Consider the following 140,966-nt stretch of genomic DNA (forward strand, 5'->3'; position numbering starts at 1 on the left):
ATAGAAGCTAGAGCTGATCTATAATCACACTACACATGAGACCTTTACAGTGTGTGGGACATTTAAGATCTTTTTAAGATGAGTGGGTGATTTTCAACTGTGCATATTCCATTAAAAATACATTAATATTGTGCAGTTTGTTTATCCCCCGAATTTCCCCTGAAACAAAAAATTAAAGGGGTACATGTTATTTTAAGGAATTTTATCCATGAGTTAAAGTTAAAGTGATATGTGTTTTTCTAACTTTAAAATCTATATTTTTTCGACTGAATTCATATGTGATAATAACACGATGTGAGTAATCAGCATTTCTGCAACAACTCTCACATGGATATAAACTTCAAACGTATGACAAAACAAACAGCTGTAGTCATGACAACAAAGAGAGCAGAAAATGTTCAGATGAACGCCTCTGATCTGAATCTTGGAGATGTGAGGTTTGACATGTGAGCTGGTAACGGACTCTGCTGATTGGTCCACGGGGCTCTGGATCAGTCGCTGTGGGCTTCAGATGTGGTCTGAGTGTGAGTGCAGTCGGCACGTTTGGTAAAAGAAAAGAAAATTGAAAAGAATGATTTTCTTCACTCGATAGTCAAACATGGGCAGTAAAGGAAGAATGTTTGAGTTTCACAAAGTTTTGTGTTCGTCCTCGAGTCCCAGAGGGATTCCCTTGAAGAGTTCTCGGGATATTGCCTTCACAAGGCTAAAACTTAATTTTGTGAGGTCACTGTGACCTTTGACCTTTGACCACCAAAATCTAATCAGTTCATCGTTGAGTGCAAGTGATTGTCCACACATGCCCATTTTTGGATTAGCTGGGAGTTAGGGGCGGAATGGGGGCGCTGCCAAGATGGCGGCAGTGGAGCAGCTCGCTCTGAGCTTCAGAGACCTGTGGGTGACGTCACAGAGGCGGCGTCCATCTTGATTCACAGTCTTTGGTTGAACTGGTTCTGTTAGAGGAGGTCCTGTTGAGGCCGACTCACACCTGGTATTCACATCTGTACAGGTGGACGGTGAGTTCATGTTACGGACAAACGATGTGTTTATTGTAAAGTTCAGTTTGTTGTTGTGAACCGTTACTGAACGGCGCCACTTTCAGAGCAGTGTCATCAAGTGCATAATTAAACCAGTAAATCAGCGAGGACAGACGTGCAGTAAGCAGCGATGAGCTCAAACAGCTGAATATTGGGCTCGGAGGAGCTGCAGCAGCACACTGCTTTATGACACAGATGATGCATCGAGCTTCGTTATGCACTTCCTGCATCTGTACATGTCGTCTGATATGTGCGACCTCGGAGAAGCTGGGGGGGGGCAGTGGAAGCAGTAGAAATTTTAGAAACTTTAATAAGGACGATGCACATTGATTATTTAATTATTAGTCTAGTTTGATTAATAAACAAAACGGCAGTAAAACTCAGGTGCAGTAGAAATGTTAGCAGCCAGTGATAGAACATGTTTTATTACAAAACCATCATCCCTGTTATCATCAGGACGTCCCAGCGGCTCCATCAGTCTTTAAACGCAACATTCATGATTCATATCCCCAATCAATAATCCATAACAGGTTTATATGGATCAAAAGTGGCCTTGTAATCACAGCGGAGGTGGGAAATCAGGAGTGATGGGAGGGCAGACACACACTAACACACACACTAACACACACACACACAAAGGCTTGTACATACACAAGAGTTACACAATAACATGAATGTGTGTGTGTTTGAATAATTTATACTTTGGGTAAAAACTGGCACAAGGTTATTAACAGAAATGTTACAATCACACACACACACACACACACACACACACACACACACACACACACACACACTAGAGCAAATATTAATGCATTTACATACGTACAGGTGAATGATTTATGTTCACATTAAGTCCGAAAAACACATTAGAAAAACAGTCATGAATAAATCAATGTCCGTACACACACACACACACACACACAACACACACACACACACACACACATATGTACAACACACAGGTCAACACACACACACACACACACACACATATGTACAACACACAGGTCAACACCCACACACACACACATATGTACAACACACACACACAGACACACACAGACACACACACACACACACACACTCCCAGCAGCGTCTGTGGTCTTCTGTGTGTTTGAGCTGAGGCGTGGTTTTCTCTGCATTACAGATGACTGACACGGCGCTCGTATCATGTCTGAGCGACTGCGCTGGCGATCCCGCTGATCCCCGTGTTTCCCGCTCCACCACACTGCGGTTGTTCTTCTGGAGGAACATGTTCGCAGCCGCAGTGTCACGTCTCAGCACGACCCCCATGTGCTTCGACCTCCCGGTGAGTCTCATTGTGTTTGTGTAGATCTTGTGGATTTACTTTAACTATTTAATGTCTTTGCGCCGACAACGGCCATTTTGTTTTCAGGTTTTCCATACATACATTTGTCCGTCTGTCTCATTCTCGTGGACATGACATCTCCGTAACGCCATGACAGAGCTTCATCAGTTTTGGTACAAACATTCACTTGGACTAAAGGATGAACTCATTAGATTTGGGGCGTCAAAGGTCAAAGGTCAAGGTCAGTTAGCCATTACTCTAGTCAAAAAAAAGAATTTTATTTTGAATTTCACAGGAAAAAGTAAAAGATTTCAAATGAGGCTGAAAAAACATCTTGGTTTTATAGTTTCTCAATAATTTCCAACAAAGTTTCCTGGACAGACGTTTGTAATTAATTATAATTATGGGGAAAAAATTCCTTGAAAGAAAAACTCCACTAAAACCGAAGTAATGATTTATTCATTATTCATGTATTATTGAAAACTTTATTCTCTACCTGCCTCTGGACAAACTGTTCAGACGACCTGACTGTCGACCAGCTGATAATGAGTGTGGCGGTCAAACACTCTCTCTACAGCAACTTTCATTAGCACAAACTAAGTGTCAAACACGCACGTGGTAAACACATAACAAACAATAAACAAATAATGCAAAAGCAGCGTTCAGTTTATTAGAAATGCAGTGTTTCCGTCATGGAGTTTGACGGTTGCCTTTGTAATAAACTTTGTGGGATTTCATCACCTTCTCTCCCTGTGATCAATATGTAATTACCCTCCAGGGTGTTATTTTCTGTCCATATCCTTCATTATTATTTCAGCTCCGTTCGAAATGTGGCTTTTGTGTGAAAATTGAAGAAACTGATGTTTGATAGAAACGTGCCAACATCAACACACAGGCCACGAGGAGAGACTCGCTGAAGCTCATTCATGTGCCGCAGTGTCGTCAGCTACAGGTCCAACAGAACTATTAGCACTTCCTGTTTGCAGTGTCGCCCTGGCTGCACAAACATCTCTCACTGGATTCATGTGACACTGAAGAAAAACTAGAAATATGAAGATTCTCAGGCAAGTTCTGGTTCTGAAGCCTCAGTTTTTCTACGACCTCACAGCCGATTTATGGACGTTTGTCTTTCTCTTTTGGTTTCTCCTCCTGAGTGTTCAGTCCTGTCAGCGACTCAGAGGAATATTTGTGTGCATACCCATACGCAAATATGGAAATATAAAAATGAATCATATAGATATCTTAGTCTATGTTATAAACTTATATTTTCATATATCCAGAGGATGTATATATGTGATAATAATACGTCAGGGGACATGCATCAACTCAACATCACTCTTGATATGAGGACATATATGTCATATGTTACATTTCAGTATGAGTAATGTTAAATCCATCTGAACAGGTGTTTAGTCTGGTTTGTAGGTTATTGTGTATAGTATTTCTAATTTATCTGATTTATTGTAGATTCTGTTTCTTTTCTTATTTTATTTCTTTATTTGTTTTTATTTTTATAATAACGTTACATCTCATCTCATCCTAACATGCTAACTGATAAACACCACTGTTAGCACATTAATACAACTAGGTCCATACCAATCAACAATAGTAAAGTCATCTGTCATTACAGCCTCACAGCGACACCAGTGAGTCTATAGGTTCATTCTGTTGGTGATGGTTCAATTATAAACGGAGTAAATGTGTGTGTATATATATATATATATATATATATATATATATATATATATTATTTTCTGTGATGCACAGCCTTTTGTTTTTTTGCCTTTTTGCTTCAAAGGTGTGAAGGCATTGTTTACGACAGCCGGTGGAGTCGACATCTGCTGCTGCTGTTGAAGCAAAGTTTAAAGTAGGCCAGCTAAAGGCAGAACAAAGCACACACAGCGCCTGCGTAACTTTTCCTTTAAAAATACATGAGGCAGCGCCCGCCATTCCCCACCTATCAAACATTAAGGAGCAGCGGAAAAGACGTTAAACACACACACACACACACACACACACACACACACACACACACAACACACACACACACACACACACATCCATAAGCACCTGAGAGACACAGAGGTAAACACAGATCTCAATAATGCACACACAGTCCTGAAAACACGTCTCTGTCTAATACATACACACATGTATGGACAAATGCATACACAACTAAAATTTAGCAGTGCTTTAAATGCACACACACACACACACACACACACACACACACACACACACACACACTGGGCTGTAGAGACATTTCAAGTCTCAAGCCGTCGTTACTGGCTGTTAGCTGCTTAATCATCCTTAAAGAGTCTTAACGAGCTCTGTAGGACTTGGGAATTGATGTCATGTCACACTGTATTCACAGGTTAATCCGCCGTAGCTGTCGGCTACTAATGTTTATTTATACTGTGAACGGCATCATGGGTAATACAGGTGGTTTTTTGGGCAGTCCAGTGAAACTCAGAGTCACAGCAGCAGACAACACGCATGATAAAGTAAATAATAATTATCATTAATAATTATTAAGAACTAGCTATCTTTGTTCGAACAGGAAACTAGAGTTTTGAATGTTTTATGACACTCAGCTGATGAGTAACATGGAATTGCATAAAAAAACATGACATGAATAACCAGAAGACTAAACAATTAAACACAGATCAAACTTAACACACTGAGTCACACTAAACAAACCAAATAATGTACACAAACGTAACATTACAAAATCAATCAGGCTTGAATAAGAAACCAAAACAAAGAGAGAATAAATCAGATTATGCATCAAATGAAAAAAAAATTAAAAAATTCACTGTCATTAAACTGCAACAGTATTAACAAAAAGAAAAAGAAAAAGCTTGAATCGATTCTCTCTGCAGTCACATGTTCACTCTTATACAGCCGATAACATACAGGCGTCGTTATCTGAACATCTTTCTGTTTCGGTTGTTAATTGTTGTTGCTAATTATAAAAACAGTAAATAGAGAGAATCAAAATGCTAATGGCCGAGTCAGTTAACCTTTCTAATCTCTGGAAGGAGGAAAAAACATCTTAAAACCAACAGTATTATTTAGAAGACCATTAAAATTACGACTTCATGTAAAAACGTAAAACCCTCTTGGTGGTTTATATTACATTTCACATCAGCCCTCAGCAGGGACACGAGACGGTCAGAGCCTGTTGCATGTTGTGATGCTAACGTGATCTCTGCAGTCTCACTGAAACTGCCCCTCAGGCAACATTAGACTTAAAGCTCTGGAGAAATTCACTGTCATATGGTTTGAGTGCTGCTCCTGAGGCGGAGAGGAGAGATTCTCTGCAGAGCGAGGAATGAGAGCGCCGACGCTGAGCAGACGCCGAGTTCAGCAGGAAGTGGATTTTCATGTAAACCACACGGCGTCTCGGTTTGACAAAGGATTCCTTCACAGCGCCCACGGAGCAGTTTGTGAATCTGGTTTGACGGCGGAAGCACTCTGGTTAACAAACTAAAAGGCACTCAGAAAAAAAACACTCCTTCATGCATTCATCCTGCAGTTGTCTAGCAGTGGTGGTGAGGAGGATCCATGAATAATGAATGAGTTATTTTTTAATACAGAGTTCCTGTGACTTCCCAGAGTCGGAAATGAAGCGAAACTTAAATGTTTTCCTGTCAGGGGGATTCTGCCATTTGCACTTTATCCTACATTAGCACGACACAGGCTTCTTGGTTGCCATGGAATTTGGACTTTTATTTTAACCCCCAAAAGATGAGGCGTCATAGTTTTTATGAGCCTCTGACTTTTCCTTCTGCACCACACTGAGGTTCTCATTCGTGGCTTTGAATGAAATTTCCCAACAACCGTCATGTGGATCACCATGAAATTTGGGTCAGACGTTTATGTTCCCGTTGGGATGAACTGTTTTCACTGATCAACGTTTCCTCTAGCGCCATCATCAGGTCAAAAATTCAGCCAGTCTCTGCTGCACTTTGTCTTTAATGCTAATTAGCGAATGTTAGCATGCTAAACCACTAAACTAAGCTGGTGAATATGGTGCGGTTGGCAGCAAGCTCACGCCTTAAGGTGCTTTCCCTGAAACAACAGAAAGTAAAAATGTGTTGAAGCTGTGGTCATTTTTTCTGAGCAGCAAAGATGAGGAACGTCCGGCAGGTGCAGATCAACATGAGGATTCATGTGGTGCGGTGTTTGTGTCACCTGATGAATCTAAGTCCAGTGTTCCCGCTCTTTTAGCTCTGTGTTTGGTCTCCACCAGCTGCTGAAGGACACAGGATGGTCATTAACCCTGTTCTGTATACCAGGTGTGTTCCCAGTGACAATCACCTGACAGATCACCTGAGTACTGTCCTGTAGCTGCTCCTTGTTGTTGTCATCATTAAGTTACACCTGCCAAATACAAACCTGAATAAAGGCACCTGAGTCGACTCTTAAAGAGCAGGTTAGTGAACACACCTGGCAGGTTGGCTGTCCTCTCTCTGCAGGTACTTACACAGGCTGCGGCTGCAGCAGCGGCTGCAGCAGCGGCTGTATTTACAGCGGTTGTCAGGGTAACGGTGCAGGAGTCCTGATGTGTCGGCAGTTTCTCGCTGTGTTTCAGCTGCTGTGTGACGCTTCAGGGGAGGATCACAGAGACACACTCCGTCAAAATGGAAATGAAAGTCAGGGATCAGCCTGAGGACACTGCTGTCACTCTGTGTGTGTGTGTGTGTGTTGTGTGTGTGTGTGTGTGTGTGTGTGTGTGTGTGTGTTGATGATGCTGTCACTGTACGGCAGGTGTGTGACTGTCTAAGGATTTGATTACACTGAAAACCCGGAAGGAAGGAAAAACAATAGCAAGGTTCTTTCTTTCTTTCTTTCTTTCTATAACTTCCACCTATAGCAGAGTGAATCCCTCCAGGAGCCTCTTGTCTTTTTATGTTGATTAACACAGGACATTTTTATAATGCATCTTCAAGGCCTGATCACAGCAGTGAGATGGATCCGCAGGTCTCTGAGAAACACATTTGTTTCTACAAGTTTGGCGACACACTGCCGATGTCTTACTCGCCGGCTGAAACATGAAACAGTGGTCAGTCACTATCCCTGTGTTTCTCTTTCCTTTTCTCTGAGCTGTACTGTTTACCCCCCTGGCATTTTGCACATTATTTCATTTAATAAAGAATCGTTGAAGAGGGAAGCAAAAAGCTCTCAGAGCTAATGAGCTTCCTGACTACAGCTCAGTTGCTAATGGGAATGTAATTTCACACAGTTTATTTCAAAGACGTATTTGTACCTCATAACTGTGTGTAAACCAAGGCTTCAGTAGGATTGCATGGTGACACACAGCTAATAACCTATGATAGCTTCCCTCACTGAACACCTTCCTGCTCTGTTTACTCCAGGGGCGGAGCCAGCCCCCACAAACATGCAACACAACTACAATACAGAAAGAGGCGAAACAATCACAAAGTGATGTGTTTTAGGGGTTGGGGACCTTTTCTGTGTCCAGGATTGATATTGATATTATATCAGTAGATGTCATTAGATCATTCATTTAATAAACAAAAATAATATTTTATATATATAATATGAAGAATCAGGCGGATGATGATCAGTGTCTCTGGTTCTTCAGTTAAACAGAAGTTTTCAGCCAAGAAACTGAAGCTGTGTGTGTGTGTGTGTGTGTGTGTGTGTGTGTGTGTGTGTGTGTGTATATATGTGTGTGTGCGCGTGCGTGTTGCAGCCAGTGTATAATTAGCTGTAGTTGTGCATTAGCTATAGTTATCCCTTCTACTGTCTCCAGCTGTCTGCAGAAGCTGTCTCTGACACACACACACACACACACACACACACACACACACACACACGCTTCTCTCCTCCTCCTCTGCTTCTCCTCCTGTAATTATTCGGTCGGTGTTCGGCCGTTTTTGCTCCTGTATGGCAGCTGGCTGACAAAGACATTTGGACACCTGGCTGTACACACACACACACACACACACACACACACACACACACACACACACACACACACACACACACTTCCCTGCTACAGGCTGATATATGCTAATGGAGGGTTTAAACACTGCAGAGTGTGTAGTTTCTCTCCTTGTTCATATCACAGTTTGGAAACAGAGACGTGTCTCTTTAGTTTTATGGGTGTTGATTAGTCGACACTGTGATTTTAACTCTTTTAATCTTCCACAAAACGACCGCGACCTCCATGTTGACAGAAAGAGAGGGAGCAGAGTCCTGTGTCCTTGACCTCTGACCTTTGTTACTGAGATATCCAATTAATTCAGGCTTCAAACTGAGATGGATCCGTGCAGTGTCGTCCAGCTTCAGAGAATATCAGATCACTGATCGATTGATTGATTTTCTGATCACATCATGGCTTTGCTGGAGCCTCTTGATCAGAGAGGAGCGGCTGGTTTGCACTGCCGCCGTGACCTCACAGTGAGCTCACAGTGACCTCAGAGTCGGCTCAAGGCTGAATATATTACACTTTGCACCGTCTTGGACCCTGGTGTCCATGAACGCCTGCACGACCACTCATCATCATCTTTGATGCTTGTTGCCATGGTTACAGCTCTCGTTGGTGTAGAGAAATCCACATTTTTTTTTCTCCCTGCTCAACACTTTGTGTGACCTGCAGGGTGAGAGAGAGAGAGAGAGGTTATGGTAATCCTCTCTCTCTCTTTCTCTCTCCCGCTTACCACCGCTATATAAAAACACATCTCACATGTTCTTGAATACGATGTGCAGATGTTTTACTGTCGCCAGCTGTTGGATCTTCGTTGTTAAATCTTCCTCCTCTCCGGAGCTTGTTTTCTTTTTTCTTCTTCCTGTTGTTGTCGATTGGATGTGTGTGTTGATATTCATTTGCCATCCGCGGCAAATGCTCAAATCATTGATTTTATTAATATACTGTATGTGTGTGTATATATATATATATATATATATATATATATATATATATATATATATATACACAGAATAATTCAACATCAAGTTTATTGTAACTTTAATTGTTAAAAAAAAACCCTGATGTTTGTGTTGGTGTAATAATGATGTGATGACGACAACACTTTAGACTGTCAGGTTTCCAAATGTTCCCCTTGTGAACAACATGGTTCCACAGCACAGATCCCCCTCTCTCTGTCATTATGCTGCATTCAAGTGCTGGTGGGAAGGTCTGACACCGAGGACTTTAAATAGAAACCTGCCATTGGGAAACCAAGAAGGGCTGTGAGTCTGCTGCATCTCTGCTCTCACTGTCTGTATCAGCATGGATGTGGCTGAATAATAGAAAGGCCCATGTGCAGTGTGGTCAGAAGGCTGTAACACACCTCCGTCGTCTTTCTTTCTTTTCCTGACGTTAAAGTCATAGATGTGGTTATTTGACGTGAGGTTGTGTGAGGTAATTATCAGTGTATCGACCTGCAGAAGATTCAGATCAGCTCCAGTTTAGAGAAGCAGCAGGAGCACAGGTACACAAGCTGAGTGACGAGCTGCTGACGACGTGGAGGTCAAACACGTTTTAGCCACTTTAAAAATGCACACGGGAAAAATATATTAGAAGTTGAAGTGTCGCTTTATTTTGAATATTTCCACCAACAAACAGACCTTTACTTTGGAACTACAGTTTGCGAATAGTTGAACCAACGTACTCCTGTATTACTGCGCAGATCAGCTGTTTGAGTGTAATAAAATGTTTAGGATGAAGAGAACCACAAATACACGACCGGATCCTCAGGAAACAGAAAACCTAGATTTCTTAGATCCAGGGTCGGACTGGGAACAAATAACATCGGACCTGAAACTGTTTTGTAGAAATACATTTTCCGTCTTCGTGTTTATGCCAGTAACATAACATTTAGTTTAAATACTACACAAAGGAATTTCTAAAGCTTCTAAAACGTCCATTAAGCAGCTTCAGTCTCAGAGTCAATTGTATTTGCATATTTATGGTACAACAAAAATAAATATTCATGTCTGTAATGTTTGATTGTTTTGCAGCTGGCTTTTCCTCAGAGCTCTGACTCTGGTTCCTCTGAGTAACTTATTTTACATATAGTTTCCATGCGTAAACATCTGCTGCTTGTCCTCCTGTAACAAACGAGCCCACAGGTTATTATGACATCATGGTTAGGTTTTGTTGCTAGGCGACATCTAGTGGTCGTAGTAATGGTGACAGGAGCGAAGGGGAAAAGTGTCGTGGTATAAAGAGACACAGAGTCCACGTCAGGAGGACGTTGTGGTTATGTTGTGTGTTCGATTCCCATGTAAAATTAGCACATTATGTTCTTTCTATTATCCGTGACCGTTTGTTGTTATTATTGTTACCATGACAACAATGATCGTCTAATGTTGAGGTAGTACGTATTTTAACCCAAATCACAAACTTTTCCTAAACTTAACCAAGTCATGACCGTTTATTATTGTAACCGCGGCGACAAAGATTCGGGACACTGCTCTCAGTGTGGTCCTTGTGATTATTATTGTAACCATGACAACCAAGATCGCCTAACGTTAAGGAAGTATCAAAATCAGTCTTTTCCTAAACCTGACCAAGTAGTTTTAGTGCCTAAACCTAACCAAGCCATGACTGTTACCATAGCAACCATGGCTATGAAGGTAGATACGCAGCTCTCTGTACAGTCTGCGTGTTTATTATTGTAACCATGACAACTGAGGTCCGGTACACCTGCCTCTGTAGGAGGCGCCCTATCAGGAAACGCCCCTATGGGTCGTATCAGAGGGTTGAAGAAAACCACCTGTGTGGTTGCTCAGGTTGGAGGACTGGTGGTCGGTGTTCGAGTCCGGGCTTCATGACGGGCTTGTTGACTTGTTATTCACTATAGAATAACGCTCCAGAACTGGGACACAGATACAACGACTCTCAACAGTCACACAGACGAGACGAATCTCAAACTCTGACAGAAAACCCAAGTCAAAATTAGTCATTGTCCCGCCTCCGCTGTCAAGGTTTGTGGTAAGTAGGATCCAAGATGCAGCCAACACTTGGGAGACGGTGCAAAAGGTTTATTTAACTGAAAAAGCTTAACACTGGTGAAGAACAGGGAAACACAGGAACTTAAACAAGAAACAGGAACAGGCAACATGAACAGGCGACATGAACCGATGAGGACAAACCCAGAAATGAACAGACGAACCGACACAGACGAAGGAGAGCACAAAGACTATACAGACAAGGGAGGCAAGTGATTGAACACAAGTGAAACACATTAGGGCGGGGCAGACAAGCACCACAGACACAGGACCAAGACAGGAAGCAAAACACTGACACACACAAGGAAACCATAGCAAACCATGACATCCGCTGCTTGATGGACAGGAGATCTCTGGCGAGCGAGCGACGGAGACGGAGCTGGAAAAACTAAAAGTGAAACGAAAAAAAAAAACCCAAAACCACGAGGACTGCTACTTTAATGAGAGGAACAAAAATTAAAATTTAGCTGCTAGAACATTATGTGGGCCACATGGAGTATGTGCAGCCTAATCTAATTACACACAAAGAGGTGTGTAGGAGAGCAGTGTATTGTATGAGCTGCCTGAGGGGGAGGAGGAGGAGGAGGAGGGGGGAGGAGGAGGAGGAGGAGAGGGGGGAGGGGTCTTCCTGTTGGTTAGTTTTAGAGGTTTATTGGATGACAGATACGTCCCCAGGACTCCTTTCACTGCTGGACAAAAGCTATAGATTCATGCTTCAACATGCACAATAACCTTATTTACATAGAATGGGTCCAGATTCTATAGCATCGATGAATTACTGATTGATTAGTTTGTTGATGGGCAGCAAGGAAAACATCTGTTCATCTGTAAATATCTACTCGGTTATACTGTTACTAAGATAGATAGATAGATAGATAGATAGATAGATAGATAGATAGATAGATAGATAGATAGATAGATAGATAGATAGATAGATAGATAGATAGATAGATAGATAGATAGATAGATAGAAAGAAAGAAGAGAAGGAATGAGGGCTGAAAGGAGGATGGATGGAAAACCATTTCATTTAATAGGCTATTGTTGTGTTTTCTGCTGGTGTTTGCAGATTGTTTTCAAAAAAAGAAAGAGGTGGGGAAAGTGTGTGTGTGTGTGTGTGTGTGTGTGCACGCACTCATTAGTGTGTGATTTGTTGCTGACTTCAGGATTAAAGATACTTCCTTTCCTCTCTCCTTGTGTCCTCTCCTCGCCTCTCCCACCCTTTGCAGTATCTCTTTTCTCCGCTCACCTTTCTTCTTCTTCTTTGTCTCTTTCCAGCCAGTAAATTTGAATTTCCTCATTTAAATCCCTGAATTTAAAAATCTTGTCTGCGCCAGATTTCACGACAATCCATTCTATGGTTGTTGAGATATTTTGGTGTGGACCGGCTGACTGACACTGCCACCACACCTTTGCCTTAATCCTCCCCTTCCTCACTGGCTCCAGTTAAGCTGCTATTTATCAAGACTTTCCCACACAGCAGCTCCAGACAGGAGCTGGCTGCTGCTGTAAGGGGAAATTAAATTCTCTTTTTTTTTACTGCTGTTTTTTAGAAGGTCACCAGCAGAATATAATTTGGGGATTTGTCAACAACAGCTGTGTTGTAAAACAAATAAAACCGTATGGACTCAGGTTGATTCACCGTATTCAAATGGAACTGCGAGTGAAGATTTAAGATGGAAATATTGACTTTTTATTGTGAATTCATGTAACATTTATAAAAGCTCGCTGCTGTTTTGACCACAGAGTCATGCCTGCTGCTCCCTTTCCTCTCTAACCAGTTTATTGGCAATTTCCTCCCCCTCTCAGAGAAACTATATACAGTATATCATGTCACAATGATGAAGTAACCCTGGAAATAATAATGTTTTAACCTGCTTATTAGACTTAATTCAATTTCCAAGTTATGAAGAAAATAAATTAGAATATGAAAGCCTGAAGCACCATTTGCAGCCCTTCAAAGGCCTTAGAAAGCCTTGGGAAACACAGGTAACATTTATCTCACTGACACATAATTCATTTGTTTAAATAAATTAGATAATTTTAAGACCTCAAGAAGTAATAACGAATGTCCAGTTGTCAGGTCTTATTTCTCTCAGCCATGCAGTTACACACAGTTGTGCCCCGTCATTTCTCCTGCATTAACCATAACAAAGTCACTAATAGAGCAGTTTTAACTCTTTTTTTTGCCAATGCCAAGTAACTTACACCAAGTCCAGGTGAAGTCTCAAGTCAGTTGAGCCAAGCCAAGTAAACGGTAAATGGACTGCTCTTACAAACAGCTTCTCTAGTTACCTTACAATGGAAGCCACATTCACACAAACAGCTTCTCTAGTTACCTTACAATGGAAGCCACATTCACACACTGATGATACATTTGGGGCAATTCTGGGTTGTCTTTCTAAGTCTGGAGGCAATTGAGAAAATGTCCAAGAGAAGTCCCAAATAATTTGAGACCACTTCAAGTCTGAAGTCATTGGAAACAGTCCAGGGAGAGTCTGAAATGATTTAAAACAAGTCCAGGTGAAGTCTCAAGTCGTCTAACACAAGTCTAAATGAAGTCGATTCAAGTCGACCCTTAGGTTTATGGAGACGTGCCCATACCAACTCTTAAATCAATCAAGAGAGGGTACACCTCAGGCCTCAAGTCATCTGAGACAAGTCCAAGTCTTTAGTCAGTTAAGAGAAGGTAGACGTCATGTCTCAAGTCATTTTGTTCATGTCTAATTTACTCTGTACTTCTACATCTTATTTTTAAGGGTAGTTTTTGGCAGCTTTTGAAAGACAGAAGTCTTCTGAAATATTGACCTCATTTAAACTGGAGGAGCCACTGACCAATCAGAGTCTAGGATTATGACTATCCTGCCTTTAAGGAAACAGTGTTCAGATTTAATCAATCAACACAATTTTTTTTTAAAACTTAACTCGATTTATTTACAAAACACCATGAAGAGCGTTTTTTCTAACCTGGGGTACATTTGAAAACTGAATAATCTGGGATCTTTTCCCAAAAAGACATCCAAAGAAAACCTCACAGGCTCTGAATGTATTCAAGCACTGAAGCTGCAGAAGAAAACTGCATATGCATGAAATGCCCTATGGAGCAAAACTTTTACATTTACATTTAAAGCAACTCAAGGGGGAAATTTACAGGGTGACTTAAGTTCAGGCAGTGGTGAGGCAGGGGTTCTTCTGTTTGGGTGAGTTGGGGAACTCCCTCAGGGGGGAGGATTTGCAGCAATTAAGCCGATCCACTTGGAGCTATAAGACCGTGGCTGAGCGTTAATTCCTCATTGTAGTCTTTCAGTGTAGAAGTTTACCTCAGAGCAGCTCTGTGGTCAGGAAAAAGTCATAACTATCAAACACTTCATTAGTGACAGTGAAGAGAGATCTTATTACTGCTGATGGAGGTGCCAGCGATGGAAGAGGAGAGAGGAGAAGGGAGGATAAAGAGGAGGAGGATGAAGGCTTTGTAATAATGAGGCCAAGTGAGTAAACATGACCTCAGCCAAAATATGTCTGCATCATCGTGCCTTATTAAAGCTTGCTTCAGGGGAGAGAAAAAAACATAAGGTCTGCAAACTACAAATGAAGGGTAAGAGAGGAAAAGAAGGAAAGACGAGGAGAGAAAATGAAATTTAAGTAAAAAAGAGGTGGAAAATAGAAAAGGGAAAGAAAAGGAGAATGGGAAGGTGACGGGAGGTGAGCGGACAGGACAGCCACCGAATGTCCTCTGGCAGACAAATTTCATCCTTGCCTCGTCTCACTTGAAGCAGGACAGAAAAATTTTGTGGCAAATTCTGGAAAGGTGAGCGTCAAAATTTTTAAGTGTGTCCCTGCTCTCCTCTCCCTCCTATAGAAAAAGGGCCCAAGTTAACTTTTTGGAAAAGTTTTTGACAAATGGAAAACCAAGTGATTGTTCCTCTCACACTTCTGCAACAATAAAACATCCTCACGTGGCTTCGCCATTATATCAAGGTGACGTCAATGAGCCAGCTCCTGTAATCACAGGGATAATATACAGCTCCACTTTCTTTCTAAAGTTATACCTAAAATATTAATCACTGGGAAATCATGGAAGGCCTTCAGGCTGTTGAAGACACAAGCAGGGGTAAAACCACTAAGTTAATACTGCACAAAGTATCTTTACTCAGTTATGTGACAATTACTTTTGGTGATCCTGGACCCTGAAAGTATCAGACTCTGAATCTTTAGAGCCAGAGATGATCCAGGAGCGAAGACTGTTGTTGATGAAATTACAAAAGAATAATAAATGATATGTTTTTATTCAAATTCAGATGTTTACATGCATTTTAGAATCAAGAGCGACTTTAAACCAACAACCTCTCTACTAGTTACTAAACCTGCCTTTTAACCCGCTGAGCTTATGCAGCTCTCATGCAGAGAAAACTCTATGCAGTTCAAATGAGAACTTAAGCTGGAGATACAGTAAGACACAGCTGAAGTATTTGGGTTCTGCTTACTGATGATTGACATAAGGCAGCCCAGAAGCACATATCTCCTACTGTTGTGAATATGTGAACTACAGTGATCCTTTAAGCCCCGAATTTTAATAACTAAACCAGATTTTTCTGGGTTTACTGTGTGTATGTAGAGCTAATATCGGTGGGAGAATAAATTAATTTGAATTTGAAATAATGTGATTTCTTCAGTATACTTAAAGATGCATGGTACTCATGAAGTCTACCTGAAAACTATTTCTGTACATTAAATTTCTGATATCAGTCAGTGTAGATTCGATGGATGGACGCTTGTGCTTCAGGTGTGAAGGTTTGTGTATAAATGACTGTGGCAGTGTTACACCAGAGCACAAACATTTATTGGTTGTACTCTAATGTGGAAAATGTATTTTTGTACAAGTGACTAATTATGTATTTAAATATCTCTTTTACCATAACTGCACCATACCAGGCCATCAGGGTGTTTTGAGCTGGAGCAGCTCTCACACAGAGAGTCACTTGGTATGAAGCACAGATATGAACATTATCTGAACATCAGAACCATGATCATGTACATGAAGTCTGACTCTATGTGATTACCCCACATTATGTCTTATTTTAGTCTGTACGCTGACCCTTTGAGCTACACTCCTTATTTTTCATGTGGGATCAAATGAAGCTGAAACTTGGTCAGTCAGCCCGAAACTCTAATGAAGCATTTAGATACAGTGAGTCCTACTGTTCCACCACCCTCAGTCCTGTAGCCAGAGAAGACTTCATGGACGGACATGTGATGGGCATTTTTTCATTTGTTTTCATTAAAAACGATGATGGAAAATACTGGAAAGAAGAAATCAGAGGTTGTTGCACCTTTTGCATTATGATCTTTGTAAGATTCATAATTCATAATTCTAAACCAAGTTGCATTTTTATGCAAAACACTTTCATAATACCCTCTGGACACCATTGTGATGGTATATCAGAGAAACAACGTGAGGAAGAAATCAAGACACTACACTGACAGCACAGAGTCATCAGTCCACACTCTTTTTAAATGCTCCTGTTCGTTGAAAACTGGATTTGAAATGTACTTTTTCCATGATGGAGAGTAAAATTTATACAAATTTATGGTAAATGATCTGGATCTGCACCATAATTTAATGGGTTATTTCCTGGCTCATGCCCCATCCCCCCACCAAGTTCAGTGGGGTGGGGGTGGGGGTGGGGGTGGGGGTGGGGGGGCTCATTGCACCCTGCTGTCCCTCCATCCTCTGTCCTTTGAATTCATCATACAAAAATAAAAACCTGCCAGAAACCCATTTTAGGCTTTAGGTAATTAGGTTTCTCCATCAGTAATCTAGCTGTGTTATTTTTAGTCACTTAATCTGAAAAATGAAAACCGGTTTCCTGCTTAGATGAACATTTCCGAAATCAGGTTTGTGCCACAGCTGGAGAGTAATCAGATTATCAAAGTGCAGCTTTCTCAGTGAGGCAACGAGCTAAATAGACTCTTACTTACTTTACTTACTCTTTGTATGTATGTTCAGCCCCCCCCCCCCCCCTATTTCTATTCTGTACATTTCATTTCTTCCTCACCACTGTAGGTTAACAGTGGAGTTGACAGCCGTGTAAGGATTTTTAACGTTTTCCAGTGCTGTGTCCTCACAGATGACAGCTGTTATTACCCGTTGAACAATAATGCAACAGTCAGCGCTCCTGAACGGTGCTTAATATAGCTGCTGTTTCACTGTCACTTCTCAGGAGGAGGAGGAGGAGGGAGTGGGAGAGGAGGAAGGAGATCAGTGATGAAGTGAGTTTACGTACTGTCGGTGTAACTGGATTAAGATGAAATCGTTAATGTTAACAGAAGGATAATCCCCCTGAATGTGTCAACATACGGCGCTGCCTACTACACCAAACCCGTTAATCTTATCTGAACAGTTTCCTCTGTCGCCTGACCGGAATAAAACTGATTGAAGAAACACACTGAAGTTTAAGAAGATCATCCCATTGGTCACTTTGGTCAATGTTTAAAGTTTTACGTCAGGCAACGCACGTTGACAGGCAGACGTCTAGCGTTGGGCTTGTCTTGGCCAAAAGAGGGGGCTAGCTGCTAGCTATAGCAGTTTCTCAAATGAAGCTAAAACCATCAAAATAGAGTTATCCAATCAGATTATTCTTTTTTTTTATTGTCTCTGGGCAGAGAAAAGGTCAGCTGGCTCATTCAGTGGTTAGCAAATTAATGAAACAAACACATCCACAGCACCCCAGCAGGAACTTTTCAAAATCAAAAAATTGATTTCCTGAAAGAAGACTGCAATGGCAATATTCACAACCTGGAATACTTTTATGAAAAACACTTTTCATTATTTTGATGTGTGGATGCTTACGAATTAAAGGAATATAAATAATCATGGAATAGACAGACAATCAGACTTTAGGACCGCTTCAAAGGTAGCAAGACTTTAACGTTTCGTCGTCCTGTTGGTTATGATCCCTGTGACACTTGTGTTCTCATGGATTCTGTAAAATGAACTGAACAGTTGAAATGTGGAGAATCTATCTGAGCTAACGATGTGTAGCGTGTTAATATAGACAGACGTTTAAACATTTATATCTGTATGTGTGCTGCTACACTGATTTGTACGAGCTTTAAACTGCAATCTGGTGCGTTTTTAGAAGCTCAGCCCCCTTAAGTGTATTTCTTTTTTCTTTTTGTGCCCCATCTGTTTAAGCTTCACGTAGAAAAATAGCAAAGGAACAACGTAGGAAAGGAGGAACGACTGGCACAAAATCTGATGATAACAGTGGATTCGTAATAGAGCAAGAAAATCATTGTACAGTTTATTATCATGTCTATTAAGGCATCCTTAACACTTGTGTTGCTCAGTCCACCTTAAAGCGAGTTGATGTGGTTTACCTTACAGGAGATAAATACCGCACACATCACTCTGTATGTGAAACTCTGTATGTGATGAGGAGGATCAAGGACGTCACAGGAAAACTAATTAAGAATTTTCCTAATTTAATATTTTAACAGGCATTAAAAATAGGAATTGTAAAAAAGAATCTATAAATGAACGATTAATCCATCAATAAATGCTTACATACAAAAACAGCATAAAACACTCATTTAATAAACCATTCATAATTACATTTATTAATACACGTCGACGTGCATCAACTTGCGATGACACACATCTCAACGCTGCCGGTGACAGCAGCTTAAATCTGTCCATTATATTATGACTGTAGGGAACTCTGCAGCCTCCAGGGGGCGCCAGCAGAACTCTATTTTTATTAGTATTATTTATTCAATACTTTTGCTAATGTCAGTCACATTCATACAGGCGGCCCTGACAGGTGTGTGTGTGTGTGTGTTTCTGCAGGTGAACTGCTTAGAGGAATGCTGACGCTGCTGCTCACCACTTGGCTCCAAGGTACGCACACGCACGCACACACGTGCACACACACACACGCACACACACACAGACACACACACAGACACACACACACACACACACACACACACACACCATCTGGGAAAATAGCTTCTTCATATACGTGCTGTGAACTGAACCCAAACTGAGAGAAAACACACACCTGTAACACACACCACTGTGTGTGTGTGTGTGTGTGTGTGTGTGTGTGTGTGTGTGTGTGTGTGTGTGTGTGTATTTTTGATGTTTGTGAACAATTGTAAACAGCAGAGAGTGCTGAATGTGAAATGGCCTCTGGACAGGTGTGACAGTGCAGAGAAGCATCATGGGAGCTTGAGGAACAGTGTTTGAGGAGGAGGAGGAAGAGGAGGAGGAGGAAGAGGAGGAGGTTTAGCAGTGTAGTAAATAAAGAGAAAAAACATAAAAAAAAGAGAAAGACGTGAGATAAACGAGGAGAGAGAGAAAGAGGGAGAAATGGGGGAGAGAGAGGAAAATAGGAAGCAGTGTAGAGAAGAGAAGTAAACAAAGACATGAAAGTCAGAGAGGAAGAAGGAGAGAGAGAGAGATCAATGGTGAACGGGAAGAGAAACAGATGTGTGTGTGTGTGTGTGTGTGTGTGTGTGTGTGTGTGTTGTGTGTGTGTGTGTGTGTGTGTGTGTGCTCAGCAGAGCAGAAGGTCTGCAGCCTCCTACCTTCTCTGCAGCCATGTTGTTTCACCGCTACACTCATATCACAGTGATTTGAAATATGCAAATAAATAAACAAGCAATAAAAGTCTGTCTTAATAAAAGTGACAGTCCCATATGTACGAAAGCGTGTAAGTGCTGTAATCCTCCTGTTCCCTCCCTGACGCGACCACACTGATGTGAATCAACATTTCTGAGATAAAAAGAATATTGAGATAAAATCACATGATGAAGCGGTGAAGGGAAACTAGCAGACGCAGAGAAACATCACGTTCCATTTAGAGCTAAAACGATTAGTCAGTTAATTGATGAGTCGATCGAAGGATTAAAAGCTGCACTATTTTAAAAACTGAATGATTGTTTAAGTCGTGGGGGGGGCGGCACCTCTCAGGTGGGGGTGTGGGTGTAATTTGGGTCAGTTCAGGCTCCATGATGTGAAGCTCGTTTCAGGTTCTCAGATAAGAACGTTCACTATCATTGAAATTTACAATAAAGTGAATTAAATATTTTTGTGTTTTGGACAAAAACGAGACGTTTAATGGCGTCACTCATGATCTCACTTTTTTCTCCTCGTATTGTAACCTGTCATTGTCTTGTGTCATCTAATTCAGCTTTAACTGTTCTAACCGAATCAATCTTTATTTTATCTGATCTAATCAAGTCTTTTCTCACTTCGCCTCGTGTCTAATCTCGTCCCGTCGTTCATTTTGTCCAATAATCTGGTTTTGGTTTCTGTCACTCGACCTCATCGTCTCCTCGAACTCGATCTAACTTCATCTTGTCTAATATAATTTAATCTACAACAACCTCATCTAACTGGCTTGCACAGCAAGCACTAATAGGCCTTCTGATTGCCTCCAGAGTTGCCGTGGCAACTAACGAAGAGCACCTGTTTGTGAACTGTGGCAATCGGCTGAGTCACACTGACGTCTGAGCTGCGTGCTCATGACGGTTTACGTTCACACGTCCCTCCTTCATCCCTCCATCTCTTCTCACGTCGGTCTCTGGTGGGAGACGACAAGATGATTAGACCCTGAACACACACACACACACACACACACACACACACACACACACACACACACACACACGCCTGTCAGTCCTGCTGGGTGTCTTATTAACCCTCATTAGCCATTTCTCTCAGATAGTAATGAGACCGTCTCGTGACTAACGCTCCCTACTGAGCGCGCTCAGTGTGCGCCTGTGTCTGTGGGAGAGCGACAGAAGGAGAGGGGAGGTCAGGGATGAAGAGAGGGAGGGAGAGAGGGAGGGAGGGAGGGAGGGATGAAGAGAGTGAGAGAGGGAGGGAGGGAGGGAGGGAGGGAGGGAGGGAGGGAATGGGAACAGACGGGAAAACTTGGATGGACAGAAAAGAGAGATGGATTGAGGATGAATATGAGCCAGAGTACTGTGAAAATAATCCACCTTAATTTAGTAGAAAAAATAGTGAAAAAAGGTTTGAAATTTGTTGTTGAGCAGTCGAAGTGTCGATGGTGATTTGTCAATATAATATATTCATATATAATATATGAATTATTCGTAGAACATATAGATGATGTAGTTTTGTAGCTAACCTGGATGTTAGCATCATTTAGCTTCACCCTGGTTCCCTCCACAAAAAGCCAATGAGATGTTTTCATTGTCTTTTGGATTATTAGAGAAAAGAAACAACAGTTTATGATCCTGACAGGTTCAGTTCAGCAGGATCTTCTTCTTCCTGTTTGTGCATCGTTCCTGCAAATTCAGAAACCGATGCAAAAACAAAAAGACACGAATGAAAAAAAGCTGCATATCTAAACATCTTGCTCAGTTCACATGTTTTGGTTTTGACAGCTGTTCCGTATTCATGAGGAGCTATAAGAGCTAGCTATAGTGAGTGTTTTAATTTGGAAGGTCAGTATTGTATTTGAAGACCGATCGCGTCACAGTGGTGCGACTAGGACGTTTCATTTCGGTCGAGAGCGGCTCCGACGGGTGGATCCTTCGTAGCCAAACATATCCCAAGATTCATAGTGTGCCAGACAGAAAGCCTGACCACTGTCAAAGGTTAGAACTGGGTTTCAGCAGCTCAGTCAAACAGATAAAGATATTTAAAATGAAAATAAAACTCCAACACTTATAACCCATGATCCAGTTCAGAAGAAGCAGCTGTATCTGTGATGCGTCGTATCTACAACCCAGTGTAAAGACATCAGGTGTTTAATGGAGCGTTTAGTTCCTCACAAACATATGAAGTCAGTAAAACTCTTTCTGCTACGTCACAAACTGTTGACATTTGAATTTCTTATAGTTTTAGATGGATAGAGAGAGAGAGAGAGAGAGAGAGAGAGAGAGAGAGAGTTCCTGGGCTCTTCCTAGTTGCTGCTGATGAACACACACATCACACAGACTGGGTCATTTCCATGATTTGCCCAGGGCTGTGCAGAAGTGTCCCCCAGCTGTGAGGCCCTCAGGCTGGGCAGCTGATGACAGGAACAGCCCCCCCCCCCCCCCCCCCCCCCCCAAGAGAAACGAGGCAGAGAAGGAAACGGGGAGGAAGAGGAGGATGATGTCATTTATCTGCTCAAGAAAAAAAAGGACAAATTGAATAATACAAATAAATAAATGAATAATAATTTCCTTTTTATCTGTATGTGTGAAGCTGGAAGAGAGAGAGACAGGAGCCTCCTCCAGGGGGCGATGGAGAGTCAAAAATCTTCTCAGTCATAATAACTGAGTCAGACATGAAACACAGTGATATCATGAAGTGTGACTTCCACTTCCCGAGGACATCATTATCTCTGAGGTCCATCATGAATAAACACATTTAAATCCTCTTAGTTAAAAAAGTTAAAGTTATTTTTCTTCCGTATCACAGTGACAAAGTTCTGGCTTTTAGTTTATCCACCTCTGTTAATTTACTCCATATTAAAGTGAATTAAATCAGTCTGCTGCACCTGTATATTTTTCCATATCACATTTTTTCCATTTTATAATCCATCATATCGAGTTCAGTGGTTTCAGTTTGTGTTCCCGCTCTGACCTGCAGCAGCTCAGTGTCTTCAGCTTTACTTACTACTTTAAGTTCAAGCTGAAGAGTTGAAGGTTGTCGTCTTCTCTTCACACACACGCTGAAACACCGAGCTGGACTTTTCTGATTTTTCAGATTCATAGAGAAAAGCGTCGTCGTAGTCTGAACAGTCTTAGATCCTTCGGTGTCGGTGACTCTGTCGTTAACAACAGCGGTCCAGACCGTCGGCTGGACGGGTGGCGGTGGACGGTTCATTTAACCTCCTACCTGCTACGTTCCGCGTCGCCCGAGGCTGCTCCGTCCTGACCTTTGACCCTGCCAGAGAGGACACATCATGGGTGATAGTAAAGTAGAGACAGTGAAGTGGATTTGGAGGCAGAACAGGAACCAGAGCAGAGAGCTGTTCTGAAAACATGATCAACTGTTTCTATACAACTGAGTGTGTGTGTGTGTGTGTGTGTGTGTGTGTGTGTGTCACTGATCATCCTCATTTCGTTCCATGTTATTCTGAACATGCCTGGGATCAGTAGAGCATTAATGGAGAAACATGCTTATGCGGTACATCACACACTCTCATCACAACAACACACATGCACTCATGGATTAATAATCCATGACTAATCACACACACACACACACACACACATGCAGATACATACATGCAATTTGTATGTTTGTGTTGTGGCAAATGAAGGGTAGGGAGACGTGAGGTCTTTTTACTATCTCTCTGGGTACAGTGCTCACAGAGCATGAAAATCATCAGCTGTGTGTGTGTGTGTGTGTGTGTGTGTGTGTGTGTGTGGTATCAGGATCACTCCATTACAACACAGAAAAAGCTTTTTGTTGCTGCAGGAACTAATTGATATAATCTACAGTCAAATCATAATTAAAAAAACAAACTGCAGTTATATTAACTGCAAAATCAGCTGTGTGTCTGTGTGTGTGTGTGTGTGTGGTGTGTGTGTGTGTGTGTGTGTGTGTGTGTGTGTGTGATTGTTAAGAGCCTCAACTCGGCTTGACAGGAAATTACACAAAACCCAAAAAACACAGCAGAGATTTAAGATAATGAAGAGACAAACACTCAGCATGCTAACATGCTAATGGTTAGCATTGCTAATTAGCACTAAACACAAAATCCAGCTGAGGCTGACGGGGATGTTTTGCAGGTATTTGGTCATAAACAAAAATACTGGACAAATTGAAATGTAGACCTGCTGGTGGCGCCAGAGGAAATGTCCCATGGTCACAAAACTGTAGAGGATTCATCCTCTGGGAACCGTGAACGTTTGTGTAAAATTTTGTGTCAATCCATCCAGTAGGTTTTGAGATATTTTACAGGACCTCATGTTGGTGCTTCATCCTCTAGCGACCATGAATGACTGAAAACAAGTGTCCTGCTAACGTCTCCTAGAGGCTGCAGCTTCCATCACCGCCACAGTGTGACAGTGAGGAAAGGTGGAGGGGTCATTAAACTCTGAAGGGTTCATCCTCATGAGAGCAGGAACCTGATGGGTGCAGTACATGGGAGTGTGAGCAGCAGCTGTGGAGGCGTTTGTGGCTCTGAGCTCAGTGGTCCGAGGTCGCTGTCGCTCACTGAGCAGATTAACATTAACATTTTATTTAACATGAAGGTCGGCTCCCATTAACCTCAGTGTTAACACAGCTCCCAGAGGGCGGAGCTCATGGTGCTGCATCAGGAAACACACACCTGCCCCCCCCCCCCACACACACACACACACACACACACTCACACACTCACACACACACTCACACAGGTACAGTGCGACTTGAACAGGTTCAGTGTGTTTGCAGAGATATTGTGCAGCTACAAATGTTCATCTGTCCAGTACTTTAGTTCAAGGCCACGTCCCCCGTTAAACACACATACACTGTTGTTGCTGTGTTTCATACGGAAGCCAAGAAAGGCCATACTCACAAATATTATTTCATCCTGTTACCTCGAGATTACAAAGCTCGTTATCACGACATAACGAGATATTACCAGGAGAAAACTAATTTGACGGGACACCATACTCTAAATCACGAGTCACACTTCAGATAACGAAGAATCATTTTCTCCTGATAATATCTCGATATCTTGTGATAAAAATAACATTTTTCACGTGATAAAAAAATGATATAATATCTCAAGAAAACAAAAATAGTTTTTGCCTCAAAATATCTCGTCATGTCGAGGCAACAAAAATCATTTCCTCCTTGTAGTTTTCATGTCGTCATTTATTATCTGTTCACACAGCCGCCTGAACAGGAGGAGTTACAGCTGTTTACAAACACTTTAAAAACTCTTCTGTAACAAAGTCCTTTTTTGATTATTTGTACTTTTTTGGAGTATTTTTTAAACTCAGTAACTTTACTTCTGCTTAAATAAATAAACCATTTGGGATTCGTCCGTGTCGCGGCGGCTTGGGTTTGAGTCCGGACCGTGGCCGTTTGCTCTACTCTCTCTCTCTCTCTCTCTCTCTCCTCTCTCTCTCTCTCTCTCTCTCTCTCTCTCTCTCTCTCTCTCTCTCTCTCTCTCTCTCTCTCCCTGAGCATGTTGCAGTCAATATACTAGTGTATACTGTATACTACACTAAATATAGTAGGTTTAGACCTCGTCTGGTTCTGGAAGGTTTGGATCCTGAATTGTTTCCCTTCATCGTGTTTGTGTTTCCTGCCGTCGCCTGTAGATCTCTGGAGAACGGTGAAAGCATCAGCGAGTGTGTCTCCTGCTTCTCCTCAGAGTTTTACACATGTATTTTTCATTTGGTTTGTTTTTACAACTTAAACTATCATTTTCAGAAAAGACGGATATGCGGTGAAACCGTGAACTTGCCGCTCGGCACGTGATCTATTATCAGCAAAATTGGCACAACGTGAACAGTGAAGGGTCGCTGTGTGAAAGCAACTCGAGTGTGTGTGTCCCAAAGGAATGAAAGGTGCTGCTGTCAGCATCCTTCTCTTCACCTCGGGTAATGGATTTGACCCTGTGTGTGTGTGTGTGTGTGTGTGTGTGTGTGTGTGTGTGTGTGTGTGTGCTAAAAGCAAATTCACACCACTGCGCTGTGATCTGAGGTGTGAAAGTGGAAACATTCATACAACAAGATGACCAGGTGACATGAACACAGTCGAACCGTAACAACAGCTGCTGGGAAACGCGACTGTATTTACATGTTCAACAAACAGAATAAATACAAAACTGAACATGAACAACCATCATGTGAGATTTACACGCTGATCTCTGTTCTTGTGGATGAAGTGGTTCCTCTTCTCTTTGCTGAATGCAGTTTGCTTTACTCACGCAGACACAGCACAAGCAAACAAGGTTGTTTGTCTGTAGCTCAGCACAATCAGCAGGGAGCTGGGTCTGACTCACAAACAGGAAGCAATTACATTAATGATCCTCTATAAAGCAATAGAAACACTGTATATGGCTGAGACGTGACGCTGGAGACACCTCAGGACTTCATGGCGCTGACGGTGACTTTTACAGGCTAAAACTGTTGAAGCGTCGTGGTAAAATGTAAAAAGAAGATATTCACCGTCATCTCCCCTCGAGATGTATGATTAAAAGTTTTCAAATTTATTCCAAACAAACTGGAAACGTGAGTCACTTCACTACAGAAAATAACCAAACCTTTCAGTCCTGCTGATCCATGATCGAAACCGTATTTAAGTAAACGTCAGCCTAATCTGAGATAACAACACAGTCAGAGAGCAGGCTCTGAGCCTTTCTTCTGATTGGCTGACTGTTTTCTGAGTGATCCAATAAAAATAAAGCAGATTTCAGGTAAAAACACTCAGAGAAACCAAATCCTGCAAGGTTTGGATGGTGGGTCCAGGTGGGCGGGGCTTGGTGACTGCTTTGTTGTGACATCACAAAGTTCCAGAAGTCCTGACGGCTGGTTTTAAGGCTCAGTTTCTGAATACAGGCTGTGTGCATTTCTCTGTGGACTGAGGCTTTGATACTTTCACAGTATTAATATAGAAGCTAGAGCTGATCTATAATCACACTACACATGGACACACACCTTTACACTGGAGGAGCTTTAATGTCAGACACGAGTTCAGTCGAAGTCGGTTAAAGTCACATGTTGCCTGGTCAAACTCTGACTATAACTCCTATGAACCATCGTGACCTGCAAAGGAAATATATATACTTGTTGCCTGATTGACAGCCGGGTTTGGACAGCGTTCATATTCTCAGACTTTATGGGAAGAAGTGCGACATTTCATTTCCCACCTCCCAGAAATTACGTTTATATCTACAACTAATCTGCAGCAGCAAATACGTTTTGTAGGAAATGTAATTGTGACCAAAGTATGTGAATTTAAATACTTACCAAGTTGCAAATATGTCGATGCTGAACATATTACAAAAATATCTGATCCTGCCTGTAGTTACTCCATTATTAAACAGCTTATGGTTCTGTTCAGACTCTCCCAGAACTTGGTTTAGATCAGGGAGAGATCCCGGTTTCTTCCCCGTCTCATTTGTTGGGCATTGCAGGTTTCCAGCTCAGAGTGTGTCAGTACGCAGCAGGTTGTTACTGAGAATCTGCTGTTACAACACTGTCTGACTGACAGCCAAAAACAAGTGAGTTCAAGCACAGAGGTTTGGCAAAGCAGAAGCTCCTCACACACACAGAGGCTCATTTCAGCTGAACGCCACTGTTTTGTTTACTACATTGTTCATCTACAGCGAGGCAGAGGAAGCCCAGTGTTTTAAAACCTTAATTAACCAGGACGGTGTCTTGACATTGAAATCTCTTTTTCAAGAGACTTTACTAAAGTTGCTGCACAGTGTTGTGTTATGCAAACGAACAGAGAGCGAGTGAGTGCAGAAAGAAAAAGAACGAGGACGTTTTAGTTTCAGCTGTTCGTAGAGACTTCACTTCAGTTTGTCCAAGAGGAAAAGGTCATGGGGTCGTTGAACTTTCACCACAGACTCCTCTACCCTCCGGACACTTTTATTTCAGGCCTCTTGTGTTTTCAAGTACTGGTTCAGTATACAACTGAAATCTTAACAATGGTGTTAACCCTACCTTAAAATCAGCCCGGTAAATGGACGACACTTCACCCGTTCACACCATTGATACGTCAGTACATACAATGAAACTTCTGCTCCTTGCCCCGAGTCCGGCCCGTATACTTCTACATCTGGGCAGATTCCAGCCGTCAACCTCTGGAGTTGTCTCACAGCCACAAGATTTTCTGTGTGTGCACCAGAACTGGTCCAGATGTGGGAGTGGGATCTGACATCGGATTCAGGCCGTGGAACCGGGCCTATACTGGGCCAGAAGAAAACAAGTCTGTGGCCCGAGTACAGGCCGGATTTATTTTGCTCCATGGGGCTGAGAGCTGCACAAGCTGCTACAGATTTAGAAACACCTCTCACCTGTGGCAGCAACTCACCTGTGACTCAGGTTGTTCCTCCACTCCCCGACCATGACGCGGAAAAGTTTCAGATTCACAAGATTTTTAAAGAAAACACCAAACACACGCTCGCTCGAAAAATTAGGAACTTTGTTTCCTGTGGAGATGCAAGGCAACGGTTTGAAGTGGCATTTATCTTAAAATTGTGTGTGTGTGTGTGTGTGTGTGTGTGTGTGTATGAGTTTGTGTTTGAGTATGTGTGTGTGTGTGTGTGTGTGTGTGTGTGTATGAGTTTGTGTTTGAGTATGTGTGTGTGTGTGTGTTTTGGCAGCATGTCTCACTGGTTTCCCAAGTGTGTCTGTAAATGGGACAATTACCGTGGCCTGCTGCTGTATCACTGGATACACATAACACAAGAATTGAGCATATCAAAGAGTGAGTGTGTGTGTGAGTGTGTGTGTGTGTGTGTGTGTGTGTGTGTGTGTGTGTGTGTGTGTGTGTGTGTGTCTACATGTGTATCAGTATGAGCATGTGTGATTGCCAAAATGGTGTGTGACTGTTTCTTTCTCATTTATTGCATTTCTTGGCAGACTGTGTGTGTGTTTTGGCAAAACGTGTGTGTGTGTGTGTGTGTGTGTGTGAGACAGAGACCAGATGGGGGATTAGTCCATCAGCTGTTTATTCTGCCGACCCCTCAGTTTTCATAATGACTGAACCTGAAGCGCACTCATACACAAACTCATACACACACACACACACACCCATACACACACTCACACACACACACTCACACACACACACACACACACACACACTCATACACAAACTCACACACATAAACACACACACACACACACACACATACTCATACACAAACTCATACACACACTCACACACACACACTCACACACACACTCATACACAAACTCATACACACACACACACACACCCATACACACACTCACACACACACACTCACACACACACACACACACACACACACTCATACACAAACTCACACACATAAACACACACACACACACACACATACTCATACACAAACTCATACACAAACTCATACACACACACACTCACACACACAGCTGTCTCTCCTCACAGTATACACCGGATAAACTTGTGTTTCCCTTTCACGGTTTTTGACTGTCGCCTCCCAAAATAAAACGTCTGGATCTATTTTAACCGAAGCGCGGCTCTTTAATCAGGGTGAGAACAAAACCATTAAACATCCCAACAATCTGCTGTCCGTCGTTCAAACAGCAGCCTTGTTTCCTCTCCCCCACAGTGTCTGACGCTCACAGCAGCTAAAGGTTTTCAGATTTCTAAATCAAGCCTGACTTCAAACACACTTTTTACTAAAATAAGACAAAGTCGAGCAGCACTTGGGTGTTGAGACTCTGTGGACTGAAATTTCTTCAGAGGAGTGACCTTTTACATTTTTTGCTCATTGCTTACTGTCTAATGCACGGTGCGAGTCGTCAGTGTATCATTGCTTCAATATCCATATACTCTATGTATTTTTATTATGTACAGCAATGTTTTCTGTGGCCCACTTGAAAATCTCAAAAACATTGGCAGCCTACAAAAAATACGGAGGCCAAATAAAGCTCCTCACTGCAGTTTTATTTATCTCAAACTTTTTAATGATCATTTGAAACTGAACTGAAAGAAGGGGAAGTTTGTTTTTTCTTTTTTTTTTTGACGTCACTTGTGAATTCACCGTCTGTCTCTTGACTCTATCCTTTTAATTCTTCCTGTTGCTAACCAGCTACGTATTATGATGCTCCAGTTTTAGACACTTTTAAAAAAATACCCTCTGAAACAATCCCACATCTGTTGAAATGAATGTTCGTTTACAACATTTTCTTCGCTTTATCTTCCCGCCAAAACAGCACTTTAGCTTCGCCGCACACTGGATTCGGTTTCAGTACCATTAAGTGGATGGATGATGGGTTCATGAGACTGAAACACATCTTGAAATCTTTATATGGTTTTAGCTAAACAAAAAAACAAAAAACATACGTAAATGATGGTATCATCTGCATAAAGCTGGATATTTCAAGTTTATGTTGGAGTAACATTATTGTTTTTGTAAATAACAATGGGCCAAGCAGGTAATTCTGCTACACACATTTGAGTTTGGTTTTCGGGAAGTCGTCGCTGTCCATGCTAGCTAAAATAGGCTAAAGCTATATGTTGATGAGCCAGTCGGCCATTTTCGTTTGTTCACTTTATTGATCTGTATCAGTGGGGAACTTGTTATCGAACCCAATACCACGGAATAAATATTTTCCATATATCAACTATTCTATTTGTTTCCATGTATTTGAAGTTTGAAAGATCTAATGATTGGGATCCAAACTCGGCTTCATCAATACTTTCTTACAAACTGTGAATGAACAGACCCAGAGCCATGGATTGAAGACCTTTACTGTTAATTAAATTCCAAACTTGCTTGTGCAGTCTGAGAGGAGGGTCTTTCTAGCTTTTTCTTTTTAAGGTGGTGTCTGACTGAGGTGGAGCTTGTCAAGAGACTTAGATGTGACACCCTCGTTTTTATTTCTCTCTGTCTGGCAAAGTGAAGACCACCAGTTGAAAATTTAGCTGAATATTTGACGGAGCGTAAAAGGCGACTAATGACCTCCTAGAACCGTTCAGACTTCATGATTCACGGAGATGAAAGGGGAAGAGAGCACAGAGACGGATGGATGGACGAGGGAGAAAGAGAAGAGGAAACCGTGACAGAAAAAGGACAAAAGAAGGAGTTTGAGGTAGAAGTTTAAAGTGAGACGAAAACCATTTGAAAGCGATTCAAAGAGAGCGAAGAGAGGAAGACGGCGCACTGAAGGTTGTTTTTCATGAGATCGAAGGCTTTAGACTAAATAAGACAGTCCAAACAAAAAGAGAGGGAGAACAGAAAGGAGGTAGACAGATGGGTGGATGAAACACAAACAGAAAAACAAAACTCCAGGAACAAAGAAAGAGTTGAAGGAAAGAGCAAAGCGAGCGCGAGCAGAGCGAGAGGCAGAGCGGAGGAAGGCTGCAGCAGACGGTGTCGGTAAACAGACAGTTTGAAGCAGGTTAATGAGCCGACATGAAACAGAATGACAGAGCGAGGACGGTAATTAACACCGGTACAGGCTGACCTGAGAGCTGCAGGTAGAGCCGCAACACCTCCGTTACATCACACACACAGGCATGGAGTCCGATCAGTGGAAAAGTCAATTTAGAGATTCAGAGTTCACTTTATAATGGTCCTGATGATGATGAGAACGTGGTGGTTCAGGTTTGAGGTCCTGTTGATGTTTACTGGGAGGGTTTTTTTATGTTTTACTGAAACAGCTGCTGATTTGTGGAAGTTTGTGCTTGAAATTACTTTTTAAATCTGGTGTACTCAATTAAAACTCAAAGAGGTCCAGTTAGATAACAGAGCGTCGGTTGTGGGTCTTCATTAATATTTTCCTTCTATATAATAATAATAATAATAATAACTATATGTTCTTTTAGCATTTCAAGGAAAATAACAGCTGTAATAAGTAATAACTTCATAACAGAGGGCTTTTGACAACATATAGTGAGGTCAATTTTACAAAATGAAATTAAAAGTGTAGCTTGATTTTCCATGTTTCTTCTTAGTGGTAAACTCTCAACCATTTCTATAACAAAAAATCTCAACACATCTCAACAACTGACTCCAAAATAGAAAATAAATGAAAATAGAAATAGTTGGTCTTCAGTTGGTGTTTTGCTCCAATGTGAAGCTCGGCCCGACATTACGGACCAGTGTAAAATGAGATACTGGTCCCAGCAAATCTTCATCACATCACTCCCTTTACATTTAGATTATTTTGTGGCTCAGAAACAACGTGTTTAGTAATGAGCTTCAGAGATGCTAATGGTTGGAGCCACGGTAGCTGATTCTCCCTGTTTCCAGTCTTTATGCTAAGCTAAGCTAACTAGCTGCTGGCTGTTGCTTCAAATCAAGTGAAAAGATTTAAATGAGCCTTGATAGTTGTAATTTTTTTTACAGTGTACATTTGTAGAGCTGATGAAAAAAATATAGAAAACTTGAATCAATCAAAACAAATGACAAATGTTTGTCATAATTAAAAGTATCTTCAGTAGCTCCTTTCATCAGCTGTTTATCCTTCCCTTTATGTCCCTGATCACTGCAGGGTCACAGGAATATGTATTTGCTCCATCCATCACTGTCAGGATACTGCGACCTCCGACCTTTCACCCTATTGTTACGGCTTTTTGCCACGTCTGTGATTTTGGAAATGAGATGATTCTGAATAAAAGCAAAGACTAAATTACCAAACGTCGTTTTCATATTAGTTTCTCCACCCAGACAGAAACCTGAACGCTGAACTACAGGAAACTAAACTCAGGGTTTATGGGAATATGAAGCACAGCACATGTTCATATTGAGCGTTATATTTCTGTTTGTTTTTAATTGGTGGATGAAGTGCAGAGAAGTAGAACACAGACAGACACCTGAATATACACTTCTGATGTTCCTACTCCTTCTAAAAAGAAAATCACATACTTTTACTTTAGTACTTTAGTATTCATGGTCATTTTTCAGCAGTAACGTGTCTTTACATCCTTTAGTTGCTTCTCTTTTAATCAGTTTTCATTGTTACTGGTGGATTCAAAACCTACTGGGTGTGGTTACAGGTGCACCCAACCATAATCTTCCTTTAGCATTTTACCTTTAGAGGAACTACATCTCCCAGCATGCTTTGTGCGGGAGTTTATTGGAAGAATCTATTCATGCTGCCGGTGATTTTTGTTTCTGATGCTGCCGTGAAAAACAAACTGAACTCTCCTCCACCTCCTGGTGAGAGCAGTGCTCTCTGGGTAAAAGGAATAAAAGCTTATGAAATAAAAATGTGTGAAGTTCAGGTTGAGGGAAGGTCGAGGTGCCGTATTAGTTGACTCATCACATTATTGGATCATTTATTGATGTGCTGGCCAGGCGTTGTGGGGGTGGAGGCTCCTTCATGCTCCTGGACGTGGACTGTGTGTAATTCTTCCTTGTGTTCAGAAAGTATTTATTCAATGATCATTAAACACTTTGTTAAGCTGCGAACACTGAAGAGTAAAACAACCTGTTTGTCAATGAAAGTGCTGCACTGAAGTAAATGATAACGTTACCGTGGTAACATGCTCACAATGACAATGTTGACGTTTAGCAGGGATAATGTTGACCATGCTCAGCTCATGACCAAGTTAGCATGCTAATGTTTGAGGCAGATGCAGGTTATTTGGACAAATTACAAAGTTGACCTGACAGAGGAGAAGTCAGAGGAGGTTATTACAGTTCATCCTGAGGGGAACAGGAATCAATCAATCAATCCAGTAAAAAGTTGGAGAGACATTTCAGTCTGGATCAAAGTGATGAACTGACCAACTGACAGTTAGCGTGACGAAAGACACAAAACACAGCACTGACATATCATCACCTAATAAAATCGTTCTGACAAATGTTTGTCAAACGTTTGACACTGTGTCTCAAGCCGAGATGGAAATGATCATTTATATTATAATATTATTACTGACCTGCCTCACAAACATGGAGCTGAGACAACAGGTGTCTCTTTCTGACCATTTTCTTTGTCTCTGGTCATTTCAAGTCTCTTTATTGTCATTTTGTCTCTTTGTAGTCGCTTTATGTCTCTCTGTGGTTGTTTTGTGTCTCTGTGGTTGTTTTGTGTTTCTTTATGGTTGTTTTGTGTCTCTGTGGTTGTTTTGTGTCTCTTTATGGTTGTTTTGTGTCTCTTTATGGTTGTTTTGTGTCTCTGTGGTTGTTTTGTGTCTCTTTATGGTTGTTTTGTGTCTCTGTGGTGATTTCGTGTCTCTTTGCGGTTGCTGTGTTTGCAGTCATTTTGTGTCTGTTTTGTGTTTCTCTTTATACTTGTTTGAATTGCTTTCGTTGCACTTGTAACAGAGGCTGTGGCCCAGGGGCCCCTGATCCCTCGGGTCCTTGTGTTTGTGCCCGTTCAGATTCACAGCAGACTGAACCCTGAACGTTTTTGGCGAATCACTGATCTCATCTTCCCTCTGACCTGGAAACGTTCCCCGTGGCTCATTAGTGATCCGTTGGGGGACAAGGTGCGCCGCGCGTCGCTGTGGAAACGTTCCCTTAGCATGTGGAGGGCCTCGCGTGGGCTGAAGCACGCATGGACTCACGGTTGATTAAGCTTCCTGAGCGTGCGGCGCTGCACTCTCTGGGCTCCGTCCATTAGGCTCTGAGGAGTTAAATCAGGCGTACGCCCCGCCGCTCTGCTCACCTCGCATTAAAACAACACTGGACACCAACAGACCTCATGAATATGCAACGCCGCGCTTGTGTATTGTTCAAAATAAATGAGACATCATCTGGATTTATCTTAACTCTGAAGATGAGAGAAAATCTCAGTGGAGACCAGTAATGACTCGTGTGTTACTGCAGACACCACGAAGTGAACTGAGGTTTCCGTTTGTTGTTTCATGTTAATTTGGCGTCTGTGAACATCAAAGAAACTGTGAAGCTTGTGGAAGCAGCGAGCGATCGACCCTCTCTCACAACACAAGGCATGAGAGCGGTTCAAAGTGGAGAAGGTGAGAGTTACTGTCTGACACCTGTGAGTGTTACATGCTGTTTTAATACGGTGTGAAGCTTCAGAACACAGATTCAAGACGTCTGCAGCATCTCGTAACGAGGCAGCTTCACTAGAGGTGTACACATCAAAACCATCAAATGGCATCAATATACAACCACATCACACGTCTGACCCAGATTCAGCAAAAAAAAAACAAAAAAACATCCATCTGGCCTTTACTGTGGGAACAACAGTGATCCATTCTCTTAAATGGATAAAACTGTCAGTCAGCGACTGTAAATAAAGATGGACGTCGCCTCCGTGACGTCACCCTGAAGCTCAGAGTGAGCTGCTCCACCGTCGCCATCTTGGCATTGTCTGACCCTGCCCCCTAACTCCCAGCTGATCCAAATATGGTCAAAGAGGCGGGTTTGTGTGCAGTCAAGACTTCGGTGACGATATGCTCACCAACCTGTCACTCAAAGAGGCCACGCCCTCAATCCTCCATAGCTGTAGCCCTTAATAAAATGTAAACAGGTGAGTTATATAAACAGGTGTCATGAAGGAGGAAATCAGCTCTAGAGACCAGAACAGTTTTTGTACCAGGCTGTAAACATGTTTATTTCTGCTGTAAAGTTGGACTTTTTAACATGGGAGTCTATGGGGACTGACTCACTGTTGGAGCCAGACTCTAGTGGTCGTTAGAGGAACTGCAGCTTCTGGTTCTTCACTGTTGATGCTTCATTTTTAGCTCCAGAGTTCGCTGCTTGAATGTGTGTGTGTGTGTGTGTGTGTGTGTGTGTGTGTGTGTGTGTGAATGAGTGAATGTGGCTTCCGTTGTAAAGTGGTGTGTATTTACCATTTACACTTGTTACCCTCTGATTTAAGCAAAACAAGCTCCTGCAAAGACAAAAATGGAAACTTAATCTGAGCATCAGGCTAGTTTAGATAATGAGGTTCACTGATTTAAAACCTGTTTGATTGTCTGATGATGATTGTTTCATGTTGCTTCAGTAATGATGCTGCTGAAAAATCTGCAAAGGAGCTGAAAATCAACATGAAGAAGAATCTGATCTCTATAACCTGATCCAAACTGTCAGACAGGAACTATTATCATCTGCAGTTTCTAAATGAATGTGTACATTAAACCTTATTACGCCGACAGTCCACCACCGTCTCCTGCTCTGCAGCGCTGCAGATAAATCCAACTCACCGCAGACTGAACAAACCATCACAGCACGCCGGCACCTGGAAGGCAGAGTCATGGAGAGCCCAGGAAAGTGCTTTCAGACAGAAAAAATTACCAGAAACACATTTTATACTCATGATGACAAAGTAGCTTTCAGTATCTTTCATCTCCCAGGAAAACGTTAGACTGCTCGAATCAGGGTATGACTGCACCATATTACTCTTTGTTCTCTACACAAGCCTAAATTTCATCTGAAGTTCATACATAACAAGTGCTTAGGATACAGTAAATAAGCTGATGCAGTTTATTTTTTTTTTCTTTTTGAAGCATGGGCTGCTGAGACAGACCAACTCTGCAGCAGCAAGAAAGTTTGTTTAAAAGTTCACTTTAAAAACCTGTGTTACAACGTGCATTAAAAAAAACCATAAAGACTATAAAACATGTTTAAATTGATAAATATAAAAAAGAAGCAGGAAGTTGTTAACAAGCCTCTAAGGCCAGAGACACAGAGAGCATCAGTAAATGTAAAACAAGACAAAGAGTCTGCTGTTTAATTCAGCATTAACAAGTCTGATTGTCCAGTATGGAAATGTGTAGGGACTCTTCATAACAGTTCTACATGTGGAGTTTATTCAGGGTTCCCACGCGACCAGTTTTCCCGTCGTGGAAAATTTGAGAAAAAAGTCAAATGTCCTGGAAAATAATTTCTCCTTCTCCTTTTTTCAGGCACAGGTGTGTTCAGGATCATGTTGACGTTCAGATGTTAGGTTAGTTTATGGGCGACAGTTGTTTGGTAGTGTTTGGCGATGCAGTGAACGCACCCTGAAGTCGCATCACGTGCTGCTGTTTGGATTATTTACAACTGAAACTCCCTGGTGGCTGCTAACTGTGTCAGGCTAAATACTCGCTAACAGCACTTTTTACTTTGCTAGCATCTTTGACAGCATCACTTCAAACCCAATGCGTGTTGGTTCATTGCTAAGAGTTGGATTGGAGGGGTCAATACAACGTATGGAGCCCAACTGTATGTCAGTCAAACACCAGCTAAATACTCGCTAACGGCACTGTTTACTTTGTTAGCGTCATTTCAAATCCAACGCTGCAACTGTACCTGTTAGTTTTTATTAGGTTTATAGATTCACGTTTTCTTCTAAACTTGTTTTAAACTGGTGAATAATGGGTTAGCATGTTAGCTTCAGTTGCTTGCTAGCTTGTTTTGCCTGTAGCCAAAGGTTTAAGATTAATGATTCAACATCTCAAACCCAATGCTGCGTTCTTCAGGTAAAACAGACCATAATATGACATGAAATGTTTAACTTTTGCAGCAGTAGCTCAGAGTGGGTGTCGTTAACCTCATTAAAGATGTCACTTCCTGTTACTAGTAAATTATCAAAAGTGCAGTACACTCTGAATCGTACATTTAGCTAGATTTGTGGTAAAACTGTCGGCTACTGTTCAGTCATTGGTGTTCATGCAGCAGGTTAATATAATTCTGAAGAAAAAGTGATAAATTAAGTATCGACTGCCCTTGTTTTAAATGAGTCCTGCACAGACAGGAACATATTGGTGTATGGTGCGATTCCTGTCTGTCACATGAGCTCGATCATCAAGGAAAGGTCGTGGAAAAGAGTCTGTTAATGCAGGAAACAATGCAATTTCTGCACACGATGCTTAATGTGAAAAGACGTGTGAGTGGTGATCTCCGAGTGTGACGTTTAGTATTCATGGAGAGGGAGAGGCTGAAGGATGATGAGAAGAAGAGAACGGAACAGGAAGTCTTTGAGAACAGCAGGTGATATTTTTAATAAAGCTCCTCCGATTTGAGACGACTCCACATTTCCTCATATCTCCTCAGCTTTTACAGTGTGTGTGTGTGTGTGTGTGTGTGTGTGTGTGTGTGTGTGTGTGTGTGTGTGTGTGTGTGTGTGTGTGTGTGTGTGGATCACCTGCTGCTCATCTGTTGTGCAGGAAGTTTGATCCAGTGTGGGCCAGGAAGTTTTTCTTTCATCGAAACAGTTTGGAAATCATCTTCAAGTGAAATGCACAAATTCAGCGTTTTTATCTTCTCATCATCCGAGTCTGTCAAGCTGTTTCTTCCTCTGTGTCCCTCTGATTTACATCATGTTGAGGAGTTGGTGAAAATACAAAGCGAAAGTTTTTAGACTAAATCCTGCAGAAGTGTCCGGGTGACGCCGACCCCCGACCTCCACTCCGTCTGTCTTTATGCACCAGGTCAGGTCAGAGAGTGGTTTGTGTAATTTTGTTCAACTAGACTCATTTTGAAGCTGCTGATGCTGGTGAGGAAAGTGTTTTCAGAGGCAGGAGGAGGGAGTGCGAAAACTATAAGACCGAGAGAGTTTAGAAACGATCGTTTAAGTCACTAGGTCTTATTATCATGTTCTGTCTTCACCTGAATTTGTTCTCCGTTCGTGAGGTTAACTCTCTGTCTTCTTAAGCTCTGGGCGATGTTAGATTTGCCTCTTTGTGAGTGGAAAATCTTTTGTCTGACAGTTTCCCCCTTCGTTATGGCATCGCCTCTTGATTTGCATGACTTTAATCCTCCCCCATTTTGGGCTGTAATTCAATCTGTCAAGCAGCAGCTTTTTGTACAAAGTGCACAGTTGTGAATTCCTTCCAGCGCTTTTCTTGTTCTGCAATCCAATTTGATGTCCTAATGATCACCCCCATTTCCTCGCTGAACACTGGAGGGGAGCGCTGTCTTTTGTTGTTCTGTTTGATTGCATTTGGTACCAAATCACGCCTCTGTGTTCTGAAGGGTGGAAACGCTGCTTTTGGCTCTGACTTGTAAATTAGTTGAGTTTGTTTCCAAACCGGTTTGAACTTCTGTTAGAATTTTCCTTTGACAGAGATTTCACATAAAAGACAAAAGAAATACACTTACTCGCTTTGTAGCTGAGAGTGAGATGAGAAGAGTGATTCCACTCCCACGTCTGTCCGTCACCTTAACACGAAGTTAGCAGCGGTTAGCTTAGCTTATAGGCTATGTCCGCACTAATACGTTTTCATGTTAAAACGGTGTTTTAAAACGAAAACAATTTCTTTCTAGACGTGTGTTTTAGCTCCATATAAATTTTCAATACAAAATGCCATTTTGAAACAAGAACGATTTCTTTCAGGACGAATGTGTTTTAAAGCAAAAACTATCTCCATCCAGACAAGTGTCGTACTTCCATATTAGATACTAACACACATTCACGTGCACTGGGCATGCACGTGATGGTGTAAACAGGAAGCAGATTGTTTACTCTGCAGTTGGTTTCTTAGTTGTAGAAAATACAACAAACAAGGAGCAGCAATGGTGAAAAGTAAAAGTGATGCCAAGACGTATGAGTGCGGATGTAGCGTTAGCTTAGCATAAAGACTGGGAGCAGGATGAAACCTGGAAATAAAAGCGCCTGCACATTGAATCTCATTTGTTCAGTCCCTGTGTCCCGAGAGGAGCGGTTCTCCATAAAACCACAAACTGTTGTTTGTACATTGTTGGTGTGCAGATAAAACAAATGAGATGCAGAGTGATAATTACCAAGCTTTAGTGCTGGTGTGTGTGTTTTAGTTTTGGAGAGACAGACTCCCCTGTTTCCAGTCTTTGAACAACAGTCAAATTTTAGTAAAGATCCATTTTCATAAAATTTACCCTCCAGAAATACTAGTCCACAGAGTCGCTCACATCCTGCCAGAGGAAACAGCATGAACAGCCAGTCCACTCCTTCAACTGTGACAAACTGATGAATGAGAAATTCAGGTCAGTTCCACGACTGGAAAGTAGCAGTTAGCCGCTATAACTTACAATGCGTTTCTTGTAGCGGCTTCACAATAAAAGCCTCAATGTGATTCAGTTGTGCAGCGCTTTTAATGTGAAACAAGAGCAGCAGGAACTTGGGACTTTGAGCAGCTTGTGACATTTCTATCATTTACGACTGATTCAGTAAATGAAGCTGATATATTGTTTTTTAAATGGTTAAGATGAGTTTTTGCAGTTTCACCTTCACACCTGAGTCAATATTTTAATTTGAACTTGGTGGCTGGGTCATCTTCTCCTCATTGGTCAGTAGTTAGCTGACAGCTCGTATAACAGGTCAGTGAAGGTGAGCGGCTGCAGGTGTGGTGGACTGGAGAGCAGGGACCACATGGAGGATCTGGCAGTGGTGGTTCGGTGCCAAGGTGGATCATCCCTCAGTGTAATGAAATCTAATAAACAACAACATCATGTTCTGTTCTGATCTCTTTGTTCAGCTGTCAAAACAAATACAGTGTGTGATGAACGAACACACACACACACACACACACACACACACACACACACACACTCAGTACTGTGCGATGGAGGGGGAGTGTGTTGATGTGTGTGAAGTGCTGACGGTGTGTTGTTGTCACTGTTGGTTCGTCCTCTCTGATGAACAGTGTAGACTTCACCTCCAACAACAAACACACTGAAGGTCTCAGTCTGCAGCACACTGACCTTAAAGTTCCTCCAGACATGTTTTACACTCTGTACAAACCCTCTGAAAACTGGGTCTGAAGCTCAGCTCCTCTCACTTCCTGGTTGAGAAACCTGGATCAGGCCCCGCCCACCACCTGCTGGCTCCAGGTGGACAGGTGAAAGAGCAGAGAGCATCAAGATGGTGAGAGGAGGAAACATCAGAGAGACTCAGCCACATGTTTGAGCCTCAGTCAGACCCAGACTCAGAGGAGGAGTCTGAGACCAGAACCAGAGACTAGCAGACGGGTCAGAACTGTTAGCACAGTTAGCATCTTTTATTTGTTTATGTTGTTAGCTTGTAACTGGCAGCGGCTGACACAGTGTTAGCAGTTGTGCTAATGCTAACTCGCTCTGTACTGACAAGGTTTCAGGTGTATTTAGCCCCGCCCCCTGTCCCCACAAGTAGACAGGATTGGTTCCTGAGGTTTGTGACGTATGAACCCCTGGTGTCTGGAGTTCCTCCTGTTGCACCTCTGGTTCTGTCGTAAACATAAATCTAACTCTAGTATAAACCCTGAAGGTGTGTTGACACTTTGTTTGTCGATCATCAGCAGCTGATTCAGCATCAATTAACGTCGTTGCGATGCTGGACCCCTGTGTCGGACTGAGTTATAATTACAGACCAATGGGCAGCCGAGCGCTCTAACCACATCCGCTGGTGCTGGTGGTGACGGGGATTAAAACCTGTGACCTTTGGCTGCTGGTCTCTCTCTGCTCCCCGCAGACCTGCAGCTCCCCGAGACCAGATCCGAGGATTAAAACACTCCTCCCTGCAGCTGCCTGCCTCCCTGCCAGCTCTGTACAACCACCATCCCAGCATGAAGAGAGAGAGAGAGTGTGTGTGTGTGTGTGTCAGTACAGCGTTGATGATTCGCAGATTTACTGGGCCACAAATAAATGCAGAGAGAGGTGCAGCGACTTAGCCAGCAACACACACACACACACACATGCACACAGTAGTAGAGCCCTGAAGGAGCCTAAAAACCATCAAATGGCTTCAAAGAGTGGCGCGGTTGCCATGACAACTGGCATAAAAAGCAATTAGAAAGTGATTTAAAAGCTGATTTGCTGCTAATGGTTTGACAAGAGCGAACAGATAACAGCTGGTTCAGAGACGAAGGAGATAATCCATCCATCCATCCATCCATCCATCTATCATCTATCTATCTATATATATATATATATATATATATATATATATATATATATATGTACATTCAAGAGAAATAAATGTGTGGAGATACCGTCAGACCAACACGACGCCCTGCAGAGCTCGTCCAACCGTCTCCTCTCCACCGACTGTTTCAGCCTCCAGAGGCGACACAAGCTGTTTCCTGAGGTTCAGAGAGACTCGGACCGACTGTTTGAAGGCACCGCAGCCTTTGAGCCGGGCAGCACCGCCTGGTGGAGATCATCACCCCTCTCTCATCAGGCTGCTGTCTGATGGTGACTGACGGACCAACTCATTTTCATCTGTACAGCAGCAGCAGTTGTTGTTATATATAATGTGACATTTAACAACAGGTAAATGTCCATGTTCTGCAGATCAATAAAGTTTCTGATTTGATATCGACTCTGAATCTTGTCAGTTCAACCACCGACTATGAAAGTGATTAAAGCTGAGCATCGTTACCTTTGACCTCTCCTTGGACTGACCCAAGACTCTTCATGATGCCACAGAGGTATGTTTGATAAAAACTTTATTTAAAGCTCTATAAAGCTTTATATAAACCTCCTCATCATGTTTTTCTTCCTTCGTGTGGAGAGCGTGTCTGTCCATCGTGTGCAACAAGCCAAACTTTAAAAGTTGGATCGTACTCTCTTCTTTCACACCCTGCTAATGCTAAAATACTAACATTTATCACAGATGTATCTAGAAGAGACTGATGAAGTTATATTTGTTCTTCATGAGCGTTACAACATGCGTGTTCACCAGAGGATGAATCCTAACGACTGATGATCCCATAACTTCTTCTTGTGGCGCCACCTGCAGGTAGGAATCTTCACCTGTCCTTGTAAAATGTCTGAATGGATTGTCACATGTTCATGTTCCCCAGAGGATGAACCATACAGCTCCTGGTCACATTCTGACTTGTCCTCTAACTTCAGGTCATCTTGAGAGAAATGTTGGATGGATTGTCAAGAACATTAGTTCAGACGTTCATGTTCCCCTCAGGATGAACTGTGACGGTCCACTGCAGCGTTAAGCTCCGCCCCTACGTGTCGCTGCTGCGTAAACACATGAAACAGCGGAGGGAAAGAAAGCAGAGCCGCTTGATTTAAACATCCCTGATTGTTGCATCTGAAAACCTCCTGCTTTTATTTCTTCTGCTCCGAGCCGAACTGTCACTGAGGAGAAGTTTTCACAAGTCAGACCCTCACTTTCTTTCCTTTTGTTAAATCTCTTTCCATCTCTCTCCCTCTCTTTTATTTTGACAGGTCTCACAGTGGGGGGCTTTATCCCCCAGTCGAGAAAAATTACCCAGAAACATGAATGGAGACACTTAACAGCTCCTCCTCCTCCTCCTCCTCCTCCTCTTCCTCCTCCTCCTCTCGTCTCCAGGATCTCTAACCACTGCTGACAGTCCAGCTGGTGAAAGGACGTCTTTCCTTCCTCGACTTCCTGCCAGCGGAGGAGACGAAGGAAGAGCTGGAGCGAAAAGGAGGAACAGAACAGTTTCCATTTTTTAACCATTTACAGAACCAAGGGTTTGTGGCCTTTCTGTAGAAGCTCCGCCTCCTTGTGTTGGTTTTTATTTAGTAAAGAACCGAAACAACATTTTACATTTACTCAATTTGGCAGAAGCTTTTTATCAAAATCAACTTTCACTAAAGCTTGGGACCACGTGTTTTTGTAGGCTAACCCTGAAGTTAGCTTCACCCTGGTTCCCTCCACAATAAGCCAATGGGATTCTTCCATTGTGTTTTGGATTATTAGAGAAAACAAACAACAGTTAATGATCCTGACAGGTTTCGTTCAGCAGGATCATCTTCACTAATGAGCCACTTCATGATGTTTGAAGCCTAAATACAATCAGCAGAAGTAAAAAGCTAATGTTAGGCTGTAAACCAACGACACCACGGTCACATGACTTCACCTCCACGGTCACATGACTTCAACACCACGGTCACATGACTTCAACGTCACCACCACTAAACTTCAACTTGTAGTTTGATTCAGCTCTGACCTCTTCTACTAAAGCCTTCCCCTGACAGTTAGTAGAAACACAAAGAGGCTGTAAAGGTGGACTGGTGAGTTCAAGAGGCTATAAAGGTGGACTGGTGAGTTAAAGAGGCTGTAAAGGTGGACTGATGAGATCAGTTTTCATGTTCACCGTGACGACGTTTAACGTCCCCGACAACCTCTGTGTCTCATTCAGACGCTCGTTAGCAACCGAGACATAAAAGCTTCAAGGATCAGGACTGAGAGTTTTTACTGACATATTTTATGTTGTAGAATAAAACATGAAATGTCTTGAGCTTGTGTTAAACACAGACCTGATAAAACCCAAAGACCTCAGGACGAGGGAACAGGAAGTGCTGAGGGTTCCTGTGGCACTGTAGGAGATCAGGTGAAGAGGTTAATTTTTTATTTATTTCGTTTTTTAAGACAAAACCTTTTTTTTTCCTTGAATAATAATAAAAATGAACCTGGGGGGGGGGGGGGGGGACAAAATGACCTGTGGAGGAAATAAGGATGGAGGGAGAAGGACACAGAAAGACAGAGGAGAACAGGACGGACGGTGTCAGGGACAAATGATCTGACTTCACCTTCGTCTTTCCTCCTGCAGTGAAATCTTCTGAACTCATTTTCCAGAAATGTGTCGTCTGTAACTGTGACGTGTTGTTTCTTCGCAAAGTGCTTTTTGACTTAAGTGCTTTTGTTGAAACTGCTCGGGTAAACAATTCGGGCTGACGGCGAGCGAGCAGGAACAAGGCTGGCACCGCTGAGCTGGATCTGAACCCGCGACCCGGGAACACGCGGCGCGCCGCGGCCCGCTGATGCCAGCTGATGCCAGCTGACAGCTTTAATGCACAGAGGACATGAATAAAACAGGGCGCACTGCGCGTTTCCTGGTTTCCTCAGGTGTTTGGCTGCACAGTTAAAGGAGCAGTTCATTATCTCCTGTAAATACAGCAGAGGTTTCCTCAGCAGTTTCCACAGAGCAGCTGCAGATCGTGGTAGTTTTCAAGTTTTTAAAAAAATCAAAAACTGAAATCCATCATTTACGAAAGAATTCAGACCCTTGATTCCGGACTTTGTAGAAGCTGTTACAGCCTCCAGTCGTAATGGGTCAGATCCTCTCAGGTGCCGTGTTCAGGTGTCTCCACAGATGTTCTGCTATCAGCTGATGATAGTGATGATACTGTTTGGAGGCTTTCCAGCAGGCTGTCATGTGTCTGGTATAAAGGCCTGATTGACGGGGGGGTGGTGAGACGCTCGTCCCTCCAGCAGAGTCTCCAGCTCTGCAGGGGACGTCTGAAGCTCTGTTAGAGGTCACCTCCCTGACCGAGGCCCCTCCGGCTCGGGATGGAGGGAGGCGCAGAGACACCGGGAAAAGTTCAAAACAGTTCACATTTATTCATTATTTATCACGGCGCGGCAGACAAAAGCAGGCAGGGACAGGCAATAAGCAAAGTCAGGTGGTCGAAAACAGGCAGCAAACAACAGTTATCAAGGCTGGAAAGCACGAGAGGCGATCTGGTGGAGAACGGGTGGAAATGTGTAAACCGGGAGCTGATTATAAAATGGCCATTTAAAATTTAATGCACGGCAGAATGAACTGCAAAAGAAGTGAAGGGGTGCGGACGCTTCAGGACCCGCTGTGTGTTTTACCATCTGATGTTTTTTTGATGCAAATGTTCTCTGTGAAGGAGCAAACTACAAGCTGTTTAAAAACCCCCTTCAGCAGCAGACGCACTGAGTGTTTCTTAAAGTGTGACTTTGAATCAGCTGCTGGGAGAACAGGACTTCCTGCTCGACCCAAAACACCAACCTGGCCCAGGTGGGAAGATATGGAAGGATGACTGGGTGAAATGGATTTGATGGAGGTGACACAGACTGACAGCTGTGTGTGTGTGTGTGTGTGTGTGTGTGTGTGTGTGTGTGTGTGTGTGCTGCGTTCAAGTGTAAAAGAATGATTGAGGACGAAGTTAATTTGACCTTCGTGTTGACGAGTGTGTTAATTAGACCACGCTGAGACGCTGCAATTAGAGTCTTTGATTTGATGCGAGAGGAGGCGTGAGAGTACGATGTTTGATTACACAGAGAAGAAAGAAAAACACAATCAGCCTGTGACACAGTGATGGAGTGGAGGTGTTAAATAATCACTGTCTCTCTTCCTGTTATTCTGTAGGAGGAGTGAGGATGAGTTTTTTGACGGGAGGAGGCGGAGAGTTTTTCACTTTTTCTCTTTGTACTTGTAAACATGTCGGGAAACGTACGTCCTCATCCTAAAACAAAGTCTCAGCCCTCAGAAAGCCCTTTGGTAAAATCTACACACTTCCCAAAAATCTCCATGTTTTCACAAATGTTGCCATTTTACACAAATGTCCGTACTTCCCACAACTTTCCTCACATTTCAAAAATGTGTTCAATTTCCCCAAATTTTACTTTATGAAAATGTCTTCACTTTTCCAAATGTTCTCTGTCCCATATTTCCATCATTCGTAAAAAATGTTACAAAAACTATTTAAATTCCCCAAAAAAGTATTTACTTTGAAAACTTTTTGTCTCTTAAAAAAAAGAAGTATTCCAAAATGTCCTTTCTTAACCAAAACGGTCCCGTTTACACTTTCCATACATGTTCACTCTTTCTGGCAGTGTTTTAATTTTCCTCTATCTTTATCTTCACTTTTAAAAAATCATTAAATTTCAATTAAATATGTCAATCAATTAAAAAAAAAAAAAACCTTACTTTGTAAACATAAAAAAATAAAAAATAAAATTTAAATTTCCCACACCTTCACTTTCCAAAAAATGTGTTCATATTCCAAATTTCCGAATATTTATTAAATTTTCACTCAGTTTGTGGATGAATCTCACTGTCACTAATCTACAGTCACATCTCAGCTTTCATCCAGAGAAACAGCATCAGGTGCTGCAGATGTTTCAGAACAGGTGATCAGGTGATCGTGACATCACACAGGAATGTTTGTACATTATAATATTATTGTAATGCAATAAAACATCAGGTGAGTTCCACACATAAAGATACAGTACGTTTACATTATACAGCAAAGGGATGAGCTTCAGTGACAGCACACACACACACACACACTAACACACACACGCACACACATACACACACACTAACACACACACACACACACTAACACACACACACACACACACACACACACACACACACACTAACACACACACTAACACACACACACACACACTAACACACACACACACACACTAACACACACACACACACTCACACACACTAACACACACACACACACTAACACACACACAGAGCTGGAGGAGGGTGTGTATGTTTTATTAATAGGTGACCTATTATGGATTCACATGCTGAGGTTGTCTGAACTCTCATCAGCAGCAGGCACAAAGCCACAAGGACCCCCCCCCCATCCCAACCCCCCCCATCCCCCCCACCCCCCGAGGTTAAAGGGAAACTGCTCTGTTTCATAATGAATGGCAGCACTTTGTTTTTCTATGTTACCTGAGACACATGATCGCTTTGATGCTGAGTGATGAGGTTCTTCTCCCAAAATCTAAGGATGTAAAACACCTGCGCTGCATTTGCACAGGTACAGTTTATTACATCATGTGACCTGCCTTCATCATAGTGCCGTCATCATCGCCCCCTGTCGTATCCAGGTTAGTCAAACAGACATATTGTCTCCAGAACTGTCAACAACATTTCGATGTAATAAAGTCAAAATATTATGAAAATAAAGTTGTTTTAAACAGGAAATATCAGAAGTTTTAAAATGAGGTTTCACTAATAAGGAGATACTTCATCTTTTGGCTCATCATCATCATCATCATCATCATCATCATCATCATCAGGACATTGAAACTGAGTTTACTCTATAGTTATACAGACAAGCAGCAGCTGCCACTGACCGTCCTTTCACCTGTTTGATTGGTTGTTTTAATATTCCTAATATTATGTTTTTTTTTCTTTCAAAATTTAAAATGTTTAATTCTCGTAATATCATGACTTTACTCTTGTAATTTTTAGATTAATTTTTAGTCCTGTTACTGCGTCATGCTGTTCAGACCGGACTCCAGATGAACGTTTCGTGCTCAGCTCCAACAAACCTCAAGTCAAACGAGAGGAAGCTGCTCCTCCTTCTGGAACTTTGTGATGTCACAACAAAGCAGTCACCAAGCCCCGCCCACCTGGACCCACCATCCAAACCTTTACAGGATTTGGTTTCTCTGAGTGTTTTTACCTGAAATCTGCTTTGTTTTTATTGGATCACTCAGAAAACAGTCAGCCAATCAGAAGAGAGGCTCAGAGCCTCCTCTCTTCTGATTGGTTCACCGACCTGTTGTTACTAGAGCTGCAGAGAGAAGCCTGAGAGAGGAGATGTAAAACTACACTGAGATAGTTTTTGGTTCTTGAAACCACAAATATATCTTTTTATATTTAAACACTGTAAAAGTGTAAAATATTGGACCTTTAAAATTCAAGAATCCTAGGAACATTTTGATTTTTAAATAACAGGAAGTGCTTCAAGATTCATAACAGCAAAGCTTGGTAGAAGACTGACAGACTGATTGATTGATCTCTAGTGTTTCCCTGTGACCTGCGGTGAAATATAATGTTTCAGACCTGCAGAGTTTTTTTATTTGTAAGATTCGACACGTGCTGCTGCTGTAACTTTGTGCTGTGTGGTTCTCCAGTTCTGTCATGGAGACCAATTCTTTCCCATTTATTGCAGTTGGTGTCTGATCTGATTCTGGGTCAGATTAAAGCAGTTTTCAGAGGGAGAGCTGCCACTGCAGTCACGTCTCTGCAGAGAGAAACACTGCAGCAGGACACGTCCACTCGCTGCTCGTACAAAAACGTCTCGGTCGTGAACTGAATGAAGTTTAATGGCGTGTTGAAATGCACATTACAGGTAGACAGGAAGTTCTGTTTATCTACGTATTCTTTCTTCTTTTAACAGAGACCTGAAGCGAACAGCACGAGGTTTGCAGCTCAGCCCGCAGGAAGAACAATCAATAACAACAATGGCTTCACGGAGCAGTTACTGCATCAACAATTACACAGAGTGTGTGGTGGCACATACAATGGATGTGAACCTTTGTGCTGAAGTACAAAAAATAACAGGCAATATTTTATGTTGAAATAAGAAAGTCAATTAAAGTTTAAAGCTCCTGGGATTAAAGTTTGTTGCAGAAGCTTTAAAATGAAACTCAATTCACAACACTTGGTTTTCATAATAATGTCACATTGAGTAAAATCTAAAAACAGACATTGGCTATTGGAGTAAGAGTTAAATTTAAAAGGGGATAGTTTGTCTAAAACGCCTCAGTGGCTGTGATGAAACAGAGAAAACATCATGTTACATCATTAAAAAAACATTATAAACATTAGAAATGATAATCACAGAGTGGAGAAAAGATCTGTCCAAAATTATCACTTTTATCAGTTTTTCATCATCTAATGAAAGACTGATAAATTCCAGTTTCTGTTACAGAAGAACCTGCTCTCTTATTGTAGTTTTGGAGCTGCAGTGATCAGTTTAATTATTGATTAGTCGATGGGCAGAAAGTATCGATTTCAAAAGTTTGATGGTTCCAGGTTCTCAAATGTAGGAATTAACTGCTTTTCGTTAATCTTGAATTGACTGAAGTGAGTGACTGACTGAGTGATCATAGTTGATCCAATTATGACTCGTAGTTAGGTTTTGTTGCTAGGCGACATCTAGTGGTTGCAGTAATGATGACAGGAGCGAAGGGAAAAGTGTCGGTGACGTTGTGTAAAGAGACAGAGTCCATGTCAGGAGGAGGTGGATGGATGAATGTGACACAGGAGAGCGGTGTGTTCGATTCCAATGGGAAACCAGCTGTTTATATTGTAACCATGACAACAAAGATTGTGTGATATTGAGGAAGCGCTTATTTAAACCCAAATCATGATCTTTTACTAAACCTAGCCAAGTAGTTACTGTGCCTAAACCTAACCAACTGACTGTTGTTATAGTAACCATGGCGATAAAGCTAGGTACGCCGCTGTGAGTGCAGTCCGCTTGTTTATCATTGTAACCATGACAACGGAGGTCCACAAAGCGCTCCAGGTTTTGCTGTTTTACTTTTGTCCTGCCGTAGACAGATCACATGGCGCTGCACCGGGTCGCTCAAAAAACCCATAAAGACAGAACCGTGGTCGCTGGTGACGACGGCGTCCCAACCGAAAGCACAGAGAGAAGGAGCAAGCAACCGATAACTGTTATGGTTAAGGGCCCTTTGTAGTCATGGTTACAATAATAATCATTTGGTTATGGTTGAGGAACAACAACGTCGGTCTGTGTTGGTAGGAAACAGGAAATGAACGGCGGTCTCTCTTGGTGAAGTCTGACATTTGTTGCCATCGTGTCAATAAAACAGTTTTTTCTTTATGTATCACGAACACATCACAGATCAACACGCCTCACATCGCTCCCACTGTTCAGCTTCTGTGATGAAAACACAGCACGAGCTTTCCACGCGTGGCCTGAGCTTATCTACATGTACATGTTTAGGTCACATCAGCTGGACGGCCGCTCTGTAAACGTTAAGTGACAGGTGAGGGTCGGGGGCGGGGCGGGGCGGGGCGGGTGGGAGGACGAGGGGGTGATACAGAACAACAGAGCCACGACATCAGCATTGTACGTACACTTCCCTTCCCCATCTATGATTTACACTCACTGGAGCTTTGTGAAGCAGCTTTTACACACAGTACGCACACACATTACAAACACTGTGCATGGGTGAAATAGTGCTGTGTGGGCACCGTGACATCATCATTTATTCATTCTCCCATCATCCTTTATGGAAAACTGCAGATTAAAAGCATCGCTCTTTCATGAGCCTACTGGCTGTTTTATACCATTTAATATATAGAAATATTGTTGTGTCGCACCTGAAGGCAACGCCGGGGCTTTAAGCAGCAGCACAGTGACACGCTCACACAAAACAACTTCAAACTAACATTAAAGTTTGATTTGAACACGGAGTTTGTGCCTTTGCTACAGATTACATGACATTAACATGGACTGGTAACATGATGGAGTGAGCGGCCCCAGAACCACCTCTGCACCAAAGCAACAGGCTTCACTCGGGAGTGGGTTTTTCTTTTTCCTGTTTATTTTTAGTGACATGTTCATGATTTGTTTCTTGATCCAGGATTGCTCTTAAATTCTTAGTCATTAGCATAAAGAAACGCCCAGACAATCCTGTTCGAGGGCAGGCTGCTGTATTAGCATATGCAAACAATATGTGGAAACTACTCTGTTCATGAGATAAAAGAAAAGAGCAACAACGCCAATAATAATGAGGCAGAAAGTCAAGTGTATAACTTTCCTGTCCTCCAGGGACTGTCCACCACTTTGGTCCATACCGAAATATTCTCAGCATTGATCAAGTGGAATGTGGTTCGGACATTCATTCAGATAAACCACACAGCTAACTGTACACACCGCTCTCTGACGCTGCAGCTAATTACAAGCAGCACTAATTAGAGACTACCTGAGCTGAGGAGGCAGAAAGAGAGAGAGCAGACTCTTCAGCTCGGCCACTTTTACTAATGCATCAAACACCACTGCTGCTAGTGCTAACATCACTGCTACTACTGCTAATGTCACTGCTACTACTGCTAATATCACTGCTGCTAGTGCTAATATCACTGCTGCTACTGCTAATGTCACTGCTGCTACTGCTAACATCACTGCTACTACTGCTAATGTCACTGCTACTACTGCTAATATCACTGCTACTACTGCTAATATCACTGCTGCTAGTGCTAATATCACTGCTACTACTGCTAATATCACTGCTGCTAGTGCTAATGTCACTGCTACTACTGCTAATATCACTGCTACTACTGCTAATGTCACTGCTGCTACTGCTAATATCACTGCTACTACTGCTAATATCACTGCTACTACTGCTGATATCGCTGCTACTACTGCTAACATAACTGCTACTACTGCTAATGTCACTGCTGCTACTGCTAATATCACTGCTGCTACTGCTAATGTCACTGCTACTACTGCTAATGTCACTGCTACTACTGCTAATATCATTGCTGCTACTGCTAACACCACTGTTACAAATTCTTCCACTGCTAATAGGGACAATAGAGATATTGGTATCATAGATACATTTAGATATATTTGCAGTAGTGTCATTTTTTCACTTTGGTGCAGTGAAGTAGTCGTCTTCAGTTTTAATGCCTACTTGGTTTTTATCGGCGCTATAATTAATTCTAACAATAAAGTTAAAAGTTAGAACTTTGTCTTCTTAAACTTGTGGTGCTACAAAAGTACAAAAACAGTGACTGGAATTTGGTTTGTGTTGAAACCACAGAAAAATTACATTTGAAAATCTCTTTTCTTTTCTTTTTTTTACAGAGTACGGGATAATTTGTGGTTGTGTGTACTTAAAGTAACTTAATGTCTCTGATGAATAAGTGAGAATTATTTGGTTTATATAGTAGCACTTGCAAGACGGACACAGATAAACGAGAGCTGTGAGCGATGAGAAGGAGTCTTCACTGCATGTCACCAGAAGTTGATCATTTGTCTTGTTTTAGTGCATCCACCTACGCTGCCGTTAGCCTGTTTGTCGGCTGGAGATAAATTAATTAGGCAGGGATGTGGATGAAAGAGGGTGATCATTTTCCTCTCTCTCTTTGTTTTGTCTCAGTAAATTGGCTGGTTAGAAAGTGAATAGAAGGGGATTATCAGCGTCCCCATTATTCCTTGTGTGGGCAAACTGTGTAGGAGGGCGGACATTTTGTGATTAGAAACTGTAGAAACAGACAACTTTTAACGCTGTGCTCACTTTCCCTTTGCTCCTGATAAAGAGGAGTTTGATGTTCTTCTATAAGAATGATAGAGGATAGTGTGCATGAATGAATTATTAATAACAATATAGATAAAAATGACCAAGGCATAAAATACACTGCACAGTTATTTTTAGTGATTATTAGCGTCATGGCAAACTGAAATATCTCAACCACTACAGGTGGTTCAGACATTCATGGCACCCAGAGGATGCAGCCTATTAACGTTGGTGATCCTCTGACTTTTTGTCTAGCGCCATCTTCAGGTCAAAGTTTTCAATTGTTTTTCTGAAAAACCTTTTATTACTTTGTACAGTCCCTCTTTATCTCATTTTGTCCTTTTCTAACCTTTAAAATTATCCATTAATTCGTTCATACAAACCCTCTCACTGACAGATGTTTCAGAGATGTTCTGGATGTTCGACTGATCGTGTACATGGCTCGAGCTGAAGCCGCTCATGTTTGACCTCTCCCTCCCTGACGAGCCTGAGATCCTGTGAACTGATCGATCAGACCTACGCTGCGTCTTCTGCAGTGTCTGCTGTTCAGTCTGAAGGCAGCTGAAGAGAAACAGACAATACATGGAAACGCAACCAGTGAGGAAACATGCAGATGTTTGATATCAGGTTTTAAAGATCGTTATTGTGTCAGTGATTGATTGAACATTTAAATTCAATCAATTCTGGGATCTCTGGGTTGATCCCACTGACTCCACTGGTTAATAACTGACAACCAGAGTCTTGATGTGCTGAAGGAAGTTTTGTCACATCTAGAATCTGCAGCTTATGTTGTAGATTCGACAATATTTCAAATCAGTAATGATCATATTTTAAAAAGTAGCTCCACTGCAGAGACGTGATACCACACGTATGTACACAGTTCTCACTGTGGGTTGAAATCACTGTTGTTGCCCACTCTCTCTCTTCCAGCTGGATGTGAACAGATTACTGAACCTATCGCTTGTTTTTATTAGAAATATCCCAGTGACAACGACTCCAGTTTATATGTGTGGAATTTGTTTCCTCCACAGATTAAACACGTGTCAGAAAAGAGACTGTTGTGTTTAATGTTGTGTGTTTTATTTCATGTAAATCACATGGATATAATGACATTATAAGTGGTTACTGGTTGTGTGGGTGAAGCTGTTGCTGGTTTTATTTTCTTTGTCAGTGATGGAAGAAATATTCAGATCCTGATCCAATACAATAGTCCTGCATTCAAAATCCTACTGAAGTAAAAGTACTTTTAGTGTGTACCTTAAGTATATGAAAGTACTTGAAATATCAAAAGTAAAAGTAGAGAAAAATGTCTCCTGTGACTGATATATTATTAGATTCTTAATATTAGAATAGAAGCTGGTTTTAACGACTTCATACAGTCAGCTTTATTCCAGTGGTTCCCAACATAGGGGTCTAGGCCCTCCAAAGGGTCAGATGATTAATGGGAGGAAAGAAGAAAAAACACTTCTGATACACAGCGTCTATTGGATCATTTAATCACGTCAGACGTTTAGAAGAGAGTCTCTTAGATGAATGTTCAACAGTACTTGAGTAAATGTACTTAGTTACTTTCCACCACTGGTCGTTGTCATTATGTGATTTATGCCACTGTGAGTTGTGTGGTGTTGTCACCGTGTTTATTCGGATCAGAGGACGGTTTCTCCTCATCCATCAGGCTTTGCCAAGACACAGCATACTGGTGTTTTGCATGACCAGAGAGAGAGAGAGAGGGAAAGAGAGAGAGAGAAAGAGAGAGTGAGTGGGAGAGAGAGAGAGTGGGAGAGAGAGAGAGAGAGAGAGAGAGTGGGGTACAGAAACAGTGAACAAACACTCCGACACCCAGAGTCGACGCGGCAGCAGAGCTCTGCGCTTCAACTATGGATGTTTGATGAGAGGGAAAGACTCAGAGAGAGAGAGAGAGAGAGAGAGAGAGGACTGACTGAAGCAGACTGCCGGTGGATGTGTGAGTCTGTGGCCGGGCTGAGGTGGATCTGTACCGGCCCCGGAGTGAATGGGATTACGCCGGTTGTTCCGCGTCTCCCGTCGGTGCTGCTGCTGGAGGAAACATGCGGCTGCAGAGCTCCCCGCTCCCCTCGGTCCTCCTGCTGCTGCCGCTGCTGCTGATCGGGCTCTGCAGCGGCACAAGTTTCCCAAGTAATATCAACATAGGTGAGTGAGCGGCGGGCTGAGGGGTGCCTGCGCCCAGGGGCGCTCCGGGACAAGAAGACCCGGTCTTCATCTGTATTTTCTCTACCTAATAATCATCTCAGATCATTTCTGATTCCAAAATCTGAAGCTTCTAGTTTCTGTAACACAATATATTCCTATATTTCTCATCTAGGCGTACACATTCATTTATATTTTACCCATTAATTAGCCTATGCGTTCATATAATGACGCACTGTGTTGAGGTTCAACTCCAGTGATATTTCGTTAACACATCCCTAATATCTTTACATCATTTTTCATATAATATGTTAGAAATCAATGATTTTTGGAAGCCAAATGCAGCACCTTTAAAAGTCATTCATTCTTAATATTGGTGCATATAATAATCCTAAAATATTACTATAATATTACTGTTGTTATATTGTGTTTGTACAGTGCCAGTCAGCACGCTGGTAATAATGCCCGTAGCTGGGATTCCCTCTGTGACTTACAGTATATTAGTATTCATATATTCATGTTGTGACTTACAGTATTTTTGTGTCTCTTGCACTTAAATGTTCCCACAACATAAACAACTGAAGTAGAATATTACCATAATGGTGTAGGTGTGTTCAGGTGCTCAGAGATACAGTAATGTTGTTTTTCACTGACAGGATAGGAATCAGCACCATGGACAGAGTCATATAGTGTTAATGTAGGAACCAGCACCATGGACAGAGTCATATAGCGTTAATGTAGGAATCAGCACCATGGACAGAGTCATATAGCGTTAATGTAGGAACCAGCACCATGGACAGAGTCATATAGCGTTAATGTAGGAATCAGCACCATGGACAGAGTCATATAGCGTTAATGTAGGAACCAGCACCATGGACAGAGTCATATAGCGTTAATGTAGGAATCAGCACCATGGACAGAGTCATATAGCGTTAATGTAGGAACCAGCACCATGGACAGAGTCATATAGCGTTAATGTAGGAATCAGCACCATGGACAGAGTCTTATACACTAATGTAATTGTATAGTAATGTGATGTACTGGGTGTATAGCTCTTGACTTTTGTATATGTAACTCAAATAACTCCCCATATTGAGTTAAATTGTGTTTGTGTGTATGTGTTTTATCTGCTGTGACTACCCAGGTTAAATGTACATACCAGGATTTATAGTTTGTATCCTACAGTAATATATTGTAACACTCCTGAAATATAGGTCTACTAAAGGTTTCTTTTACATAACTCACAATTTGTTATTCTGCCAATTGTTTTCTTGATTCGCTGATTAATGAAATGTTAAAAAGGATACTTTAAAAAATGGCAATCACAGTTTCTCAGAGCCCAAGGCAATGTCTTCAGTACGCTTGTTTTGTCTTAATGACATTGCCAAACCTTAAGATGATTAATTTACTGTCACATATGACAAATAAACCTGAAGATCATCATATTTGAGAAGCTGGAGCCCCAGAATCTTTGACTTTTTTGCTTAAGAACCGACTGAAATAATAGATGAATAAATTAATTATGAAAATAGTTGCAGATTAATTTTCTGTTGATTGATTAAGTGATTGATCCAAATCCATCAGTTATTCTTATTACAAGGTAGTGTGCTTTCTTGACTTATGAAGGTGCTCAGCAGCGCCTACAGTATGGTAGTAATTCTCTATAGTATCTTGGGATCGTGTGTTTAATGGTTCCTATAATATTTCCTCTGGGATATTGCAGCCTGTGGGAGCTGGTGGAGTGTAGCCTCCATATATTCTTCATAATATTTCAGGGATATTTCCACATAACATCTGATAATGTTTCATTACACTTAAGCTTTTCCTGCAACATTGGTGACTGATACTACTGCGACTTTAATTATTTTTGCAGACTCAGATTAATAAAACAAAATATAATCAACAGGTTTAGACAATACTACTAAGGCAAACACTAATACATCAGTAATAATAATAATAAAATAATATAATGTATACATTCATTTGAAATGGCCCATCCTGCATAATGAGTAAGCATATTCTGATGCTAATATTTCTGTACTTTTACATAAATAGGATTTTGAATGCAGGACCTTAGTCTGTAACCTAGTATTGATAGAGTGTGGCACTGCTGCTTTTACTTGAGTAAAACATCTGAGTACTTCCATCACTTGGCGGGCTACAACTTCCTCAGCACACAAGGACCTCTGCTGCCACTGTAAATCATCTGTGATATATAGTTCTGTACAGTAGGTAATCTTCTTCAAGGTGTTGTGAATTTTGCAGTGACCCAAAGTGAACCCAATTTGAAACTGTTGAGTTGCCTTTTTAATGACAAGATTTTTGTTTTGGAGGAGATTTTGGCAGCTAAGACCACATAGAAGAAATCAAATAATACTAAATTGTGTAAATATTCCACTATAAGAAAAAGTCCTGCGTTCAAAATTGTAAAAGTACAGAATAATTATCATCAGCAAAATGTACTTAAAGTTTCAAAAGCAAAAGTGGTTGTTCTGCAGAATCACCCCTGTAAGAGGTTCTATTATTATATGTATGATATTACTGGACTTTAATTATTGATGCATCATTGTGTAAGCAGCATTTTAATGTTAGAGCTGGTTGAGGTGAACTATCTGTTTTATTTTATATCCTGTTGTGTAGTTTAAAGTTGTACCTCAGTATAGTTTCCACCACTAGCTAAAACAGGAAAAACTGTATAATGGATCTCTTGACATACTCAGACGTTTTTGAGCTGTGGTCATCTTGGTTGTCGATGTAGAAAAGATGATAGAAAGCGTCTTGTGACCCATGTTGCCCTGGCACCATCTGAACAAACAGATTATCAGTTTTATTTCCTGTATCAGTATCAATAATCTCAACATGTCTCTTTCTAAAATGAATTTCACTGGGACATTTGTGCACCGGATGAATCCTCCATCAACTCTTTTAGTCGCATTTGAACCTCGGCTGGTTTGGTCACATTCAGTGTGGATCAGGTGGCTGAGGGCTGCAGAGCGTGTTACTCTCCCAAAATGAAATTATAATGTGATTCATCGGACCACTGGTTCAGGCTCCCGCTGCGGCAGTTTCCTCTCCAGTTTGGTGCTGATGTGCCAGCAAGTTTAACTAACCTGCATTTCACCAGAATAAACTCTCTCCTGCAGTCCGTGTGCGTCTGACCCTGCATACCAACCAGTGAGCATCAGCACTAAAAGTCAAGAACGAGTTCTCTCTGGATGTGTTTATTGAATCAGCGAGGCCTTCTGTCAGAGCAGATGGACTGCTTCCAGCCTTTATAGTTCTGATGAATAAATCATATACTCTTCCAATAATATCCTTATAACATCCCCATATTGTCCTGTAAGCAGTTTCCATTATGCTAGGTACAATAAGCTGTATTTTACCTTCAAAATAAGGCAGTCACATGAGGGAGATTATGAGCTTTAGCAGTGAGACGCAGGGACTTTATTTTATCACATGGTCATTTTTAAAATCTACTTACTACTTTTGTGATAACAGTAATCTGGGCCTTGTATTTCTGGTCACTTTAATGCAGTGTTTTGCATTAACTGCAGTTCTCGACTTAAGTATAGTTTCGAGGTTATTCCTTTATACTTCTACTTTAATTACTCTACTACATTTATCTATTATAGCATTAGTTACTATCTTATTCAAAGATTGAATGTATATATCTATGTTTGAGACTGTTTGTGAGTTTTACACGTTTGATATACTATTTAGAAGCTTTTATTTTGAAGGCGTAACGCCGGAAAGAGTCGCCGGTGAGATGCGAGCGCGGTAAAATTTTGTCTTCGAACAACATAAAAATGTGTGTGTAGAACCGGACTGACGACGGCACGAGGGTTGTCCGTTTGTGTGTCACACGGTGACCGATGTTACTTGACAGTTTTACGTCTTTTAACCGTTTAAAGGCGAGTTAACGTCAGTTAGCTTAAGTTGGATTCATTTGAAGAAACGGGCCTCCAGTGAAGTTAGCTTCCGGTTCGACAGGTGAAGCGGAAGTTAAGTTGATTAAACATGGACGTGATGAACGAGTAGACTCCAGGAACTGTTTCAAACGTTTGAGGTTTGTGGAACTTTTTGTTGTAGTTGTCGAAACACGATTGTTCCGGAGTGCAGGACCGGAACCTGTGGTGACGCAGCTTTTAGCTTTATTGCTCCGAGCCGTTGGAACAGTCTCCTCGAGGCCGGAAGTGTTGACATTTTCAAACTGTAGCGCTTCACTTTATTTTATTCACTTATTTTATTCACTTTAATCTGTTCTTTTATTATTGATTATATATATATATATTTTTTTGCTAATGTTATTATAACTTTATAAATCTATTCTATTGTATCTCATTCTCTGCTTTCTTACTTGATTGTCCTTGTTAGCTTATCAGTTGCCTGTGAAGCAGTTTGAACTGAACTAACTTGTATGAAAAGTACTATACTAATAAAGTTTGATTGATTGATTAAAAACCTCTGTGGACTTGTTAGATTTAGAAGAGATTAACAAAGAGACCAGTTTAAAAACCCTTAAAAGACCTTTTATTTTGTTTTTTGAAAACATCAAAATGGGAGGTTTTGCTACTTCCTTCTCAGGTAGACCACATCAGACCAGGTCAAGATCAAAGACCACTTTACCCAGACTTGTCATACCTGGAGTAGATTAAAGCCACAGACTGTTTCAAACCCAGTTTCACATTTGTTAAAACTTTTATTCTTTTTGTCATGAGTGTGAATTATTCAGATTGCTTGTATTATTCTGTTAAATTCTTATTAAAACTCAAATATATTCACTTAACCCTCATTAATGACACAGAAAAGCAACAAATCTTCACATTTAAGAAGTATTTTTTAACCAAAAAGACATTTTTAGCCAGTTATTTTGTCCGTGTGTCTCTGGACAGGAAGTAACTCTGTGTGTGTGTGTGTGTTTGTGTGTTTGTGTTGAACAGGCGGCCTTTTCCCCACCGGCTCCCACGAGTACGAGGTGTTTCGTTTCGCCCTGGCGCAGCACCAGGACATCCCCAAGCTGGTACCACAAGTGGACATGGTGGACACGGGGAGCAGCTTCGCCATGACCTACGCCTGTAAGTTCAGAAACAAATCAAAGTCTTTGTTATGGGTTTGAGACTCTGAAACTTTTAGTTTAAAATCTCAACGACAGAAACCGTTGATTTCCAAGAATCCACACGACTCACTACAGATGTTGGTGGAGTAATTCCTCCAAACATGTGGATGTAGTTTCAAGGCTTATAATACTGGCTCAGCAGACTCAGATGACTTTATTTAAGAGCTGAACCCAGAGAAAATCATCAATATCTCTGCAGCTTGTGGTTTGACAAACGGCTCCTGGTTTTGGTTTTGCAGTGAGTTGGTTGTGTGTTTGAGTCTCAGTGTTTCTTACACTTCGTAGACAGGCTTTTATTCCAGTTGCATTGTGTTGTGACGTTTTCGGTGGTTGTGTGTTTATATTGCTGCTTCAACAGTGTTTCCATTTGTCCACCTGAATAATTCTTTCACTGCATCACAGAGCTGCAGGAAAACGAAGACTCTTGGCTCATGTAGATCTGTTTGACCTCATATTTTTAATTCACTGTTTTCAGTGAGTGTTTGAGCTGCAGTGGATGCAACGCACCACCTGCTGGAAAGCGTTGTACGTTGTGAAGTTGTTTACTTTATTTATTTACCTGTTTAGCACAGTAGCATCAAACACCTGCAGCACATGTTTTCCTGGTGGCGTCTTGATGCATGTCAACTTTCCAGAAAAGCATGAATTTGATCACATTTGATTTAACACATTTAATTAATTAGTCATTTGACAGAAAATTAATTGGTAACAATTTTGATCATCAAATAATAATTTTTGACAATTGTAAGCAAAAATGTGAAAACGTTTTCTGTTTCCAGTTCCTCAGTGGTGGAGATTTGATGGTTTTCTACGATTGTCCGGTTTGTACTCGACCCTTTTCTTGAGTTTTGTACAGTTGACCAGAGAAAACGTCACCGTGGACTAACAGCCATTTCTCATGATTTTCTTACGTTTCATAGCCGAATAAAAATAATACAGTAGATTAATCGATAGTGGAAGTAATCATTAGGTAGATCGCTAGATGTGTCCAAGCGTTTTGAAAAATCTAGAGTGTAGTTTGCTAAAGGAAAAGGCGTTAAAAGGTAATAAAGAGTCTAAATTTCATTTACAATAGCCTGAAATATTTTCTCTTGCCCTCGGTAGACGGTGATATTTGCTCTAATGTGTTTTGGTATCTAGTTATGGTGGAACCATCAGACCTATAGCAAACACTGTCACTGCTGCTGCTGTTGTAGCTGTGAAGATCATCGTCTCATAGTGGGCAGGTATCAGTTGTAGCAAAAACTCAAGGTGATGTATTATTTTTCAATTGGTTACTTTAATTTAAAGTCAAGAGAAAGTGTCAAGAATGAGGCACATGGCCACAAAAAAACACTTGAAATCTTGATCCAGGCCAAAACACATTGTGTCCGTTGTTGTGTTGGTTAATCATTTGGTTTATTAAAGGTCAGATAACGGTGAGACAGTCATTGCTGTAGCCTCAGTAAATGTAACATGTCGATTCTTAGGATAGCTTTGGTTATTTACCGTAACGTCTTCTTCAGGTGTGTTGTCAGTGTGACCTCAGACTCCTCGCTGCAGGTCTGTGGAGATGCCGCCCTCCGTCCGTCACGGGTCAGTGCCTCGTTCCTCCATCACCCAGACTCCATTCAGCAGACGGGGGATTTAGAGAAAATAGAGGTAAATGAGGGCCGGCTTTAAAAGAGCAGACAGCTGCAGTAAATGGATGTAAAGACCAGAGGGAGCTCAGCACTAAATGGACTCCGGCTCCGGGGAGCGTTGAGTACAGTGCAGTAGCGGCGGAGAACAATGTGCTGACCTTGTTTTGTTCTGCCCAGAACGCTGAATTTACCAGCCGGCCTCATTACACCTGTATTTAAATCTGCACATGTAATAATGACCCTCGGCTCAACGACAGACATTAGCGGCTGTCTTAATCTGTTGCTGACAGACTCAGGACGGTTACCAGGAGTGCAGGAATGCTGAGGTCATTACTCAAAGCCCCCCCCCATCTCCTCTCTCAGGCTTCTCTCTGCAGCTCTAGTAACAACAGGTCGGTGAGCCAATCAGAAGAGGGGAGGCTCTGAGCCTCTCTTCTGATTGGCTGACTGTTTTCTGAGTGATCCAATAAAAATATAGCAGATTTCAGGTAAAAACATTCAGAGAAACCAAATCCTGCAAGGTTTGGATGGTGGGTCCAGGTGGGCGGGGCTTGGTGACTGCTTTGTTGTGACATCACAAAGTTCCAGAAGTCCTGACGGCTGGTTTTAAGGCTCAGTTTCTGAATACAGGCTGTGTGCATTTCTCTGTGGACTGAGGCTTTGATACTTTCACAGTATTAATATAGAAGCTAGAGCTGATCTATAATCACACTACACATGGACACAGACCTTTACACTGGAGGAGCTTTAAAGTCTAGACCTCACGAACAGTAGCAGAAAACATAAATATGTCAGTTTGTACTTGTTATAAACATTTAAATGCTAGACAAATTAGAACAATTTTATCTTGCCTGTTGTTTATTTTTAAAAAATTCTGTCCATCAGTTCAAAACACAACTTAGATATTTTATATATTCTCACATATGATCTAAAAATACCAGCAAATCTTTGACCTTTTTGCTTGAAAAACGACTGAAACCATTAATCAATTATCAAAACAATTGCAGATTTTCTTTTGATGGACTAATCGATCAATTGACTGATCGTTTCAGCTCTAAAAATCCATCCATCCGTTCGGCTGCTTATCCAGGACCAGGTCTTATTAATTTAATTAATTACATCATTGGGAATAAATGTAAAACCTACAGATTTGAAAGAAACAAAACTGTGATATGATAATAAAGAATTTAAGGCCACTTTGTCTCTTCAGGTTTCCCATCATACCTTCACACTGTGGTGAAACAGGTATTAAATCACATTCTCTGTGGTATTAAAAAGGTCTTAAAGTATTAAATTTAACATGGTGAACTCTGTGGAAACTCTCCACGCTGCCAGAATACTGAATCCCTTTATTTTTTTAAATCTGTCGATGAGAGTCTTTAAAACACTGGAATGATCCGAAAAACAAAAGCTTTAATTGTAGACTATAACCCCTCCCTCCCCCCTCAGCGGCCTCACGTAGCGTCCTGCTCTGCGTCTTCCAGATGAAATCAAAATCTTGCTGCGTATCACAGAGGCTTTAGTGGCGTTTAGAGCGCCGGCGTTCCTTAACGACGCTCTCTCACATTAAGTTTTTAGGGCCCAGCAGAGCCGCCAAACCCCACGCCGTGCCTCCGGCTCCTGGTTGATGTTCTGAAACTCAACACACTGTTCTCTGTATTTATTTATTTATTTATTTTAATCAACAAGTGCCGTAACAAGTGCCTGTGTTTCCGCTGAGTGATGCACAGGGTCCCACAGAGGAGGAGGAGGAGGAGGAGGAGGTCTTCATCTCATCTGACAGAATCTCTTCCTTTGATTTGGTCGGAGCGGAGGTTTAATACTGCACGAGCGTTCAGGGAGTTTAACCCAGCAAGGTGAAACATCCTGATCAGAGCAGACATCAAAGCTCATACTCACACACACACACACACTGTGCAGACGCTGATAGAACCACAGTTTACCTCTTTATTAAAGCGAGGAGAATCTGGCTGCAGTTTGGTGAACACGGTATTTTGTCGTTTCATGAAAGACTCTTATATTCCTGCCGGAGGGTGAAGATATGTTCTGATTACACACGGCCGTTAACGGCGTCGGTTTGGCATCAGAGGGAAACTTACCATCAGAGGCAGATGACATTTAATCACATGATATTTCATTTGATATGATCCAAAGCTGTGGGTTGGTGTTAGCTCGCCGCATGTTGTGTCTTTGGTGGGATTTCTACACCTGACACACCCCCGCCTGTCCGGGGGGGTGTTAGGAGAAACAGATTAGATCAGAATCGGAGGTAAAGAAAACACAGTTGTGAGCTGCAGGATTTTTTTCCTCTGGGCGTCAGTGATACGTCTGATAAGATTATTGTGACACACTGAGTCTGCGGAGAAGCCGCGGAAGCTGAGGCTAAACAGACTCATCAAATAACACAAATGACACTGGATTGAATGTGAACATTAAACGTATAATATAACGTGTGTTGTTTATTTACAATCTTCTGCTGTAGTTTAGCTCGACTCGTTAAAAACTCGTCTGGACCCGGTTTTCAGTTTCAGTCTAGTTTTTGTCCGAGCTGAGGTCACAACACTTGATGCGGTTACGTGAGCGGACGTGTAGGTGGTGGGTGATCAGGCCAAAAGATCACATGACAGTGTTTTCTGGTCGCAGTCCACCATCTGCATCCTGTTTCCGTCTGGTTTTATTCTGAAAGTCCCTCTCTTCACCCACAGTGCTGTCTCCTGCTCACGAGCTGTGTCACAACCAATCAGACGTTTTGCTTAGTTGATGTGGAGAATTTGTTTGGACAGCGCTGTTATTTATTTATTTGTGGGTTGCTATATTTAAGCATTTTAACTTGAAAGTTCTGACTGATATCCAGCTCGCTCCACCTGGGGTTGTCCTGCCTGCAGCAGGTCTCTGGTCCTGCAGACAGACTTGGACTGCAGCTGGTGATCGCGGTTCTTGTTCTAATCAGGTGGATAAATGGTTCATGTGCTGCTATGCTAAGCTAACCGAGCAGAGCTGCAGAGCAGAAAAAGGACTGCTGTCTCCAGCTGCAGCTAGCAGACTAGCTAACAGTTAACATGGTCTGGTTAGCAGAGACTGAACTTTTGAAATTAAATATGTAAATATAGAAACTTTTAATGATGCGATCTGTACGATTCATCTCAGAAGAAGATCATGTGTCAGAGTAAAATCATCTGTGTCGTCCAAGAACCGGTAACGTCAAGAAGCTTCTACAAATCAGCAGCTGATTGGGAGGTGGGGGAGGAGCCACAGTGTTTGATTGATTAGAACGATGAGATGAAATAAAGGCTCCACATTCCCGCCTTGAACAAGCTGAGAAAAAGGCTAAAGTCACCTGGGTTTTCACCTCCAGACCCGGGTTTTTAACCTCTGTGGGGTCGTTATCAAGGCCCCTAATGTCACGTGGTTCGTTAGCGCTCCTGGCTGTTGTAACTTGATGAAACCGTGTCATGTCTGTTTTGTGTGAGCTGGTTGTCGTTCCGTGCGAGCAGCTGTCGCTCCTGCAGCTCGGCGTCGCTCAGACTAATTCCTGATAAAAGTGAGTGTGAGCTGGGAGCGAGTCTCTGCTCTCTCACACATATTTGTTTTTGTAGCTCAGATGCAGCCGAGCTGCTCCGCTCCGACTGTGGAGCGAGTCTCACAGGAGGCAGAGCTCAGTCTGTTTTACATTTCACACAACAACAGACGAGGGAGAAAACAACAGACAGAGAGAGGGAGGGAGGGAGGGTTGTAGTAACAGAGAGAAAAGAGTATAGGGAGGAAAACATGGAGAGGGGAGGACAGAGTTTCCTTCCTAAATCGCCTTAAAAAAATAAAATAAAATAAAAAATAAAATAAAAAAGGAAATGTTTTATTTATTTATCTAATGTATGTGGATGTATCTTTCCTCTGTGTGTGTGTCGTAGCCCCTCCCCTCTCTGTGTGTTGTAGCTCCTCCCCTCACTGTGTCGTAGCCCCTCCCTTAGCAAAGTTAAATTAATTATAACTAAGACCAAGAAAAACAACTACTTTTCACATTTGAGACGTGAAGAAATGAAAAGAAATTTCAGTTGTTTTTACTTGAAAATTGATCAAAAATATCTGGCGATTCATTTTCTTTCAATCGATTGATCAATTAATCGATTAACTGTTGCAGCTCCACACATGAGAGAGAGAGGGAGGACATGTTGATATGAAGAGGTCGTCACACTCGGCATAAGAAGGAGAATAAAACGCTTCTTTTTAGAGCGGAAACAGTCGATTAATCAATCAGTCGATCGACAGACAGTTAATCTACAACTTAATCATATCAAACATTAGACAGATCAATTCTTTGTCTCACGTCACAGTAAACTGATGGTTTTCACACCAGATTCACCTTCGAGGGCCAAAAGGTCGTTGTCGGTACGCGGCAGTTTCCTGTGTAGTGGAATAATATAATCAGACGTTGCTCCAGGTTTTCTGTCTGTTCATCACTCAACAGACGGAAACAAATAATAACTAAAACAATTTAAGTCTTTAAACTAGATTTTGTCCTCCTGCAGGACCGGGGCCACGACGTGGAGGACGGACGACCTGTCACGGTCGATACTGAACTTCACTGGTTCAAATTCAAACTCATTTTAGATGAATTCAATTGTAAAAACCCTAAAGACGCTGGATCATAATCTCAGTTTAAATCGTAAGAAAGCACAAGGACAGAACTGGAGACAAGTGTTTTCACAGGAGAAGACGGGGTGGGGGGGGTGGGGGGGGGGGGGGGGGTTGTCAGCAGTAACCAGAGGGCAGGTGGGATCAGTTCAGGTGCAGCAGCTCCGTCATTCAAACTCTGTTCACGTCTGGGTTAGAAAAATAACCTGCAGCAGCGAGCAGAGTCACTGTGCTTTATTAAAGCTGCTGGTTTCAGTCCCAGCACAGGACGAGTCGCATTATAAGACCAGGGCCGGACTCGTAAATGATGCGTTCACTCAGAGAACACGTGCACGCCATTTCACTCACAGAGATGAGTCTTTATAAACCCAGAATGTGTCACCTGACCTTCCTTTGACCATGTGAACGCACGGTTTTTTAAACGATTCAAGTTAAAGTGAAAATACAAAATAATATGAAATAAAATGACAAACCTCACGGAGCTTCATCTATTATCATCATAAGTTTACACAGTAATAAATATTTAACAATTCATAAACAGAAATAATAATTGTGATTGTGTGTCAGTGTTTCCTTCAGCATCTTTAATTATTTATTGTGAGTCATTGTTAAACTCTATTTTAACTTTTACTAATCACAGTGTTAAAGCCTCTGGAGCCTCGTTAAGACTCTAATTCAGAGTAAAATTTACATTTGCATTTACTGAAGGAGAATCAGTTTCACAGTCAGTGAAATTGTACATATTTATCTTTTTCTATAATATTTCTTCACATTTATATTGTAAATATTTTATCTTATTGTAAATTTTTTCTGTTTATATTTAAAGATATCTGCAATTACTTGCTTGTTTCATCTTTTGTTTATATTTCTTTTCTTCTTCTTATGTTTATTGTCATGAACCAAAACACCAAAGAAAATTCCTCGTATGTTTTGGCAAGATTCAGATTCTGGTTTTTCTTCCTCGTCTTTCTTCTCTGCATCTGATCACTTGTTTTTTTGTTTTTTTTAATCCAAACTGATTGATTACCTGAGAGTCTTCATCTAATTATGGGAGTGGAAACGCACGGCTTGATGATTCTGATGAAGAGTTGTTGTTTGTGCGTTCGGGTTTTTCCTGCGGACGACGACGATGATCAGAACGATTGCCGATTGCTCATGGCTTTGCAAATGTCTAGACAATATTTGACTTCTGTATCCATTTATGTAGTAAGTTATTATTTTCTAGTGTTAAATCAATATTAAATTTAGTTTTTGCATCTGGTCATTTGATGTTAGAACCACGTCACAAATGTTTCACTGCGTCTCGCCAAGTTAGACGTCGTGTACGATGCGCTCAGCGATGCTAACGACGCCGCGGTTGTTGACCCTGACGTGTTGGTCAGAGTTAAACTTGTAGAAGGTCAGAAGGGAAGTGAGATCCGATCACAAGTGGTCAATCTGGACGTGTGTGGAGATGCATTTTAAATCCAGGTGTGAACTGACCGCTTGAGATCGCATCACTGACGCTTGTGTTAGTACCAGGTGTGAACGGGACCACAGACGCTGTGTGGTCTGATCCCAGCAGGAGAAAGACACAGGCTGTTGTGAATACAGGCTCCATGATGTGTTTCTCCTGTACCTACACAGCGTTCACACAGCAGGGTGCATCTGAGCAGGCGTGGGGGGGGCTGGGGGCTGGGTGGTGGTGGTGGTGGAGGTGGGAGAGCAGCCGAGCACCACGAGGGATTTGTGCACCCAGAGCTTATATGAATGAAATAAGCTGTGAGCTTCATGGAAAAACCTGCAGCTGCGTCTCTTGTGCAGCTTCAACATCAACAACATCTGCTGCGACAGAGAGACGACGTGTCCGGGTCCGTGACGCCCCGCTGGTGTTGACCATCACGAGAGCTGTCGCTGTAACGTATGAACGGTGTTTCCATTTCACTTCACACTGAACTCTGTCGTCCTCCAACTTCCCTTCACAAAAAACATCTTTATATTTAGGCCCCGACAGAGGACTCTTATTTCTGTGAGACTTCCTGTGTTTATTTTTACAGATGAAGAAGAGAAAACAAAAATAACTATCTTTATTCAGCTTGTTGCTTGTTTTCTCTCTGTAGTGTAAAGTAATAAAAAATTATATACAGATATTCACTTTCTGATCAGGTGGGATCAATATTCCTAACATGGCTGTGTTTACTACAAACTGAGTTAGAGCTGGAAGAAAAGGAACAAGACCTTATTCTGCTAATTGTTCTGTTGATTAATCACTTGTTTGAAATGTTGGAAAACTGAAGAAAAATTACTTGTTTTGTCCATAAAAAGTTTGAAAAGCAGCAAATACATTTTCCTTTTTGATCAATTAATCAACTGATAACTGCCGCGCTAGCAGCTCTATGACGCTGTACATTTAGACACATTGGTGCTTTGAGCTAAACGCCAATGTTAGCAGGGTATTATGCTAATATATATGAGAGTATATGCTACATATTAGCATATACTCAGCATTTATGATGTTTGCCATGGTCACCATTTTATGTTAGCATGCTAAATTGGCTAATTACTGTAACAATGTAACCTACACCTGAGGCTGATGAGTGTCTTTAGTTCTGCAGGTATGTGGTCACGAATCAGAGCACTGGTAAATTAAATGTCAACAGTTAGCGTAGTTAGCATCTTTTCAGAACAGTTAGCGTAGTTAGCATCTTTTCAGAACAGTTAGCGTAGTTGGCATTGTTTATTTATTTATTATGATGAGCTTGTTACTCTCAGTGGCTGACGCAGTGTTAGCGGTTGTGCTAATGCTAACTCTCTCTCTCTCTCTCTCTCTCTGTACTGACAAGGTGTCAGGTGTATTTAGCCCCGCCCCCCCGTCCCCACCAGTTGACAGGATTGGTTCCTGAGGGTTGTGACGTATGAAACCCTGAATCTGTGTTTATGAGTCTGTCATTGGTTCACTGCAGTTCAAGGTGGAAACACTCAGTCATGGTGCTGATGATTATTTCATCATCATGTGTCTGTGTTATATAAAAACATCGTGTGGACGTTAACGAGGTGAAACACTTGATTTAATTAAGAAGCTGGAACCGAAACGAGCTAGAATAAAATAACTTCATCATCAAAACAGTTGGAGGTATTTTCCGTCCAGTAGCTGCTGAGATATCTGTCGTCTGTGTGAACGTTGGCTCGTGACTGTTGAGCTCCAGACTCAGAGTGTGACCGACTGTCGGAGTCTGAGAACCGAGTGTTCTGTCACAGTCGGTACCGAGTGCAGAACAGTCCACAGTCGACACGAGCGCGCCGCGAGAACCGAAGAGACGTTCTGCTCCTGTTCCGTTTGTGTCATCTTCATTATAGTGAATGACACACAGGAATAATGCAGAGGCAGCTGCCTGTCTGGGCCGCCGTCACACAGACACACAGTCAGTCATGTCGACAGTCAGTCAGTGACTAACCTGTGATGTGTCTCAGATCTGTCAGGCTGTTTGTGTGTTTATCGGAGGACTGAACCCTCAGAGGGTTTCTCTGTTTCAACTCTCTTCTCTCTTTATTTCCCGGCTCCTCGTTTCCTCGTATTTATCAGCAGCTCCACTTTGCTTACGTCTTCATTTGTTCACCAGATTATTCTCATTTGCATATATTTCATGCCTTTTCTTTTCCTGCCTTTATGTGTTGTTCCTTGGTTTGTCTTTGACTAATATTTTGCAGACCCTGCATACACACTGTTTACTTCCCTCCTTTATCTGAGCACGTTTAGAGCCACTGCTGTTGTTTACTCTGTTTACTATCTAACGTTGTCAGTTTGTTTTTTTCATTCATACTCTTATGATTGACTCTGTGAGACCCGAGCACTTTGCAGCTGAGACTTTGAGACAAGAGTTTCAGAGACTCGCTCCGGCAGCTGATTTTATGTGCGTTGAGATACGAGGACAGAGGTCAGGAGGAGTCACTGTAGCCCACCAGAGGAGAGAGAGCGGAGTCTGAATCTTAATGAATGTGTTGCTGCAATAATAAACACATCCTATTATGAAGGAACCCAAATGGAGAGAGGCGCTTTTGGCAATTCGACACGATGTCGCATTCATGCCAGCGAATCAGGCCGGATTGAATGGAGGTGGACTGAATAGACGTGAATAGAAGTGAAATTGGGAGAGACGGGGAGGTAGAGCGAGCATCGCAGTCTAATAGAGCATGTAACAGGGTTTTGAATGGAGCTCTAACCTGAGTGTGACCCCATGTTAACACAGACTCGGGGCTCTGCTTATGGCTTCATGAGCTCACACCCAGCTGCACATTTTAAAAAAAAAAAAACCTCAGGATGGAACAAATTTCATGACAAAATACTGCTTTTTTTTTTTTCTAATGGTTTCGGCCGAGCTGCAGAAAATCCATCCGTCAGCAAAGATGAATGAAACGGAGGGTTTTTCTTCTTCTTTTTTCCTTTTTTTCTTTTAAAGGTAATTTTTCAGGCGGTTAGGTCGCCTACAGGAAGTGGAGTTAAACAGTGACAGTGTCCAGATGTGGAGTTACAGCTGCACAAACACACACAACTCCCCTTAATTTAATGCATCTGCAGAAATGGGACGTGCAGTTGTTTTCCTTTGTGTTGATACTGTTACACTGAATACTTTCCCACCTCTGGACGACTCCTCCTACAGTTTCCACTGTAAAGGCTCACACTCATTCATTCATTCATTCATTCATTCATTCATTTATTCATTCATTCATTCATTCATTCATTCATTACAGATGTTCCGATTGTACATACGTCTCGTAAACGCCATATCTCAGTAACGCCATTACGGAACTTCTTCAAATTTGGCACAAACATTCACTTGGACTCAGAGATGAACTGATTAGATTTTGGTGGTCAAAGGTCAAAGGTCGAGGTCAGGGGGACCTCACAAAACACATTTTTGGCCCTGTGAAGACGATATCTCGAGAACTCTTCAAGGGAATCTCTTCACTTTTGGCACAAACGTTCTCTTGGACTCAAGGATGAACTGATTACATTTTGGTGGCTAAAGGTCAAAGGTCAAGGTCAGTGTGACCTCATAAAACACTTTCTTTCGCCAATACTCAAGACTTCACACAGCAGTTATGACAAACTTGGTTAATATTTTATGACTCTGGATAAACAGATGTAACCTGAAACCAGTCCGAGTGGAGGAGGAGGTAATTCTAGTTTATAACATATAATTATATGATTGTGTTTTATGTTTAATTTGTCGCATGTCAAGGTACAAAGCTGTGAAGTGAGAGACAAATCTGCAAGAAAGAAAAATATCATTCTGATATGAAAAATATCACATACAGCGAGACGTATCGCGATACTCTATATTATTGAATATTGGCCCAAACCAATTGCAAATTTAATGCGTAAAAAGAATCAGATGAGACAAATAAATAAATCCGAATACAGATATATTATTGTTAGTGGCTTTTCCTCGACACCTCTAGTATTCAGGTAACAAATCCTGCTAAGTTGATGCTTGAGTAACCAGGAGACGCTGCGTTCAGACGGGTCGTGGCTGCTCCTTGATGCTGTGAGTGAAACCAGCAGAAACTTCTTCAGATGGCTGCGGTTTGTCGACCTCCTCCTCTGCATCTTCAAGCCTTGAAGTTTGCACATTAAACATAAACTGTAACCACTGAGCTGCAGCTGCATGAGAGTCGGCTAACTAACATTTCAACTCACCGCCCTCCCAGAGGTTCAGATGAAGACGGGAGGAGGAGGAGGAGGGAGGGAGACGGAGGGGAAATTAAATGGTGTTTCTCCTCTTTCTCACTGCCAGGGCTTCCCTTATCAGGAGCGTACAGATTGAGACGACAGAGGGACAGGACACGACTGCCCCGCTCCCCATAGTTGGTGTTATTTATTGTTTATGGGTGTAGAAAATAAAAAAATAAAGAATGCATGGTGTTGGAGACATTTAGGCGGGAAGCCCGGTGGAAAGAGAGAGAGAGAGAGCTGGTGGGTTGCTGGTGACATTTCGCCCTTGAGGACTCGTAGTTACACGCTCAGTTGAACGCCTCAAATGTGAAATGAGGATAAAGTGCGGCGTTAAAAAAAAAAAAAAAAAAAAAAGAGCGTTGCATGTATCGCCTGGAAAGACGTTTATCTTCAGCAACACAAACTGGCAAATAATTAGAAAAAGAAGAGCCGGTGTTCAGATACGAGGGGCTGGCAGCAGAGAAAAAGCGGATTATCTTTAATTAATAATCTTAATCTTTAGTTTCATGTCGGACAAACAAACTGTATCAGATGCCAGGAGAACAAAACTGAAGATAACTGAAGGAAAGAGAGGAAATAAACTGCAGGGTTTGAATAGAGGCGCCGTGTTCCATTAATTTGGGGTTTTTTTCTTTCTTTTTTTATTCTCTTGCATCATCATCAGTCTTTGCACACCTGTGTGAAGCGACAGGTGTGTTAAGGCTTTGAATCCAGATTTGATATTTACAACACACCTGTGATCAAGCAGAAGCTGCAGTTCCTCTAACGACCACTAGAGTCTGGCTCCAACAGTGAGTCAGTCCCCATAGACTCTCATGTTAAAATGTCCAACTTTACAGCAGAAATAAACATGTTTACAGCCTGGTACAAAAACTGTTTTGGTCTCTAGAGATAATTTCCAATTTTAGGATTGTTTAGAAACGGTGCGACAGTTGGTCCACCAGAGGACACCGATGAGTTTATGTCAACAATTCTGTGTCATTCAGGCTGAATCTGCACTGATTCTGTGGGAATGTGAAAGTAGGAAAATCAGTCAGTCGTCCTCCTTTTACTCCTGACATGTAGTTAATGTGTCGCCTCAGACCAGCCTTTTTGTCCACGAGAGGACCGGTAGTTTTTGGCAAAGCCACTTTGTCTTTTCAGCTCAGCAGCAGCTGAACTGTGAGCTGACTGAGAACTGGAATCCAAAGGTGGATTTCACTCTTTATGATTCCACTGCAGAAGGAACAACTACACTAGTTGTGTAGTTCTCACACACACACACACACACACACACAGACACACACACACACTGACACACACACACACTGACTTGTCGCCTCTGGACTGAAACGTGTGTGAATCTCTGTGGACGACTAAAATGTAAATGTAGACATGGACGCAACAGAGACGAGAGTCAGACAGGTGGGATTTGAACCTGCGACTGTTGGTGTGTGTGTGTGTGTGTGTGTGTGTGGGGGGGGTGTGTGTGTGTGTGTGTGTGTGTGTGTGTGTGTTTGTGTGTGTGTGTGTGTGACAGAGTTCCAATTCTCAGCAGGAGATTATTGCATTGATGCCGGAGGCAGTAGTTGCCAAAATGACTTTAGACTCGATGTGTGTGTGTTCTTGTGTGTGAATCACCATGTGGATGTGTGCACTATGTTAGGTTTTGTGTGTGTGTGTGTGTGTGTGTGTCTGTGTGTGTGTGTGTGTGAATGGTGTATCACCCTTAGGAAGGCAGCCATTTAATCTATTATTCAGCATCTCTACTAAACACATTAATTAGAGCCTGAGGTTGAGACGGGTGCCATTCATCTCTCTGGGAGTTGGGGATGAAAACCTCATATCTGAGTGTGTGTGTGTGTGTGTGTGTGTGTGTGTGTGTGTGTGTGTGTGTGTGTGTGTGTGTGTGTTTGAAGTGAAGGTGTGATCGTCGACCTCTCAGACCCGTGAACCTGGAGGGAAAACGCCTCGAGTCTCTGAGTCAAAGTCCCAGAAGAATCAGAGAAAAACCTCCTGTTTTCTGTCTTTCACAGCAGATGTTGTTTCTGCTCCTCGCCGTGTTGAGGTCACAACGAAACCTCTGATAAAGTTAATTATGTGATTTACTGATAATGGAGCTGTAACTAACGACTATTACCATCATCGATTATTCTTTGATTCATCAGTTGGTCTATAAAACACCCGGAAGTAGAGGAAGATGTTATGATTCCTCACAGACTGAGGTGACGTTCAGTTTACTGTCACGCCTCAAATAAAATCATCAAATCAGTTGGAACAGTAGTTAGCATCTTTTCGGAACGGTTAGCGTAGTTAGCATCTTTTCGGGACAGTTAGCGTAGTTAGCATCTTTGCGGAACAGTTAGCGTAGTTAGCATCTTTTCGGAACAGTTAGCTAGTTGGCATCATTTATTTGTTTATGTTGTCTGTTAGCTTGTAACTGACACAGTGTTAGTGGTTTTGCTAATGCTAACTCTCTCTCTCGCTCTCTCTGTCTGTACTGACAAGGTTTCAGGTTTATTTAGCCCCGCCCCCTCATCCCCACATTGGTTCCTTTAGTTTTGTGACGTATGAAACTCTGACAGGCTCTTTGACTTATTTCACCCTGATCAACAGACATTACGCAATCATTTATTTATTCATTTATTCATACTTCTTATTCTCTATTCTTTGCTGTTACATTTCTCCTTACTTATTGATCGCTCCCTGGGGATCAATAAAGTATTCTGATTCTAATTAAAGGTGAAAGGTGGGACGAAGCCGTGTTGATATTGAACTCTGGCAGATGGTTTGTCTTCAGTGAGACTCAGTTTGAGGTTTAGAGACTTGAGACAAACAGCGACGAGGAACCAGGAGAACATGTGAATTCAGTGTGAGAGGAAGAAAGCTCTAAGGAATCAGGGTCTCGGCCCACTCCTCTGTACTGTCTGTGACCTTTTTGGCGTCTCGTGATGTCAGACGTCACGGGCTTCAAGCCGAATCTCCCGCTGCACTCGGGTGTCGCTTCAGATAAAACAAACAGCAAATATAAAATGTCAGTCTCAAGTGTTTGGTGCTGGGATTACAGCTCGTTCTGTTTCTGTCCTGACTGGACGTCTCTCTCTCTGGGAAAGTGGCGGCGAAAAGTGTCGGGTTAAGTGACGGGAACGCAGGACGACGGAGTGAAACAGTGACCTGATCGCCGGATGTGTGTCTCCGGGCCGTTCTGTCTCGTCTTCTCAGCGGAGGAAGGAGACGGTCGTGAGCCGGGGGTCAGTGGAGGATGATGACGCCGATAGACGTCCTCCCTATTACCTGCCGACAGAGCCGCCCCTCCTCTCTGTTCTCCCTCCTTCCAAATGGTATTCGTCACAGACGGACAGATCTGCAGTATGGATGGACGGACGGATGTGTCAGGAGGATGAGCAGCTCTGTGGGTAGACGCGGTCTCAGCTGTGGGCCCTGTGGCGCTTGTCGTCGTCTCTGGGCTGTGTTTAAATAAAGCTCTGTCTAAACGCCTCAGGTGGTGAGGAGCGAAATGTCTGACTGGAGAACCCTCAGTAGGCACGAGGCGAGGTCAGCCGGGTCTCCGCCATGTTACGACGAACGTCCTTGTGGAACGTTTGTCTTCATTAATATTAATAGTTAAGGGGGGGGGGGGGGTTGGTGTCAGGACAGATTTCTTTTTTTTTTTTTCACTTTTTGATTTTTAAAGCTCCATGTTTCTTCTTCTGTGTTTTATTTGAAGTGTTGATCCATCAGAAGATATAAAAACCATCTCAGTGTAGTTTTACATCTCCTCTCTCAGGCTTCTCTCTGGAGCTCTAGTAACAACAGGTCTGTGAGCCAATCAGGAGAGAGGAGGCTCTGAGCCTCTCTTCTGATTGGCTGACTGTTTTCTGAGTGATCCAATAAAAATATAGCAGATTTCAGGTAAAAACACTCAGAGAAACCAAATCCTGCAAGGTTTGGATGGTGGGTCCAGGTGGGCGGGGCTTGGTGACTGCTTTGTTGTGACATCACAAAGTTCCAGAAGTCCTGACGGCTGGTTTTAAGGCTCAGTTTCTGAATACAGGCTGTGTGCATTTCTCTGTGGACTGAGGCTTTGATACTTTCACAGTATTAATATAGAAGCTAGAGCTGATCTATAATCACACTACACATGGACACAGACCTTTACGCTGTGTGGACACAGTGGAGCATTTAGCAGCTAAGGAGGAGCTGGTGGAGACCAAACAGAGCTAAAAGAGCGGGAACACTGGACTGAGATTCATCCGGTGACGCAAACACCATAACACATGAATCATCATGTTGATCTGTGTTTGCCAAGTCATTTTGCTGTATTTTTTCTTTCTTGTACTATCACTGCAAATGTCCCCACTGTGGGACTAATACAGGGATATCTTATCTCATCTGGTCACAGTAAAAAACAAAAAAATTCCATTGGCACTGGATGTAAATAATTAGGGATGAAATCGTCCAATATTAACCCATATGAACAGTAACTCAAGTTTATACATGTGTAGAAAAGATTTGTGTTTGTCTAAAAGAAAAACCTTGAATTTCTCCTGCAGATTTATTTCACAGCTTTTAAAAAGGTTGATTTACAGCCACAAACTTTAAAAGGTCACAGAGAGACATCAGCTCATGTGTTACTAATGTAAATTCAGATTCACTTCATTGCTTCGTCCTATAGGTTGTACATCTGGACCCTCGTCATGACGATGTTGTCGACCTTAACACAAATAACCACAGAGTTTCCCAGAGCTCTCAGCATCTGTCCACTCTCCGCCGCCTGTCCCTCTTTGATGAAGGAGCGTCCTGACGTCCCAGTGGGACGGCAGCGTTAATGCTAAGAGACAGATACCTCGTTAGCATGATAGCATCTGCCCCAGGACAAACATCTATTGTTAGCATGATAGCGTGGCCCCAGAGGGAATAGTTATTTCCAGTGCTAGCCCGCTCAGAGGGGACTGCGCTCGTTGTTAGCATGTTAGCGCCTGGCCACAGGGAGCTGGAGCTGCAGCAAGGACACACAGTGAGAACAGACGAGGACGTCCGTCAGCACAGACGGTGTGAGGCTCATTTAATACTGACTTATTGTTGCTGTTCATTTAACATCAGGATTAAACAGGTTTGAAAGGGATGAGATGGATGTTTCAGGATGAGGACACACTGAGTTTGAGTGGCTCAAATGTTTCGTCTTCAGTTTGATTTTAAACCTGAAAAAAAAAATCATTTTTATTCCTCAGAGCAGCAGCCATGTTGTTTTCGGGTTGTCGATACGTCCCTTCTTGTGGACCCGATACCTCAGTAACGCCTCGATGGAACTTCTTCAAATTTGAAACAAACATTCATTTGGACTCAAAGATGAACTGATTAGATTTTGGTGGTCAAAGGTCAAAGGTCAGTGTGACCTCACAAAACACTTTTTAGCCATAACTCAAGACTTCACAGCAATTATGACAAAATTTCACTGAAATGTTTAATATTTTCTACAACTCTGGATAAACAGGGATCTAACCTGAAAGTAGTCCGAGTGGCGGAGGGATACGAACACGAGGAGGTGATTTTCCTTTTTGTTTTCAGCAGAAACAAGCTGTGAATTGACACCATCCATTTTTAAGTTGATTATAGTGAGCAGTTGTTTCCACCTCCAGCAGCTACAGATCAACATGGTGATTCATGTGTTGTGGTCATTCCAGGGTTCCCGCTCTTTTAGCTCTGTGTTTGGTCTCCACCAGCTCCCCAGGGAATTATCTGCTTGTTTCATTAAGAAAACTTTATGGAGAGCTTCTGTTTCGAGGGTGCGTTTGTTTGATTGACAGGTGTCTTAGCCTATCACCCTCAGCCTCTTGCTCACACGTCCTCATTTCTCTTCAGCTCCGCTCGGGCGTCACCACTCTCTGTCCAAATGAGGATTTTCTGGGCGATGACACAGATACGGCGGACATGTTTTCACACAGTCTGGATGCAATTGTGCCCAGAAGACCATAAAATGAGACATTGATTCAGAGAATGACTCGTGGTGCCTCGGCAGCGAGTATTATTTTGTCTTAAGACTTAATCCCTGACTGTGAAGGAGCTCTGCGTGAAGAGTAATTTGATTACAGCCATTGTGTGCGCAGGGATTTACCCTGTGGAAGCCTTTTGTGTGAAACAGGAAACTGCACTTTATCAGCCACACAGCAGCTGATAAGTGAGCGGCAGAGACGACGTCTGTCTGCCGTGAAGATAAGAAGACTTTATCTTCTCTTAGCTTTTTACCAAACACAGATTCTGCTCTTCTGTATCTGCGCACAGATTTAAGAAGAAAAAGAAAAAGAAGAAAAAAAAACAGACAAAAGCAGATAAAATAATAAACGTGTGACAAATGACGTTCAGAAATCACAGGCAGGCCAGGGACGAGTGTGTGTGTCGGTTTGAATACGAACTTTAAATAACAAGATTGATATCTGGAGTAAATGAAGCTGAGGTACAGTGTGAGTGTAAGATATGAACTGGTTTGTTTGGTGACCTCGATTTCTGGGTAAAAAAAAAAAAAGGAAAAAGAAAAGGAACTGGAGCTTGAAAACAAGAGAGACAACAAGACAAGAGACATTAGTGGACAGAGAGAGACGTAAAGAAGGAGGACAGAAGGTGGATGTCAGGGAGGAGGACGGAGGGATGCATACTGACAGAAAGAGAGAGAGAGAGATAGAATAAGGTGTGTTAGAGCCAGAAACACAACCAGGAAGTAACAACAAAGGTCTCAGCTTTACTATTTTTCCATTGGAGGAATAGAAGAACCACGTTGACCACGAACCAGGGAATTCTGGGTAAATGATTTAGAAACCAGGCTGGGTTCGGTTGGATCATTTTACGACTTTGTTTGATTAGAAATCGATTCACTTTTCTTGTCCACACTTTACGTGTTCGCTGCCGTGATTTCCTGCATGAATCAGAATCAGAAAACTTTATTGATCCCAGCAGGAAATTAGGAAGAGTCACAGCAAAGAATATAAAATATGAAGTAGGTTATAAGATAAAGATAAAAATAAAGATGCATATACACAAATACACATATATACAAAAAATATATACATAAATATAAAAGATATGTCCTAACTATAATATATAAAAGAGAAAAACATGGAAGTATATGTTTTGAAATTTTTATACTTGCGTACATACATATGTAATAACACTTCCACAGGAAAGCGCTGCCAGCTTTTATTTCAGTAGCAACATTTAGGAATAAAAACAAGCTGCACACTTACAGAGCAAAGCAAATCAGCAATAAGAAAATACAAAGACGCTTGTAGGTTAGGTTTAAACAAATGTAATAAAATAAAAGCTAAAATAGAATAAAGAAAGATATAGAGCAGTGGAACATCTGAATAAACTGTCCCAAATTTATCTTAATAAAAGTCTGCAGCCCCGAGTTAAAACAAACAAAAAAAGCAGTTGGAGGGAAGCTGTAGTTTGTTCTGTGAGTTTGATCCAGCAGATTAAAAAGTGTTTGCTGCTTCTCTGTGGTCACTTTGACCAGAGCGGAAGAGGCTTCGTTTTATCTGCACTGTCGGTTTTACTGTTGAGGTAGATTTGTCTCGAACAGATCGACAATCGGAGAGTAAATGTTTGATTTGTAAATATAAAACACCTTCTACAAACACAAAAGTTACATTTCTAAACTCAAAAAATATCCTGCAAATGTAAAACGGACAAATTCCACAAATAAAAACATTTTGAGAAACAAATCACGTGATCGCCTCATGACAACGCCATTTTTCTGCTTTTCAAAATAAGAGCATGCAGTCTTCTTTTAGCTGTTTTTTTTTTTTCTTGTCGACCTGTTCACCCAAATAATATTGAGCCAAATCTACCTCCATATATTACAGTTCCTCCTCAGGGAACCATGAATATCTGTACACAGTGTGGTGAATAGTTAGTCGATATATTTCGGTGGACGACCAGACGAAAAAAGAAAACGTGTGTCAGCTGATTGTTATTTTTCAAACAGCATCAGAAAAGAGCTGTCAGTTAATTTTGGAGTCACGGCTGCTTCCAGTCCGGTGCTTTTAATTCTGTTGTTTGTGTTCGGATCAGTTATATTTGGATTTTCCACTCATTGTTTCAATACGGATTAAACTGGGAACAATATAAATATCTACAGATGCTCTGTGACGAGCAGTGGGTTTAATGCCTTCCCAAAACGTCACCAGGATGTACAGAACACGCTATGAACTGAAAACAGATCATCCTTTGGTTTGGTGCTTCTAGGTCTGTTGGACATAATCAGGTTTTTTTGGGTTCCTCGTGGGCTTTTTGCTCCATTTCACCTTTTTATATCGACGTGTTTGAGTTTTGGAGAAACGTGATAAATAAAAAAGAAAAGATAAATAATATAATGTAATATGTAGAATCAGACAATTAATATACAAAACAGCAGCAGATCAGTGATAATGAAGAGATGAATGGATGATGAAAATAACAGCAGTCTTGTGGTTACGAAGACTCATTTCCAACAGCACATGTGAGGTTACCATTCAGCCAATCAGGAGAGTTTGTGACACGACGACCTCTGTTTTAATGATCCTCTCTCTCTCTTTTCGTTCCCAGTCTGCTCCCAGTTCTCGAAGGGCGTGTACGCCATCATGGGCCTGTACGACCGGCGGACGGTCAACATGCTGATGTCTTTCTGCGGCTCGCTTCACGTCTGCTTCGTCACGCCGTCCTTCCCCGTCCAGACCAACAACCAGTTCGTCCTGCAGCTGCGGCCCCAGCTGCAGGAGCCCCTCATGGCCCTGCTCGAGCACTTCTACTGGACCAGGTTCGTCTACATGTACAGCTCCGACTCAGGTGAGCACAAGCAGACGCCATTCACACTCGTTTACACCACGAATCGCAGTTTAACCTCTGCAGAATATACAGTCTTCATCCTCTTCATCCTGTCAGCCGCTCACAGGTTCTCTCTCAGAGACACAAACTTTGAGTCAAACTTCACCTCGTCGACTCAGACAAACAAACAAACAAACAAAGAGAATTAACAAAAAGGGCAGTTAGCTCTGTCATTTCCCGCCTCCCTCAGTCGGGTCTCGTGTTTCCCTGCGGCCTTCGATCTGACGTTCTAGTCCATTTGACAGTCGGTGGCAGACTCTGTCTAATCTTATTGCCTTTTACATCTGCCCAGGAACCATCGGTGGAAGTCTGTGTGGTGTAATAGTGCGTAACCGTCTGCCTCGCCGTGGCAGTCTGTCTAATGTTATTGCTCCTCAACATCTGCCAGGGAGACATTAGCTGTTTTTGGGAGGCAGAGGGGATTTCCTGAGGCCCAGAGCCTCGAACACAGCTTTGGTTTATGTCCACTATCAACGTCTGGTGACGGGAGGGAAGGGATTAATAAACACACCACGTCTGAAGAAGCGACGTTTTCACAAGCAGCAGAAGCACTTTTCACAGCTGGAATCGATCTGAAGGAAACAGGTGAGGAGCTGGTGAATGTTTTAAAGGAGAGAATAAAAGAAGTAGAAGGTGTTACTGTTCTGAAGTCGACTTCTCAGACCTTTGTTCCACCTGCACAAAGGTCCATTTAATGTTGCTTAATAAATCAACATCGGTCGACCTGAACGGACGCAGCCTCTGTGAATCAGAGTGAGCTGCTCCACCATCGCCATCTTGGCAGTGCCTGACTCCGCCCCCTAACTCCCAGCTAATCCAAATATGGACAAAGAGGAGGGGCCTGTGTGAAGCTGAGACTCTGGTTCATCTCGGATTGTGGCGAGCATACGCTCGCTCACCTGTCACTCAAAGAGGCCACGCCCTGAATTCTCCATAACTCTCCTTAATAAAATGTTCTCTCCTCACTTCACTTCCCTCAGTAAACAGTGAGTGCCTATTTTCTGCTCGGTTGCAGGTAGACAACTCACTGCAACAGACTATAATACCTGTGTGTGTGTGTGTGTGTGTGTGTGTGTGTCTGTGTGTGTGTGTGTGTGTGTGTGTGTGGACACTCGAAACAAATGTGTACAGGATCAACAACCCGACCATTTATCACATAATGAACTTACAAGTCTGTTTTACCCTTGATTCAACACACACATACATACATATATATATATATATATATATATACACAGATAAAGAAGTTATTGACCCTGACTCATCCCATAATTACTGCTCCATCCCGTTGCCATGGATACAGCCTTGCAGTAAAGGCTGTACTCTGTGTACCGCTGTAAAAATACAGAAGCTACAGTCACACACCACCTCCTCTTTGGTTTTATATATGTGTGTGTGCGTGTGTGTGTGTGTGTGTGTGTGTGTGTGTGGTACTTTGGATATGATATGATTTATTTATCGATTGCAGACATAAAAAAAAAAATCTAAGGAATAACAAGTTAAAGTGAAACTCCAACATCACAATTCCAACAACACAAAACACACGACCTGAAACTAAAACTACGTCACCACGACACAGATGAAACAACTCCCACATCAGACGACGACCATCTGAATCAAACCTGTAAATAAAGATTTCTTCATAAATCTGTGACCCTGTTTCATAAAACTCCACATTAATGCTGTACATACAGTGTGATGCAGCTGTACTTCTAATTTCATTCGAGGGGACGTGTTTAATTAATAATGATTACTATTCTTTTCCATCTCATGCGGTTTCTTCTTGAATTCAGTTTTCAAACCGCTGCGCCGACCAGAACAGACACAATCACCATGTCACTATAAAAGACGACACGGGAACTTTCTCAGCACAAAGTGTTTGAGCACAACGAGGGTCCGTGTTTCACAGTGGCTGATGTATCATTTATATAAAGAGGAAATAAAAGAGGCCCTAAAATAGAGCCTTGCGGCACCTCGCATGTCGTGTACCTGGGGTCTCGTACAGCCCCACTTCACGTCACAGACTTGACTTCTTGTCGAGTAAGAAGGAAATCGTTTTACAGCCAGAACAATTTTGTTCCACCACTTTTTAGGGAAATCACCCAATAGTTTGAGGATTACCAAGGAGATGAGTGTGACATCGAATGAATTAGACAGTAATATAGTCCTAGGATGCTAAAACAGTTTTTTAAATGTCAGATCTTGTCTTTCCTATTATTGTCCTCCTCTCTCCTCTTCTTCCTCCTCCGATCCTTGAATTGTCCGGAGGACTGAGAAAGCTTTTACATGTTCCTCTCTGTCCTCAGCTGCAGTCGTTTACTTTCTTCTTTTTTTTTTGTTCTTGTTCTCCGTAAAAGTGCCATCGGGAGAGGAGTTGAACTGGACAGCGCGAAGCTCGGTGAAACTTTTCATTAATTAGAAAAAAGAAACATTGGACAGACAGACAGAGGGACAGACAGACAGAGGGACAGACAGCAGCTGCTGAGAAAATAAACCAGGGAGCATCAGCTCGCATGAACAGAGCCCATGTGTAATTGAACATGAAACTGATTCTGTGTGTGTGTGTGGTCGACATAACCGCTGCCGCATCGCTAGGCTAATGTCTCGCCAACACACCGTTTGACATGCGACATGCACACTTGTACAGACACACACACACACACACACACACACACACACATTTACGCACCAGCACACACGTTACAAGCGAGGGCGACGTTAGGAGAGAGAGAGACAGTTTGTCTTTTTTTTCTTCTTTTCTTTCAAGTTGAACAAACAAAGAGTCGTCAGTTTTTTTGTTTTTTTTTTTACTCAACATTTCAGACGTTTTTTGTGTTTGTTTTGTTTGATGTTTTTATGACTTTGACTTGCAACACTCGACTTCCCTCAAAGCGAAGTGTCTGAAGCCGAGAAAACATTAAATGCTTAAGAGTGAAAACAGTCGAACATATTGATGAGATGAGTCTGTTTGGTGCAGTGAACGCAGCTTATTGGCTTCTAGAAGAAAAATCAGTCGGTGCTAAAGAGTCTGTCAGCAGCTCTGTGACACTGCACTTAGTCATAGTACATAAATGCTAAAATGCTAACGTGTCATGGACAATGACAGTGCATACTCGCTGATGTTGGCTGAGCACACAAGTGTTGGATTTTGGGCCACAGTTTGGTGTAAATGTAGCTGGATAGAAACTTCACTAGTTAAAGTTATAAGGTTAAATTTCAATATATCTTTTGAGTGGAAAACTGAGAGGACTGTTTTCTAGTCGGCTTCAAAGGGCTGAAGTCGTTTCCAGAGACTGATTCCTGATGAACCCGTTATCATGAATTTACAAGGAAAGACTCCAGTGGGAAAAGTGTTTATTAGTTTTGGCAGGTGTTTCACCTGATGGTGGCGCTAGAGGAAACGTCGCATCACCAAAAGTTATTGCAGTTTACATCCTGACGGGAACATGAAGGTCCGAACAAAGTTTTAAAAGAAAATCCATCCGGCAGTTGTTGAGATATTTCAGTCTGGTCAAAGCGACCTGCCAACGGGCCGCCATTGCTGTTGCCATGGTTACAGACTTCCAGGTGTCAAACTGTGGTAAATCAAGCCTCTCTCCATGCGAAGGTTTCCTGTGAAAAATCATTGTAATTAAAACTGTAGGAAGGATTAATTACCCCGATGTGACCCTCGCTCGGGCCGTAGCTGGGGTTTTTATTCGCCTCTGATCTGTTTCTGCGTCTCCTTGAAATAAGTTTCTTCACGTTTTCTTTCACAATAACGTGTGTTCTAACATAAATGACATAAAGGCCCTGTGTTGGCCCTGAGTTGGCCCAGTATCAGACAAACAGTATTGTTTTAATGAGCGTCTGAGGACAGATGGAGGCTGATGCTGTAATTCCCTGTAAGAGCTCATCCTCTCCTCCTCCTCATCCTTTCTTTCCTTTCCTGTCTCCTCTCTCTTCTCATCTTTCCTTTCCTACATTTCCCTCCTTTTGTTTCCTCCTCATCTTTCCCTGTTCCCTTCTTTCCTTTCTTTTACACTTCTTTCTTCTTTCCATTGATTTCATCTCTAGACTCTTTTCTTCTGTCATCGCCTCTTCCATTTTCCTTTTCCTTTGCTCCCCTTCCTTCAATTTTTTTCCAGTCTTCATCTTGATCTTCTCTTTCTGTCCTATATTCTCCTCTTTTCTCCTCCCTCCTTCCTTGTGTCCTCATGTCATCTTTCCTTTTCTCTCCTTTCTTCTTTTCTTTTGTCTCCTCTCCTCCTCCTCTCTCAGAGCATTAATAGTAAATGACATGCATGCAGGATGTTTATGGAGATCAGATGCAGAACAGGGAGCAGATTAGTGTCTATATTTATAAAACTCTTCCCTCTCCACCCTCCTCTCTCCTCTACACCTCCTATTTTTATGTTTCATCTCTTAGTGTTTTTTTTGTTTGTGTCAGTCTCAGTGACTGACGCTCTCTCTGTCAGTGTGGGAGTCTCTCGCTCTGCTGTATCTCTAATTGAATGTTATACATTATCATTAACGCGCTCGACTTTGCTCGGCTGCAGCTGGAAACACCGTCACCGTATGGATGCTAATGATCACATCATCTCTATCACGCGGCTGTAATTATCAGCAGAGTGTCTAGAGTGATGAGCTAACTACAGGCCGTCATGTGAACGCATCACACCAGCGCGACACCTCCTGACCCATGAGCACTCGGTATTTATAACTACATTATTACATGAGCACTCAGAACTCATGGATCGGACCACGGCCATCTTCAAACTCGGGACTTTACATCGACTTCCATTCACTTCCTGACGACTTACCCTAACATTAAAGCTCCATGTTTTCTTCTTCTGTGTTTTATTTGAAGTGTTGATTCATAAGAAGATATTTTTGTGGTTTCAAGAACCCAAAACCATCTCAGTGTTTTTACATCTCCTCTCTCAGGCTTCTCTCTGGAGCTCTAGTAACAACAGGTCGGTGAGCCAATCAGAAGAGAGGAGGCTCTGAGCCTCTCTTCTGATTGGCTGACTGTTTTCTGAGTGATCCAATAAAAATACAGCAGATTTCAGGTAAAACACTCAGAGAAACCAAATCCTGCAAGGTTTGGATGGTGGGTCCAGGTGGGCGGGGCTTGGTGACTGCTTTGTTGTGACATCACAAAGTTCCAGAAGTCCTGACGGCTGGTTTTAAGGCTCAGTTTCTGAATACAGGCTGTGTGCATTTCTCTGTGGACTGAGGCTTTGATACTTTCACAGTATTATTATAGAAGTTAGAGCTGATCTATAATCACACTACACATGGACACAGACCTTTACACTGGATGCAGCTTAAACCACTAACCTAAAAATCATCTTTTTCCACAGATTCTGTCTCCAATCAGCTTCTCTTTAGTCTGAAAATTTTGCCCAAATGACAAAAATTCAAACTCACTGTAGCAGCTGGAAATGAAGTAGAATCCAGTCAATGTTCGCTCCACCTCCACGGCCCTGCTTCTCGTATCCAGAGATAATGTCTCTTCAACAAACACAAACGGATCTCAGATCAGTCTGTCTCTCTGGTGGATGTCAGAGTCACAGAACAGAAGAGTTTAAAATTCACTATATTTTGTCTTTTTGAGCACAACTTAAAACGCTAAACGAGCTCCAGTGTGTTTTCTCCTCTTGGAGCACACGTGTTGTTAAATGTGCGTGACGGAAGTCAGCAGTGGTCGTCGTGTTGATCAGTGATGTCAGCTGTCACAGGTCGACTGCCACAGTGACAACAGCAGGTCGAACAACGGCGATCACCAACTCAGTGAACAGAGTCTCGTGCACCTTTCTCTGTGGAGGACTGTGACTGCTCTGACGGAGAGAGGTAATAACCCTGGCTGAGGTGTGTGTGTGTGTGTGTGTGTGTGTGTGTGTGTGTGTGTGTGTGTGTGTGTGTGTGTGTGTGTGTGTGTGTGAGAGAAAGAGAGAGACAGTATCTTTTGAAGTCTCTTCTTCTTCATGCGCCTCTCTAGTCTTTGAAGTCGAGCTGAATTTTGCTGACTTGTCTCTTTTGAACATTGTGTGTGTGTGTGTGTGTGTGTGTGTGTGTGTGTGTGTGTGTGTGTGTAGACTGGAAAATGCTGATGTGATTACTCTGTGCGTTGACTCACAGGATTTTAAACAGAGCAAAACTAGAAGACATTTGAAGATCCATGTATTGAAGATTGTTTGGCCACTAGGGGGCAGAAGAGGAACTTGATGACAAACTGTAAAAACAAAAACCAGTATATCCAGAAATAAGATTCATATTGGACCAGTGCACGATTTACATCCAGTGCCAATGGTGACAGATGGACACACCTTTTACCTTTTTATTTTTCCCTGCACAGTAACCACAGTATAACCAGCAGATTTGAGGGCTCTCAGCCCAGTGTTCCCTCTCTGTCTTTTAGCTCCATGTTTGGTCTCCATGAGCTCCTGAAGGAAATATCTGGCTCTTTAGCTGCTAAATGCTCTACTCTGTTCACCAGCTGCTCTCTGATGGAGTTGAGAGTTCTCTGTTAACCCGTTAACTTTTGATACGTGGAGCTTTAAATTTCTTAACCTGATTTTCTCTCTCTCACCTTCGTCTGGAGTCGTAGAGGTCTGCACGCCCCTCTGGAGGTTACTTTAGTATTTCTTTTAGCCATAGGATCAGCGTGGCTCTATGGAAGGTAATTACAGTCAGTCCACTTGTTAGATGTTGTTTCGGTTCCCCTGACTTCTCTTCCAACACTGCCAACAGGTTGTTATTTGTGGTTTAGGTTGAACTAACCTACAGTTATTTGAAGGATTGTCATCATCCTTGCTACAGATGTCTTAGTGGGTAAACGGTGGGATCCTCCTCTGCTTCTCTGACTTGTGGGGTTCCTCAGAGATCAATTCTTGGACCCATTTTATTTTCATTGTATAGATGCTCCCCTCAGGTCACCTGATCCAACACTTTGGTTGCTGCTTTTGTCATCGCTATGCTGACGACGCACTGCTCTACTTATTTGTTAGGCCTCTCAAATTTAACGACTCTCCACAAGTAGTAAATCAAAATGTTTGTCCTGGTTTTGGACCCAGATCAGGTCTCTACTGACATCCTCGGTTCATCAGCCACCTGCAGTAATCCTTTTTGAAAAACCTGGGCATGATTTTCAGCTACAGAAAAGCTTTTACCTGGTCACGGTTGGTCCACAGCTCTGCAGCAAGAAGACCTCATCCAATCCCTACACTGAGGATTCAATTCATCTCTAAGGCCTTGAATAATCCTGCTGCAGAGTATATCAGTGAAGTGTTAATGCATTATACCCGTGTGAGGCCCCCAGGTCCTCTGAGGGAGGACTGCTAGTCGGCTGAAACCACGGGGGGGACTGTGTGTTTGCTGTCCTGGGTCTCAGGCTGTGGAACAGTCTCCCCATGAGAGTCCAGTCAGCAAACTCTCTTGGGTGTTTTGAGTAACAGCTGAAGACCTATTTTGTTTTTGTGCTTGACTTATTCTGAGGACTATTTTTGATCTGTAATGCCTCTGTTTTTTGTTTTTACTGTAGTATCTCTGCTGTTATAAAGTCTTTTGTTCTTGACCTTTTATTCTTTTGTAAAACTCTTTTACCGAGGTTTATATGAATACAATTTCACTTATTTATTTACTGATTTAATTAAAATAATTTTATTTATAAAGCAGCTTTCATGAAAAGATGCAGCCCAAATTTCTTTACCGACCATTAAAACTCAACCACTACATACTACTACTTTTCTTTTTCATGTGTCCCAGAGGATTTATCCTGCTGACCTGACTATAGCGCCACCATGAGGTTCACATGTTTTTTACTGCTGTGTCATTTGGTTCAAACATTCACATTCTCAAGAGGATGAAATGTAAAAACTTAATCCTGAATTTAAATCTGTCCAATATTTTGATTTATGACCAAACTACTGACATTCCTATTTTGTCGCCTTTGTGTTGTTTAGTGCTAATTTCCAAATGTTGGCAATATTATCATTGCTAGCTTGTTAGCATACAAATGTGACCATTTAGTGCAGCCTCACAGAGCTGCTAGTGTGGCCGGAGACTCCTCATCCTGGTTTTACCTGCATCAGGTTTTCCAGGTTGTTGGTGTATCGTGTTTCTGCTGACAGTCCGACTGTGTGAGGTCAGATTTCTCTGCTTAAATAATGGATTAGAGCCCAGGAGAGGAGGCTCTGTGAAACATAAGAGTCCAGTTTACTCTTCTCAGATGAATCTCAGTCTCTGAGAATTCATCATCATCATCATCGATATTTATTATATTTCTCTGTCATTTCTTAAACAAAAATAAAACCATCAGCAGTCTGAGTGTGAAGCGGCTTTTTGAAGTTTCACCAGGACAAGTCGAGCCTGAGGCAGACGGCAAACATCACAATAGTCTGATTCCTCCCCACAAAAAAAAAACAAAACAGCCTGACATTCAGTTTGAGGAGCCACAGCCTCCTCAGATCCACTCCTCAGCGTTTCACATGAAAAAATACCTGCAAGTGGAAATGTCAGCTGTGAGGACAGACGGTGTTTGTTAAGAAAATCTCACTCTGAAAACTGTAGGAACGTGAAATACAAAAATACGCCCCAACATCTCGAAGACGTCTGATTTATCTTGTTCAGAAATAGAAACGTAAACAAGCGTCAGTTAGCGCTGGAGCTTTAGCTTGGGTGTCCAGGTCTGAGCTCTGTCCTCACACCACTATCAACTAATCTCAGCGATGAATGTCCTGATGTATCCGGTTCTTCTCTCTCTCAGGTCTGTCGGTGCTGCAGAGGATCCTGGACACGGCGGCGGAGCAGGGCTGGCAGGTCACCTCCGTTAACCTGGACACGCTGACGGAGTCGGCCTTCATCAAGCTGCTGGCCGACCTGGACTACAAGAAGGACTATCAGATCATCATCGACTGCGAGCTGGACCGACTCAACTCCATCCTCAACCTGGTAAAACTGTCTGATAGATCAGTCTGACTATAAAGAAAAGATCAAAAACAAACAGGATTATCACAGTGGGCTCGTCGGCATCCTGTGATCCAATCCTTTTTATTTTATTTATATTATTCACTTAGAAATAAAAATTTCTTCCAATCATTATTTAGTTTGTTAACCTTCCCGAACCCTCCAACAGCTGCTCGGTGTAGTAAAGCACATATCTGAAAAATTTATCGTCACTTTCCAGAGATTTTATAATATTTAATCTCATTATCTAACACTTCAGACGCTGCACAAACAGCTGACAGACATGTAACAGATGTTAAACAGGTGTGACAGGAAGCCGACAAGTTACAGATAAAAAAAAAACCAATATAAACAAAATCAATGAATAAAGAAAAATAAGAAAGAAAGTAAAGTAAGAGACAAGATGAACAACAGCTCACAGTCCAGCACTGATCAGCTGACAGGGATCGTGTTTAAAAAAAGAAAAATATAAGATTTAATATGCAGGATGACGAGGTAACAGAAAATCTAATAACCTGGTGACAGACAGGGATTAATTAGATCTCATGAATTAAATGCAGCGATAATTTTAGAATATTGAGGCGATAACGAGCTTTAAACAACCTGAAGCTGTTCGGCCTGTGAACACGATGGACCATGCTGAAACAGAACTATCAGGACTCCACGCTGGAGATCAACCTCACCAGAATAAAGACGAGCCTTTCATCCTGTGGTTTTCTTTCATTTATTTTAGCCTTGGACCCGTTTGGCTCTGCTCAGCTCGGCTCTGTAACTGTTCTGATTTTCATGCTCTCAGCTCCGTCTGGGAAGCTGCTGTTGTCTGCCAGCTGTTAAGAGTCTGTAAGCGTCTGAACAAACAGCAGACACTTAATTCTCCATCACAACACAGGAGATAACTCGTCTTCTAAACTACAGAGCGGGAATTTGTTTTCACGTGACTTTTCCATTGGAGAAATTCTACAAGTACTCGGACGGTGAACTCAAACGGGAATAACGGGTATCGTTAGGTGTCGTCTGCGTAGCGCATAATCGGACCCAAGCGGTTGCTGTATATTGCAAAGAGAAAGGGCCCAAGTACTGATCCTTGGGACACCATCCACCTCAAGGTTGGACGTGTTGTTCGCTCTGAAGCTTCTCTGCTCCCCACAGCTGTAAAGAGTGGTTATCTGAGTGACTGTAGGCGGATGGTTTTTTGTTTTTGCTGATGCATTCTGATTAAAAACTGCAGAGTCTGTTGTGAGTGAAAATCCAGGAACATCAACTGAAGCTGACTTAGAGTGTTGTTGTTTCCGGTGCATTGTGGGTAATTTAAACACCAGATTTTAACAAGGAAGAAGGATGTCTCTGGTTCAGCTACACAGATTGTTGCACTGTTTTCTTAACTGTCCACCGGGACTCTGACAAGGTTTTAGAAGTGTAATTCCTAATCTGTTGAGCACTCGTGAGACTGGTAAACATCTTCTCCTCTTACTCTGAGAAAGAAAACAAATAAGTGCATTTCAAATGTTCAACAATCCCACGACAACATCTGTTACAGTAGCTGTCAATGTTTTGCTTGTGGTGTGTGAAATAAGAAAAGGTTCAGCTGAGTCTTTGTTTTCTGAATATTTCTGTTCAGATTTAGCTTGTTGGGTTTGTTTGGGAGGGAACTGTCTTACCAGGTCTCCCAGTAACATGGACCAACGCCCCCAAACAGACAGACTTTTAACTGTTTTGTGTGTTTGTTAGTTTTGTTTGGTTTCCTCTCTGCAGCAGTAGCAGCAGCACATGTGTCTGACTGTTTTGCTCTTCAGTTGCAGCTGTTTTCACATTTTTAATGAAACTTTGATTTAAGCTTTGTTGGTAATGAACTGGCAGGAGAGAGAAAGCAAAGACGATATTTCTGCAGTGAAAAGGACATTTTGGAATATTTTGGACTCAGTTTTCCGAAGCCAAAAACTGTTCAGTGTGAACTCTGGCCAGAGACCAGCCATCATTTGGGAAACTCCTCTTCCTGCTGAACTCCAGCTGGCGGACGGAGACTGAAGTATCAGGTGGTGCTTTGGATCTGTGAAATGAAGCTGTTGGCTTCGGCTGAGTTTGTTCTCTGCGGCTCGGCTGAAATCATCAGGTGGCGTTCAGCCTGGCTCTGGTCTGACTTCATCTGGTTCATTTGGTTTGGTTGAGTGTGAGCGAGGTATCAGGTGGAGCCGTGGATCTGCTGCGTGGTGATGATGAGCTGAGCTGACGGGTCGATTATTCAAGTGGTCCGGGTCGGGCACGATGAACACAATAAAGACTACACGTGAAACGGTTTAGAAATTCAGTGTCGTAATTATCACAGTTCTGTTAAAATGTGCAGAAAATTTTCAACAAGTAATAAAACACAACCTGAATCTTTCCACCAAGTGACTGTTTGTATTTAAACATTCAAATAACAACATGTCCAACACATCTGTCAGCAGCAGCCAACTCTGTAAACGAGGGAGTGGCATTGTTTTTTTCCTGCTGTGACGTCTTTCAGAGACACTGTAGACACACCTGTCACCTGTTGATGGCGCTAGATGAAAAGTCAGAGGATCACCAACGTGGAGGAGGGAAGGATGAAGGACGATCCTCCATCGACTGAAGCTCATTAAGAGCTGGACCTGAGAGGAAGACGGGAGGCAACACCTGCTTCCTCCTCCTCCTCCTCCTCCTTAGCTGCTTTTCCTCTCCACCTCCTCCTCTTCTTCCTTTTTATAACTTCTCTCCTACTTTCCTCCTTCATTTTCTCCTTTTCTCTCCATCTTCCTTCCTCCTCCTCCTCCTCCTCCTCTCTCCCTGGCCTGTATCAGTTGACTCTTGTAAATCTCTTTCTTTGCATCTCTTTCTGATGGTGAAGATGAGCAATTAATTCCTCAAAGAGGAACCGAGTCTTCCAATTAGCAGCTGTTTGAGAGGGCACACACACACACACACACACACACACACACACACACACACACACACACACACACACATACAGATGAGTGTGATGAATCTGTAATGGATGCTTTTTATCATCATTAGAAACATCAGAAATGTGATTAGCATATCGTTTATTCTGACGCTCTCTCGCTCAGATCGCTGCTCAGAGGAGAAACTTGAAGAACTACCACTACATCCTGGCCAACCTGGTGAGTCCGTCTGTTCACTGGGAGGAACCACAACCAAACACCTGTGTTCAGTCCATGAAACTGTGTGTGTGTGTGTGTGTGTGTGTGTGTGTGTGTGTGCGTGCGTCAGGGCTTCATGGACATGAACGTCACGGAGTTTCAGAAGCTGGGGCCGAACGTGACGGGCTTCCAGCTGGTGAACCGGTCCGATCCAGCTGTGATGAAGATCAACCAGGACTGGCTGGACTTCGACAGCAAAGACCTGAAGCTGGCCCGCAGGAGGCTCAAGGTACACACACACACAACACACACACACACACATAAATGATTAATTATTTGGAGCTGAAACTAAATGTTTTTGTCAGAGCGACTCCGTCCTGTTTTCTCTTCTGAGAAAAGATGAAATATTTATATTTCTGATGTTGAACTGTTTCTAACTGAAAGGTGTTTTGATGGATGAGAATATTACAAACATGTTTCAACATAAAACTTCATACTCAACATGATTGTCTTTGTAGTGAGCTACCTGACATTAGAGTTTACAGGTGTACCTAATAAATTGGCCACATGAGCACGTCTCATCCTGCACCTTCGCTTGTTGAACGAGTCACAAACAAACTCTCTCCAGGGAGACGTTCGCCGCTGACGTCTGGCTAGAAGCTGATTGACTGATAAAATCATGACTCATACCATAATATTCAGCATATGATTCAGAGCAGTTGGAAGCTGCTGTGGTCTGTAGTGTTGGATCTCACTGCGTCAGTAACGTGTGATAGGAGAGTGAGTGTTTGATCTGAATCCAGAGCAGCAGTGACGGACAGACGGACAGTAAACTCAGAAACACGGTTTGATTTCATGTGAATGTGACGGGCTCTAACTTTAATCCTGGGCCTCAGTACACGGGAGCTCTGACCTACGACGGCGTCACCGTCATGGCGACGGCCTTCCAGAACCTGCGGCGGCAGCGGATCGACATCTCCCGCCGCGGCAACGCAGGGGAGTGTCTGGCCAACCCCCCCGCTCCCTGGGGTCAGGGCATCGACATCCAGAGAGCCCTGCAACAGGTACACACACACACACACACACACACACATAGTGGCTGACACAGTGTTAGCGGCTGTGCTAATGCTAACTCTCTCGCTCTCTGTAGACAAGGTTTCAGGTATATTTAGCCACGCCCCCCGTCCCCACAAGTTGACAGGATTGGTTCCTGAGGTTTGTGACGTATGAAACCCTGAATCTGTGTTTATGAGACTGTCATTGGTTCACTGCAGGTCAAGGTGGAAACACTCAGTCGTCAGGTCTCGTTATTATATAAAAACATCATGAGGACGTTAACGAGGTGAAACTATAAGACAAACCTCGAGTTGTTAACGAGTCTTTACTGAAACGCTTTTACCATTTTTGACACCAGGAAGTTGTTGAGGACAAAAAGTTTGAGGAAAACCAAGGAGATAACGCAGACTCAAAACTGTGTGTTTGCGTGTGTGTGTGTGTGTGTGTGTGTGTGTGTGTGTGTGTGTGTGTGTGTGTGTGTGTGTGTGTGTGTGTGTGTGTGTGTGTGTGTGTTGCAGGTGCGTCTGGAGGGGCTGACGGGTCACGTTCAGTTCGATGAGCGAGGACATCGCACCAACTACACGCTGACTGTGATGGAGCTGAGCCACACCGGACCCAGGAAGGTGCTGCTGCTCTTTTCTGTTAAACGGCTTTAATTTGAGCAGAAGTTTGTGGAGTCGGACGCCGCAGCGACGCGGCAGGTTTTCACCGCCTCAGCTCGTTTCGATAATTAGCTCCCTCCTCTTTGATTAAAGGTGTGATAATCAGTGGGATCAGCTGCTGCAGCACTCGTTTGGTGTAAAAACCTGCAGACTCTCAGCTTTCTGTTAAACTCCGTCAGACGCGCTGATAAGGTCCACGGTGACGCTGGCTTTGTAGATTATGGGATGTCACTCTGAGGTCGAGGCTGAATCCAAACTGATCCACTTATCAAATCTGAATCCTTTTGAATCCCTCACACAATCTCATGAAGTTTATCTTTCATTATTTGCAAGAAACCGAGTGATGCGTCGTTTTTTAAAAGCTCCATCTTCTTCTTCCTGGTATATACTTTATAATCAAACACATGGACATCTACCTTCAGACCAAATGGGCCTTTAAATGAAATGCAGCGCTTGTTTCTAATCAGGAAATTAGACTCATGTCAAGTAAAAGCATTTTATAGACTTTATTTATTTGTCTTGTGGAAAGTGTTTTAACTTTTAATATGTGCACACCTGTATGAGCACCTGGGGTCTATGAACAGACACAGCCTGTAAAATCACTGGAGAGACACTATTAGACTCTGTTTTAAAGAGATGGCAGGTGACTGGGAGACGACAGTGTGATGTCACGGTGCTGTGTTGTGTTCAGATCGGCTACTGGAACGAGAGGAGGGGCTACGTGAACACAGCCGTGTACCGGCCGGTGGTGGAGGAGTTCTACGGTCTGCAGAACCGAACCTACGTCGTCACCACCATCCTGGTGAGACGCGCTGCTCTTCACCCGCCTGCCTCTTTATTTAGAGCTCGTTTCTGTTTCCTTAAAAGGGTTTGAATGACATCATCATACTCGGTAGTCACAGTTTTAGTTCTGGTTTAATGAATCCAAATCTGACGAGGTTCAGCTTTAAACATTTAAAAGTTACTAAAGTCTTCAACAACAAAAAGCCAGTGATTCAGTTTAGATTTAAAGTTTAAAAGATTTAAAGCTGAGAACCACTCGACAGTCGGGTTTGGTTTAGTTGATGAGTATCGATCTGGAGCGTGAAGTGAAACAACCTGAAGGTAGAAACGGTGACGTCCGTCTCGTCTCTCGTACAGGAAGCTCCCTACATGATGCTGAAGAAGAACCACGAGCAGTTCGTGGGGAACGACAAGTACGAGGGTTACTGCGCCGAGCTCGCCTCGGAGATCGCCAAACACGTCGGCTTCGCCTACCGCCTGGAGCTGGTGGGCGACGGCAAGTACGGCGCCAGAGACGCCGAGACCAAGATGTGGAACGGCATGGTGGGAGAACTGGTGTACGGGGTGAGTGTCGGACCTGAACCGGCTCAGAGTCAAACGTTTGTTGATTCACAGCTGCGAAATTCTTCCTTTAGTCTCTTTCTAACCAAAGATGTCAAATCGTTGCTGCTGCAGAAAGCCGACGTGGCGGTCGCCCCGCTCACCATCACTCTGGTGCGAGAGCAGGTGATCGACTTCACCAAACCGTTCATGTCTCTGGGGATCTCCATCATGATCAAGAAACCCACCAAGTCCAAACCCGGCGTCTTCTCCTTCCTCGACCCGCTGGCCTACGAGATCTGGATGTGCATCGTCTTCGCCTACATCGGCGTCAGCGTGGTGCTCTTCCTGGTGAGGGGGGGGCTGCTGCTGTGTGTGTGTGTGTGTGTGTGTGTGTGTGTGTGTGTGTGTGTGGTCACAGTGTCCTCGTGCCGACCGTGTCTCTGTGTCTCAGGTGAGTCGCTTCAGTCCGTACGAGTGGCAGGGAGAGGATGAAGACGATGAAGATGAAACTCTGGCCTCCTCCGCCTCTCGACGAGTTCTGCCCACTTCCTCCTCTGAGCTCACTCACTCTCCAGGTACCTCCTCCTCATCATCATCATCATCAGTTTCCAGTGTCATGGTGCCGCTCGGTCCGTCTGTAACATGTTTCCTCTCTCAGGTTACTCCCAGTCTCAGAACCAGAACCAGCAGAAGGAAAAGGAGGCTCCAGAACACACCAACGACTTCGGGATCTTTAATTCTCTGTGGTTCTCGCTCGGGGCCTTCATGCAGCAGGGCTGTGACATCTCCCCCAGGTGAGGTCGGACACCTGGTCCACACCTGACTCCCCACTCACTCGCTCTCGTCGCCTGTTTGGTTCATAGATTTTTGTTGTGATTGTTTTTCTTGTCGGATCAGAAACGTGTCTGATAAACTGTGAGAACCGCCGCTCCAGAACAAGAGATGGAGGATGAAGGATTTCCTGCTACAAACTGATACACAACCATACTGTCAGTGATATACAGCACTTATTAATGTAGACATACAGTATCGTCACACACACACACATCATGAAACACATCCTGTGTGACGTGCTGCCGGGTTTGTTATATGTAACTGCTGAGTTAAAGCCTGAGGCAGCTTCTATTCTGGATGTACTGTACTGTGTGTGTGTGTGTGTGTGTGTGTGTGTGTGTGTGTGTGTGTGTGTGTGTGCGTGCGTGCGTGCGTGCGTGCGTGCGTGCGTGCGTGCGTGCGTGCGTGCGTGCGTGCGTGCGTGCGTGCGTGCGTGCGTGTGTGTGTGTGTGCGTGCGCGCGCATTTATGAATTTTTCAGTAATTGTTTTCCTCATAACCTCATTAAAGCAATGTCCTATGTCTCCTTCTACATTATATATTTTGTGTGTGTGTGTGTGTGTGTGTGTGTGTGTGTCCAGCTGGATTTGTGGCGGACATCATTAGCAGTTTTGAAATATTTAGCTTCAACACAGAAAATATCTTATTTGTCAGAACAAGAGGCAGGTTTTTTTGGGATAATCAGGTTCTTTCTGCTTTGCACTGAAAAAAGGAGAGTTTAGTGTTTGTTTAATATCAATTTTCTTCTTCTGTGTTTTATCTGAAGTGTTGATCCATCAGAAGATATAAAAACCATCTCAGTGTAGTTTTACATCTCCTCTCTCAGGCTTCTCTCTGCAGCTCTAGTAACAACAGGTCGGTGAGCCAATCAGAAGAGAGGAGGCTCTGAGCCTCTCTTCTGATTGGCTGAATGTTTTCTGAGTGATCCAATAAAAATATAGCAGATTTCAGGTAAAAACACTCAGAGAAACCAAATCCTGCAAGGTTTGGATGGTGGGTCCAGGTGGGCGGGGCTTGGTGACTGCTTTGTTGTGACATCACAAAGTTCCAGAAATCCTGACGGCTGGTTTTAAGGCTCAGCTCTAGAGGTGTACCGGTTCTGAAACCTGAGACCAGATCCACGATACTGCAGGTCCACGGTCTGGTGTTGTGGTCCCAGTACACGGCTGAGCTCTCATCACATCAGGTTTTACTGTGGAAAAACAGCACTGTACTAACTGACCTACACATGTAGCATCACACAGGGTCACCTTTAGACGAACTGGACAGGACTGGAGGCCCGAACAGTGTGTGTGTGTGTGTGTGTGTGTGTGTGTGTGTGTGTGTGTGTGTGTGTGGCTTCAGTGTCTCTTTGATGTGATTTGTGTGATTGTGTCGATGTGTTTGATGCTCATGTGAGGTGTGGACGCCGCCCTGCAGGCAGAGCCGTCACACCTACTGTAGCACAGTAAGAGTAACACACATGTACACGCTCATACATCTCACACACACACACACACACACACACACACATGTACACGCTCATACATCACACACACACATGTACACGCTCATACATAACACACACACACACATGTACACGCTCATACATAACACACACACACACACACATGTACACGCTCATACATAACACACACACACACACACATGTACACGCTCATACATAACACCCTTTAATATTAGTAATAAACATCACGCTTGATAAAAAAGAGGAGTCCAAAGCGCAGAATTATTACCAACAGGTGTACCATGTGGTTACCTGTAGTGGGAGGCGTCCTCAGGTTTAGCTCTCTGAAAACCTTTCAAACATCAAATCCCACAAGCTAAACAATCAAAAACAAACTACAGAGACATTCAGGGAACCATGTGCAAGATAAACAGGCAAGCAGCTGTTAATGTGAGTCATTTCCAAGAAGCAGTTTCCAGTCACCGCGGGCAACAAGAAAACTACATAATGAATAAACAAAAACTGCTGCAATTATATCATAAAACACATGTTAATTAACAGTCCAGCTGACGTGTCACATATATCTCTTTACACATTTGCATAACTGTTAGATGTCAGTTCCCTTCATGAAGCCCAGTCCCCTATAAATAAACAACGAAGCAGCAAATAAATAAATAAGTCTTGTAGTTGTTGTTAATTATTGTAGTGTCGTTTATCTCTAGAAACAAAACAAAGATTATTCAGTCGTGTCCGTCAGCTGAATAAATTACTGTACAGCCTCTTTTTTTTCTGCAGCCTGGTTCTTTCTGTACATCAGACATCAACCTGTCACCGAGTTGTTGTTGATATTCTTTGTGCACAATAACTCTCCACTTCCATTAAAGCACTGTTTATGATCAACAAGGACATTTGTGACAGAATCACAAAGCCTCCGCTCATTAGCACAGCATCTGTGTGTTTATGTGTGTTTTATCTGGATCATGGAAATGTCCTTGTGTATCTCATGAATGTTTTCAGAGATTAACCTTTGTTGACTTCCTGCGTCTGAACATAAATATTTGTTTCCTCTTTTCACCTGAGCTTCTTTCATGTTTGTTTACTGGGAGTTGATTCACACCACAGAGTCACAGACTCTGATCTCTGGTGCTGCAGTCGTTTCTGGCTTTATATGTGTGTCGATGTGCGATTGTGTATACGCAGCTGTGACAGCTAGTCAAACTGTGTGGTACATAAAAGACTCTCTTCTGTCCTTAAATGTCTCTTTTAAAATTCAAGTAGGAATCAGCGCTACGAAGAACAGAGTGCTAGTATTATGAACGGTTACGTGACTACGATCATGTAATATATGAACTGATTGATTAGACTCCTGAAGAAAAAATAACACCTGTTGTAAAAATAATCCAGGTACAATACTACACAGCAGAGCCTCCAGCTGAAAACTCAAAAACATGGTTTGAATTAGTCCAACATTCTCACAAATCCTCAAAACTTTCTGTCCGGATTCGTTACAAAGGACTCATGAAACAATCCTCTTTTTTTTTTATTAAAAACCAAAAGGATTCATCATCTGGGGAGAAGGAATCTTCTTATATATCCATAGTTTATTGATCAGGTGTTGAAATGGACGTAAAAGCCCAGATGTTGTGGTTAGCGTTTGAACTATTTGTTGACCCAACCTAAAATCTGCAGGGTTCATCCTCTGAGACACAAGGATGTGATCAGGAATTTCTATGGCAATCTGTCAATTGAGAGTTTGATATTTCTTATAGTGGACAGTTTCAACTTGATGGTGGTGCTTGAAGCAAGATCAGGAAGGGGTTACAAAAGATATTATGATGATTCATCCTGAAGGGACCAAGAATATTGATGGAACTTCTAATGGAAACGGCCTGTGATGAACCAAAGTATTCGTCGAGGGGAAATTTGACAACACAGAAGAACATGGCATCAACAGAGTGTTGGATCTACAGAGAGGCAGGAAGACCAATCAACCAGGGCTGCAACTAGCAATTCATTTTATTATCAATTAATCTGCTGACTATTTTATTGATAAACAAAATCAAGAGCTCAACATGGTGCCTTCAGAAAGCTTCTTTTCTATCAGGAGATAATTAAATAGAAAGTTGTGTATCGTCTGCATAGGTGTGATTTGTACTTATGTTTGCTGATGATAGAGCGAAGTGCGAGCATGTACGTACAGATACTATTACTTTTTAGATATGATGCGGATTGAAAAGACAGTTTTCTTGAACTTTATTAATATACTGAAATGCCTTTAGGTTAGAAACGCCATCTTGAGGTTTGCGACTGAACGTTTGCTGCTTCAGAAGAGTGACTACCTTCAAGCAATGTCCTGAAACCCAACTGATCCAGTGGAGCTGCTCATCAGCCTGCGTCAGCTCTGGGCAGCTTCATAACTGAGTCTGAACAAGACTGAGAAAGACTATCCTGGGTAAATAAAGCTTTTCTTCTCCCCTTCCTCCTTGTTCTCTCCAGGTCTCTCTCAGGGCGAATTGTCGGAGGAGTTTGGTGGTTTTTCACCCTCATCATCATCTCCTCCTATACAGCCAACCTGGCAGCCTTCCTCACTGTAGAGAGGATGGTCTCCCCCATAGAGAGCGCAGAGGACCTGGCCAAGCAGACGGAGATCGCCTACGGTACCCTGGACGGAGGCTCCACTAAAGAGTTCTTCAGGGTGAGGACACATTGCTCTTCTTGCTTTTATACATGTCAGTATTATTCCAAACTATAGTTCCCTTTCTCAAGAAGAGACAAACGGTGTCAAAACAACCTGACTGTCTTTCTCCATCTGCAGAGGTCGAAGATTGCCGTTTTTGAGAAGATGTGGTCATACATGCGGAGCGCAGACCCTTCGGTGTTCGTCAAGAACACCAACGAAGGTGTGTTGCGAGTCAGAAAGTCGAAGGGGAAGTACGCCTACCTGCTGGAGTCCTCCATGAACGAGTACATCGAGCAGAGGAAGCCCTGCGACACCATGAAAGTAGGAGGCAACCTGGACTCTAAAGGCTACGGAGTGGCCACGCCCAAAGGATCGCCCCTCAGGTACACTCTGAATCTCCAGACAGGGGTCGGTCAGTGTGGGGTCGATGTCGCTGTCCTGTTCTGTCTGTTTTTGTGGGAAAGTAGAGCAGTCAGAGCAGCCATGTGCATGTATAGATCCACATCACCTACACATGCACACATGTTGAGTTAGTAAACTGGGGTCTACTTTTTAAGAGACGTTATATCCCGTGGGTTTTTGTTTTCTTGTTTTTGAATCAAAGGTAAATGAATGGATTCAAATATTAACAGATTTATTATAGGAACCAAAATAAATATGTATTTTAATAATTTGATAAAATGAATATGTCAGTATCTAAACAAGGAGCGGAAGTGCAGAGGCCTGGACTCAAGTCATAGATTTGTTGACTTCAGACTTTAAAAGGATTTAAAGCTGCACTTTAACAAACAGTGACTCTTGACTGAAGGTGGACTTTGAGCCCTGAAGCTTCTCAGTTGGAGCATTTACACTGTTAACCTTTGAACTGTAACTCCAACAGTCACCTGGTCCGACCTCTGCAGAGCGTCAAGCGCTGCTTCAAACAGGAGGCTCTCTTAGACAGCTGATGTCTGGTGTCATTGATTGTTGGCATCACTAAATCCAGATTTTAGAGACAACGAGAAGCTTCGTGTATTTTCTTCTTACTCTCAAAAATCTGTTTTGAAATATAACCAACGTCCAAAAACTAACCTGACCCTCACGGAGCAGTCTTGGGTTTTAGGCTTGTTTACTGTCTGTGTATCTGTCTGTCAGTGTGTCCATCTGTCCAACTGTCAGTCTCTTAATCTGTCTCTCTGTCTGTCTTGTCTCTCTCTCTCTTTTGTTTGTCCTTGTCAGTATGTGTGTCCCTCTGTCTTGTTCCTGCCCTGTCGGCCTGTTTACCTGTCTGTTGTCATCTGTTATGCCTGTCTGACTGCCAACCTGCCTGTCTCTCTGCCTTACAATCACCAGAATACTGACAATGCTACTAACACTCTTACCCACCTACATTTCTATCTTCATATATATATATCTATCTATCTGTCGGTCAATCTATATCTATCTGAGTACTGCTGCTGTCAGGTAAAACCTCACATTAAAAACAAAAAAAACAAGACTTTATTTAATGGATAAACAGTTTGACTAATAGTTACTGATAATTTAATTAAATTACTACTGGACTGTGAAACGACTGAACTGTGCCTTTAACTGGACTGCTACCTTTGACACACCCAAAGCATTAATGAAACCACCTAGTAACGCCCTAGCAACCACCTGGAAACACCTTAGCAACCATCTAGCAACCACCTGGAAACACCCTAGCAACCACTGTGAGTCCTCTTTCCTATTCCATTAATCAGATTTATCGGTGACCCTTTGGAGGGCCCCGACCTCTAGGTTGGGAACCACTGGCCTAAATTAACTGTTTAGCTAAGTAGTTAAAAGCAGCTCCACCTGGAGCAGCTACAACTTGATTTACAATCTAATAACATGTTGGCAACCACCCAGCGACCACCGAGTAAAGCCTTACAGACACTTATCAACAAATTAGTCCAAGGTATTTTTTGTCAGGAAGAATACATCTATTTTTTGTAGTTTTTGTGTTATTTTGTTTTCAAGGTCAGAAGCAAAAGAAATGAATCTGTTCGACTGTTTAATTATGTTCAAGTCTGTTCATGTATAAATGTTACACTTGGTAGAAGATTTAATTGTTGGTTTAACAGTAATGAAGAAGATGATTTAATTATGTATAAATGTTACACTTGGTAGAAGATTTAATTGTTGGTTTAACAGTAATGAAGAAGATGATTTAATTATGTGCTTTTACATATTTATAAACCACTCAACATCCATTCAGTCCTGGGAAGATTCCTGGTTTTTTACCTGACAGCAGCATCTGAAAATAATTCCTTCCTGTTCTTTGTTCCAGACGTCAGTGGACTTTGTCCATGTTTTTATCAGATGTTCTGTGAGAGAACATCTTGTTCTCATTCTTTCTGCTTCACATCAGCATTTTACAGCCAACCCAGAGTCAAAGAGAGGAAATTAGTCCGAAAATGAGATTAGCACGTGCTGAATATAATAATTTGTATGTTATAAAATTATTTAATCCCTGGAGAGTGTGTGTGTGTGTGTGTGTGTGTGTGTGTGTGTGTGTGTGTGTGTGTGTGTGTGTGTGTGTGTGTGTGTGTGTGTGTGTGTGTGTGTGTGTGTGTTGGGCCTGACTACATCAGTCAGTGTTGCAGAGACAGAAAATTAGAGCCAAGCAAATTGATTTGCCGTTCCGCCCTCATAGTAAAATGGTTTTAGGTTTGGGTAAAGAAAATTAATAATTTCATGAACTGACAATTTGGGAGAAAAAGAAGCAGAGCTGTAGAAGTGACTCTCCTTGGATTTTCTGCTGTTTCCTTGTTCATATGCTCAGAGTTGCAGATGCATAAAAATAATTCACCATTTTTTAAAAGAGTTAAGGCGGCGTCAGCTTCTCTAATCAGTTGCCAAGCAACGCTGTTGTGTTAAACCACTTGAATGCTGAGCATATTTTCACTTTTACAGATCACAGATAGTGGCTCATGAGTTTGAACAGACTGTGCTCTCGGTCTCTGGGTTGACTGGGTCTCAGTACTAACGTTGACTACTTCCTTTCATCATTTCCACTGAGAAAACTCCCATTAACCAGCATCTGCTTCCCACTCATGTTGATGTCGTCAGACTTCTGACTGTGCTACTGTTCTAAGTGGATTATTTGGAGAGTATTGTTCCAAAATGACATCGTTACAATTCACATGTTTTCAGAGTATCCAATTGATTTATTGAACAAATAAATAGCAGTTTTTAAACATCAAAACGGTGACGATTTAGAATCAGTGTTAGAAAGGTAGACCAATACTGTGGGTCCAGGTGAGATATAAAGTTTTTAACAGGCTATTGATTGATAGCAAATGTCAGGTCAAGTCAGTTTTATTTCTATAATCTAATATGACAAATTCACCTCAATGGGTGAATTTAAATTCACAGTCTGTACAGCATACGACATCCTCTGTGCTTCAGTTCACACAAGGAAAAACTCTCCCATAAACCTGGAAGAAACATCAAGAAGAGTAAAAGCTTTTATAGCGCTGCTGCTGCTAAATCTGTGACCAGATTTAGATAATATTTCTCTAATTCAGTTGTGGATATCTGAGGAATACTACCAGTCTGAGCAAAGGTTTATTATGAAATTTATGTTTTAAGTGAGGAAACTTCTCAGTTTGACCACATGCCTCCATTTCTTAAATACAATAACAATGTTGTTCTTGATTCTAGTAGTTGGATTCACATGTTTTTAATTTGTGCACATTGTAACTGGATTCTTTTGTTCTCTCCCCATATTATTTTATTTGTGTATTCTATATTTTTCAATACATAATTCACTTTAGAACAAAACTCTTCTGTTGCCGTTGCTCTCATTGCATTAATTATTGTTACTGTCTCTTCAAACTGACGCACCACTGGCTGACTCATCACTGATCACTTTCATTGATTCCTGTTCCTTTGCTGCCACCATTAAAACTTCACCGCTTCCTCTCTGCCTATAGCTTTCATCATCACTGGTATGTAAAGGGGAACAACAGGCAACTTCTGCGTATTTGTGTATTTTGTAAGGAAATACAAGATGGTGGGAAATTGACACAAGCGTAAAAGATGTTTAGCCACCTGCTGCCCATCATTAATTCTAACCTTAACGTGTTATTTTTATATTCCACGTGGTATTTATGTCTAAACATTTGACTGTTGTTTCTCCTTTATTTATCAGGTAAGGAATGGAAATGAATGCAACTTGAGGTTTGCTGCACAGTAGTCAGCTGGAGGATTAATTTGCTGTTTTTCAACCCAGACCGTATTAAAGTGTTGTTTTCCTTCACTTGTATACTTTACAGACAGCTTCAGATATGATTACCTGACCTTTCTGCTGTAGCATAACTGGGCTCAACATAAGCCAATGGCGCAGTTGTTTCATCCATCCATCCATTTACAAGTCGTAGGCAAAAGGAGTAGCCTCAATGGTTTTGTCCCCAACAACTCCCAATCACCTCGGCCTGCTGGGTCTCAAATGTATGTTGTGTTGGGTATGTCCAAAGCCGAGGTCAATCAAACCTTCAGACCAACCTCGGTGCATGAGGTTGGTTCCAAAGCCAATACTGAAGTTGATGAAAGTCAGACTATTAACTTGATACCTGTGATCTTCATGCAATAGGTCTTCTCTCCCTGAGAAAGGTGACAATCCAAGAGCCAGTCATCCCACATCGTTAATGTCCAAATCTGTATTAAACCAACTCTTTAACTAATAGACATTGGACTCAGCCCGTAACGTTCCCCTTTTTGTTGTTGAGACAACAAAGAGATGGTTCCAAGATGATTTCCTGGCAGATTTCTTGATCACGGAAGATACCTGGGTCCATAGATGATCACCTGTAATTCCAGGATCTGACACTGGTAGCAAAGTTATGAGTGCTCTGCCTAAAATAACAGTATACCCCATGAATCATGCATTATTATTCTCATGGGGCAATTTTTTCTCTATATACATTCATGTGTTTTCTTTTTGGAGATCGGGAACCTTGCAGCTCACAGTCAGCCCGTGCCTTACATGTTCAACCATCAGAAAGATGCTCAAACCAGGATTTACTCCAATTACATCACTTTTGTTTCTTTAAGCTACAATCTGTTTGGACACAAGAATTGAAGCATGGTTCGTGACTGCTTTTGTGAGACTGATCCCATAGCTCATCAGTGCAAGGGCCTTATTACGACCCATAATTACATTTCATTGTTGGGCAACCTTTAGGGACCTTTGAGTGACAAAGCTATGTCGACGAAGGTGCTTTAACCTTAAGGGAAGTACTTATTTTAACCCAAACCCAGATCTTTTCCTAAACCTAACCATATAGTTTTTGTGCCTAACCCCAACCAAACCATTCAACCAACTTAAATAACAAACGTAAATGTCTATAACAGAATCCTTCAAAGTGAAGCTATGTAGCTGTTATATGCACAACTTTAAATGACAGAAAACAACATTTTAACAAGGTCTGGGTTGAAGAGCCGTGAAGCTGTCTTTCAATGTCCCATTATTTTCATGATTACACTAATAATAACATGCCTGTCATAACCAGATACATGTAATGATGTTGCTATCTTCACTATGGCGATCCTCTGCTCATTAACACCTAGTTCCCTTTTATCCCCTATTGTTACTATCCCCGTAGAAACCCTGTTAACTTGGCAGTGTTAAAACTGAACGAGCAGGGCCTGTTGGACAAATTGAAAAACAGATGGTGGTATGACAAGGGAGAGTGCGGCACCGGGGGAGGGGACTCCAAGGTCAGATCACCGTAACCCCAACGGGTAACGACAGGCAATGGTACACCGGGGTAACCGGCAACAACCCACAACTTGACTATCAAGCATTAAACACTCCGGATGACACCACTGAATCTAAACATATAACTTAATGTTTGGTGTCTTTTAAACTATTCAATCTTTGGCCTTAAAAATTTCTAGCTTTTTTCACCCTCTGATCCAGGGGGTATTTTACAACCACACTTGAACCAGTTTATTCTTTCAAAAACAAAAGAAGAATCACATCTAGAACTGAGCTCATCCAGTTTTGAACATTTCAGAATACAAAAACACTAATGCTAATCAGTCGTAAGTGACTTGATTTTCAGTCAATACAGAAGCTTTGGTAGTGGTTGCTAGGAGCAGTTAATGTTTTTCAACATTATCCAAGAAATATGCAGATTTTTAAAGTTCCTATTTTTGTAAGTTGACTCACAACTGCCTGCACAGCGGCATCAGTTTCTCCCAACCTTGCAGCCATTTTTCTGAAGCTATTCTTCATGGCTATAGCTTGATAGTAAGATAACTATGTAGGATGATGGCATTAGCAATCTTAATCCCACTTTCAAAGCTCTGATTGGTCGACTGTTTCTTAAAACAGGGGTAATGGCCATCAATAGACGCATCCCAAAACACAACACAAGAACTTCCAGATTCTATTTGAATCACTTAACAAATCTAAGATTGTGTCCTTCGGCTTTAAAGTTTGACAAGTTCGCTCATCAAACCCACTGGTTTACAAGAGCCGTATAATGTATTAATTTGACCTTTATTTGACAGTTAACAGTCTAGAGAGATACATGAATTGTGGACGTTGCTGTTATGTGGAATGCGCCCTAACCATTAATCTACCAGATATGGGACATTTATTTGTAATTTTTGAAAGATAAGAGTCATTTGTGAAAATTATTTTAAGCAGTGCTCTGAAAAAATGGGAGCCAGGCTAAATCTTGATACCAACAGAAGGCCAAAGAACTTCCTGATTCTGGTCCAGAAGCCGAGTTTAAAATAAACTAGGCTTATCCAGTTAGCTCACTCAGTAAAATACCCCTCCGGAGTCAGTTCTTTGTTAATGAACAGTGTTGACTCCATACCCTCCAAAAAGTTCAAATGCAGCAGCCCTTCAAACTACACAGTACAGTTGACATGATCTGTGATTTTGGGACAGCAGGTTGTATCTTCTTGAAGCAGCTTTGCTCAGTAAACCCAAAGATCCTGGAGTGTTTTCAGCTCTTGCCGGTTACCCAAAGTGATATAGTAATACACATCTCGCGCGTAGGGAGTCAGGCCAAACCAAGCTAGATGGAGTATTAACGCATATCACTTTGACGCTGACATTTTCCAAAACAGTTTTTATGTGTGATTGTGCCTGTTTTTTTGTTTGTTTTTGTTTTCCTTTCTATTGTTGTTGAGGTGTTCTCTGTAGCATACCACAGCATCTGTTACTGCTTATTCCACTATTGTTAAAGTCGTTGGTGCCACCGTTGCTGCCGCTGTTGCTGCTGTAGCCACCGCAGCCCTGTTGCTGTGGAGCTGAACAATAACATAAGATAACATGGAGGTGCATAATGTTATTTATGTTATTCCCACCCTACCCCCACCCCCCCTCCCTTCCTCCCATGGTTCTTTGAAGAATCCCAGTAAACCTAGCAGTACTGAAGCTCAATGAACAAGCCGTCTTAGACAAGTTGAAAAACAAGTGGTGGTATGACAAGGGGGAGTGTGGACACAAGGACTCCGGCAGAAAGGTCAGTTTTTGAGGTCGCTCAGGCCTGGTCCCAAGGTCATGTGTTGGTTTACCCCACCCCACCCCCTTTTTTCCCCATCAGACCCACACCCCGAAACCTTAAACCAAAGCCGGTACACTCTGAAAAGGAAGATGTTTTTGCAGATGTAAATTGTTTCTAAGTGTGGTAGAAATAGTAAAAGGGTTTTTTGGCACATTATTTGGTACTAATTGGAAATTTCTATTGTCCAATTCAGTTTGTCTTTTCTTTTTATGTGATTGTTTTAGATTCTAAACTTAGATAATTCCCCGAATAGAAAAAGTAGTTACTTGAATGTAACTCTGTTTCTATGAGTATATGCCTCAGTATTGATACAGACTGATTTCAGCTTCAAAGTCAGTTCAGAATATGGGACATAAATTAAGTTTGACCAAGTCTAGTCGAGTGTTTGATGACAGCATCGATATTGCTCTCATGTTCCTTAAATATAAGGTTACAGCTAGCAACTGGTTAGCTTAGCTTAGCATAAAGCTAGCCAAAGGTAATAATATCTGCCTGTAAAGCTCAGTTAATCAGAAAGCTATAGAGTTGTGGATAGAGCCAGGCTAGCTGTTTCAACGTATTGCCAGTATTTATGCTAAGCTAGGCTAACAGGCAGCTGGCTGTAGCTCAGTTTTTCCGGATGGACAAGAGTGGTGTCAATCTGTTAATCTAACTCTTGGGAAGACGGTGAATAAAACTATTCCTTTCAAAATGAGATGTACGACGTCAAACTTGCACAAACTCTGCCTTTGTGTTTACAGTCAGAGAATTATTTTTGGTTTCCTGAAAAACTTTTTGTTTTCAGAGTGTAACGCTGCTGCTCAACTGACCCTTCTGAAGAGCTGGAGGATGAATCAGTCAAAACTTGATCTCGTTTTCTGATGGCGAGTGAAAACCCAATGACTCCAATTTGTACTTAACGCTTATATTCTGAGTTTATTTTTTTTTATAAACTTAGTTTCCACAAAACTTTATGCAAATTGATGAGAAAATGAGCCGGGCTTTAGCCGACGTTTTGGAGATAAGGGGTTTTCATGGCTCCAGATCAGTAGAAATCCATCAGATTTCTTCAGAGGCTTTTCTCTGCTCAGCCTTCCTTCTGTTCTCCAGAAAATCCTGCGGTCAGCACAGTTCACTGGAAGCAGCTGCAGACAGAGTGACGGACGGACGAGCGACTCTGCTGGAAAAATGTGACTTTTTACATCACTTTACTTTTAATCGCAAATCCCGGCTGCCTGTGGGTGCTACATTTACATTTATATTTTTAGTCCGTCCTGGTGGTTGTGCAGTGTCCTGGAGTTTTGAGAAGGACTCGTTTTCAGGCTCATTTTCTGCCTTTCTCCAGAGAGAAGGAGCTATTCTGCGTCAACGTGACAAATCTGGCCTGGAGGAGAAGCTCCAGACTAAAAGCCAGATTTTTTTTTTTTTCTTCTTCTTTTTTTTTTTCTTCTTCTTCTTTTTTTTTTTTTTAAACATACACGTCAGATGTAAAAAGTCAGATTTTTGAAACTGCAAATATATTTTCCTGTCTCTCTCTCTCTCTCTCTTTCTATCACTCTGTCTCTCTCCCTTCCTCTCTCTCTGTTTATGGCTGCTAACCAAAAGAAATTGAAGCCACTGACCACAGCTTTACCCCCCTCCCTTTACTTCCCTTCCCACACACACTCGAACACACAAACGCTGATGTTTTTGTCTCCAATCTGTCATGTACCTCCTGTTTCCTCTGAGCTCGCTGTGTAACAGACCGTGACTAACGAACGGGGGGAAACGTTCATCAGTCTGTCGTCGGTGAGGAGAGAGAGAGAAAGAGAGGCGATCTTAACGTCAGACTGAAACGGCAGTGATGTGACATTACAACATAAGTGATCACTGAGAGACAGACGACCCCACAGAGACACCAGGACATTTCCACACTGATGCAAAATCATTTCCGAAACGCACCTTCGTCTACCTGATTTATTCCATTCACTCAAAGCAGACATGAAATGAAAACATTATCTTGTCTTGTTTCAGCTCTACTGTACAGATTTAAAGAATTTCTGCTTTGATGTTTTTGGGGGGAAAATGGACGTACGGTCGCCTCCAACCTCAGAATTCACTGTAAACTATAGACAAGCCTATAATATCAGAACTCCAATAAAAACTTGACAGGCTCTAAATTAGCTCTGAGGACATTATTATAATATCCCTGCTCTTTTCCACAGCAGCTATTTGTTTCTTTATAGATCGTTATGCTGCTGCAGGTGTTAATGTTCCCTTTCTCTAATTATCCTTTATCCGTCTCTTGGGACCAGGAACGTTAATGTTGAGTTTGGGCAGATTTCAGATTGAGTGCTACATGTTAGTCCTGCAGAGACCAGTTACTTATGTGCATTAAAAGCCCTGACTGATCCTCATCATCAGTCGAAACGGGCTTGATCTTCCACTTGACAGCAATGTGGGGAAGCAAACTTTCTATTTGTTATCAGAAACAGTGGACAGGTAAAAGAAAACAGGGTTTTATGGGTAAAAGAGACAATGTTCACATTTAATATCCTCAAATTTTGAGTTATAAAACACATTAACAACCAGACATATTCCTCATATGTTTTCAGTCTGACGTTTAAGCATCTTTAAGTTTTCTCAGAAGCTGATTGGCTGAGGTTACCATGACAGTTTGGAGAGGAAAGCCCACTGATAGGCTGTCCCCAACCTCACAGCGCTTCCTGTTGAGGAAAAGGCCTCGTTCACTATGAGCGCTGTTTCCTCCTGTTCGATTTTTTTTTTTGTTTGTTTCCTAACAGGTTGCATGCTATTGGATGAGAAAGCTAAGTCATGCCACGCCCACCAAAACCAAAAAGTGATGCATGTGACGGACGAACACACAAACACTGAAACAGGAGCTCAACAGCCAATTAAAGTCCCATTGTCTTTAGTGTTTAAGAAAACTTTTCTCTGAGTTGAGAAGACAGAAGTGATATTGTACAGATATCACTCCGTTTGTTTTAATACTCAATAAAACTGTGGTGTAGAAACTGAAAGTAGAACTAAGTAGATTAAGTTAATAAGATTAAGAAGAACAGTGTTGTCTGTAGAGATGAGTTTTTATTTTATTTTCCCTCATTCTGTTTGAGTTTCTTTGCATGAAGCTGCATGTGACATTTAAATACAGATTTTCAAAGGCTGTGATTTGAGGCAACGGAGACGAGGGATGAAAATTAAAGAGCTTCTTCACCAATTTAGTGCTTCACTTCCATAAAGTTTATTAAAGACAGATTAATAGAAGAATATTCAAAGATATCCAGAGTTTTGATCTGCAGGATACTACATTTCCCACAGTGCAACTGGATAGCATCTGCAACGGGAGAAGCTGCTGGTTCTGGAAGTTTTTTTTCCCAGTTCTGTATTTACAATAAGCACCATTGGTACAGAGCAGTAATTCAAAATACTTTGTTTTTGATTTAATGAAAAACACGTCGCCATATTTGCTCAATTCACCCAGGATTGGTGAGCTAATTGATTTTAAGGTCAGTGATTGGACGTTTCTAGCTGAAATGCACCTTGGGAGTTGTAGTAAACTTCTCTCTTGTAGTTATTTTGTCCACATGTTTGTACATTTGATATTTTATAAAGCACCTGTTCATATTTGTACTGTAGCATCGTCTATGGAGAAAAATGAACAGGACTTTTACTTCCAGGACCGGGAGTTTTCACGGGCCGAGTAAAAAGCCCCGTGATGAATAAATTGATCTTGATGTTGCCCCTGTGTCACAGCCTCTGAAAGCTGACAGTGTCTTAGTGAGAAGGATGTTTGTTTTTATGTTAGCGTTGGAGACCGGTTTAGCTTCAGACGATACAGAATTCAAACTGTAGCAATGTGACGACTGTCTGCGCCGCGATTGGTTGCCCCTGACCCCGCCTCTCTGTGCTGATAGGACAAGACGAGCGCGCTCAGTCTGAGCAACGTGGCGGGAGTGTTTTATATTCTGATTGGCGGGCTTGGGCTGGCCATGCTCGTGGCTCTGGTCGAGTTCTGCTACAAGTCCCGGATCGAGTCGAGAAGGATGAAGGTGAGTCCAGTTTGTTAGCTGTCCTAAGACCTGGTCCAGAGGTTCTGTTTTATTTTATTTTCCTTCTGTTTAACGGGTTTGACAAGGTGATTCTTTTTGGTCAAACTGCTGTTGAAGAGTTCTGTTGACGAGGCCGAAATTATTGGTCTTCTGCAAACACATAGTTATTATCCATCTTGAGCTAATTAAACTAGCCTAACTTTTAACCACAGACGTCACTCGATCATGATTGGACCAAAAATAGTCACGTGATGGAAGTTGGAATACAAGTGAAAAAGGTATAATGTGTAATGATTACAAAATATACAGCTTGGTCGAACTTTAAATGAAATAAATTTTAGTGATTTACATGTTATAGGGTTAATTGTGATGGGTTCAGTATCGTAAAGCCGGTGAACTGGTAACCACAAGAGAAGGCAGTTCATCCTGAGGGGAACATGAACGTCTGAACCGAATGTCATGAAAATCCATCTAATCACACTTGAGATATTTCAGTCAAAACCATAACATGAACTTCGTGGTGGCGCTGGAGGGAGAAGTCACGTGACAATGAAAGTCAGAAGGGTTCATCCTCTGGAGAACATGAAGGTCGCAGTGGTCCATCAAATAGTTGTGGAGAAGTTTGAGTCTGGAACAAAGTGGTGGAATAAAAATGTGATCAGAGATTGGTGAGCTGCTCTGATTAATTACCACAAAGCAAACAAACGATCGGTCGAGACGTCAATTGTCTCTTTATCAATCGGTGCCTGGATGATTGTTTAGATAATGATCACTCATTATTCATCTGTGGTCTTTATCAGAGGTGTCGTTTGATTCACTGTGGGAAACCTCCATGTAATTTACTCTTTACTTCCTCTTTAACCTCAGTAAATAAAGACATTTTCAACTGGAGTTTCTTTCACTCACTAAACCTGGACACGAGTCGAGTTTATCTTCTGCTCGGATGTAAATGTTTTCATTAGACCGGAGAAGCGTTCATGGTTTCCGTCTTTCAGAACCGTGTCCATCGGGACCGTTGTCTTCGCGGCGTCTCTGGTGTTAAAGTGGTTCTTGATCGAGCAGATTAACAGCAGCCACAGGGCGGGAGCATCAACATCACTGCCCTGTGAAAGTGCTTCAGCTGAATTCTTTATCTGACACTCTGCTCTCGAGCTGCTCTTTATCGCCGGCGTCTGTATGTGATGAAACTGCAGTCGCCTCATTACGGACTGGGGTGGTTTTACACTGAGTCTTTGATGGGCTTCTCAAAAGGAACAAACAAGTCATTAGAGCCATTTTCTCCACAGCAGAGGCAACAGTCTGTTACCCTCCTCTCTGCTGGACTTTTGTTATTCTCTTCACATGTGTGTGTGAGCACAAAGCGAGGACTTGAAAACCCTCCGCTGAAGGCGGCGGTGACACAACGTGTGTGGAGGATTTCATCAGTCGGAGCAGATGGAGGAGCGTGCGGAGCAGGGTTACACTGCGGTTACCTGCTGCAGAGGTAGATGTATTCACACGGAGCAGCACTGCAGCACAGAGGGCGAGGAATCAATACAGCTACATACCTGCACACATCCTCCTCTGACACATCCACACCTGGGACAGAGACACTGCAATTTGTTCTCCTGTAACACCGTCAGGATTTCAGACAACCTTTTATCACTTTATCGCTTCCTGACATTTCACTTATTACAGCACAAGCGAACATGTAGCGACACAGTGGAAGAGGCTTGAGGTGGAGTGTCTATGTCCAGGCCAACAGCTCTGAGGCTGCGTGGTAAAATACTCATGGTGATGCTGACATGCTGATGTTCAGCAGGTATAATGTCACATTCACCCATTTAATCTGAGGGTGCTACCATGCTAACATACTAATTAGCACCAAATTCAAAATGTTTGGAGTCTAGCAGGTATTTTGGTCATGAACCGAAATATTGGACAAATAGAAACTTGAAAGAAATGAAACAAAGAAATGATGCGGTGTCCACCAAAGTGGTCAGGGTTTATCCTCTAACCTCATGGTGGCGCTGCAGTGTGGCCGCTCCCGTCCAGACTGAGATATCTCAACAACTATTGGACGAAATACCATAAAATGTTGTACAGACATTCATGATCCCCAGAGGATGAATCCCGCTCACTCTGCCGATCCTATGACTTTTCATCCAGCGCCATCGTCAGGTCAGAGTTGGAATTTGTTCAATTCTTTTTATGAGTAAAAATAATGACTTTCCCATCAGCCTCAGCTGGACTTTGAGTTAGCATGCTAACATGCTAAACTGGGGTGAACACATTAAACATTATAAGCTGAACACACAGACATGTTGCACATATTTTTTGATTCAATGCGATTTACACCTCCAGAGGAAGTCCTTATCTCTGCTCCTTCTACCTGCAGAACTTTACTCTGTACCTTCACTGCAAACAGGAAGTGCTGATAACTAATAGGGACAGTTTGACAAAATGTAAACAAGTACTGGGCTCAAGTTGACAGTCCACAATTACTTTCTAATTTAAAAATAAATAAATAATCGACGTGTTTTTATTTTCTTAATCACTTTTTTCCGTGTGAGATGATTTGATTGTTAAAAGACAAACATGATGCTTGATTTTGACCCTGATTCATTAACGTCACTGTGTTCGTCAGCGTAAATTTTCCCCTCTCTCTGTCTTGCAGGAGCTTATTGATGCCGCCATGATGAGCACCAGCCTTGGCGGGATGGGAGGAGGAGGAGGAGGCAGTGGCGGCGGCATGGCGGCGGTGGGCGGTTTAGGAGGAGGAGGCGGAGCGTCGGGACTCGGAGGCGAGAATGGACGCGTGGTGGCGCACGACTTCCCAAAAGCCGGAGCTCAGGGTTTACCCTGCATGAGCAAGGCAGCCGGCCTGGGACTGTCCTCCACAGGCATGTGATCCAAACCGAGAGTCCTGATTGGACAGAACGCTCCTGTCTGTCTGTCTGTCTGTCTGTCTGTCTGTCGCTGAGGAAGGGAAGGAGAGAAATGGATGGAGGGAGGAAAGATGAGAGAATAAGAAAAGAGAAGGTAGAGATCAAGGAAGGAGGAGATGGAGGAGGGAGGGAGAATGGATGAAGGAGAAAGAAAGGAGGATAAAGGGAGAAGGATTGATGGAGAAAAGGTGGAGGGGGTAGGAAGAAAAAGGGAGGAGGAAAGATGAGAGAATAAGAAGTGGGAGGTAGAGAAAGAATAAAGAACAGATCAAGGAATGAGAGGAGAGAAGAAAGAAGAGGAGGAAGGAGAGGTGGATAAAGAAAGAAAGAAATAGAACGGAGGTGGGAGAAGAAAGGAGGTGAGGGAGGAAGGAGGGGTGGATCAGAGAGTGAAGGAGAGAAAAACATGAGAGGAGGTAAAGAAAGGAGGAGAGGAGATCTCAGGAAGGAGAGAAGAAGAAGGAAAGGTGAGACAGAAAGCGATAGAAGGAAGGAGGAGAAAAAGAAAGAAGGAAGGATGTGAGGGTAGGAAAGAAAGGAGGGAACAATAAGAAAGACGTGAAGGAGAAAAGATGAAAACGCCCGACAGGCCGACAGACGGAGGAGTGTTCACGTTCACCCCGAACGGACTGAATACAACAGAACTCTGATGAACAGAGAGCACCTGAACGCAACACCTGAGCTGAACTGGGACTGAGCTCCTGCGAGACGAGCACCTGGGCTTAACGAACTTTTTCTACGAGCGCTGTCTTAAACGAAACTCCTCCTCTGCAATAACAGAACCTGAGGAGGAAACAGAGGGGGGGCGGGCAGGGGGGAGTTTTTTTAACTTTTAAAGACTGAATTCATGCACCCTCCTCTTCCTCTTTCTTTCTTCATCCTCCCCTTCACTCCTCCTCCTCCTCTTCCTCCTGTTCAGCAGTAACACAGAGAGTTTCGTCACGTTCGCACAAAAAGCCACTTTCATATCGGAGAGTTTGAGCATGTCGACGTTTTAAACCTTTTTACTCTGAGACACAAACGAACACTTGAGCTGACGATCAGCTGACGATCAGCTGAGGGACAAACGCACGAGTCACATGATTCATTTTGGCACTAAATCCTTTTTCTTTCCTTTTTTTGCCATTGAAAGTAGATTTAATGGCGAATCTACGCTGACGAGATGTTGACGTTAGATCAACAAATAAAAATAAAAAAATGGCCGCCACAGTCTCACAGAGTCCGAGGCGACGTCTTGATCAACTTTTCAAACCCATAAAAAAAAAAAAAAACGAGAAGCAGGAGTTTTCATTTTCTGTCGATCAGCTAATCAATTAATCAACTTGATTTTAACTTCAGCTGTAGAGAAAGTTTTGGTAACTCTTTAAAAAACCAGCCGGCGACTCACAGTGTGATTGTGTATCAATCAGTCATCAATAAGATCCTGACTGCAACAGGAAGAAAAGAAACATGGAGGTTTGTTTTAGAATAAAGGAAAAGTAAATGTTTTTTATGGTTTAATGGATTTCACAGCTGCGATACTCCACCACAGATCTGAGGGAGGGGGCTTTAAGTAAAGGGGGTGTACATCTATAATAATGTTAATTATTAACGGAGCGCTGAGCTCGCTGTTCTGTGGTCAAAGATGACGCATTACGAGCGGCGCCGATGGTGTGAAATGAAACACCATTCATGCTTGTTTTCATCTTCTGGTTTGAACCAGAACAAGATCATCAGTCTTAGTGATATTCTCATCAGTGATAACTGTTTTCCCTCCAGAAACAGGAGAATGATAATAACAGTAAGAAGATCATTGAGCAAAGAAACACAAGTTTTATTTGGGTTTTAACTTTTAAGTCCCTCTAAACTTCTGTTTATCCGGTTGGAAAGCGGCGTTGGCAGCAGTGAAACCGGAGATCTGTGTTGCCAGATCTGCCCAGAGTTTGAGACACAGTTTCAAATAAAGTAAATTTTTCTCCTGATTTTGTCTGAAAAATGACATTTCCCCCGCTGAGGTTCACCGCTCCCACGGGAGTGAACGGACTCTGACCTGCTGCTGGTCTTCTGAAGGGGGCGGGGAGGAGGGGAAACCATGTGACACGGATACAGGAAGCGATTTGTGAAGTGTCTTTTCTCGACCGCCTCTGCGACAGTGTGAAGGTTCTGTTCCTTAAAAATGTTCATCAGGTAACGTTCCCCGACAGAAACACAATGTCCAGTAAACAAACAACATAAAATACATCTTGCAGAGTTCTGCAGAATATTATAATTCCCAGTATTAAACCGACCAAACGAAAACACTTTTCCTCCGAGATGTCCAAGTGTTTCTCCCTCGTTCTCTCCCACTGACTCTACGTTAAATATTTGATCGGTTCACGACTCATTCACACTGTAACTCACCGGCTGTCGTTTATAAAATCATGTGTCACATGTCGGAGGGAAAACTTGCTGCAAATAAATAAAACACAAGCAAACTGAGAAACAAAGTCTTCACCTCTTTGACGACACATCCAGCAAAAATAAAAAACTGATGCTGCAAACACACAAGATTTCACCGTTTCCCTGGAAACGTCACGAGGTTCTGTTCGACTTTGTTTTGGTTCCTTTGTGTGTTAAAGATGTTTGTTTGTTTGTTTTCTTCAGTTGCAGGAAATTAAACACTAAACGTCACCGTGACTAAACACAACTCATGTTGCCATGTTGGTTCATTTCCAGGAACAGACACGATGAGGGTGAATATTCCTTTAAACTGGAGGCGTTTACAGATCCGGTTTAAAATATCCTCAGAAACGACAGCGTTTACGTCCCCCGGCCGTGCTGACCAATCAGCTGCTTGCGTCGAGGCCGGTCACGTGTTTCTGCGTCTCTCTCCTGTATTTTCTCCTCAGTGTTTTTCCGGGGGGTCGGTCACGTGACGAGGCGGCAGCACGGCAGAACTTTTTATACTCTGAAACCGAACAAATATCAGGAATCAACACGTCCACATTTGTATGATATGAATGAAACATGTGCCGAGCTACACCTGTAAATAATGTTCTTTTTAATTGATTTATGAGTTTATAATCTTTTGAGTTTGTTGATTACATTCAGATCAGTAACTATTTAATAAAAACTCTTACATTATCTCGACTTCTGTAGTTCTTTCTGTTTCATGTTGTAATACGTCCGATGAGAAAAGCTACGTCGTCAGGGCCGACGAGGCTGCAGTGAGTTACTAAACTGATTTCAGGTAAACACACTCAGAGAAACCAAATCCTGCAAGGTTTGGATGGTGGGTCCAGGTGGGCGGGGCTTGGTGACTGCTTTGTTGTGACATCACAAAGTTCCAGAAGTCCTGACGGCTGGTTTTAAGGCTCAGTTTCTGAATACAGGCTGTGTGCATTTCTCTGTGGACTGAGGCTTTGATACTTTCACAGTATTAATATAGAAGCTAGAGCTGATCTATAATCACACTACACATGGACACACACCTTTACACTGGAGGAGCTTTAAAACATTAACTTCTTTTTTCAGTAGCCTCATTTTCCCTGTTTTTAAATGACAAAACTGGATCAAAGCTCACCTGAAGTTCTCAGCATCAGCGAGTTCACAGCGTTTGAAGACAAACTATTTTTGTCTGGCGTGACTGTATCCCACCGTGTGCACCTTTCAGAGGGAGAGACTCTAATTTGGTTTTTAGAAACATGAACATTAGTTTACTTTTAATGCTCATAATGGAACATTTCAATATTGCAGATAAAACCCTCCCCATGTGGGAGTCCAGGGTCATAAAATGATATTAGGGCCTTACAGATAAAACATGTATTAGTTGGAATGATTTCCAGCCCTTGTCTCTAAACCATTCTTCTAACTGCAGCGTTAAAATCTTTTGTATATTTTCCTTATTCATCGCTTTGTGAAACATGATATAATTTGTTGATGCTTTAAACTCTTTATCTGGATCCTGCTCATGTTAAAACTCTGTAGGTCAGTACACGTCTGTCGGCTGAGTCTCTCCTGTTTAATTATCTACTGATGAACCTTTTCGGGCTCAGGACAGCAGACTGAGACTGTGAAACTCTACGTCTCGTTACAGACGTCAACCTCTGAGAGAAAAGTTTTGAACGCCGCTAAAACGACTGAGTACAAAAACATGAAATGAGACGGCAGGAGTCGTTCTGATGAGCAGCATTCCCCAAACATCCACTTTAGAGACGATCGACAGGGAAATCTGAGCTGAGCCGAGAAACTGTGACGGATCAGAGAAAACCTCACTCGGCGATTGAAATGATAATGTGACAGACTGGATCCGCTGTCACCTCACTGACGCTGCCGAGGAAAACCACCCTGCAGGAAGCACGACGCATCAACACCATCAATACACCTGAGGTGGAAAATCTGAAAGTTGTTTTGTGAGATTGGATGACAGCAGCGCTGCTCCTCAGGAAACCGAAGTCCGTCAAGGCGAGAGACGAGTTTTGTTTCATGCGTTGAGGAAAAACAACTGGTTTTACTGTTGGTTTGATTCATGACAAAAAGCCTTTTGACAGCTGCGAGCCAGACGACGTACAGTTGAGAAACACGAATCACATGACCATTCACGTCCACTGGGCCGGCGTAAACAGGAAGCAGTTTGTTTGCTTAGTTGCGGAAAATACGAAGAACCAGGAACGGCAGAGGCGAAAAGTAACACCAGAGATTTCTCAGCTTGAACCAACGACCAGGTGGACCAGGTTTTCGTCCAGGAAAAGGTCACGTGATTGCAGTGTGACGAATCAGGAAAGGATACGGTGGGACTGATAAGACCCAATCAGGAGGTGAAGGTGTGTGACAGAAGTGGTCGAAGCAGCCGGGTGACTTCAGACGTTGGTGAGTCGACACATTTACAGAACAAACTCATTTGTTTAGAAGCAGAATGAAAACCTCTCTCACTTCGTTAAGGTCTCACTGAACTGTGAGTGAATCCTGAAGAGGCTGATTTGCATTTCAATGGTTGAAATGTTTCTTCAGTTTGTGGGAACATTGTGAAAATGAGGCAGCAGCAGATTTTGTGTAAAATGTACAAGGTTACAGACGAACCGGAGGCTCTGCAGAGAATATCAGGCTTTTTCTTAAAATCATGTTTCACACCAGAAAGTTCAATAAGATGAACTTGGCCTCTGGATCTCTGGTTCTCCTCCAGAGGCTCTTCACCTTTTCATTATTTTTAGTCTTCTCCTTTATCGATCCATCTCTTGTTGCAATGTATTAATTTCTCTCTCTGCAACTTTTCCGTCTTTTCTTTCTCTTTCCTGTACAAACACTCTTTGTGTTTATTGTTCTGAAACCGCCGTCTTTCTCCACCTCGCTCTCTCTCTCTCTCTTTCTTGATTGGGTGTTTTCATCCTGGTTTCTCTCCATTAGCTTCTGCTCTTTTCTGCGCTCCCGGGACCTTTCATTGAATGGTTTGGTGTCCTGAGGGGGGACATCATATCACGTAACACCTCATTACTCTCCCGGCTGTGAGGGAGTACGGAGACAGACGGGGCCGAAACAAAGCCGACAATTAGCCCCAGAAAGGCCCTGATTAGGAGTTTGTGGCCCATTACCTTCTGCTGCTTGTCCTCGTGGAAACTTTTATAAGAGTGAGGAGGAGGAAGAGGAGGAGGAAGACTGGGTCCCTGAGGGGCTGCAAGCAAAACACCAGACCTTCACTGTAAAGAAATACACAGAAGTGTGAAATAAAACAAGTGAAATGAGCTTCTTTCACTTTAAGGAACTTTAGTTTGTTAAAAGGAACAAAAGTATCCAGTCATTGATTTATGACTCTGATTCATGTGCAAACTATCAGCTCGTCTTAGAATCTGTTTCTAACATATATTTTAAAAACTGTAAAACTCGTCATCGTCTTCAGACCCTGTGATTCACCGTTTGACCCTGATAACAAAGAGAGACTGCAGCTAAAGAACAGACCAAACAAATATACCATCCTCATCTAAGGTTAAAGTTAGGGAAACATTGTGGTTATGATAAAGCTTTGTTGACGTATGGGTAAGGTTAAGGAACACATAAACGAAAGACAAAGACTGAGCTGTGATTCCAGAGAGAAAGTTAGGAAACAAACTAAAGTTATTTTTTCAGGCTTTTGCCTTTATCACACTCACACTGAGAGAGAAAGAAACACACTTTACCAAGTGAGATTCCATGGCACACAAAAATCTCATAATATAAGTCATCAAAAATGTCAGTATAACAAGTCATGAAAACGTCAAGGTAGATCTCAACGAGCTAATCACACTGTCCCTGTCATATTTTACATTTTTTTCTCCTCCTGCTGTCAGCTGTCGTTTCAGTGCGTTTGCTGCAACCCTCCTCCACTTCATCCACCTCCAGTGTTCATATCCAGTCGAGCCGAGCTCATCATCACTCCTCATCACATCCAGATCTCCAGCTTCTCTTCTTCCTATCTACAGGACCACAACCAGTGTCTGGACCCTGGGGGGGTGGATTTTCTATATTTCGCACAGCCTCACGCCCTTTTTCATGAATGATGATATCAGGATGGAGGTTTATAACCAAAGACTCTCATATTTCTCTATTTTCCTCTCTTGTTTTATACATGGCAATAAAAGTTTATTTGTTCACACAAATGAGTCTCCCCTGATTGAAGTATATTAAGTTATCTAGATGTCACAGTATAATAATTCATCAAGGCATAATCAGTCATGAAAACAGCGTTAAATAGTATCGCATAAAAAGTCATAAAAACGGCAGTATAATAAGGAATTAAGACTTCATAGGATAGTAAGGCATAAAAACATATAGTAAGTAGGTAAAAAGATAAAAGATAAAAATACTAGAGTAAGGCAAGAACAGTCATAAAACTGACAGTATGGTAAGGCATAAAAACGTCAGAATAATAAGGCATATAAACTTCATAGTATATTAAATCACAAAAATTAAAAAAACAACATAGTATAGTAAGTCACAAGAAGTCCCAAAAATGACATAGTATAGTAAGGCATAAAAAGCCATAAAAACCTCATAGTATGTTAAGGCAAAATGACGTCATAGGTTAGTGAAGCATAAAAACTAAAAAAAAAATCACGTAGTATATAGTAAGGCATAAAAAGTCATGAAAATCTCATAGTATAGTAAGGCATAAAAAGTCATGAAAATCTCATAGTATAGTAAGGCATAAAAACGACATAATATAGTAAGGTATGAAAATGTCATATTATAGTAAGGCATAAAAATGTCATAATATAGTAAGGTAAAAAAACGTCATAGTATAGTAAGGCATAAAATGTCATAAAAATGTCATAGTATAGTAAGGCATAAAAATGTCATAATATAGTAAGGCATAAAAATTTCATAATATAGTAAGGTATAAAAAGTCATAAAAACGACATAGTATAGCAAGGTATAATAACTCAGAAAAACCTCATAGTATAGTAAGACATAAAAACGACATATTATAGTAAGGCATAAAAATGTCATAATATAGTAAAGCATAAAAATGTCATAATATAGTAAGGCATAAAAATGACAAACTATATAGTAAGGTATAAAAAGTCATAAAAATGACATAGTATAGCAAGGTATAAAAAGTCAGAAAAACCTCATAGTATAGTAAGACATAAAAACGACATATTATAGTAAGGCATAAAAAGTCATGAAAATCTCATAGTATAGTAAGGCATAAAAACGTCATAATATAGTAGGGTATAAAAACATCGTAGTATAGTAAGGCATAAAATGTCATAAAAATGTCATAGTACAGTAAGGCATAAAAATGTCATAATATAGTAAGATATAAAAAGTCATAAAAACGACATAGCATAGCAAGGTATAATTAGTCAGAAAAACCTCATAGTATCGTAAGACATAAGAACGACATATTATAGTAAGGCATAAAAATGTCATAATATAGTAAGGTATAAAAACGACATAGTATAGTAAGGCATAAAAATGACAAACTATATAGTAAGGTATAAAAAGTCATAAAAATGACATAGTATAGCAAGGTATAAAAAGTCAGAAAAACCTCATAGTATAGTAAGACATAAAAACGACATATTATAGTAAGGCATAAAAAGTCATGAAAATCTCATAGTATAGTAAGGCATAAAAACGTCATAATATAGTAGGGTATAAAAACATCGTAGTATAGTAAGGCATAAAATGTCATAAAAATGTCATAGTACAGTAAGGCATAAAAATGTCATAATATAGTAAGATATAAAAAGTCATAAAAACGACATAGCATAGCAAGGTATAATTAGTCAGAAAAACCTCATAGTATCGTAAGACATAAGAACGACATATTATAGTAAGGCATAAAAATGTCATAATATAGTAAGGTATAAAAACGACATAGTATAGTAAGGCATAAAATATCATAAAAATGTCATAGTATAGTAAGGCCTAAAATGTCATAAAAATGTCATAGTATAGTAAGGCATAAAAATGTCATAATATAGTAAGGCATAAAAATGTCATAATATAGTAAGGTATAAAAACGTAATAGTATAGTAAGGCATAAAAAGTCATGAAAATCTCATAGTATAATAAGGCATAAAAAGTCATAAAAATGTCATAGTATAGTAAGGCATAAAAATGTCATAGTATAGCAAGGTATAATAAGTCAGAAAAACCTCATAGTATAGTAAGACATAAAAACGACATATTATAGTAAGGCATAAAAATGTCATAATATAGTAAGGCATAAAAATGTCATAATATAGTAAGGCATAAAAATGTCATAATATATTAAGGTATAAAAAGTCATGAAAATCTCATAATATAGTAAGGCATAAAAATGTCATAATATAGTAAGGTATAAAATGTCATGAAAATGTCATAGTTTAGTAAGGCATAAAATGTCATAAAAATGTCATAGTATAGTAAGGCATAAAAATGTCATAGTATAATAAGGCATAACAAGTCATGAAAATCTTATAGTATAGTAAGGCGTAAAAAGTCATCAAAATGACATAGTATAGTAAGTCATAAAAACGACATAGTATAGCAAGGCATAAAAAGTCATAAAAACGACATAGTATAGAAAGGCAAAAAAAGTCACAAAAACCTCATAGTATAGTAAGGCATAAAAACGACATAGTATAGTAAGGCATAAAAAATCATAAAAACGACATAGTATAGTAAGACATAAAAACGACATTATAGTAAGGCATAAAAAGTCATAAAAACGACATAGTATAGTAAGTCATAAAAACGACATAGTATAGTAAGACATAAAAACGACATTATAGTAAGGCATAAAAAGTCATAAAAACGACATAGTATAGTAAGGCATAAAAACGACATAGTATAGTAAGGCATAAAAAGTCATAAAAACGACATAGTATAGTAAGGCCTAAAAAGTCATAAAAACGACATAGTATAGCAAGGCAGAAAAAGTCACAAAAACCTCATAGTATAGTAAGACATAAAAATGATATATTAAAGTAAGTCATAAAAACGACATAGTATAGTAAGACATAAAAACGACATGTTATAGTAAGACATAAAAACGACATGTTATAGTAAGGCATAAAAAGTCATAAAAACGACATTGTATAGTAAGTCATAAAAACGACATGTTATAGTAAGGCATAAAAAGTCATAAAAACGACATTGTATAGTAAGTCATAAAAACGACATAGTATAGCAAGGCATAAAAACGACATAGTATAGTAAGGCATAAAAAGTCATAAAAATGACATAGTATAGTAAGGCATATAAAGTCATAAAAACAACATAGTATAGTAAGGCATAAAAACGACATAGTATAGTAAGGCAGAAAAACAACATAGTATAGCAAGGCAGAAAAAGTCATAAAAACCTCATAGTATAGTAAGACATAAAAACGTCATATTATAGTAAGGCATAAAAAGTCATAAAAATGTCATAGTATAGTAAGGCATAAAAATGTCATAGTATAGTAACGCATAAAAAGTCATGAAAATCTCATAGTATAGTAAGGCATAACAAGTCATGAAAATCTTATAGTTTAGTAAGGCGTAAAAAGTAATCAAAATGACATAGTATAGTAAGTCATAAAAACGACATAGTATAGCAAGGCATAAAAACGACATAGTATAGTAAGGCATAAAAAGTCATAAAAACGACATAGTATTGTAAGGCATATAAAGTCATAAGAACAACATAGTATAGTAAGGCATAAAAACGACATAGTATAGTAAGGCATAAAAACGACATAGTATAGCAAGGCATAAAAAGTCATAAAAAGTCATAAAAACAACATAGTCATAAAAACGACATTGTATAGTAAGTCATAAAAACGACATAGTATAGCAAGGCATAAAAACGACATAGTATAGCAAGGCATAAAAACGACATAGTATATTAAGGTATAAAAAGTCATAAAAACGACATAGTATAGTAAGACATAAAAATGATATATTATAGTAAGGCATAAAAACGACATAGTATAGTAAGGCAGAAAAAGTCACAAAAACCTCATAGCATAGTAAGACATAAAAACGACATATTATAGTAAGGCATAAAAAGTCATAAAAACGACATAGTATAGCAAGGCATAAAAACGACATAGTATAGTAAGGCATATAAAGTCATAAAAACAACATAGTATAGTAAGTCATAAAAACGACATAGAATAGCAAGGCAAAAAAAACGACATAGTATAGTAAGGCATAAAAAGTCATAAAAACGACATAGTATAGTAAGGCATATAAAGTCATAAAAACAACATAGTATAGTAAGGCATAAAAACGACATAGTACATTAAGGCATTAAAATGCATAAAAACTGTGATTTCTGTGCGCTTGATTTAACCCTCCTCCACTCCATCAACCTCCAGTCCTCATATCCAGCCAAGCCGAGCTCATCATCACTCTTCATCACATCCAGATCTCCAGCTTCTCTTCTACCTATCAACAGGGCCACCACCATTGTCTGGATCCATGTGGGGTTGTGGGGGGATTTCCTATATTTCTCAAAGCCTCACCCCTTTTTTCACATATGATGATATCATGATGGGAGTTTATCACCAAAGACTCTCATATTTCTCTATTTTCCTCTGTTGTTTTGTATATGGCAATAAAAGTTTATTTGTTCACACAAATGAGTCTCTCCTGATTGAAGTATATCAAGTCATCGAGATGACACAGTATATTATTTCATCAAGGCATAAATAGTCATGAAAAAAGCATTAAAAAGAAAGGCTTGAAAAGTCATAAAAACAAGATAGTAGAGTAAGGCATTAAAAGACACAAAAACGTCATATTATAAAAAATGATAAAAACATTATAGTATAGCAAGGCATATAAAGTCATAAAACCTCATAGTATAGTAAGGCATAAAAACGACATAGTATAGTAAGGCATATAAAGTCATAAAATCAACATAGTATAGCAAGGCAGAAAAAGTCACAAAAACCTCATAGTATAGTAAGACATAAAAATGATATATTATAGTAAGGCATAAAAACGACATAGTATAGTAAGGCAGAAAAAGTCACAAAAACCTCATAGTATAGTAAGTCATAAAAACGACATAGTATAGTAAGACATAAAAACGACATAGTATAGTAAGGCATAAAAAGTCATAAAAACAACATAGTATAGTAAGGCATAAAAACGACATAGTATAGCAAGGCAGAAAAAGTCACAAAAACCTAATAGTATAGTAAGACATAAAAACGACATATTATGGTAAGGCATAAAAACGACATAGTATAGTAAGGCATAAAAAGTCATAAAAACGACATAGTATAGTAAGGCATAAAAAGTCATAAAAATGACATAGTATAGTAAGACATAAAAACGACATAGTATAGTAAGGCATAAAAACGACATAGTATAGTAAGGCATAAAAAGTCATAAAAACGACATAGTATAGTAAGGCATAAAAACGACATAGTATAGTAAGGCATAAAAACGACATAGTATAGTAAGGCATAAAAAGTCATAAAAACGACATAGTATAGTAAGGCATATAAAGTCATAAAAACAACATAGTATAGTAAGGCATAAAAAGTCATAAAAACGACATAGTATAGTAAGTCATAAAAACGACATAGTATAGCAAGGCAGAAAAAGTCACAAAAACCTCATAGTATAGTAAGGCATAAAAAGTCATAAAAACGACATAGTATAGTAAGGCATAAAAAGTCATAAAAACGACATAGTATAGAAAGGCAGAAAAAGTCACAAAAACCTCATAGTATAGTAAGACATAAAAACGACATATTATAGTAAGGCATAAAAAATCATAAAAATCATAGTATAGTAAGGCATAAAAACGACATAGTATAGTAAGGCATAAAAAGTCATTAAAATGACATAGTATAAAAAGTCATAAAAAGGACATAGTATAGTAAGGCATAAAAAGTCATAAAAACGACATAGTATAGTAAGGCATAAAAAGTCATTAAAATGACATAGTATAAAAAGTCATAAAAAGGACATAGTATAGTAAGGCATAAAAAGTCATAAAAAGGACATAGTATAGTAAGGCATAAAAAGTCATAAAAACGACATAGTATAGTAAGGCATAAAAAGTCATTAAAATGACATAGTATAAAAAGTCATAAAAAGGACATAGTATAGTAAGGCATAAAAAGTCATAAAAAGGACATAGTATAGTAAGGCATAAAAAGTCATAAAAACGACATAGTATAGTAAGGCAGAAAAAGTCACAAAAACCTCATAGTATAGTAAGACATAAAAATGATATATTAAAGTAAGTCACAAAAACGACATAGTATAGTAAGACATAAAAACGACATGTTATAGTAAGACATAAAAACGACATGTTATAGTAAGGCATAAAAAGTCAGAAAAACGACATTGTATTGTAAGTCATAAAAACGACATAGTATAGCAAGGCATAAAAAATCATAGTATAGTAAGGCATAAAAAGTCATAAAAACGACATAGTATAGTAAGGCATATAAAGTCATAAAAACAACATAGTATAGTAAGGCATAAAAACGACATAGTATAGCAAGGCAGAAAAAGTCATAAAAACCTCATAGTATAGTAAGACATAAAAACGTCATGTTATAGTAAGGCGTAAAAAGTCATCAAAATGACATAGTATAGTAAGTCATAAAAACGACATAGTATAGCAAGGCATAAAAACGACATAGTATAGTAAGGCATAAAAAGTCATAAAAACGACATAGTATAGCAAGGCATAAAAAGTCATAAAAACGACATAGTATAGCAAGGCAGAAAAAGTCACAAAAACCTCATAGTATAGTAAGACATAAAAATGATATATTATAGTAAGGCATAAAAACGACATAGTATAGCAAGGCAGAAAAAGTCACAAAAACCTCATAGTATAGTAAGTCATAAAAACGACATAGTATAGTAAGACATAAAAACGACATGTTATAGTAAGGCATAAAAAGTCATAAAAACGACATAGTATAGTAAGTCATAAAAACGACATAGTATAGCAAGGCATAAAAACGACATAGTATAGTAAGGCATAAAAAGTCATAAAAACAACATAGTATAGTAAGACATAAAAATGATATATTATAGTAAGGCATAAAAACGACATAGTATAGTAAGGCATAAAAAGTCATAAAAAGTCATAAAAACAACATAGTCATAAAAACGACATTGTATAGTAAGTCATAAAAACGACATAGTATAGCAAGGCATAAAAACGACATAGTATAGCAAGGCATAAAAACGACATAGTATATTAAGGCATAAAAAGTCATAAAAACGACATAGTATAGTAAGACATAAAAATGATATATTATAGTAAGGCATAAAAACGACATAGTATAGTAAGGCAGAAAAAGTCACAAAAACCTCATAGTATAGTAAGACATAAAAATGATATATTATAGTAAGGCATAAAAACGACATAGTATAGTAAGGCAGAAAAAGTCACAAAAACCTCATAGCATAGTAAGACATAAAAACGACATATTATAGTAAGGCATAAAAAATCATAAAAATCATAGTATAGTAAGGCATAAAAACGACATAGTATAGCAAGGCAGAAAAAGTCATAAAAACCTCATAGTATAGTAAGACATAAAAACGTAATATTATAGTAAGGCATAAAAAGTCATAAAAACGACATAGTATAGTAAGGCATAAAAAGTCATAAAAACGACATAGTATAGCAAGGCAGAAAAACGACATAGTATAGTAAGGCATAAAAAGTCATAAAAACGACATAGTATAGTAAGGCATAAAAACGACATAGTATAGTAAGGCATAAAAAGTCATAAAAACGACATAGTATAGTAAGGCATATAAAGTCATAAAAACAACATAGTATAGTAAGGCATAAAAACGACATAGTATATTAAGGCATAAAAAGTCATAAAAACGACATAGTATAGCAAGGCAGAAAAAGTCATAAAAACGACATAGTATAGCAAGGCAGAAAAAGTCACAAAAACCTCATAGTATAGTAAGACATAAAAATGATATATTAAAGTAAGTCACAAAAACGACATAGTATAGTAAGACATAAAAACGACATGTTATAGTAAGACATAAAAACGACATGTTATAGTAAGGCATAAAAAGTCATAAAAACGACATTGTATAGTAAGTCATAAAAACGACATGTTATAGTAAGGCATAAAAAGTCAGAAAAACGACATTGTATAGTAAGTCATAAAAACGACATAGTATAGCAAGGCATAAAAACGACATAGTATAGTAAGGCATAAAAAGTCATAAAAACGACATAGTATAGTAAGGCATATAAAGTCATAAAAACAACATAGTATAGTAAGGCATAAAAACGACATAGTATAGCAAGGCAGAAAAAGTCATAAAAACCTCATAGTATAGTAAGACATAAAAACGTCATGTTATAGTAAGGCGTAAAAAGTCATCAAAATGACATAGTATAGTAAGTCATAAAAACGACATAGTATAGCAAGGCATAAAAACGACATAGTATAGTAAGGCATAAAAAGTCATAAAAACGACATACTATAGAAAGGCATAAAAAGTCATAAAAACGACATAGTATAGCAAGGCAGAAAAAGTCACAAAAACCTCATAATATAGTAAGACATAAAAATGATATATTATAGTAAGGCATAAAAACGACATAGTATAGCAAGGCAGAAAAAGTCACAAAAACATCATAGTGTAGTAAGTCATAAAAACGACATAGTATAGTAAGACATAAAAACGACATGTTATAGTAAGGCATAAAAAGTCATAAAAACGACATAGTATAGTAAGTCATAAAAACGACATAGTATAGCAAGGCATAAAAACGACATAGTATAGTCAGGCATAAAAAGTCATAAAAACGACATAGTATAGTAAGGCATATAAAGTCATAAAAACAACATAGTATAGTAAGGCATAAAAACGACATAGTATAGTAAGGCATAAAAAGTCATAAAAACGACACAGTATAGTAAGGCATAAAAAGTCATAAAAACAACATAGTATAGTAAGACATAAAAATGATATATTATAGTAAGGCATAAAAACGACATAGTATAGTAAGGCATAAAAAGTCATAAAAAGTCATAAAAACAACATAGTCATAAAAACGACATTGTATAGTAAGTCATAAAAACGACATAGTATAGCAAGGCATAAAAACGACATAGTATAGCAAGGCATAAAAACGACATAGTATATTAAGGCATAAAAAGTCATAAAAACGACATAGTATAGTAAGACATAAAAATGATATATTATAGTAAGGCATAAAAACAACATAGTATAGTAAGGCAGAAAAAGTCACAAAAACCTCATAGCATAGTAAGACATAAAAACGACATATTATAGTAAGGCATAAAAAATCATAAAAAACATAGTATAGTAAGGCATAAAAACGACATAGTATAGCAAGGCAGAAAAAGTCATAAAAACCTCATAGCATAGTAAGACATAAAAACGTCATATTATGGTAAGGCATAAAAACGACATAAAAACGACATAAAAACGACATAGTACAGTAAGTCATAAAAAGTCATAAAAAGTCATAAAAACGACATAGTATAGCAAGGCATAAAAACGACATAGTATAGTAAGGCATAAAAAGTCATAAAAACGACATAGTATAGTAAGGCATAAAAACGACATAGTATAGTAAGGCATAAAAAGTCATAAAAACGACATAGTATAGTAAGGCATATAAAGTCATAAAAACAACATAGTATAGTAAGGCATAAAAACGACATAGTATATTAAGGCATAAAAAGTCATAAAAACGACATAGTATAGCAAGGCAGAAAAAGTCATAAAAACGACATAGTATAGCAAGGCAGAAAAAGTCACAAAAACCTCATAGTATAGTAAGACATAAAAATGATATATTATAGTAAGGCATAAAAACGACATAGTATAGTAAGGCAGAAAAAGTCACAAAAACCTCATAGTATAGTAAGACATAAAAATGATATATTATAGTAAGGCATAAAAACGACATAGTATAGTAAGGCATAAAAACGACATAGTATAGTAAGACATAAAAACGACATATTATAGTAAGGCATGAAAAGTCATAAAAACGACATAGTATAGCAAGGCATAAAAACGACATAGTATAGTAAGGCATATAAAGTCATAAAAACAACATAGTATAGTAAGGCATAAAAGCGACATAGTATAGCAAGGCAGAAAAAGTCATAAAAACCTCATAGCATAGTAAGACATAAAAACGACATATTATAGTAAGGCATAAAAAATCATAAAAATCATAGTATAGTAAGGCAGAAAAACGACATAGTATAGCAAGGCAGAAAAAGTCATAAAAACCTCATAGTATAGTAAGACATAAAAACGTCATATTATAGTAAGGCATAAAAAGTCATAAAAACGACATAGTATAGTAAGGCATAAAAAGTCATAAAAACGACATAGTATAGCAAGGCAGAAAAAGTCACAAAAACCTCATAGTATAGTAAGACATAAAAATGATATATTATAGTAAGGCATAAAAACGACATAGTATAGCAAGGCAGAAAAAGTCACAATAACCTCATAGTATAGTAAGTCATAAAAACGACATAGTATAGTAAGACATAAAAACGACATATTATAGTAAGGCATAAAAATTCATAAAAATCATAAAAATGTCATAGTATAATAAGGCATAAGTGTCATAAAAACAACATAGTATTGAAAGGTATAATAAGCTCATCGTATAATAAGGTATAAAAAGTAAAAAAAATGTCATAAAAAGGCATTAAATTGTCATAGTATAGTAATGCATAAAATGTCAACATAGTATGTAGGCATAGAAATTCATATAAAGTCATAAAAATGTCATAGTATAGTAAGGCATAACAAGTCATGAAAATCTCATAGTTTAGTTAGGCATAAAAACGACATACTATATAGTAAGGTATAAAAAGTCATGAAAACGACATAGTATAGTAAGACATAAAAACGACATAGTATAGTAAGGCATAAAAAGTCATGATAAGTCATAAAAAGTCATAAAGACCTCATAGTATAGTAAGGCATAAAAAGTCATAAAATGTCATAAAAAGTCATAAAAATCTCATAAGATAGTAAGGCATAAAAATTCATAAAAATCATAAAAATGTCATAGTATTGTAAGGTATAATAACCTCATAGTATAATATAAATAAGGCATTAAAAGTCATAAAAATTTCACAGTATAGTAAGGCATAAAAAGTTATAAAAAGTCATAAAAATGTCATGGTATAGAAAAGCATAAAAAACATCATAGTAAATAATCAACATGAACTGAAATGAATGAACTCGTCAGCACGACATTTCGTCACCAAAATAAACACAGGAGGATTCTTAGATGTTGGACGAGACTGGTGTGCCGCACAATAGTGCTAATGTAAAGTTGTCCTGAAACGCTGCGATGCAACAAAAGCAAATATTCAGATAAAACGATATTCGTCTTGACAAAAGATAAAATAATACCACTATCCTGTTATGAACTGATTAGCCTTTAAACACATTAATCTGTTGCTCAAACTGTACTTCCTGGATCGTACTTCCTTGTCTTGCAGACCTCTAAACTCATTAACACAGAACTGTTTTCAGTCTGAATCAAAGTAACGTCGCCTCAGCATGTTGTTAGTTTTGGCCTGTTCATGAAATTTGGTAATGACGATTTATCTTTTAACTTTAGGCTGTAAAAACTAACTTCACTTTGTAAATTTCATGTAATTTCTTCTGAAATGTACGGTGAGGAGTGTGATGCAGGTTTCCTCTGCAGCCAGATGATCACCATCACACAGCTCATCTCCGCCGCCCAATAATTACAGTCACTCAGCACACGATGATAATAATAATCACAGCTTTATCTGCTGCTGCTGATAAGGACTCTCCGCCGTGAAAAGTCACTGTAAACCAAAAGCCATAATTACATTTTGCACACTTTGATTGGCTTTCGTTAATTCCCTGACAGCCAATCAGCTTGGCTCCTCTTTCTGGGTTTGCTCATCTTGCGTCCACGTTTGATGGTCATTTTAAAAACCCCCATAATCCCCTCTGAGAGGTTGAACCGGCTGCCTCGCAGACGCAAACACAAAGAGCTCATTCTGTGTCCATCCTGCGGCGCTCTGACAGCTTCACTGACGTCTCTGCACTTTTCTTCTTATCTGACAGTTTAACAGATGTTCTTCCATAATTCCTCCATAAATCGTCCGTCTGCTTCCACAGCTTCATCGTTATGTTTCTAATCCCTCAACTCAAAGCAGAACGTCGTCGTCCTGTTGCTTCTGAATGTTGGACATAGATGAGTGTTGACGTGAATTTAAACATGTATGTCTTGTTATGTGTGTGTCTGTTGAGCATTGATGTCGTGTGTTTTGTGGTGATGATTTCTGGTGCAGAAGAACCTGGTTCACATTTACAAAACAAAGCTCGTATGTACAGTATATTAAAAGCTAACGGTTGTTGTAAATGTTTGTCTTCAATGTGATCTCAATGTGATGTTAGATGAAGTCGACACTGTTCCGACCATAAAGGATTTTGAAGTTTAACCACAGAGCTAATAAAAGCCGCCAGCAGGATAATTAAGTAGCAGCTCAACGAGGAAATGAAAAGGTTTAAACTGAGATAAAACCTGAAACAGATCAACAACTATTGGTTGGAGACTGTCCACAGGTCGTCTGAGCAGCAGGTTGTTATGACCCGTAGGTAGGTTTTGTTGCTAGGCGACATCTAGTGGTCGTAGTAATGATGAGTCCACGTCAGGAGGAGGTGGTGGACGGATGAATGTGACACAGGAGAGCGTTGTGTTCGATTCCCCTGTTGAAGTAGCAGTTTATATTGTAACCATGACAACAAGGATCGTCTAATGTTGAGGAAGTACTTATTTTAACTCAAATCACCATCTTTTCCTAAACCTAACCAAGCCGTGGCCGTTATTATAGTAACCATGGCGATGAAGGTAGGGTAAGATAGGGTAGGGAAATCTCAAGATCTGGATGAATAAAAGTGAATCATGGAAACAACTAGAGTAGGGGACATTTCTGCAGGTTTTTTTCTTCATGATTTCTGTTCTGCAGATAGTGAAACTGAGAGTCGAGGCTCAGGACTGAATCTGAACAGAAAAACATTTCCTCGACTTCAGCATCTGATCAGGAGTTAAAACAAACCTCCCGTCACATCACCAGACAACAGCGTCTCTGTGTCTCTCACGATCTCACACCAGGAGAACGAGCAGATAGGAGGAGGCCGGTGTGGCTCCGTTTATAGCTGCATATCCGCCCATTTAAAAACCACAGGGAGGCAGGGGCTGTTGTGATGTGAGCACGGCTGTTATTTCCCCGGTAGGAAGACTGCGACGGAGGCTATTTGAGACTGACGGAGATCCTGGATTGAGAGGGTGTAATTTGTCTATAAGCCTCCTTAAACGCCCGGCTGCGACGCACAGAGCCATTCATGGAAGGACGTTTGGGGGGTGGGGTGGGGGGGTGAGGAGTTTCTCCGGGGGGAGTGTGCTGTGGTATTTTTAATTGAAAATCCACCTTACATTAATCAGATTCCTTTAGATGTGTCTCCTTTAACCCTGGGCTGTTAACTCTGACACAGAAGTAGGCCGATGACGATGGAGATCAAGTGTGAGGAGATGAAATAGACTTTGCTCCTTCAATATGAAACAGATCAGGATTTCATAACGTTTTTTTCCCAGATTTAACATTTTCTGTAAAGAGTAAAAAAAAAAAAAAAACACTGTTCCATAAAAGGATTGTTTAAGGTTATTCTACATTTTTCTTTCTGTAATAAATATTTTGTTTTTAAATGAGGCTCATTTCATAAAAGTACGGAAGCTGAGAAAGGCCATACTCACAAATATTTTTTATCCCGTTATCTCAAGGTAACAAAGCTCAAGAAAATTGGTTAACGAGATAATTATCCCGTTATCTCGAGATCACAAAAAATCATTTTCTCCTGATAATTATCTCATTCAATAAAATATTGGTGAGTATGGCCTTTCTCAGCTTCCGTACAACCCAGCTGATCACTGTTGTCCGTTTTTATCAAACTGAAGGACTTTTTGGGGACTATTTTCAGTGGCGGATTAACCCACGTTTGGTGCTGTATCTGGGGCAGCAGGAGTGTGTGTGTGTGTGTGTGTGTGTGTGTGTGTGGGCCTGAGTCAAAACAAACAACAGCGAGTGTGTTCATGGTGATGAAAGAACATGTCACCCACTGATGTGTTTTTAATGATTTAATTTTTGGAGCTCTGAGGCTCCGAGACGCCGTCGATCAGACGAGCATCATCATCATCATCATCATCATCATCAGTGAAGTGAAGTTCACGAGCAGCTGACGTCACGTGGACGCGACGACGAGAACATTTCCAACATTTACTGTCGAGCAGACGACCGTTAACAACCTCCCCGGGGAGGCTGGGACTCCTCGCGCGCAGCTTTTCAGGTCGCTGTTTTCACTGATGAGGTGAATCCAGGTAAAACACGTTCCCCCTTTATTGAGTTTCTAAGCACCAATTACCACACAGCAGGAGGCGGAGCCACGCCGCCGACACGAGCACGGGGTGGAGGTGTCGAGCTTCAGGTGTCTGAAGTGTGTGTCTTATGGAGCTGTGTGTGTGTGTGTGTGTGTGTGTGTGTGTGTGTGTGTGTGTGTGTGTGTGTTCATACATGAAGTGTGAGTAATGATAATGTATGGAAGGAGCCCACCTCCCCTCCCTCACACACACACACACACACACACACACACACACACACACTCCTCAGCTGTGCTCTCACTGATGTGGTGTGTCACAGTGACACCTGCTGGTCATCTGGTGAACATCACCTGAGGGGACTGGGCTTTCCAAAATAAGACTTTATAACAAATTACAATATTTATATTATAATTCCACATATTGTCTGTCGACCAGAACCTTTACCTGCACACTGATCCCTGCCGTGGGTTTTAATAATATTCAGGAAATGATGTCGAACAACGTCACAGCAGGAAAAACAGGTTTAAATAATAAAATGAATTATGTCTAAATTAGTTTAATTCATACCCTCTCATGTTAGTGTTATTATTAACACATATTTTACCCAGAATGCACAAAGACAGTCTTACCTGGTAGAAAGAAGAACTCAGAACTTTGGTCTGTTCACCTGTCAAACATCACAGCGACTTCTTCAGGGAAATAAACAACCTGCCTTGTTCTCAGCACCTGCAGCCAATCAGCCAATCAGAGGAGAGGAGCAGGCGTTTGTTGAAACGACTGACATCACCGCGGTTACCGATTGGAGACATCAGGAGGACTGTGTTTTAATTGGCTCTGATGTTTAATCAGGTTCTGACGTGGTGACAGTTACACGTGCGTCCAGACGGCGTGCAGAAAGAACGCAACCAGGAAGTAATCAGGGTAAATCATTGGTCACATGGTGCAACTTGTCTTTTAATCGGCTGATGAAAAGGTTTGATTAGTGCTCAATAAAGCACTTGTGCTAATAATTTTTTAATAGAATTATATTATGATAAATAATAATCTGATAATGTCAGTTAGAATCAGTCACATTTTACTGCATTTCATACTTTTACTTTGATATTTAAGCTTTTTTAAGCGTTTTTCTGTTTTTACTGACACGTTTATTTAAATAACATGTCGCCTGCAGGAGTTTTACTTGTAATGGAGTATTTTTTTTACTCTGGTATCTGAAGACTTCATCTTTGATCAGCTGCTTCGTGTCGTTTATTTACGATTCAAATTTCTCTGTAGAGTCGGAGTGAAAGTGAAAGGAAGACGGGACATGAGGAGACAAAGGGTCTCACTGTCCGTCTGTCTGTCTCCTGATGACTCAGCTGGTAACGAGTCCTCTGAGGCGGCTGACTGACGACTCTCTCTCCTCTGTGACAGTTTCCCACAGGAGACGCAGCAGAACCAGAACAGTGTGTAACGATCTACGGAGGTGGATTACAGCTCCTTATGAAAAAATGTTAAAACCTTGAATAATGACAAAATTAAGACGAAGGTAATTGGTCATGTGACTAATGTATATGTATTTATGACACCTGAGAACGCTCTTTTTCCCTTTGGCCTCTGGTGATGTCATCTCTCATGATTTAAAAACTGAAGATCAAACGAAAAGCTAAACAACTGACAGACACTCAAAGTGCCGACACATGATTCTAGAGGAAAAGAATAAAAACAGAATAAACAGTAAAATCTACTGAACTTTATTGAAATGATCTGACGGCATCACAAATATAAAGACGGACTGAAAACAAACAAAATAAAAGTTTGATTGTGTTTAAGGAAACAGACAAAAGCAGAGTTACTGAGTTACTGATACTGTTAATCAAACATATTGATCAGCCTCGTTTGTTTAATCTGCTAAACAAAAACAAAGTTTAAAAACAAACAAAAAAAAAAGTGTTTTTCTTGGATCACTGATCTTTAGACCTCAATGTTTCACAGAGCCAGGCTAGCTGTTTCCACCTGTGTCCAGTCTTTATGCTAAGCTAAGCTAACTGGCTGTAGCTTCACAGAAGAGATGTCTTTATGCTGAACTTTAGTCACCTGGACTGTTGCTTTAAAAAGAAGTTTTGACATGTTGTGTTTCTGATTACTACAACACACACACACACACACACACACACGTGTATCATTTAAAAACACAAACACTGCTGTGGTCAGCATCAATGCAAAGTACGTGTGAAAAACAGTTTGTGTCATCAGGACACTTTAATGAGTTTGTTCCTCTGAGCTTCATAAACCGAGTCTTCAGCAGCAGAAACACACACACACACACACACACACACACACACACACACACACACACACACACACACACACACACACACAGCTCAGTACTGATCACTCAGTGTAAATTCTCTAAAGGGAAAACATGATGCCAGGATTTTTAATATAAATAATTTCTAATCACTAATCACCAATTGTTCTGAACCTTAAAACCAAAACCATAAAGAAATCTTTGCAGCACAGATTTAGTGGTTCAGTGAATCTGACCCACGTTATAGACGAATAAACACATGAACTTTATTGTGTAGTTATTGTGTTCTAGCCTGTGTGTGTGTTCTGTGTTGTCCGTTGCTGCAGGATTAATAAAGTTAAAGTTGAAAGTTAAACACTGAGTGATGGACAGAGAGTGTGTGTCGTCCGGCTGCTTCATGGACTCCGGCTTCAGCGGAGAGGAAAACATTCACACAGTTTAAACTCGAAGGATTAAAATCAGAGGAACAGAAACAGAGATGTCTCACTCCGCTCTGATTTCCTGGAACCACAGAGAGCAGCAGCAGAGCAGAGGGTAGAGGTTGTTCAAGAGGAAGTTAAAGAAGTTTTGTTCTGAGTCGGTGCAGCTCCTGACAGGATCATTAACAAAGTGAATAAAGTGCTTTGGAAACATCTTTCTGAAATGTTGTGTTCGAGTGTGATTTTGTTTCTGTTAAAACCTCGTTTTTTAAAGCAGGAGTCTGGTGATATTCGATATTTTTATTACTGTCAACACTGAACAGATCAAAACCAACAATGAAAGGAACCAATCAATTTATCAGATGCAGGACAAAAACCCTCAAATCCTCTCAAGGGTCCAGGTTTGGTTTCAGAGTGAAAGAATATTTTCTGCTTTTCTGTGTCTAAACATCATATTTAATTAAAGATCTTTGGGTTTCATGACGTGTCTTGATGAGCATTTTTAGTTTCGTTGACAGTTAGCTTTCACTTTCATCTTGTTCACAACAGTTCACTATCAGCATTAAAAGCTGTTAAACTACAGCTGTGACGAACTATCATGATCGTTATCGATTTATCTGCCGATTATTTTCTTGATTAATCTTTTATTTTCTGTAAAATGTCAGAACAAAAATGTCTCTAACAGTTACTGAAGCTGACGCCTGTTGTAGAAGTATAATATTTAAAAGAACACTGAATCAAATAAAACCAAGAGAAGCACAAAGTCTCTCACGGCTCTGAAGGTCATTTAAAAGCAAAATCAAAAATCCTCCTTCTCCTTGGGAGAAATCTGAACACACACATGAAACACATGTTGTTGGATTCAGAGAGACTTTAACTTCCTGAGTTTGTAATTATCTCTGATTTCCATTGTGAATAAAACGTCTAAAAAACCTGCTTAGAAATCAGAAAGAAAAAATAGCTTTTATAGCTGCAGAACTGGAGAAGTTTCTCTCAGTCTCAAACTCACCCAGTGACAGTGTGTGAACATCGGTGTTTACGGCGCGAACACGAGCCGCTAACAGCTGATCCGGCTGCTTCTAAAATGTAAATAAGAAATGCGACTTGACTTTTGGCAACGATCATCAGCTTCAGTAAAACGCTCTCAAGTTACACGAGTGTCCCATCTGAGACACATGTGCTGCAGGTTATTATTTATTTACAGCTGATTCAGATCCGGGTTTCAGGTGGTTTCTCTAGACCTCAGAAGAAGTAGGAACCAATGTGAGCTGAGATTCAGACGAGCGGGGAAAGTACTGAGAGACGGACTAACACATTGTTGGTTTGGATCTGCACATGGGAAGTGATGACAACAAAACAATACTGTCCAACACCAGCCTCGTTCTTTAAATGCTGAATAAATAAAATACACAACTTTTTAATGAAGCGGGTGAAATGACACCGAGACGTGTCATGACGTCCTGATGTAAACGACAGTAAATACGTCAATCTGAAGGTGTGTTGTTCCAGATGATAACGGACAGTGGCCCCATTTACACTTGTGTCTCTTTGTGGTTGTTTTCAGTCTCTTTTTAGTAGTTTTTAGTCTCTTTGAAAACAACTACAGTCTCTTTGTAGTTGTTTTGTGTCTCTTTGTGGTTGTTTTCAGTCTCTGTGGTTGTTTTTAGTCTTTGTGGTTGTTTTCAGTCTTTGTGGTTGTTTTCAGTCTCTGTGGTTGTTTTTAGTCTTTGTGGTTGTTTTCAGTCTCTTTGTAGTTGTTTTCAGTCTCTTTGTGGTTGTTTTTAGTCTCTGTGGTTGTTTTTAGTCTCCTTGTAGTTTTCAGTCTCTGTGGTTGTTTTCAGTCTCTGTGGTTGTTTTTAGTCTCTGTGGTTGTTTTTAGTCTCTGTGGTTGTTTTTAGTCTCTTTGTAGTTTTCAGTCTCTGTTGTTGTTTTCAGTCTCTGTTAAATTATTTTGTGTCTCTGTCGTTACTTCTGGTTTGAACACCTGGTTGAATCTGTTGAATTGTCCACTCTGGAGTCACTGAGTGTAAACGGGGGATTTGTGTCCAGGAGCTGCACAGTGTGTTCAGGTGAATGAAAAGTGTTTTGTGTGAAAGCTCGTGGATCAATAATCTACAGTGAACTGAAACGTCTTCTAACTACA

General features: G+C 41.1%; 2 protein-coding genes across 6 annotated transcripts in view; one reads left to right on the top strand and one right to left on the bottom strand.

The window, feature by feature from the left end:
- The first annotated feature begins 54,448 nt into the window (after positions 1–54,448).
- Positions 54,449–118,375, top strand: LOC130182768 (glutamate receptor 1-like). Of its 5 annotated transcripts, none has more exons than XM_056397909.1 (18): positions 54,451–54,799; positions 59,737–59,871; positions 80,439–80,678; positions 89,467–89,651; positions 92,750–92,803; positions 92,913–93,071; positions 93,679–93,846; positions 94,357–94,461; positions 95,192–95,302; positions 95,641–95,847; positions 95,959–96,174; positions 96,278–96,401; positions 96,485–96,620; positions 100,603–100,801; positions 100,922–101,169; positions 106,396–106,510; positions 112,212–112,346; positions 115,003–118,375. In XM_056397909.1, the coding sequence occupies exons 1-18, from the start codon at positions 54,697–54,699 to the stop codon at positions 115,234–115,236; spliced, it is 2,874 nt and encodes a 957-aa protein (XP_056253884.1). In that variant the 5' UTR covers positions 54,451–54,696; the 3' UTR covers positions 115,237–118,375. The 5 variants fall into 5 exon arrangements, 4 of the variants coding, with proteins under 4 accessions (XP_056253888.1, XP_056253884.1, XP_056253885.1 ...); XM_056397910.1 differs by lacking the exon at positions 106,396–106,510 and adding an exon at positions 108,162–108,276; XM_056397911.1 differs by lacking the exon at positions 54,451–54,799 and adding an exon at positions 58,669–58,862.
- A 19,456-nt stretch (positions 118,376–137,831) lies between these two features.
- Positions 137,832–140,966, bottom strand: part of nipal4 (NIPA like domain containing 4) — an 11,581-nt gene continuing 8,446 nt past the window's right edge. Inside the window, exon 10 of the mRNA XM_056398317.1 lies at positions 137,832–140,966. This exon is cut by the window's right edge and continues 330 nt beyond it. The gene's annotated coding sequence lies outside the window, so the exon portion shown is untranslated.

This window comes from Seriola aureovittata, chromosome 15 (assembly GCF_021018895.1).
Source record: "Seriola aureovittata isolate HTS-2021-v1 ecotype China chromosome 15, ASM2101889v1, whole genome shotgun sequence".
Classification (NCBI taxonomy): domain Eukaryota; kingdom Metazoa; phylum Chordata; class Actinopteri; order Carangiformes; family Carangidae; genus Seriola; species Seriola aureovittata.

What these genes read in the sequence shown, in the direction of transcription:
- LOC130182768 (XM_056397909.1), top strand. Translation starts at nt 54,697, where the DNA reads ATGCGGCTGCAGAGCTCCCCGCTCCCCTCGGTCCTCCTGCTGCTGCCG. An exon ending in TCCAGAGAGCCCTGCAACAG is followed by an intron (nt 93,847 to 94,356) that starts GTACACACACAC and finishes TGTGTGTTGCAG; the next exon opens with GTGCGTCTGGAGGGGCTGAC. An exon ending in CCCAAAGGATCGCCCCTCAG is followed by an intron (nt 101,170 to 106,395) that starts GTACACTCTGAA and finishes CTATCCCCGTAG; the next exon opens with AAACCCTGTTAACTTGGCAG.